Source organism: Diplotaxodon limnothrissa, linkage group LG10 (assembly GCF_057381915.1).
Source record: "Diplotaxodon limnothrissa isolate DT_005_m linkage group LG10, D_limnothrissa_male_GT1.1, whole genome shotgun sequence".
NCBI classification, from domain to species: Eukaryota; Metazoa; Chordata; class Actinopteri; order Cichliformes; family Cichlidae; genus Diplotaxodon; species Diplotaxodon limnothrissa.
Genome location: NC_140605.1, coordinates 6737220 through 6872459, shown reverse-complemented (window position 1 = coordinate 6872459; position 135240 = coordinate 6737220). Strand labels below are relative to the sequence as shown.

Here is a 135240-nt window from a genome sequence, read left to right as displayed (position 1 = left end):
TAAATGGTTCAGCTGTCGTATCTAGAGGAAGTGAGCTTCCAGATTCATCACCTAAGCCTTGAATGTCTTTCTCAGCACTCACTTGAGGGTCATAATCTGACTGATGTATTAGATCAAAAAGAGTGGGGATGTCATTACCAAGTATCACTGAATATGGCAAACTGGGAACCACAGCTACCACTAACAAGTAGGTTTGACCTCCCACTGTCAGGTAAACCTCAGCAGTGGGGTACCTGTGTTCGTCTCCATGCACACAACTTATTGTAGCTCCAACCCCACTTAGCTTTTCTCCTGAAATTATGCTAGAATGTACAAGAGTTTGGAAGCACCCAGAGTCAAGCAAAGCTTCCTCTTTACGCCCACCAATTAAAACAGGGACAGTACAAGCTTTCTTTCCTACCGGCTCTGTGGCTGGTCTTGGAACTGCACACAAATGAGATGGTTTTGACTTAAGGGGCAGGGCAAAATTGTTGTGTATGGCCAAAGTTATGACAGTGATAACATTTAATATCCTGAACTGAAGACTTAAAGGATTTCTTCACATTGTGAGGTCTATGAGAAGGGAGCTGCCTAGAACTAGAAAGATTTCTAGCCTGAACTTGACCAGAACCATGTTCACTAGTGATGTGACATTCTGTATAGAGGCTTCGAAGCTTGTGTCGAGTAATTGAGGGAGCGTTTCCGCGATGCGCGTATCGAGGCTTGCTTCATTTATGGGAGGAGCTGAAAATGATGACGTCCGAAGCCTCGCTTCCCGGCTGTACCACGTGACTGGTTCATGAAGTGGTTCGAACTTTGCCACAAGCTATGACAGCGATATAAACCCCTCAGACTTCATTCAAAAATGTGGGTGTTTGATTGAGAGTTGCGGTTAGTGAGAGTTTGGAGACAGTTTGGAGGTTTATGAGAGTGAGGAGAGAAAGTCAGGAGAGAATGGAGCCAGCTAAGAAGAAGAGGATGTCCTCCCCTGTGTGGGAACTGTCATGGTCCTGGGTCATTTTGGCCCAGCGTTTTGTGTTTCCTTGAAGTTCATTTTTGTGCTTTGTGTTTATTCTGATTTTGTATTGGTTTAGGGTTGAACCTGTAGTTTGGTGTGTGTATTCAGCCCTACCTGTGTCTGTCCTTGGTGCTCTGTTCATGTCCCCGTGTTGTGTTGTAAATCAGTCTGTGTTCCTGCTTTACTTTGAAGGCTCATGTTCTGGATTTCCTATTCTATTTTGAAGGTCTGTGTCTGTTGTCATTGTGTTCAGCTTGTGTCCTCCGGTCCTCATGTGTATTAGGTTCAGCTGTTCTTCCCTCCTGTGTGTGATTACCTGATTACCTTGTGTGTGTATATTTAGTGGGTGTCGGTCTGTGTTCATTGTCGGCTCGTCTGCGTTCTATGGTGTTCCTGTCTCTGCCCCGCACCCCTTTTGTATGGTCTCTGGTTTGTCATTTAGTTCTCCCAGTTTAGGTTTCTTCAGTCGTTTTGTCATGCCTCACTGCCTGTTTCTGCCATTTTCACTTTGTAAATTTTGGGTCCTCCCTTTCCTCCACACCACACGGCTCACTCCGCCAGCCGTGACAGGAACATTGATCTTATTCCTCCCAACAAGGTATGTAAATTTCTACAGAAGATGCATTTTCATAATACTGATGGTGCAATACAATTTATGCTAAGCTGTCTTTACTTTTGTACAAGGTGAAGTGTTTGCTATGTGCCAGGGAGCTGGGATATAACAACAACACCCCATCCATGCTTAGGCACTACAGAGCTTTGCATGAGAATAAGGGGAACACCGATTGTGGAGCAAGACCAGGTGAGCCATCAAATGCAATGATAATATAGCATGCTGTAATGTTACTAAATGATATAACAATATTATACAACTGTTATAAGTTACGCGTGTGATATTTATATTTGTGCTTTGTCTTTGTCTTTCCTCAGGAGAACAATCTCAAATAGATGAAGACCTGGTTAGCATGGTGATTGAGGACTCCCAGCCATTTAGCATTGTGGAGGACAAAGGATTCAAAAGATTTGTTAAATCATTAAATCCTAGCTATGTTCTCCCCACTAAAAAGGTCATAAAAGCAGTGAAAATTTAGTTTTTACAGAATAAAATGTGAACAGGCAGTATGTAGCTGTCCATACCTCAACGTTACAAAAGCACAACTACTGTCCACACCCTAACCACACCTCACAGTAAATGATCATTTCCATTTTAAGCATTTCCAAATAATCATTTTCCATACTGCCAGTATAAATATACACAGTATACTGCATCACTACAATATACATGTTTTACACACTCCTTTTGTTGTTGACATTTACAGGCTGTGTGCAAAAGGCCACACTTCAAATTCTTGCCAACTAATATTTTTACGTCCAGTAGGTGTCCTACTAGAGCAAATGAAGCTTCAAGAAGCTTTGCGCTGGGATGAACCAATTGGATGAAAAGCTTCAGTGCTTCATGAAGCTTCATCTGCCCATCACTACTGTTCACCCCCAATGGACTTACTTGGTTGGGCGTAGTGGGTCTCCCGGCTGAAGTAGGTGCTCTTGCTTCCTTTTCTGGCTGAAGTGAAAACCTCTGAGAGGCTAGCTGCTTCTTTTGCCGTCTTCGGGTCATGCTCATGTATCCAGATCTCCAGCTCTGAGTTTACCATTCTCAAAAACTGCTCCAGAATTATCTGCTCAGATATTTCTTCTACAGTTGATTTTTCAGGTTTAATCCATCTTGAAAACAGGTCTTTCAATCTTACATAAAGTTCACGTGGCGTCTCACCTGGTTCAACTTTCAGAGATCTGAAGCGGCGTCTGTAGGTGTCAGCAGTGATCTCATATTTTGCCAGAATTGCCTCTTTCACCTTATCATAATTCTCAGAGTCTGTTAAATCCATAAGAATGTAGGCTGTGCGGGATTTACCTGTCAATTTACCTGGTTCGACGAATAGCCCACTCATCTCTGGACCATCGACACACGTTTGCCATTCTTTCAAACGTAGTCAGAAAATGTTCAATGTCATCTTCTGGTGACAGAGGAAAAAGGTTTTGGTTCAATTAAAGACCTGGACCCACTGGCCACTGGAATGTCTTCACCATTGAATCCAAGTTCTTGATCTTCAGATGTTGTAGGGAGCGCTGGCGCCTCTGGTGGATCAGGCTTATATTACAGCGTTAACTTGTTGCTGGATTTGCTGAAATTGATGCTGCATACCTTTCCACCTTTGCTCCTGACGTGACAAATCCTTCTCCCACTTTTGGTCTCTGGCTGCTTCAAATTCAAATTCAAATTTTATTTGTCACGTACACAGTCATACACAGTACGATATGTAGTGAAATGCTTGGACAACTGCTCGTGACCTAAAGAAAACAAAAAAGGAAAAGGCTATGAATAAGATAAGAAATAAATATGAAAAATTAAAAAGGGTAAATTTAACTAGGAAGGAATAAAATATAAATTAAGGTTAAAAATGAAATAACTGTACAAGACAAATTAGAATGAAGGGTAAATTTAACTGGGAGAATAAGATAAAATATATAAATTAAAGTTGAAAATAAAATAACTGTACAACAAAATACACAATATAGAACTATATAAGAATGTATGAAGAAATATAAATAAATATATACACAATAACAGCAGCATATACACAATAACAGCAGCGTGATTTAAGTAATGAAGTGAAACAATGTCCAGAATGTCCAGTGTGTGTAAGAACTGTATGTGTGGGTCAGTACTGTGTGGTGGTGTGATTGAGAGACCGTATCTCCTGCGGGAAGAAGCTCCTCCTCAGTCTCTCTGTGTTGGTCTTCAGGGAGCGGAATCGCTTTCCTGACCTCAACAGAGAGAACAGTCTGTTGTTGGGATGGCTGAGGTCCTTCACGATCTTCCTGGCCTTGGTCCAGCACCGCCTGCTGTAGATTGAGTGCAGGTCAGGGAGCTCGGAGCGGATGGTGCGCTCAGCTGACCGCACAACCCTCTGTAGAGCTCGTCTGTCCTGCATGGTGCTGTTCCCGAACCAGGTTAAGATGTTTCCCGTCAGGATGCTCTCTATGGTGCAGGAGTAAAAGTTCCTGAGCACCTTGGAGGGCAGTTGGAAGTCTCTCAAGCTTGAGACCGCATAAGAGATTTCACCAACCCTGTCAACTCCTCCAATTTGTCCTCAGGGCTTGTTGCTGCCATGGCCTCTAGCTCAGATGAAGCTCCAACTCCTTCATCAGGCTGCTCCTCTTGGCCTGGCTTTCTTCCACCTCTTGTCATCATCTTCTCACTGTGGCACGAGTGACACACTCCTGACACCACTTGTAACAGGGCAGCCCTTAGCGGCTGGAAATACAGTGAGATGGACCAAGGCAAGTGTAGTGGAACAAAGCATTTATTTCCTATACAGCTCTCCTTACTACAATTAACTTGTCAAACTTCTTCACAGCACAAAAATCCACCCTCTAATGACAACTGGCAGCCTTAAATATGTTCAGCTGTCACAGACTTAACCATTATTCCACTCTCAGGTAAATTCTTAAATCCCAACCTTCCACCACAGTATACAATATATCAATAAGAATAAATAAATACATTTTCACATTTACATATTAATAAATATTTCACACTTAATGTTACACCAAACCCAATATTATAAAAACCCAGAAACCCAAGCACAAAGAGATTCACCACACACTCTTTACCCATGGACTCTCCCGGAACCTTTAAATGGTGTCTGGACCCCCAGGGAAACCTTTGCCCAAACACCTTGAAGAGGACACAGGCAAGAAAGGTGAGTAATCATTATCTTACAAACACTTATTTGCACCACTTTTATTCCTAGATTTCACACACATATTTGCATTAGTTTTCCTTACTGGTAAACCTTGATCACAATCTCAATCACCATTCTTCTCTCCTGACAGACAACCACCACATTCATTGACGAGGAGCAGCTGTGCAGGATCTGAAATAAAGCTACCAACTGATTTTAAAATTCCCAATAAATAGTCAATAAATATTTAAACTTCTTGTGTGCAAATCCATGCTTAAAGTGTAATGCTAAATAAAGTGCTTGATAAGGTGCTTTTAATAAAGTGAAAGGTGTGCTCTAAAGTGCTATACAGATAATATAATACAGTATAAATAAATGCAGTAAGGGAGTCCTCTTCCTTACACTAGCCTATAGTGTAAATGTATATTGACGTGAAGAAATATAATGAAATTTGGCCCTAGAAGTTACTTTTTTTTTTTGTTAGGGAGGATTTGTCTGTTGTTGAGTGCAATTTTAAAATAAGTTCTTTAAAAAGCAAAAACGTATATAATATGAAGGCAGTATGAGCAGAGAGTGGCTGTGTTAGTTCAGTGAGAGAGTCAAAAATGTATCAGTACACTCTTGTCTACATCTTTATTTTGTTCAATATGAACAAAATTATAGCACAAGTGCTATCACATGTATACCAATGTTTATTTGGCAGTTAAATGAAAGGCTTCAGTTAGTTAACAGTGAGGGGGGGAAAAACGCGTTCACGTTTGCAGGGTTTTTTTGTTACACAATATTTGAAATGAAAAATAAAATTTGAAAAAACTACACTTTTCGAAATATTTGTGGGTGTTTTCTTGTTTGTTTTTTGTACAACTTGAGCCCTAAAGTAGCCCTCACATGAGATGACAGTCCCATCAGTGGGTTTGAGACCCCTGCATTGGAATGACAAGTTTTAAAAAAAATGCTGCTGTAATCTGAAGCATTAAATACTCCAAATGTAGCTGTGGATGCTACAATTTCAACTTCAGTTTAAAGGTTCTCCATTTGCCATCTCAGTTGATCAACTTTTTTTTTTTTTTTCTTTTTTACAATGCAAGCTTTTCCTTTAATGCAGCTGCATGAGCAATAACTGCAACCATTACTGCCTTGGAGCACTGCAGACCTTGTGGAGGGCCTATTGCTTTTGCCTGATCCTTTACACCCCACATTACAAACACACTTGTTCATTTTCAAGACCACTTTTATTTGTTTGAACACCTTTCCTTTTCAGTCAATCACTAAGCATTTTTATCTTGAACCACATTTCTTGTCTTTCAGACTCATCCTTTGGCAAATAAGTCATCAACACTTCATGTTGGGTTTTAGGATCATCAACAAAAATATATTTTTCAAGTGTAACTTTTACCTCTTTAACAAAAGAAATTTCATTCATCAAGCCCTCTGGAATTTAATCTTTCTTTCATTTTGCAAATCAGCAGTTTTTTCCATGAGTCTTTTCTCAGTCATTAAAACAGTAGGCACTAGATCAGAAGATCCAGCCTTGGGTTCAGTATCAGACACAGGCAAAGGTTCTGGATCAGAATCAGTCTTTTTCTATGGTTTTTAAACAATCAGACCTTTGTTAATCTGTTTGCCTTCAAGATTAAGAGTCACTCAGTCGGTAGCCAATGCATTGCTCTTTTGCATGCTAAGGTATGTGTGCACACTTTAAACATGAATGGCCATTCCCTGGTTTTGTAGCAATATACATACCTTTGCACTGGCCGTCATAGATGCCCTGATGTCCAGTTGACCTCCATGACACGTAGCTCCAACAGCCCTGGTGCGCAGCAGGTGGAGGACAACGGTAACAGCATCACAATTCAGCGCAGTCTCTTTTGTTCCAAAACTCTCCAAAGAGGATGTTTTTGGCTTATGTAGGACCAGACTTCACCAATGAAAGATCAACCACCACAGATGATGAAATGACAGTTGTTGTGACACATGCAAAATAAGTATCCATTAACCATTTCTTTGAAATAAAATGATGCATCATTTATTCTTCTAATTTTGACAATGTCCATAAAACAGTTGCCTCTATTTCAATTTTTCATATGCCAAGAGGATCCAACACAACCTTACATGATAATAGACGGTCAAAAAACTGTTTGCCTCAGTTCCATCTCATCACATTTGAGCACCATTGAACCTGGATTAAATGGGTGTGGAGTCAGGTGCAAGTAGCGTTACTACTCCCTCTTGTGCTGACAAGTTACAATAGCACTAAAAACATAAAATGTCTCTGACAACGGCTGTATCCTATGGGCTCAAATTGTGGTCATAAATATTTTGTACTTGTAAATCAGGATTTGTATGTGTAAAAAGAATTTGTGTGTGTAAATTTGTGTGTGTGTAAAAAAGATTTGTATGTGTAAAATGAATTTGTGTGTGCGTAAAAAAGATTTGTGTGTGGACTTAGCCAAAAAACTACGTGAGAAAGTCTGCACTCAAGTTTCAAGTTACAAGTACGAATTTTGACCCTATTTTTCTTCCTTTCATCTGATTGGCCAATGTCATGTCAATCACAAATTTAACTATCCAGTCAGAGAACAGATGGGTTTGGCTGTTTGAGGGGTGCTTTTTTGAACTGCAGGTAGAGAACCAGTTCCCAGTAGTCCAGTTTCTTGGAATAGTTAATCTGCTTGTCTATCAATTCAGGCTACGTCCACACGTACCCGGGTATTTTTGAAAACGCAGATTTTTTTTTTGGATTTTTTTTTTGTGTCCCGTTTGGATCTTTAGCCATCAGAATTCTTGTCTTAAGGCCAAGAAAGATGCCAAGCGGATTTATTTTACCAAGTGGATCATCATGGTCTTGCCATATTGGTCCATTTGATTGACCTTTATTATAAGTATGAATTTATTTTATTTTCAGTTGCTACAAACGGGACAGACATGACTGGGGGATAGGACAGGGAGAAAGAATGAAAGAAAGAGAGGGAGAGAAAGAAAACCAAAGGGGAGAAGAGACGGTGAGAAGGGGGGAAGAGAGAAAAAAAAAAAAAAACAAAAAAAAAAACACCTGGATCACCTGTATGGAGAAAAAAAACAGAAGAGAAAGCAAACAACAAAGAGCAACATAATAAAAAAAAAAAACAGCACCATCACAATAAACTAGCTAGCAGTAGATAACAGTAGATACTAAATAATAAACAATATTGTGCAGCACGCAAGATAGACAGCGCACAATGTGCTTTGAGGCAGCAGCCAAGAAAGGTGTAGTCCACGTCTGTGAACACCCGTGTGTACACCTGTGTGCACACCTGTGTGCATACCTGTGTGGATCAGCATGCTTGCATTCCAAAGGTTTCTCCATGTAACGATCTGCTAGGGAGTGTGGGGGGGCCACAGCCCCGTCCTCCAGGGTATGAAACAGGTATGGAGGAGATCCAGGCCCCAGATATCCAGAGGCCCCAGAGTACAAGGACCCGAGGAGGACCACCAAAGAGCTGAGTAGAGCCCCAAAGGACGCAGATTTTTCTATGCGTTTGCACCTTTCGTCCACACGTAAACGGCGTTTTCGGTCACTGAAAACGGAGATTTTTAAAAACTCCGGCCAGGGTGGATAATTTTGAAAACTGCGTTTTTGCATTTACGTGTGGACGAGAAAAAAGGAGAAAACGCAGCGTCAAAGGTGTGTGCCTTTTTTGACGTCACACTGTGCGCCACGTTATTGTTTCGGTGAAATGAATTTCTACAATACTGTTACTGTTAATTGTACTCTCTGCAGTGTTTAAATGCTTACATATACACACACAGTTACTGTCCCTCCACACATACGACTCGGTTCTGCTTCTTATGCCCCAGCTTTGTTTACTTTTTCCCACCGAGGCTTCTAGACTTCTGATTGGCCAACATTTCTACACGGTTAGGAATATATCGCCACCTGTTGCTTTGGCATGTTCCTAGCAGCGTTTTCCTTCATTTTTGCCTTTATGTGTGGACGGGATTATTTTTTAAAACGGAAAATCTCCATTTTCAAAAATACCCGTGTACGTAGCCTCAGCTTATTGGTTCCACTTGCACTACAGTCCATCCATCCATCCATTCACTTCTGCTTATCCTTTTCAGGGTCGCGGGGGGCACTGGAGCCTATCCCAGCTGTCATAGGGCGAGAGGCGGGGTACACCCTGGACAGGTCGCCAGTCTGTCACAGGGCCAACACACAGGGACAGACAACCATTCACACTCACTTTCATTCACACATTGTGACAATTTGGATTATTCAATTAACCTATCCCCACAAGCTGCATGTTTTTGGACGGTGGGAGGAAGCCAGAGTACCCGAAGAGAACCATGCAAACACAGGGAGAACATGCAAACTCCACACAGAATGGCCCCGGCCTGATGTTGGAATTGAACTCAGGACCTTCTTGCTGTGAGGCAACAGTGCTAACCACTGTGCCACCGTACTGCCCCACTACAGTCAATTGATTTAATTTTGTGTGTTCAGGAGGAAGATGGTGGTGCAGTCTGCAGCGTGACTATGGACATTGCTTTTAGGATGGGAGCGCAGTTAAGTGGAAACTGCATCCAGGACAGAAACAACAGCATTATGCTACATTTCAACAGTTAACAAACGGATGATCAGTCAGGCCAGAGTCTCTTTTTCTACCAGTTTGTGTTTCTACAGTAGAATCACTGTGGCGATCGCTTTAAAGTATCTTTGTGCTGGTTTTAATCTTTCATTTGTGCTGCTGGTTTTGTGGTCATACCTAAATAGTAAGACAAAGATCATATGTGTGTCGTCATTAGTAGTGGTGACTCTCAAAGTGGAGCCAGTGAGAACCCAATGAGAATCTACAAGGAATTGAATTGATAAGTGCTATTGATTCCCATCAATTCCCAGCCCGAGTGCAGTGTCATTAAATTCCATGTAGTTGGTTTGTAGTGTATAGATCCCTTTTTAGAGTGGTGTGTATTTTAAACTGTATAACTGGCATGGACACATTTTTCATTTCCTGGGTACTATAGCCCCCTCTGAGTCTCTGTTAGATGTGGTGCAGACAGCCCTCAAGTCATGCATGGCTCAGCTGGCTGGAGTGTTTACACACATCTTCAACCTTTCCCTCTCTCTGTCTGTCTGCAGTGCCAACCTGCTTCAAAACGGCCACCATGTACCCAAATCCTCCACCATCTCATCACTGAATGACTGGCGACCGGTAGCCCTGACCCCCATCGTGAGCAAATCTTTTGAGAGGCTGGTCAGGGACTTCATCTGCTCTGCACTACCCAACTCACTGGACTCTCTACAATTTGCAACAGGTTCACTGATGATGCACTGACACTACATATACTGCCCTCTCGCACCTGGAGAAAAGACACACGTATGTGATTGCACACACAGTAGCTGGTATTCTGGCCCATTCCTCCATGCAGATCTTCTCGAGAGCAGTGATGTTTTGGGGCTGTCGCCGAGCAACACGGACTTTCAACTCCCGCCACAGATTTTCTATGGGGTTGAGGTCTGGAGACTGGCTAGGCCACTCCAGGACTTTCAAATGCTTCTTACGGAGCCACTCCTTTGTTGCCCGGGCGGTGTGTTTTGGATCATTGTCATGTTGGAAGACCCAGCCTCATTTCATCTTCAAAGTTCTCACTGATGGAAGGAGGTTTTGGCTCACAATACATGGCCCCATTCATTCTGTCCTTAACACGGATCAGTCGTCCTGTCCCCTTGGCAGAAAAACAGCCCCATAGCATGATGTTTCCACCCCCATGCTTCAGAGTAGGTATGGTGTTCTTGGGATGCAACTCAGTATTCTTCTTCCTCCAAACACGACGAGTTGAGTTTATACCAAAAAGTTCTACTTTGGTTTCATCTGACCACATGACATTCTCCCAATCCTCTGCTGTATCATCCATGTGCTCTCTGGCACACTTCAGACGGGCCTGGACATGCACTGGCTTCAGCAGCGGAACACGTCTGGCACTGCGGGATTTGATTCCCTGCCGTTGTAGTGTGTTACTGATGGTGACCTTTGTTACTTTGGTCCCAGCTCTCTGCAGGTCATTCACCAGGTCCCCCCGTGTGGTTCTGGGATCTTTGCTCACCGTTCTCATGATCATTTTGACCCCACGGGATGAGATCTTGCGTGGAGCCCCCAGATCGAAGGAGATTATCAGTGGTCTTGTATGTCTTCCATTTTCTGATGATTGCTCCCACAGTTGTTTTTTTCACACCAAGCTGCTTGCCTATTGTAGATTCACTCGTCCCAGTCTGGTGCAGGTCTACAATACTTTTCCTGGTGTCCTTCGAAAGCTCTTTGGTCTTGGCCTTGGCAGAGTTTGGAGCCTGACTGTTTGAGGCTGTGGACAGGTGTCTTTTATACAGATGATGAGTTCAAACAGGTGCCATTCATACAGGTAACGAGTGGGGGACAGAAAAGCTTCTTACAGAAGATGTTACAGGTCTGTGAGAGCCAGAGATTTTCCTTGTTTGAGGTGACCAAATACTTATTTTCCACCCTAATTTACGAATAAATTCTTTACAAATCCTACCATGTGGATTCATGGATTTTTTTTTTTCACATTCTGTCTCTCACAGTTGAAGTGTACCTCTGGTGCAAATTACTGACCTCTGTCATCATTTTAAGTGGGGGAACTTGCACAATCGGTGGCTGACTAAATACTTTTTTGCCCCACTGTAACTAACTAGCAGGGTTGCCAACTCCCAGTAAAAAAATAGGGGACCACCCCCCCACCCTCCGCCTCATGATGCTTAATCGACGTAATCGACTTTAATGTATTGCCAGGGTAAAACAAATGCACAGAAACCAGTTATTTTTCTACAGTAATTAAATAGATTCAATATCTTTCTGCAACAGAATTGCAGACTGCACACATGGTACTATAGCTTATTAGGGCATATATTAGACTTAATATTTACTATATACAATAATGAATTTTTATATACATCAGATGACCACTTTGGTTGTAAGATTCGGTTGTATTTATTAAAACCTAGACATTTTAAATGAGAATAAGAAAGAAAAGTATACGGCTGTGGCTCCAGCAAACATCAGCTGATACTAGAAAGTAATATCAAATAAATTATAACAACAGCTTATCAAGCTTAAACGTGTTGCTGTTGTTTAGCGCGACATCCGCTGGTTTCGTCTTTCTGGCGCAAAGTGGGGGATAAACAAACGAGACGGGACTTAGGACAGCAAAGCCGATCAGCTGATCATTGATGAGTTTCATGATTGAAGTAGCAACAGGAGATGGAGGGGGAGAGAATGAGAGAAGAAGAGGCAGCTATGCAGCGTAAAGACACAGAATAACTCCAGTTTTGTGTCTTTTTTAAATTTTTTGCTGAAGTTCGGGACAAATGACGTTCCTTTACACCTAAATACGGAACTTTAAAATAATAACCCCTGACTCTGCTCTGTGTGTGTGTGTGTGTGTGTGCGCGCGCGCGTGTGTGTGTGTGCGCGCGCGCGCGCGCGTGTGTGTGTTGGAAAGGTTAAAGGTTGAGGGGTTTTCTCTCTCTAATTTGTCCCCTTACTGTAACATCAGTCAGTATTATCTTTGCCACACACACACAACGTATCTACATGTTTTCTCTACATTTCCACAAAACGAAGAATAAAACACCACAGAGCAGTTTCCTCTTATGAATACTACAGAAGCTCAGTGTGACGATATTAACGATATTTTGCGTTGTTTATGAGTAATTTTATCCATATTAATCTTGAGGACTTTGCACAGTCTCTAAACGCTACAATATAACAACGATTCTAATTGGCGAAGACACCCCGTCAATCAAAAACGGTGTCCATTCACGTACGGAATTGCATGACGGGGTGGCTCTTTTCGGTCCGTACAGAATTCTGTAAAACTGTTGATAGTTTCTCGGCTAAAGCTGTTAAAGAAGAATCATGCAGTTGACTAGCCGTGTCAAGTGGTGCTTTTGACAGGTACGTATCTTTAACCCCGCTGGTATATATCAATAGAACATTTTTGAATCAGTTATCACGCGCAAACGCCCAGGAAGCTTATAACAAGTAGGCACTCGGACGATATTGATTGGAACAGCGGTAAGTACGTAGTTATCGGTGTTTTTACGTGCAACCGCAGCTTTTCGGTGACCTTTGACATCCAGGCTGAGCTCAAAGATATAAAGTTAAGTGAAAGATGGTGTTGGCGAGTACAGGCCAGTCTGTGAATGAGCACTTCGGAAACCGGGGGAGGGGAGGGAATAGATGAGATATGAATTTTCTCCCACCTCGAGGAAAACGAAAGTGATTTCTGTTATATTGAGTGACTGAAAAAGTGTGTGTTTTCCCCAGATTGAACCCATAACGGTGTTATTATGGTGGGTTGAAGCAGTTTAATGTGTCGCCTTCGCCGACAGTAGCATTCATCATCTGGTTAAGTCCTGCGTTTCTGTACCACAATAAAGTTCTAGAGAATAACAAGGTCGACATCCGGTTTGTGTTATGAAATAAAAGCTTTCAATTGACGGTAGTGTTTTATATTTTTATAACATAAAATTGCTGTTCGCAAGACAAGGGGAGGATAGTATTTAAATTAATATTTTAGAGAAAGATGGATGTTGTTAAGTCCTAGGGCAAAATGGAAAGTTTTTGTTTATTAATGGGTCACAAGTAAAACTGAAGAAGTTAATAATTCCTATGACAAGAAAGTATTTGGCAATATATACTCTCTCTCTCTCTGTGTGTGTGTGTGTGTTAGTGTGTGTGTGTGTGTGTGTGTGTGTATAAATTAAAAGCTAATTAGTGGGGCCTTGTGCTCACTTGTGGGGCTTGTTACTCCCTAATGCGCTGTTAAATGTCATTTACATACATTTTCCCCAATCAAGCTAATGTTGTTGCAGAATTGTTGCAGTGTAAAAAAAAAAGACTGAGAACAGTGTATTTTATATTCATACGTCATGTCTGTGGCAGATTCATCTTCATCACTCATACAGCCTTTCCATAATTAATTCAAAGTAATTATTTTATATGAACTATTACAATATTATCCCAGACTTCTGGCAGATTCTTCCAGAAAATTTTTTACAACCCTGGTCCTTGATCTGTGCGCATCCTGTCCAGGGCTTACCCTATGGCAGGTGGGACGCTCTCCAAGCCCCCCCCACCCTGAATCGGATAAGCAGAAGAGCATGGATCACACGTCAAAGATAATATAAATAAATACCTGTACCTGGAGTGAAGATTGATATATTTTTGCTGAAATATGTGAAGTTTTATTTTAATGGTAAATAACACCACTTCCTGTTTCTGTTGGTGTTCTTTGAATCGACTTGACCTCGCTTGCTTTCGTACAGCCAGTGCAGAACTGTTATGATGTGTCAATAAGTTAAAAAGGTGGACGGCGCCAGTGATGAGAGCCCCCTTCGGTACTTGAGCAGGATACCGGAGGTATGTTCAGACGTTTAGGGAGTGGTCATGACAGAGAACGTGTGGTTCTATGTTTTTTACGTGAAAAAGCAGTCGCTGTTTTGTCAGCCTCTCAGTCACTCACACCGAAAATTGTTCTAATCGCTGTTTGGACATGATGTCCGCCTGCTGGCTTGTCCTTTTCATGTTTTTCCCTCGTCCACATCTCATTGCTTACCATTGTTAGAAAGCATACAGTGTTGTCACGGTTAGGGTGCTGCCAGATATTTCCTCAGTTCTGTTTCAAATCGCCGTATAAAATAAATGGCAACTGTTTCACGGTGAGGTGGTATGCCCCCGCCGCCTCCTCCTATCCGCATCAAATACATGGCCACAGACCTGCGTTGTATGTAAAGGAACAGTTGAAACAGCACAAATACGTGAAATCCAGTTTGTGTCGGTGTCTTTGGTAACAGCTGCTCGATACCTTTTTACAGTATTGGAAACTATTGCACATTAAAAGCGTACCTCGTCCAGTTAGCACAGCTAGCAAGCTAACTAGCTACTTTTATTCCTAGTAACAGTGTGAGGAAATAGAACTACTGCTGTGCAAAACACTGACCACAGATGCATGTGCCCGGTCAAAAAATTCCCACTTTAATTAACCAGAGAGATTGTTTTCCTTCTTGGTGTGGGAGGCATTTTCGGCGACATTGTCGGGGAGTTTGACAGGAGTGAAATATCCCCACTACTGTACCGTACTTGGGTTTTTTCCTCCTCTAAACCAAAGCAAGATGGACTCGCATTTTGCTTGTCTGTCTTGTCAAGGCTTACGTCGACATTTTGCACGCAGATTTTAAAACAAATGTGTGCTTAGTGGTAGAAGCGTGTTAAATGGACGAACGGGTCGTTTATTCACGCAGCTCGCATATTTTGTGGCGTTACTGTTCACGAGGCTCGACACAGTACATCGGTACCCTCAACACAGATAGTCCGATCGGGCATCTGCCGATTTACCTGAGACCACTGCGTAGCAAAATAGTCACTGCAACTGTGCCTCCTTAATTCGGGGCAGTTAGATGAAATGAACCCGGTGGTCAAAGGGTTTTGGCCTACATGTCTTGTTCTGGCTACAAGGGCGAATTCATTGAAATGAGACAATGCCTCTCGATATTTTCACGCCGGTGGGGTCTCGTGCTATGCAATGTTTACTCACTAATGCGCTGTTAAAGTTGTTTTGCATACATTTTTTGCACTCAATCAAGCTCATGGTGTTGCGGAATCATTGCAGAGATGGAAGTGTAAAAGATCACTGAGCGGTGTCTTGTGTTTTATAGGTCATCGTCATTGCTGTGACAGATTCATCTTCATCACTCATACAGCATTTCTATAATTTTCTTCAGTAAGTATTCCTGTTTTCCACACAACATTCATAAAAGCAACTGCTGTCATCTAGTCTAACTGTGGTTCACAGTCATTATATCATTCATTCATTGAATGGTAATTAAATTTGTCCTATGTTTGATACACATCCAGAAGTGCAAACATGTGGAAAAATTAAACATCAGCAAGTGAAAATAAACAGAAAGGATACATTTACAATGTTCAGTAATTTGCCTGGTTTGTGTGTAAAACATTAAAATGTAGTAAGAGAACTACAGCTGAACACAGGGGTGCCATTTTATTAAAACGATGATTTCGCTTGGTAGCTCTTCATAATAGTCTACAACTAAGAGTGCACTTCCCCTTGAATGAAATAGAACTTCCGAATTGGAATTTGTACCAGAGATTATGATGTCATTATATTTATTTACAAATACCAGCAGTGCACTAGAATAAGAAGGTGACATTGAAATTGTTACATGAAAAAAATAATTAGACTGTCATTTTTAATTTTTTAAGAGAAATTGGTCCCAAGGAGGTACAGTACATATAAAAAGTGTACACATTCCTGTTTAAATGTAACCTATAACCTGCTCAGTTGAATTGAAAAACAAATCTGTTTAAATGTTTTTTTAAATGTTTAAAAATGGTTACATAACTTTGCACACCCTTAAACTGATACGTTGTATTCACATCAATCAGTCTTATTGGTAAGAGTCTATCAGCATGGCAAATCTCGAGTTGGCAATATTTGCCCACTCTTCCTTGCAAATATGCTCCAAATCTTTGGGATTGTGAGGTCATCTCTTATGTCTTTAGGTTGCCCCACATACTCTGGGTACTGGTGGACCATTTCAAAACTTTACTTTTTTCTGGTGAAATCATTGTTTTGTTGTTTTTGCATTCGTGGGATCCTTGAGTTTTGTTGTCTTTAAAGTTGAAAGTCTTCTTCATTGTCATCTTCCTAGCAGACATCAAAAACTTTGGATCCAAAAGCGACTGGTGTTTGTAACTGTACATAATTGACTAAAGCTGCATTTCCAACTGAAGAAAAGCAACCCCAAACCATAACCCTGCCACCATGTGTATGGTGGTCTTTTGGTTATGGATAGTATTGTCAGAGCTAAGCGTACAACCAGTTCAACCATGGTCTTATCATACTATTACACATTTTACTATATGCTTTTGGGAAACTTTGAGTATTTTTTTGCAAATTGTAGCCTGGCTTAGATGTTTTGTTTTGGTTGTTTGTTTGTTTTTGTTTTTGTTTTTTTAGAAAAGGCTACCATCTTGCAAACCTACCCCATAGTCCAGACATATGGAGAATACAGGAAATTTCTGTCACATGTAGTACACAACTAGCACTTCCCAGTACTGTAGCTGCAACTCCTTCAGTGTTGTTGTAGTTCTTTTAGCAGCCTCTATGATGAGTTTTCGTCTTGTTGTTTCATCAGTTTTGGGGACGCCCAGTTCTTTGCAATATTACTGTTTTTCCATATTTTTTCCACTTTTAACTTTGACTGTCTTCACTGTGTTCCATGATACAGTGGGGCAAAAAAGTATTTAGTCAGCCACCAATTGTGCAAGTTCCCCCACCTAAAATGATGACAGAGGTCAGTAATTTGCACCAGAGGTACACTTCAACTGTGAGAGACAGAATGTGGAAAAAAACAAATCCATGAATCCACATGGTAGGATTTGTAAAGAATTTATTCGTAAATCAGGGTGGAAAATAAGTATTTGGCCAATAACAAAAATACAACTCAATACTTTGTAACATAACCTTTGTTGGCAATAACAGAGGTCAAACGTTTACTATAAGTCTTTACCAGGTTTGCACACACAGTAGCTGGTATTTTGGCCCATTCCTCCATGCAGATCTTCTCGAGAGCAGTGATGTTTTGGGGCTGTCGCCGAGCAACACGGACTTTCAACTCCCGCCACAGATTTTCTATGGGGTTGAGGTCTGGAGACTGGCTAGGCCAGGACTTTCAAATGCTTCTTACGGAGCCACTCCTTTGTTGCCCGGGCGGTGTGTTTTGGATCATTGTCATGTTGGAAGACCCAGCCTCGTGTCATCTTCAAAGTTCTCACTGATGGAAGGAGGTTTTGGCTCAAAATCTCACGATACATGGCCCCATTCATTCTGTCCTTAACACAGATCAGTCGTCCTGTCCCCTTGGCAGAAAAACAGCCCCATAGCATGATGTTTCCACCCCCATGCTTCACAGTAGGTATGGTGTTCTTGGGATGCAACTCAGTATTCTTCTTCCTCCAAACACGACGAGTTGAGTTTATACCAAAAAGTTCTACTTTGTCATGTGGTCAGATGAAACCATTCTCCCAATCCTCTGCTGTATCATCCATGTGCTCTCTGGCAAACTTCAGACGGGCCTGGACATGCACTGGCTTCAGCAGCGGAACACGTCTGGCACTGCGGGATTTGATTCCCTGCCGTTGTAGTGTGTTACTGATGGTGACCTTTGTTACTTTGGTCCCAGCTCTCTGCAGGTCATTCACCAGGTCCCCCCGTGTGGTTCTGGGATCTTTGCTCACCGTTCTCATGATCATTTTGACCCCACAGGATGAGATCTTGCGTGGAGCCCCAGATCGAGTGAGATTATCAGTGGTCTTGTATGTCTTCCATTTTCTGATGATTGCTCCCACAGTTGATTTTTTTCACACCAAGCTGCTTGCCTATTGTAGATTCACTCTTCCCAGTCTGGTGCAGGTCTACAATACTTTTCCTGGTGTCCTTCGAAAGCTCTTTGGTCTTGGCCATGGCGGAGTTTGGAGCCTGACTATTTGAGGCTGTGGACAGGTGTCTTTTATACAGATGATGAGTTCAGACAGGTGCCATTCATACAGGTAACGAGTGGGGGACAGAAAAGCTTCTTACAGAAGACGTTACAGGTCTGTGAGAGTCAGAGATTTTCCTTGTTTGAGGTGACCAAATACTTATTTTCCACCCTAATTTACGAATAAATTCTTTACAAATCCTACCATGTGAATTCATGGATTTTTTTTTTCACATTCTGTCTCTCACAGTTGAAGTGTACCTCTGGTGCAAATTACTGACTTCTGTCATCATTTTAAGTGGGGGAACTTGCACAATTGGTGGCTGAGTAAATACTTTTTTGCCCCACTGTATATGCAATGTTGTGGATTTTCTTTTGGCATTTTAGCCTTTTTTGGATAGAGACGGTGTAGAAAGACAGGAAAGCAGGGAAGACATGCAACAAAGGGGTGCAGGTTGGTCTCAGGCCACTACTTTCTGGCCAGGTGCCACCTGGATGTCTGCTCACCCACTGAGCTAAACTGGCACCATGAACATTTTTCTGTAGGGCTGTGCAATATGACCAAAATCTCATATCCCGATGTAAGAATTCTATCGTCCTGATAACGATATAAATCACAAAAATGTAACATTTTCTGTAAATTCTGTGAATCTCGGGCAGCTCGACTTGCGGGAAGTGCTTCCAGCTGCGCGTCATGTAGCTGGAGTCGAGTGTTTTAACAGATGCATGAAACTATACATTTTTAGACATAAGTTGTAACGGCCGCCATTTTCTTTGTGAGTATTTATTACACGGCGTGCTGCGGGGAAAAGCCTGTTCTACCGTTTGAGTCTAAGGTTTATTTTTTAGCACCTGGCGGCTCTTTTTTTTTGCTTCTCATCCGTGAATAATCTGCTCTTTCACGTGATTCAGTTTATTTTGAAAAGTCTCAACAGGATCTTGAGCTTTATTGTGAAAAGTTTATGTGGAATATAAACAAGCGGACACGCGATGGTGTTACCGTCGTTGTTGCTAACCAAAACGCATAAAAACAGGCGCTTGTCATCCCTAGTGTGGTTATATTAAATATAAGAGAAAGAGAGAACTTTAAGAAATTAATATAGCCACTACAGTGACCATCAAAACGATGACAAAATATTGCCGTAAACAGTTTATTTTGCGACACCATGAAACAAACGATAGTGTAAAATGAAACGATAGACGTTTTTATATTGTCATCCAATATATATCGTTATATCGAACAGCCCTATTTTTCTGTATCGTTCACATTACTGATACCTTCAAGGTCTCTTTGATGCTTTGTGAATTCCCCGTGAACCATGGCCTTTTCCTGTATCAAACAACTGAGTAAATGTCAGAAAAAAATCTTACTAGAACAGCTGAACTTTATTTGTGGTGAATCAGGCTGTCTTTACTTGATGGCATGTGTTTACGCAAGAAGACTGATTGCTGTGGTTAAATCAAAAGGTGCTTCAACAAAGTGTTGTTTTAAGGATACGCACACTTTTGCAACCAGCTCATTGTATGTTTTTCATTTTATATTTTTTCCCTAAAAGATGTGTTTGTTTTTTCCAGTTGAAATGTACAGGTTATAGGTCATATTAAATATGGGAAAAGTTTTAAAATTATTTATTAGGGTCTCTATTATTATATCACGTGGTACTGCACCAAAACTAGAAGGTTTACAAATGAAAATACATTTGTAAAATCCATTCTTTTTCATTTCTCTTGTTCCTTATAGTTTAGGTGGGTGTCTTGTAGATAAACTACACTCAACAAAAATATAAACGCAACACCTTTGTTACTGCTCCCATTCCCCATGGGATGGACGTAGAGACCTAAAATTCATTCCAGATACACAATATAACCATCCCTCCCAAACAGTGGTCACAAATCAGTCCAAATGTGTGGTAGTGGGCACATCTGCTATATTGAGATAATCCATCCCACCTCACAGGTGTGCCACATCAGGATGCTGATCTGACATCATGAGTAGTGCACAGGTGTACCTCAGACTGCCCACAACAAAAGGCCACCCTGGAATGTGTAGTTTTTTGCGCTATTGGGGGTCTGGGGACCCAGAACCAGTCAGTATCTGGTGTGACCACCATTTGCCTCATGCAGTGCAACACATCGTCGCATGGAGTCTATCAGATTGTCAATTGTGGCCTGTGGAATGTTGGTCCACTCCACTTCAATGGCTGTGCGAGGTTGTTGGATATTCGTGGGAACTGGTACACGCTGTCGTATACGCCGGTCAAGCACATCCCGAACATGCTCAATGGGTGACATGTCCGGTGAGTATGCTGGCCATGCAAGAACTGGGACATTCTCAGCTGCCATCTGCCCTGAACAATGTGAACCATGATTCATCCGTGAAGCGCACACCTCTCCAACGTGCCAGACGCCATCGAATATGAGCATTTGCCCACACAAGTCTGTTACGGCGACGAGCTGGAGTCAGGTCAAGACCCCGATGAGGACGACGGGCATGCAGTTGAGCGTCCCTGAGACGGTTTCTGACAGTTTGTGCAGAAATTGTTTGGTTGTGCAAACCAATTGTTCCAGCAGCTGTCTGGGTGGCTGGTCTCAGACGATCTTGGAGGTGAACCTGCTGGATGTGGAGGTCCTGGGCTGGTGTGGTTACACGAGATCTGCGGTTGTGAGGCCGGTTGGATGTGCTGCCATATTCTCTGAAACGCCTGTGGAGACGGCTTATGGTTGAGAAATGAACATTCAATGCACGGGCGACAGATCTGGTTGACATTCCTGCTGTCAGCATGCCAATTGCACGCTCCCTCATTGCTTGTGGCATCTGTGGCATTTTGCTGTGAGACAAAACTGCACATTCCAGGGTGGCCTTTTGTTGTGGGCAGTCTGAGGTACACCTGTGCACTACTCATGATGTCAGATCAGCATCCTGATGTGGCACACCTGTGAGGTGGGATGGATTATCTCAATATAGCAGATGTGCCCACTACCACACATTTGGACTGATTTGTGACCGCTGTTTGGGAGGGATGGTTATATTGTGTATCTGGAATGAATTTTAGGTCTCTACGTCCATCCCATGGGGAATGGGAGCAGTAACAAAGGTGTTGCGTTTATATTTTTGTTGAGTGTATATGTGCTTTTTCTTTCCTCATTTTTCTTAAATTTTACTACTTTTTATCTGGTTCAACAGACCATTTACACTAAATGAAAAAACGTCTATCCTGCCACTACCCATGCTACGACTGTTTGATTCTTCTTTAGGCAGTAGACCCCAGTATAAACAGTCCACTCCAGGAACCTAAATATGTGAACATTAAATAAATATTACAGCTGTCCAGAACATCAGCCATACAGCGAACCCTTAATTTTAATTGAACAACAAGAAAAAGAAATGTGCTGTGGGGTCTCTATTATGACCTTATGAAGACCCAGATTCATAATACGGAAATCTTTAATAATATATGTAACATGCTGGACATATCACAGTGCTAAACTCACTATCAGTCCCCTTTATCATTGGACTCTCAGTGTTCAGCCGTCATTCCTGCTCTTGGCATCTAAATACTTGGATAACAGTAAAGGTTTGATTTTTACAGTATTTCTTAGATGAAAGAAACAAGACTAGATGAGCTCAGACATGTGTGACTCATCTCACTGATACAAATATATAGTTTTATTATTACTTTTATTACTTGCAAGAAAGGTAATGTGTTTGTCAGGAAGCTTAGCGCTTACCATTATCATTCATAAAAATAAATTTACAGAAGAAGACAACATTATGGGATAGTGGATCAGCCTCAAGTACTGGAGAGACTGATGGAAAAACAGGAGCAGCAAAGGTTAGGCCTGAACCCCCCTTAGTTAGGTCATTGACAAGACTGGTTACGGGTACCAACTATGGAATGGAGCAATTATCAGGCACCTTCTTTACATGGATGACATCAAGCTGTATGCCGAGAGTGAATGAAACATCGATACACTGATCCAAACCACCAGGATCTACAGCAACGACACTGACATTGGAATACCATTCGAAATGGAGAAGTTTAGTTGGATGGTAACAAAGAGAGGAAAAGTAGTCAGAACTGAGGGGGTTGCAGAAAGGGAAGATTATAGAAATTCAAGTCAGCTACAAGTACCTTGTAGTCCCACAGGCAAATGGACGTTATGGAGAGGCTGCTAGCCACAACCACTAAATAGACTGAAAGACAACACAGAGGCAGTAATAGTGGCAGCACAGGAACAGCTTCTAAGAACAAGATACATACAGTGGGGCAAAAAAGTATTTAGTCAGCCACCGATTGTGCAAGTTCCCCCACTTAAAATGATGACAGAGGTCAGTAATTTGCACCAGAGGTACACTTCAACTGTGAGAGACAGAATGTGAAAAAAAAATCCATGAATTCACATGGTAGGATTTGTAAAGAATTTATTCGTAAATTAGGGTGGAAAATAAGTATTTGGTCACCTCAAACAAGGAAAATCTCTGGCTCTCACAGACCTGTAACATCTTCTGTAAGAAGCTTTTCTGTCCCCCACTCGTTACCTGTATGAATGGCACCTGTTTGAACTCATCATCTGTATAAAAGACACCTGTCCACAGCCTCAAACAGTCAGACTCCAAACTCCGCCATGGCCAAGTCCAAAGAGCTTTCGAAGGACACCAGGAAAAGCATTGTAGACCTGCACCAGACTGGGAAGAGTGAATCTACAATAGGCAAGCAGCTTGGTGTGAAAAAATCAGCTGTGGGAACAATCATCAGAAAATGGAAGACATACAAGACCACTGATAATCTCCCTCGATCTGGGGCTCCACGCAAGATCTCATCCCGTGGGGTCAAAATGATCATGAGAACGGTGAGCAAAGATCCCAGAACCACACGGGGGGACCTGGTGAATGACCTGCAGAGAGCTGGGACCAAAGTAACAAAGGTCACCATCAGTAACACACTACAACGGCAGGGAATCAAATCCCGCAGTGCCAGACGTGTTCCGCTGCTGAAGCCAGTGCATGTCCAGGCCCGTCTGAAGTTTGCTAGAGAGCACATGGATGATACAGCAGAGGATTGGGAGAATGTCATGTGGTCAGATGAAACCAAAGTAGAACTTTTTGGTATAAACTCAACTCGTCGTGTTTGGAGGAAGAAGAATACTGAGTTGCATCCCAAGAACACCATACCTACTCTGAAGCATGGGGGTGGAAACATCATGCTATGGGGCTGTTTTTCTGCCAAGGGGACAGGACGACTGATCCGTGTTAAGGACAGAATGAATGGGGCCATGTATCGTGAGATTTTGAGCCAAAACCTCCTTCCATCAGTGAGAACTTTGAAGATGAAACGAGGCTGGGTCTTCCAACATGACAATGATCCAAAACACACCGCCCGGGCAACAAAGGAGTGGCTCCGTAAGAAGCATTTGAAAGTCCTGGAGTGGCCTAGCCAGTCTCCAGACCTCAACCCCATAGAAAATCTGTGGCGGGAGTTGAAAGTCCGTGTTGCTCAGCGACAGCCCCAAAACATCACTGCTCTCGAGAAGATCTGCATGGAGGAATGGGCCAGAATACCAGCTACTGTGTGTGCAAACCTGGTAAAGACCTATAGTAAACGTTTGACCTCTGTTATTGCCAACAAAGGTTATGTTACAAAGTATTGAGTTGTATTTTTGTTATTGGCCAAATACTTATTTTCCACCCTGATTTACGAATAAATTCTTTACAAATCCTACCATGTGGATTCATGGATTTTTTTTTTCACATTCTGTCTCTCACAGTTGAAGTGTACCTCTGGTGCAAATTACTGACCTCTGTGATCATTTTAAGTGGGAGAACTTGCACAATCGGTGGCTGACTAAATACTTTTTTGCCCCACTGTAGATGTTGCTACACCAGACCTCAGATAGTAGGGTTCAAGATGCTAGCAGAGAGGGCATACATGGAATGCCATAACCAATTAGGTGGCATAGTATACAGAAACATCTGTGCCAGTTAGCTAAGGAACACAAGAAGCTTCAAAAAGCCAATGGCTAAAAGAGGAGTTAAGAGATGTGTAGGATTGAAGGCAACAGCGGGGACTAGTGGTAATTTGAGCGCTTGGGACAGGGACACCTTAAACTGGGCGAGTAGCTCCAGTTTATGGTAAATGGACTGGTTCTTATGTAGCGCTTTTCTACTCTGTCCGAGCACTCAAAGCGCTTTATACAGCTAATTCATTCACCCAATCACGCCCATTCACACAAGCACTTCTAAGCTTAAGTGCTAAGTATCTTACATTGATACACATTCACACTCCGATGGATGCATCGGAGAGCAACATGGGGTTAGTATCTTGCCCAAGGATATTTGGCATGCAGACTGGAGCAGCCTGGGATCGAACCACTGACTTCCAGAGTTGGAAGAAGGATTCCAAAATAGCAGTTCTCTTCTCCTTGCAATGTGTCTAGCGCAACAGTGAGTGGCTTCAACACAATACAATACTCCTTTAGGAACAGATACTCCCGATCAGTGAAGCATTTGATTCCAAACTGAGTACAGACAGTATTTAAGTCAGCAAGGGGAATGTCAGTGATCCTGGACAGGGCGTCATGAAATGAATTCCATTGTGTTGAAACGGGAACTATGAGTTTTTTCTTGAAAAAATTATCTACTAACTCTGAAGCAACAGAAGAACGGTTTGCTTTTGTCCACATTGCAGAACACTTTGAAGTTGCACTTCTGTAGATGAATTTTGCCTCATTTGCTTGAAGCCATTTCTCAACATCATGAAAAATTAACTTCAGTGTGTGTGATGCACACCTTAAGTGTGGAGGGAGAGAAAACTGTCCTTCAGATTCTGTGGAGAGGGACTGCTCAACATCAGTAAATGTCACCTCTTCATCTTCTTCGGATTCTTCATCAGAGTCTGATTTTTGGAGCATTCTAAAAGCTTTGATAAAATTGGACCCGTTGTCGGTCACGGTGGCTGTCACTTTAGAGTTCAGTCCATAAGCCGAATGTACTTGCTCGATTTCATTGCCGATTACATCATATGTATGTCTACCTCTAACTCTTTTACATGCTAGCGCTGCATGTCCTCGTACAAAAGTAAAAGGATCAATCCAATATGCCGTCATTCCGAGAAAACTTTTGTTATGACTGGTCCAAATGTCAGCAGTCGTGGAAATATATTCCAAACTCTCGAATGTCCCTTTAAGCTCCATTTCCACGTCAGCATAACACTTATCTAAGTAAGCAGAAAACGTTCACGTCGTGTCAGGTGCTTCAGTAGATTACTCGTGCTATTGACAGCGGCCGATAGTTTTTTCTCCCCAGGACATAGCTTACATATTACTTTAATGTTCTTGTCTGCTTGTTTCAGAAAAGTGAAGTGACGGGAATATTTCCATTTCATAAAGCAGCCACTCGCTTCAGCCAAGTCCGACATCTTCCACTTCAGGATACAACTATGCAGTGAACTGGCGTGAAATGACGTGCACCTGCACTACATCAATGTTATAGCGGCAGAGTTTACTTTTACCTTTAGATGATAAAATAATGAAATTAAATAATGATATTCAGCGAGTTCAATTATTTTACAATTTAACACAAGTACATTGTAAGTAACTGTAATTAAAAAACGAACAATAATCAGTTACTCTGCTTTTTCAGTGGAAAAGTAATTTAATTACAGTACCAAACACTGGCTGAGGCACATACACATAGGTTGACAACATTCTGCATAGTCATTCACTACAGACCTCCAAACTTCATATGACCTTCAGCTCAAGAACAGTGAATAGAGATCTTCATGAAATGGTTTTCTATGGCTTAGCAGCTTAACATCCCCAAGCACAGTGCAAAGCATTGGATGCAGCAGTGTATAGCATAGCCAAAAAACAAAGAAATAAGAAAGGGGGCAAATACTATTTCTTGGCACTGCATGCCCAGGGACACCAGCTTTAAGTAAACCTTTGTCCTACTTGTTCACAGTATCTTATTACTATAACACTCCAGTAAAATCTATTTTGTCAGCAAGTATCACAGATTCCATGCTTGATGCTTTCACTGTGTGTTTTGTACAAACTTATAGTGCCCATTCTGATGTGTTTTTTCTTTTCTTTTGCTTTAGGTGCAGTAGTACGATGAAGGGTGGAGGAAGGAGCAAGGAGCCACCTGTTGCAGGGGAGGTCACTGGCAAACGCCCCAAGCGCAAATGCCTACAGTGGCACCCACTTCTCTCCAAAAAGGCTCTTGATTTCTCTGAGGAGGAGGAGGAAGAAGATGAAGAGGAGCTGGTGAAGGTTAGTGGGTTTCCACTACAGGTTGTTCCTGTAATAACTTCTGCCCAACTGAATAACTAATATTTCAGATTATTACAAATAAATCAGACAGAAACTATGGTGCAACATTGAATCAAAGGAATTTATTAAATTTTTATTAGCAGGCAGGGCTGTTCAACCAGACACAGCATTCACAGTGTGAAGTCACAACAGAGGAAGTGGAGGAGGACACAAACGAACAGCGGGCACGCCGGCCAATGAATGCCTTTCTGCTCTTTTGCAAACGCCACCGCTCCCTGGTGCGGCAAGAACACCCTCGCTTGGACAATCGCGGGGCCACCAAAATCCTGGCTGACTGGTGGGCTGTCCTGGAACCCAAAGAGAAACAGAAATACACTGACATGGCCAAGGAGGTGAGGCTACTTTATGACTCTGAAGTTCATGATATTTCCATGTTTTGTTCAGCAGGGTCAAAGTGGTGCACTTCTGAATGAATTCTAAAACTTCAATGCAATTTCCTCTGATTTAAAAGTACAATAATGAAAACTAATTTCTGAATTTTAAGACTCATTCCTGTGGTACTCTATCCTAGGCCAGTAGTACTTAAAGAAGTGCTTGTAAAAAAATAAAGGTGTTTTTTTTTTTTTTACCCATCCTTTTTGCTTGTCAGTTTATAATGTGAAATAGAAATACTTTGTTAAAGTATAAAAATGAAATGATCAATTAAATGAAAATTAAATTGCTTATAGGGTTTGCTTATAACCAAATTCATTCTGTATGTTCTTCCAGTACAAGGATGCCTTTATGAAGGCAAACCCAGGCTACAAGTGGTGTCCCACCACCAGCAAACCAGTTAAGAGCACTTCCTGTCAGCCAGTCAGCAATCCCCGCAAAAAAGTTTGGTCCTTTTCTTGCAACTCATCCAAGGACTCCACTGCCAAAAAAGTGCCCAAAACGGAAAGTATGCCACAGTTGAACTTTGCCATGGCAGGTGTGTATTATTAAATATTATTTATTATAGTGTAGCATAATAAAATATTGGCCTGTTTTGTAAATTAACGCTATTCCTCACTAGATCCTACAAAGATGGGGGGCCTGAGCATGTTGCTGCTAGCTGGGGAACATGCCCTCACAAACCGAGAGGTAGGTCACTTGATAAGCCACAGATACTGTTAGGTCCATAACTTGTTGGACAGCGACATACTTTTTGCAGTTTTGCCTCTGTCCACCACCACAGTGGATTTTAAATCAAACAATCAATGTAAGTGCTTTTCAATTCAAGAAATTGTTCGAGTGTTTGGCCTTAACTCTTCAGAAAACAGACAGTTTATAATTAGTCCCCCATTTTCAGAGACTTGAAATTACTTGGGCAAACTAGCATAATTTTAAATATAAGGATTGTTTTTAATCCTTTGTAGTCAACGAAGCCCAGAATCCATGGATATCACCAAATGCTGTATTTCAACCCTTGAGATGCCCTTCCAGGCCTTTACTACAGTCGTCTACATTTCCTGCTTGCTTGTGGTTCTTTCTGCCTTCAGCACGTGGAAAAACATGCTCTAATCTAATTACTTGACTGACTTGGAGATTGAAAAATATTCAATTTTTTTCCTTAAGAAACCCTTGGGTTACTTTTGTAGTATGCTTTGGGTCATTATTCATTTGCCTTGTAAAGCACTGTCCAATCCGTTTTTGGAAGACAGCAGAGAGTTGCCCTAAGGAATTCATCCTGCTTCATCTTTCAGCAATCACATAATCAAGAAGTACTAGTGACGTGATTTTACAGCAGGGGTGGGGAGCTCCAGGCCTCAAGGACCGGTGTCCTGTAGGTTTTAGATGTCACCCTGGATCAACATGCCTGAATCAAACGATTAGTTCATTACCAGGCCTCTGGAGAACTTCAAGACATGTTGAGGAGGTAATTTAGCCATTTAAATCAACTGTGTTGGATCAAGGACACGTCTAAAACCTGCAGGACACCGGCCCTTACGGCCTGGAGTCCCCCCACCCATGTTTTACAGCCATACATGCACGTACCATAACTATTGCCACCACCATATTTGACAAATGATTTGGTATGTTGTGGTTTGGATCATGAGCTGGTTCTCTTTCTCTGTAGCCTTCCTGTTCTTGGCAATAACCAGTGGTTTGCCCCACTGTATTTATAATCATCACGGCGTCTCTTGGTTGTAGATTTTGACAATGATCACTCATTAAATGTTCTTGATTTGGCTAGATGTTATGAAGCTTTTTGGGGTTTTTTTTGTTTTGCTTTTGTTTCTGTTTTTTTTTTTTAACCAAGGAAAGAATTCTGCAATCATCCACTTTGTTTTCCGTAGTCTTTCAGACCTTGTTGTGTTGCTGACAGTGCATTCATTCTTTTTAAGTATGTACCAGATTGTTGATTTTGGATACTCCTTAAGCTTTTTCACTCTCTTTTTCACTGTCTATTTTGCTTCTTCAAGCTAGTGATGGCCTCCTTCACTTGCACTGACATATATTTGCGGTTCATATTTAAAAGTAGGGTAAAAAGCTCTAGAATATAAATTTAGCAGCCTAAATGAGCTTCAAATATTATATCTGCTTCATTTGTCATAAAATAACAAGGGAACAGCCCTCACTTGGCTATGAAACTGCTTGCCAGACAGTTGTCCAATTATTTCCAAGCTTCTGAGAATGTGGGCCTATTAAAAAATGACTAGAATTTGTAAACGGTTAATGCAAACTTTTTTAAAAGTTTAAAACTGAATTAGAACTGGAAATCTGCACTTCATCACATTTTCATTGTTTGGTTTAAATTTCACTGTGTGGTGTACAGCAAAACAACAAATAATGTCTTTCTCCAACAAATTATTGCCTTAATGCTGTGCTCCATTTACCAAAAGTCAAATGTCATAGCTGGCAGTGATGTCACTTCCAAGTTAAATGCGTTCCATTAGGAAAAGCAATAAAAGAGGATATCTTTGCTTTAAGCAAGGCAGAGACATTCATTTATCATTAGCAATAAAGCCCAAAGCCAGCCCAAAAACACTGCTTCAGCATTTTCATGGATAGGGTTGTCACAAATACACAACAGTAGTCATACAGATTTAAAAACGTTTCAGTTTTACGACTGATAATGTGAAGTGAGTGATGATGGGGGTTTTTCTTCCTTTCTTCCTTTTCTTTAAGTCAAATTTGAATTGAGGGGGCTTTGCACTCCGAAATGGAAGCTGAGATTTCTGACTTCCCACTTGAAATGTGAAGCAGTATAATTTTAGGTGCACTGTGATAATGCACAAGTTCTCCAGTAGAGGGCCTTCAATACTAATATTTTTTTCATTACCCCAAAGCCATAAAAGGCTGATGAGGTGTTGTTGTCACCCAGCATTGACACCTGGGATGTTGATACAAGTCGAGTACGAGGAATGGTATGATTTTCAAATTGTTACCATGTACCATGTATATCCGATTGAAAATCATACCATTCCTTGTTGTATTGACAACCTAGGTGTCCATGCTGCGTGTGTGTGTGTGTGTATATTTGAAAGCACCTGACCCAGTCAGTGAAGGAAACCATTTACTGAATTTAATTTAAATATCTAGTTAATATTATTTGCTTTGCTGATTTATATTATTAATAGAAAAGGAAGTCAACAAATAGTAATGTACATACTAATATAGATTAAGTTGCATGTGGCGAATAAACTTTGTACTTGAACTTGAACTAAGTTGCATAGCAGTTTATACATTAGTCAAAAAATAAAACTTACTTTACCAACTCGGGTACTGGCATATTAGTGTTGCTCACATATAATTGCATCATTGATTAGTTTTAAATTTATCTGATTAAAACGACAACTGTCTCGGGTTTGAGTTTTCGAAAAGTCATTTAATGCTGATGTGTTATTTAGTTTTATGTGTTTTTTACCCTCTTTATTTGATGCACAGATGTTTTCTGGGACAATACCAAACAGAGTGCCTGACATTTCTGAAAACAGGGTCCAGTCAGCCCTTTCACCAGTGGCTGAGGTAGGCTGAAATTTTAGTTCATGAAAGAGGTACCTATCATCATAACTAAGTCATTAGATGTGGGAGGAGTTACTCCAAAACACAAGAAAGTGCTCTGCATGGCCTAGAACTCAAAACCAGCCAGCAATACCACTGATTAATCACACAACTGAAAAATTTTAGGTCATCATTTTTCCAGAGATTACGATAATGTGAAAAAAATGAAAACATGTAGCACTTTTATTTTGCAGTGCTTCTTGTGTCATGGCAGGAGTCCTGACAGTGTTGCCACATGTCAATTCATCAAACGCATTTGGCTTTTTGAGAAATTGCCCCCAGTATTTACATAATTAATTACTTGTGATTAATTCCAAAAAACAAATGTATGTTTTTTTTATTGCCCTAGACTCAAAGTCTGGACACAGATTACATGCTTTGGTCTCATGCTTATGCTTGAAAACCCTTCAATGTAGCTGAATTAACCTCCAAAGACCCGAACTCTTTCATGGCATGCCTTTTTAATTTCTCTTTGCTATTTGGGCTTTATACTGTTGATAGAACACTATAAAGTCACAATTGAATAATGATGTGCAAAACTCTTTATTTGGTGTCTGAACACAGCTGAATTTTTCCTGAGTATAAAAACAAAATGAGAAACAACAATTGTGCCCCTTTGAGCAATATGGCTCATTTGAAAGCAATTTGAAAGAGCAAAATGTAGTATTGTGGTCTAGACAACCCAAAATGTGATGTGCCCATATGTGGGTGCCAGGCCCTACGACATTAAAACAATTCTGCAAAGAAGAGTAAACCAAACTGGTGATAACTGAGCATTCTCACCAGCAATGCTTGTTATTTCGAATGCTCTAGGTTTACTGTCAACACAGTTGTATTTGTTATTCGTAGTTGTTGTTGCTGAATATTAATGGTATCAGCAGAAAGCTGAACTGTGTGATCACACTTGTTACTGTGTGTTCACAGTCATCGCTGTCTGCAGCACCTGAAGGAAAGTTATGCAGACAGTCTGCTCTCTTCCAGCTTGCTGAGGTAAGAATTTTCATAGTATAATTGAGCAACCAAACTGGACTTCGTTTGAAAACTGAAATACAGATGCAGCCAATTTTAATTGCCGTTCCCAGCTGACTGACAGAAAACTCTCAGTCAGTTCCTATCCAGTTATCAATTGCTAGGAATCTCTCCTTCTCCTGTGATGTTTCTGCTTCTGAATAGGAACACCTCTATTATTCATTTGCTGTGTTACCAAGAGGTGGCAGTTTCTTCACAAAAACCTTGACTTGTAAAGCTTTAAACTGTCTTGATAGCTTTCATGCTAAAATATTTCGACCTACACTTATTAAAAATTACATTTTACTAATATAAAATAGATGACTTGAATTTTTTAAGACATTAAGATTTATTAAGAGTAAACGATGCACTGCAAAACAACAAAACCATTCGCAGTAAATATCCTTCCATCCATTTCAATCTAATCAATAATTAGATAACATTTAATAGAAAGTTAAATAAAGAAAAAATATTTTTGCACACAAATATCCTTGTGCTATAGATTCAAAAGCAAATGTAGTTTGTGTTTTTGACTGGTAGAATTTAATTTTTCATTTATTGTTTCCTATGTTGTATCTGTTCAGATTTCTTTTTGAACAGGTACAACAGGAAGTGTGATCTACATATCCATCTACATCCATTTTCATATTATTTCCCTCTGTGTGTGTGTGTGTGTGTGTGTGTGTGTGTGTGTGTGTGTGTATTAGGGGTGGGCTATGAGGTGCCGTAAGGGACATTATTACTGAAACGCTCTCACACACACAACTGAAACGCTCTCACACACACTACTGAAATTTTAGCTCTCACACACACTACTGAAACGCTCTCACACACACTACTGAAATTTTAGCTCTCACACACACTACTGAAATTTTAGCTCTCACACACACTACTGAAACGCTCTCACACACACTACTGAAACGCTCTCACACACACTACTGAAATTTTAGCTCTCACACACACAACTGAAACGCTCTCACACACACAACTGAAACGCTCTCACACACACTACTGAAACGCTCTCACACACACTACTGAAACGCTCTCACACACACTACTGAAACGCTCTCACACACACTACTGAAATTTTAGCTCTCACACACACAACTGAAACGCTCTCACACACACTACTGAAACGCTCTCACACACACTACTGAAACGCTCTCACACACACTACTGAAACGCTCTCACACACACTACTGAAATTTTAGCTCTCACACACACTACTGAAACGCTCTCACACACACTACTGAAATTTTAGCTCTCACACACACTACTGAAACGCTCTCACACACACTACTGAAACGCTCTCACACACACAACTGAAATTTTAGCTCTCACACACACAACTGAAACGCTCTCACACACACTACTGAAATTTTAGCTCTCACACACACTACTGAAACGCTCTCACACACACTACTGAAACGCTCTCACACACACTACTGAAATTTTAGCTCTCACACACACAACTGAAACGCTCTCACACACACAACTGAAACGCTCTCACACACACTACTGAAACGCTCTCACACACACTACTGAAACGCTCTCACACACACTACTGAAATTTTAGCTCTCACACACACAACTGAAACGCTCTCACACACACTACTGAAACGCTCTCACACACACTACTGAAACGCTCTCACACACACAACTGAAATTTTAGCTCTCACACACACAACTGAAACGCTCTCACACACACTACTGAAAAACCAAGGCATTTCAGTTGAACAGGAAGGCATTTCAGTTAAACAGGAAGGCATTTCAGTTGAACAGGAAGGCATTTCAGTTAAACAGGAAGGTGTTTCAGTTGAACAGGAAGGCATTTCAGTTGAACAGGAAGGCATTTCAGTTAAACAGGAAGGCGTTTCAGTTGAACAGGAAGGCATTTCAGTTAAACAGGAAGTTAATTCTTGACAAGGAAACTGAAGGAAAAAGTGTTAGATTTCAAACAAACCACTACACAGATGTCTACTCAGCAACCTGTTAGTTAGGGGTGGGTTTTTATAATCGATTTATTGATTAAAATCGATTCTGGCTTGGATAACGTGAAATCGATTCATTAAAATCCTGAATCGATTTTTTAATATAAATTTATTTTACCCGAAATGCCAGAATCTCTGGTGAAACCTCACAAAATTTCAACAACCACCAAACAGCTAAGACAGTAAATGAGAGCAGGTACACGGCTTCTGCACAAAGACGTAAACACACAGCGCGGACCCGCGGATCAGAATCAGTGAGATGTCGCCTTTCTCACCCGACAGCATGGACACGGTCGGGGCTGAAAGCCGACAGCTCGCTGACTCTGATCTGTCGGCATGTCCGCGCTTTGTTTTCACGCCGTTTTTGCGCCAATTCTAAAGCTGTTAGTTTTATCTCTCTCCAAACAATATTGACTGAACCAGCAGCAAAAGAAGATCCAAACTGCGCTTCACATAAACATCGTCATGAATTCCCTCACTGTTTTGCTTCCACCACGATAAAATCGCACGTCATGCACAGCCCTCTCTCTCTCTTTCTCTCTCTCTGTACTTCAAGAACAGTTTCCCGTCTAAAAATCTGTTTTCTGTATTATTCGCTTGCTTGTTATGCACAAGTCTACTGTTCTTTACAGCGCAGTCGGCCGCTGTTTTTTTTTTTTTTTCATTTTACATACTTCCGAAAAGAAAACCTAATTTCTGCCGTTCAATACTGAATAAATTTAAACTTTTTAAAATTATGCAAAATGCAAAACGTTAGCCGTGTCTCTAATAAAACCGCTGTAACGTCAGAGGTAACGTTCATATGTTAATGGTTTTCTTTCGTTTTTGATGTACTGCAGAATATTTTTTATAAAATCCCAGGCCAGGAAAACCACCTTCATGTTTTTATGTGCTTTATCTTCAGCTACTTTGACACAAAGGCATCTGCTGTGATGCTCACACCTTTGATAAAGTCTTGCGTGTGTCAGCTTCCTTTTTTTAAATACAAAAATATGTAAATGTACTGATCTGAATTATAATATTTCTGACTGTCAAAATTCCCCATAATCAAATCGAATTGAATTGAATCGAATCGTGGAACAAATCGATTCTGGACCTTAGTGAGACAGCTGCATTACTTAACAATATATTAGCCTCAGCATAAGTCAAAATTTAGAATAGCGGGAGACGTGCATTATCCTGGTTATTTTTTTGGCATATGTGCTTTTTGTCTTTTTTTTAGCAAAGAAAAATATCTTAAAATCATCAATAAAACCAGGGAGAGAAGGCTTAGCGTTCCTCCATTTAGCACAATGGATATGATATTTACTCAAAAGTATTGTTAAGATATTCATTGTGTGTACTCATGTTGTACAGTGCATTATGGTTACTGTGGTTTAACAGAGACAGTATTTTAGTTGCCACCACAAGGAGGCACTGTTTCATTGTAAGAGCACGGATGCCCCTAAGATGCCCCTAAGATCACGCCCCTAAGAAAAAAAAAAAGTATACCACAACGAAAATGGCACCCATGAGAAAAGTTTTGCCGCATGTTGATGAGGAATAAAGTTCCCAAAAATATTAAGGACATTTTTGCCTCCGTCGTCATTTTCCTTCGAGTTGATCGCTGTCGATGCTGCAATACTCAACAAGTATGATGATGTTAATAATGTCTGAGACATCCAATGCTAGATGATCCATATAAAAAAAATTATGATGTAATTCAAACAGTGGCACATCATTAATATTTAGGGAAATCCAATTTTTTAAGTTGCACCAAATACATTGTGTGATAGGGCATAGGAAAAAAAAAGATGTTCTAGGGTTTCATTTTCATCAGTACAAAAAGAACACTGATCCACCTCAAAGCCAAATCTCTTTTTTTAGAAATTCTGCCACAGTATTAGTTTTGTTTAAAGTGTGTTTCTTTAACTTTAGGTAGAATAGGCTATTTCATAATTTTTTAGTATGCTTTATCCAGTGTATATGAAATAACTAAATTAGAACCATGCCATGTAACCATTCTGTTGTAACTATGAAATATTTTGTCTTTGAAGAAACTACTAACAAATTTCTTATTGCATTTTTATCAAACAGCTGACATTGCCCTAGCAATAAATTTGGGAGCACTGATGAGAAATTATTGTATATCATAAAGTTTTTAATCAAATGAAGCAGAGGCAGTGGGACCAGTTCACAAAATTTGTTATATTCTCTTTGAGAACAGTTTAGACAATATTTTTCTGAAAAGTCTGTGTAACTTAGAATGACACCGTTATCATCCAACAAATCTGTTATGAATATAATATTTTTGTTCAAACCAGTCACTCTTGAAAATTGATTTTTGATTAAGTGTTATTACCCTATTATTCCATAAGGTTGAATTATGGGGAGAAGTTGTGGGTAAATCTCATTTTCCCAAAAATGCAACGTCTGTTTTGGAAAGTTTGATATCTTTATGGGGATTTTATTTGCCGCAAAATCACATTTCAAAATAAAGTCTAATCCTGTATACTATTTTATTAAACAAGAATCATGGGATGTGGAGCTAAGTAGAGTCTGGCTGTGACAGACAAGATTTTAACCATTTAATTCTAAGGGTGCCAACCATAAATTCCAATTCTGGAGTTTTGATACCACCTTTATTGTATCCCTTCACAAGTTGAGATCTTTCTATGTAATGGGTTTTATTCCTCCACAAAAATTCGAACACATTTCTATTTATGGTTTTCATGGTATTTATCGTTTTTTTATTTTTTATATTGTTTACGTGGCGCAAAAAAGGTTGGGGACTGCTGTACTAGCAGGTTGCTGAGTAGAAATCCTTGTAGTGTTTTGAAATATACCACTTTTTCCATCAGTTTCCTTGTCAGGAAACAACTTCCTGTTCAGCAGAAATGCCTCTGGTTTCAGTGGTGTGTGTGAGAGCGTTTCAGTAGTGTGTGTGAGAGCGTTTCAGTAGTGTGTGTGAAAGCGTTTCAGTTGTGTGTGTGAGAGCTAAAATTTCAGTAGTGTGTGTGAGAGCGTTTCAGTAGTGTGTGTGAGAGCGTTTCAGTAGTGTGTGTGAGAGCTAAAATTTCAGTAGTGTGTGTGAGAGCGTTTCAGTTGTGTGTGTGAGAGCGTTTCAGTAATAATGTCCCTTACGGCACCTCATAGTGGGCGATATAAACGATATACGATAGAAACTATATAAATTTGGCCAACGATAGAGATTTTGACTATATCGCTCTATCGCGATAGCGCATGTTGATGATGTCATCAAGCTGCGCCTGTTTTGGTCGAAAGCATCACAGCGGCTAAAACCATTATCATCTGCAAATTATGCCGGGCGACAGTCATAGCAAAGAGATGAAGCACTTTTGAAATATGGGGAAAGCCAAAAACTGCGCTTCCTACACTTCCGTAACATTGATTCATTAATGTTGATTTCTCTTGCAGCTGTTCTACTCCCATGTTGTTGCAGTATATTAATGACTAACCTTGTATTGTGGATGAATAATCTCAGTTGTTCTCCTGACTGAAGTTTGCCCCGTGTATAGCATCCTGCTATGCGATTGCATTTGTCCCTAACCACCAGAATCCCTCACGTTAACTTTTATCGAGTGAAAAAAAAGTTGGCGTTCATCCTCCAGCTTCACTGTGCTAATGTTATGCTAACATAGCTGTGTGGTTAGCAATCACGTAGCACAACATTATATACCAGGTAGTCCAACTTCAGTAACCCTGCAAATGTCACTGCTGTTTAGTTGTCTGTCAGTCAGAACATGGTATGAAATGTTTAGGTGTAAACTAGCGAGCTAACTTCCTGTTAACTTCTAACTCCATTAAATTTAATAAATTCTGTTTTCATGGATGCATGGATGTAAAACTTAATTGTTACACCCGATAAAGCAGCAATGCTGATGATTTTATTAAAGATTAAAGAATTTAGACCGTTTTTAACTCTTAGTGTTCGCTTGACTTTGGGACCTGAAGTGGACAGAATTTTGGACCCAGATTACTCCGAGAAGCTCCTCACTACGGCAGCCATAATGCTGTGACAATCCATCAAGCAGTGCAGCTTACCAAAGTTGTACTAAAACATTTTTTAACAGATTTCTGCACTCCCAAATTGGTTTGAGGTCAGTAAGCACAACCAGAATTCATACATAAGGCACAATCTCAATTTTTGAGAAAATTAAAGGATTTTAAGTGTGCTTTATAGTGTGGAAAATACGTTATACATAAGAAAAGGATATATCGTGATATATATCGTTACCGCACATTCTTCAAATTATATCGCGATATGAATTTTAGGCCCTATTGCCCAGCCCTAGTGTGTGTGGGGCAACACACACACACACACACACACACACACACACACACACACACACACACACACATATATTTCCCCACTTGACCCTGTGGGCAGTCAATCCTTCAAGCTCGGGTCCTCTACCAGAGGCCTGGGAGCTTGAGAGTCCTGCACAGTATCTTAGCTGTTCCCAGGACTGCACTCTTCTGGACAGAGATCTCCGCTGTTGTTCCCGGGATCTGCTGGAGCCACTCGCCTAGCTTGGGAGTCACCGCACCTAGTGCTCCGATTACCACTGGGACCACCGTCACCTTCACCCTCCACATCCTCTCGAGCTCTTCTCTGAGCCCTTGGTATTTCTCTAGCTTCTCGTGTTCCTTCTTCCTGATGTTGCTGTCATTCGGAACCGCTACATCGATCACTACGGCCGTCTTCTCATGTTTGTCTACCACCACTATGTCCGGTTGGTTAGCCACCACCATTTTGTCCGTCTGTATCTGGAAGTCCCACAGAATCTTAGCTCGGTCATTCTCCATCACCCTTGGGGGCATCTCCCATTTTGACCTCGGGACTTCCAGGTTATACTCGGCACAGATGTTCCTGTACACTATGCCGGCCACTCGGTTATGGCATTCCATGTATGCCTTGCCTGCTAGCATCTTACACCCTGCTGTTATGTGCTGGATTGTCTCTGGGGCATCTTTACACAGCCTGCACCTGGGGTCTTGCCTGGTGTGATAGACCCCAGCCTCTATGGAGCTTGTAGTCAGAGCTTGTTCCTGTGCTGCCATGATTAGTGCTTCCGTGCTGTGTTTCAGTCCAGCTTTGTCCAGCCACTGGTAGGATTTCTGGATATCAGCCACCTTCTCTATTTGCTGGTGGTACATACCGTGCAGGGGCCCTTTCTTTCCATGATGGTTCCTCGCCTTCCTCCACTTTCTTGGGTTTCTGCTGCCTGAGGTATTCACTGAGCACTCGGTCAGTTGGGGCCATCTTCCCAATGTATTCGTGGATGTTCGTTGTCTCATCCTGGACTGTGGTGCTGACACTCACCAGTCCCCGGCCCCCTTCCTTCCGCTTAGCGTACAGCCTTAGGGTGCTGGACTTGGGGTGAAACCCTCCATGCATGGTAAGGAGCTTTCTTGTCTTGATGTCAGTAGCTTCTATCTCCTCCTTTGGCCAGCCTATTACCCCAGCAGGGTACCTGATCACGGGCAGGGCGTAGGTGTTGATAGCCCGGATCTTGTTCTTACCGTTCAGCTGACTCCTCAGGACTTGCCTGACCCTCTGCAGGTACTTGGTGGTTGCAGCTTTCCTAGCGGCCTCTTCATGGTTCCCATTCGCATGCGGGATCCCCAGGTACTTGTAACTGTCCTCCATGTATGTATGTATGTATGTATGTGTGTATATATATATATATATATATATATATATATATATATATATATATATATATATATATGTGTGTGTGTATTAGGGGTGCAACGATACACAAAATTCACGGTTCGGTTCGATACTTTGGTGTCATGGTTCGATATTTTTTCGATACAAAAAAAATGTTCATGCCTTTTTAATTTGTCATTTATTAAAATTATAAATATATATTTTAACTCAAAAGTACAGTTTTTAAATTTAAGCCTAACCCTTGTGCGTGTTTTTTATTTTGACAGCGAATGCGCACCTGCGGACCACTTATGTGCAGCCCTGGTTATTTAGCTCGTCATATTGCAGCCACAGAAATTCTTTTGTCCATGAAACCATAAAGCTGCACTTTCTTTTTGCCTTATAGTCTGATTTGTCATAACTTCTCCGTTTTGTGGTAAGCTTTTCTTTGGCTGTCACTTCTTCACCCTGACCTGTCTTATTTGGCTCAGAAGAAATGAAATATATATCCTCCTGCTTTTACACACGCACTCACATAAGCTCAGCGATTCTCTGCGCGATCAACCTCTCACATGTTTAAGCTTGCTGCGGGAGATTTCACTTGTCATGTTTGCATAGGGGCAGCACGGTGGCACAGTGGTTAGCACTGTTGCCTCACAGCAAGAAGGTCCTGAGTTCAATTCCACCATCAGGCCGGGGTCTTTCTGTGTGGAGTTTGCATGTTCTCCCCGTGTTTGCGTGGGTTCTCTCCAGGTACTCCGGCTTCCTCCCACCGTCCAAAGACATGCAGCTTGTAGGGATAGGTTAATTGGATAATCCAAATTGCCACTAGGTGTGAATGTGAGAGTGAATGTGAGTGTGAATGGTTGTCTGTCCCTGTGTGTTGGCCCTGCGACAGACTGGCGACCTGTCCAGGGTGTACCCCGCCCTTCGCCCTATGGCAGCTGGGATGGGCTCCGGCACCCCCCGCGACCCTGAAAAGGATAAGCGGAAGCGAATGGATGGATGGATGGATGTTTGCATAGTAAGCTAACGATTAATAAGACGATGTCAGAGGAATTGGTGCACAAATTTTCATCACTCACAGATCAGTGCTGTCGCTCTCTATACACAGTTCGCGCGATTGCAAAGTGAAAGCAAAAAAACAAGCGCAAATTCAAACGCGATTTCAATATGTCACATATTAACAGTGGCTCACCGATGCCAATGACATAATTACCCAGCTACATTTCTGAAAGAATGCAAAAGCATTGACATATATTTTTCCTACAATAGCCCGACGGGCAGGGAAGAGATAGATTTTGGTAGCCCGACTGAAAAAAATCGCTAGCTCCAGGACGTCGGGCTAGCGATATTGCAAGCCCTGTATTTGATTGAGGAATCACTCATCTTTGGAAAAGAGAGTTTATTACAGAGAAATGTCTCTTTCCAAAATAAAAGCTATACTATCCGCTTCTTCTGGGCTATATTCTCAGCAGCATAAGGAGAATCATGTGCTAACAGCTGTCTAAATGACTCGGCTAAAGTTAGTAGCATGCTTGTTGTTTTGGTCTTTGCACTAGGATGATGTCTGCGTAAATGTGCAGTCATATTCGTTGTGTTCCCACTAGTGATTTCAGGTTAATCTCGTTGAAATGACCTTAACGCCACAACACTGCAAATCTCCGTTAACGAGCTACCGCCGATCGCCCCGTGCATGGGGCTAGACGGCCAACACGTTAACGAGCTAACTGCTCTAACACACTAGCTCTCACCCATGTAATTGAGCATTGCACGGCACATCCAACATACTGTTTTACTTTAGTCCATGACTCGCTTACCTTCAGGGTCATACGTCACATGAAAACCAAAATAATTCCAAACGCCAGATCTGAATGGGGGAGGTCCATGTTGCAAGGAGAGCTTAACTTCTGTCTTGCTAGCTTGCCCTGAACTCTTCCTTCTGACGATGCTGTCTGTGTTGAGCGCTCAGTGGATCTGCGCTCGACAGTGCAGCCTAGGCGGAGTAGTCGAACGCAGATTCACTGAGCGCTCAACACAGACAGCATCGTCAGAAGGAAAGTTGATAAAATAAATTACAAATGTTGTATTGTTCGATACATATGCGTACCGAACCGAAAGCACTGTATCGAACGGTTCAATATCGATACGAATATCGTTGCACCCCTAATATATACACCCCTAGTTTTCCATACTATATATATATATATATATATATATATATATATATATATATATATTCGTATCGTGTGTGTGTGTGTGTGTATATATATATATATATATATATATATATATATATATATATATATATATATATATATATATATATATATATATAATATACAGGGCTCTAGAGTGCGACCAATTTGGTCGCAAATGCGACCAAATTTTTCAGTGGTGCGACTAAAAATAAATATTTGGTCGCACAGGTGCGACCAACTGTTCCGGTAACAAAAAAAAATCTCTGTAACTCTCCGTGTGGTCAACAACAGACACACATTATGCCCCTATCGTGGACTAAACCAATCAGAGATAGTCAGGGGCGGGACCTCTCTGATTGGCCGTGGTCCAGTTGAAAGTGCAGGTGGAAGAGAGAGGTGAGTAGCTTGAATAAAGCGATATCAATTCATTAACGGATTCCACACAAAGACCTAAACACGGAGCGGACCCAACACATCAGAATCAGCTTCGTCTTTCTCGGCTTTCTCACCCGACGGCCTGAACACGGACACGCTGTCGGAGCTTAGCGATTCTTCGGGTCCGCGCTGTGTTTACGTCTTTTTGCGCTGATTCTGAGCTGCAGGTTTTGCCTCTCTCCAACCAAAATTCACCGAGCCTGCAGCAAAAGAAGCAGCAAACTGCGCTTCACATTTGATCAATGTCGTCATGAATTCCCTCTGACTTTTGCTGTTTTGCTTCCACCACGATAAAAATCACACTTCCTGCACAGCTCTCTCTCTCTCTGTACTTCAGGAACAGTTTCCCGTCTCAAATCTGTTTTCTGCATTATTCATTCGCTTATTACCCACCAGTCTAGCGTTGTTTACAGCGCTTTTTCTTTTTTCACTTAAATGACCTCGGACAAGAAAGCCTAATTTCTGCTGTTCAATACTGAAGAAATTTAAATTTCTTAAAATTATGCAAAATTGCAGAATATTTTTAAGGTTATCTGCTATAAAAAGCCAGACCAGGAAAATCTCCTTCATGTTTTCCTGTGTTTTATTCTCAGTTACTTTCACACAAAGGCATCTGCTGTGATTTTCACAATTCTGATGAAGTCTCATGTGTATCAGTACTGATAAATGATCAGAATTATAATATTTCTGACTGTCTGAGGCTAAATTGAATCAAATCAGGACTTTGAGAACCGGAATTGAATGGATTATAGAAATCAGTGATGATACTCAGCCCTAGTGAGCAGCCTAGGCCTGAGAGAAGTGGATGTACTGTAGCTGTGGGTAATAAGAAAAGATGAAAAGAACTATTGATAACTTTTTTGTTAAGTTAAGGCCTGATCTGTCTGAAATTCATAGCCAGTGCTCTGACACGGTGCCATCAATATTTGAATGCTGAAAAAGCACATTATATGCTGCAGTAAATGCACTGCCCAAGTGTCCCCTCTCCCCACGGCCTTTCAGCAGCAGACAGCAGCAAACAGGTCGTCAGAGGAGGCCAAGATGATGATTAAGTTTTTAACATTTTCTACAATATTGACAAAGCACTTTAAGCACAAGTTTGTTAGTTAATAATTTAGAAATTAATATTGTCTGTATGGACTTCCCCCCCCAAAGAAAGTGCACATGTAAAACTGCGGTGTTAAGCGATGCGGTTGAAAAATTTGAGTGCGCCTAACTTTTGTGCCGGTACGCCTAAATTTTTAAAGTTAGGCGTACCGGTGCGCCCATGTCAAAAAGTTAGTCTAGAGCCCTGATATATATATATATACATATATATATATATATATATATATATATATATATATATATATATATATATATATATACATATATTAGTATGGAAAACTAGGATCATATATAAACTAGGATCATATATATGGAAAACTCATATATATATTTGGTGGTCTCAGGATCTCATCTCTGCTTTTCGCAGATGATGTGGTCCTGTTGGCTTCATCAGGAACAGTTGGCAGCAGAGTCTGAAGCAGTGGGAATAAGAATCAGCACCTCCAAATCTGAGGCCATGGTCCTCAGCCGGAAAAGGGTGGAGTGCCCATTTCGGGTAAGGGACGAGACCCTGCCCCAAGTGGACAAGTTTAAGTATCTCAGGGTCTTGTTCAGTACCCGGAATGGGAATAGTGAGCTGAGCGTAAAAGCGAAGCTCCCAATTCAGTGGTTCCCAATTGCGGTTTATTTCACACCTCAGACATTTAGTAAACAATTAAGCAAATACAAGTAAACTGCAATAAATTACAGGTAGTAATAAAATACCCTACTAACTCTTTTACGCTACGTCTACACCTACAGGGTATTTTTGAAAACACAGCTGTTTCTATGCGTTTGGGCCTTTCGTCCACACGTAAACGGCGTTTCGACTCACCAAACACGGAGATTTTTTTTCAAAACTCCTTTTTTGCGTTTACGTGTGGACGAGGAATACAGAAAGTGGTCATGTAACATCAAAGGTATGTGCCTTTTTTCACGTCACGCTGTGCGCCACGTTATTGTTTACATGAGATGAATTGCAAATAGAGATAAAATACTGTTACTGTTAATCTTACTATCTTCAGTTTTTACACGCTTACATATACACACGCAGTTACTGTCCCTCCATTTAGAAAGGCAGAGGCGTCACAGTGTAATTATTTTACGTGTAGTTGTTTTTTTCCTGTGTAATAATATTCAACATTGCTATGAATACATTATTCAAAAAATGCCTCTCTGTGCAAAATGGGTTCAAAAACATAAACAACTGTGGGATACTGTTTGTTCGTGATTTGGATGGGGGAATTAATCGTGGCATGATCAGCCTGATATTTGTATCCCACTGTAACTTTATTGTATAAAGAGCAAAATTTCAGGAGTAGTTATTCATTATAAGAAGTGTTTGTGAACTAAAAATCAAGAATGTGGGATTCTGTTTGTCCGTGATTTGGATGGGGGAATTAATCGTGGCATGATCAGCCTGATATTTGTATCCCACTGTAACTTTATTGTATAAAGAGCAAAATTTCAGGAGTAGTTATTCATTATAAGAAGTGTTTGTGAACTAAAAATCAAGAATGTGGGATTCTGTTTGTCCGTGATTTGGAGAGCCCAGCGCTGCTCCCGACGCAGGGAAAACCAATTCTGCAAGGGAGACCTACATTGGCACTTGTGCAGGTGAAGCCAAAGGGAAGATATGCTTCACCATATTTTCTAGTCTTTGGCTTGGAAGGAAGTTGGTTTGGAAACACATTTGGCGATGCTTCATATCCTGCTTTGCATTTGTGTGGAAGCCCCGTCAAAAACCTGTCCATTACGCTAGCAGTGTCCAAACGTTCGGCCATTCGGGAGGGGCTCAGAGTAGAGCCACTGCTCCTCCGCATCAAAAGGAGCCAGTTGAGGTGGTTCGAGCATCTGACAAGGGAGAATCCTTGTCAGATGGGCGCCCCCTGGGTGAGGTTTTCCGGGCATGTCTCACCGGGAGGAGGCCCCGGGGCAGACCCAGGACACACTGGAGAGATTATATCTCTTGGCTGGCCTGGGAACGCCTTGGTGTTCTCAGGCTTGGTGCAACTGTAAAAAGTTGATAATCAGCATTTATCAGTGCATTTGTTCACTGTTTATTGAAACAGTTAAGTTAGTAAACATTTTACTAATATCTACAAAAGTACTTACCAGAAACTGCTCTTGAATATTGTTTTTGCTAGTCTCTTTATGAACACTATTAGGATTTTTATATAAAGAAATATGTAAACTTAGCAAACTAAAATGAAAAGAATTTAAAGAAAATTGTACAAATATTTGATCAGTGACAACAGACAACAGATAGACAAGACCCTTTACATTTACACAAAATAATAGCAAAAACCTGAACCATTTGATTAAAAACAACAAATGAGACAGCCTGTCACATATTCCTCTCCTTTCCACTACACAGACTCAAGCTTACTCAGAGAACTTGTGATATTATCTAGATGAACTATTGCAGTCTGAACCCACAGTGAGTTGACTTCACAACTGTGCTTCACTGAGTGGCTATCTGGCAGCAACATAAGCACATTTTATATTTACTGACATTTTATAAAATGAAGTTTATTCAGCTGGCTAAGAAACACATTTTCCTTTTTCTTGGAAATGATGTGTGCTCTTTGTGATGATTTTCTTTTTTTATTGTAAAAGTTATGCGACTGAGGTCTATATCTTTCAGAACTTGTCTTTGATTGATTTCTTTAGCACTTTAGCAATCCAGTGACAGTTGTTAGTATTTCCGCTGCTTCCCAGCAAACAATAAATGGTGATAATTAATTTGTCAAAACTTATTTCCTGAATTATAAATACATAATGGTTTAAAAGAATGCCTATGTTGCTGCCATGGGGCAACTCGATTTAATGCAGTAACCTGAACTGTCCATCAAAGTGATTGACACATTAGGAGTTCACATTAGGAGCCTCGCTTTCTTTGGGCTTTGCCTCCAAGCAGTCAAAAGTCAGTTGATTAGAGCAAGCAGTATTTCTCTCAAAGAGCAAACCACAAGAGCGTGAAACTATAGCAGCACATGCACATGGCTGCTGAATTCTACCTGCACAGGCTGTTGAATTTATGCACGTTTTGCAATGAATACCTCGTCCATGAAATGGACACAGAAGACAACACAGCATCCGTACTGCTACCATCAGCATTTTACTGCAGATGTCATGACATCTTAGTTTTCTTAACAAAAAGAGGCGACTTTCCCCATTTTGTATAGTTAGACACCAGTCTAAGTTGTTATCTAGGTGTAAACCTAATATTTTGTTACTACCTCTACATCCACCCCATTAACATGCTGGGGAGGGGGCCTGAAACTTGGTAAATCTACTATTATTTACATTTCATTTGTCTTTAGAGATGTTCAGTATGAGGTAGTTTTTGTGACTGAATGTTGAATTAAGAAGAACAATTATTTGAGGGCTTTTATTTTGAAATTAAAAATCAGACCGATATGATACTGACTGAATACCACTATGAGCATGTACAGTGGCTTGCAAAAGTATTCTGTTCCCTTGAACTCTTCCACATTTTGTCACATTACAGCCACAAACATGAATCAATTTTATTGGAATTCCACGTGAAAGACCAATACAAAGTGGTGTACACGTGAGAAGTGGAACGATCATACATGATTCCAAACATTTTTTTACAAATAAATAACTGCAAAGTGGGGTGTGCGTAATTATTCAGCCCCCTGAATACCACCTTTTGCTGCAATTACAGCTGCCAGTCTTTTAGGGTATGTCTCTACCAGCTTTGCACATCTAGAGACTGAAATCCTTGCCCATTCTTCTTTGTAAAACAGCTCCAGCTCAGACAGATTAGATGGACAGCGTTTGTGAACGGCAGTTTTCAGATCTTGCCACAGATTCTCGATTGGATTTAGATCTGGACTTTGACTGGGCCATTCTAACACATGGATATGTTTTGTTTTAAACCATTCCATTGTTGCCCTGGCTTTATGTTTAGGGTCGTTGTCCTGCTGGAAGGTGAACCTCCGCCCCAGTCTCAAGTCTTTTGCAAACTCCAAGAGGTTTTCTTCCGAGATTGCCCTGTATTTGGCTCCATCCATCTTCCCATCAACTCTGACCAGCTTCCCTGTCCCTGCTGAAGAGAAGCACCCCCAGAGCATGATGCTGCCACCACCATATTTGACAGTGGGGATGGTGTGTTCAGAGTAGAGATGGCACGATACCACTTTTTTATGTCCGATACCGATATCATAAATTTGGATATCTGCCGATACCGATATGAATCCGATATAATGTTTTTTAATCAACAAAACTGTTTTTTTTAAAATATCTTGCTGCATTTTGTATAAGTTCATACTCAAGTTTAAAACAACAACTACACTAAAGCTATTCTGTTATACCTGTATGCAAAAAAAAAAAATTTCATAGTTCAGCAATACTGATCAATCTAATAAACTTAAACCTACACCATCCTCCCTATTCTGGTATTTTAAAGAGTACTTAGCGTAAATATTAAGCAACCTAACTAATAGGGTTCCAACTCCCAGCAACAACAAAAATAAATAAATAAAAAATAGGGAACCACCCCTCACACTCCACCTCATGATGCTTAATCAACGTAATCAACCTTAATTTGATGCAGTGTGGAAAAAAAAATGCACAGAAATCAATTATTTTTCAAGAAATATTAAATAGATTCAACATCTTTCTTCAACAAAATTGCAGACTGCACAGATGGTACCTTCCCAAAGGAAAAAGTACTATAGCTTACTAGGGTATATATATTAGACTTAATAGTCACTATATACAGTAATTGACTTCTATTCATTTTACATCAAATTAAAACTTTGGGTGTAAGATTCGGATAATTATTTATTAAAAGCTAGACATTTTAAATGAGAATAAGAAAGAAAAGTATGTCTTTGTGCCCCCTTTTCCCTGTTAATGCCCTATCGGCCCCCCTGGCTAAACTTTGCTAGATCCGCCCCTGCACAGTTACCAGCCGTCAGCTACGTAGAAAGAGATCCTCGAGTAGAAAGTAATAATAAATAAATTCTAACAACAGCTGATCAAGCTTAAACGTGCTGCTGTTGTTCAGCCGATGGTTTCCTCTTTCTGGTGCAAAGTGGGCCAAAAACAAACCAGAGAGACGGACTCGCGACAGAAAAGCCGATCAGCTGATCATTAAGCAGTTTCATGATTGAAGTAGCAGCCAGAAGAGGCAGTCGCTCCATATATCGTTTGGTAAGCTTAACGCAGGAATGCTTTACAAACATTCAGAGATGGACTTACAAACTTGCTTTACTTCTCTCGGGGATAACTTTGTCAGAGATGAAATGCCGGGTTGCTAGCGAAGCTCCACATGCTATCCAGAACACCGACAGGTCCCGCATGCCACAGCCGCTCTATCACGTGATGCATACTGCTCCGACGTGCTAACGTTCTGAGGTGAGTTACGGCGTGTTGCAAGTTTTGTGAGGTGCTTTCGTGATATTTAATGGATCGGATTACATTTTTTATTTTTCTCCGATATCCGATCCAGTAATTTAGGTCAGTATCGGACCGATGCCGATACGTAATATCGGATCGGTCCATCTCTAGTTCAGAGTGATGTGCAGCGTTTTGCATTTTGGCCAAAAAGTTCCATTTTGGTCTCATCTGACCAGAGCACCTTCTTCCACATGTTTGCTGTGTCCCCCACATGGCTTGTGGCAAACTGCAAACAGGACTTCTTATGGTTTTCTGTTAACAATGGCTTTCTTCTTGCCACTCTTCCATAAAGGCCAACTTTGTGCAGTGCACAACTAATAGTTGTCCTATGGACAGATTCCCCCACCTGGGCTGTAGATCTCTGCAGCTCATCCAGAGTCACCATGGGCCTTTTGGCTGCATTTCTGATCAGCGGCCTGTGAGTTTAGGTGGACGGCCTTGTCTTGGTACAGTTGTGCCATACTCCTTCCATTTCTGAATGATCGCTTGAACAGTGCTCCGTGGGATGGGATGGCTTGGGAAATCTTTTTGTAGCCTAACCCTGCTTTAAATTTCTCAATAACTTTACCCCTGACCTCAATAACTTTACCCCCTGACCCCTGGTGTGTTCTTTGGACTTCATGGTGTTGTTGCTCCCAATATTCTCTTAGACAACCTCTGAGGCCGTCACAGAGCAGCTGTATTTGTACTGACATTAGATTACACACAGGTGCACTCTATTTAGTCATTAGCACTCATCAGGCAATGTCTATGGGCAACTGACTGCCCTCAGACCAAAGGGGGCTGAATAATTACGCACACCCCACTTTGCAGTTATTTATTTGTAAAAAAATGTTTGGAATCATGTATGATTTTCGTTCCACTTCTCACGTGTACACCACTTTGTGTTGGTCTTTCACGTGGAATTCCAATAAAATTGATTCATGTTTGTGGCTGTAATGTGACAAAATGTGGAAAAGTTCAAGGGGGCCGAATACTTTTGTAAGCCACTGTATACTGTTAAAGTGATATTATTATGTAGAAGCTCCATTTCCTTTTAGTAACATTCAAAACTGACCTGACTTGATGGCAGAAATCCTCAAGATGTTTCACAATGCACTATATCTGAACAACCACTAAAACAAAAAGAGCAAAATAGTTTGGGAAATACAAAGAAGACTGTTTTTGTAACATATAATAATTAGTTATTTACAGTTAAACTTATATTTGAGTTTTTTATATGGAAACCTTTAGAGTTCAATAATATTTCTAATCTTTTATGTTAAGAAACATTAATACTTTCAGTTTATATTTGCTAAAAACATAAAAACAAAACTACACCGACAAACATGTATCTTCTTTTAGCTTTTCTCCTGTTACTATAATGATCATGGCATATATACATATACCTCTTTATACCATCTCACCTCCTTAATGGGTGTGCCAATCATTGCCATATATACAGCATTAATTAACATCTATATGGTTTTTTTTTATGGTAAATGGGCTGGTTTTTACACGCTGCTTTTCTACTTTACTTGAGCACTGAAAGCACTTTAAACAACATGTCACATTCACACAAACACATTTTTTTCTTTGCCTAAGTGCTTTCTGTCTAGCATTCAAACACATTCACTCTCAGATGGATACATTGGAGAGCAATTTGGGGTTCGGTCTCTTACTCAAGGATACTTTGGCATGCAGGCTGGGGCAGTCAGGGATTGAACCACCAACCTTCCAACCAGCTGTATTGTAAATGCTATTTCTTCTGATTTTCATATTCATCATCCATCTGCAAACACAATGTTATGTCCTCAGTTTGCATTTGTTACATGTGTCACTTTAAATGTACTTTGCCAGTACATAACATAACAGTCACCAAAATTTGTATCTGCAACAGAATTTGATCCAGTCACCACTAAATACGAAATGAAGAACTTGCAAAAGCATCACTGGCCTATATACACAAATAATTGTTTTAAAGACAGGTTGGGCATTATGATTCCATGACAATTATAGAAGACCTTAATACATTTAAATGCATGATAGCATGCAGTAAATAAAATGACTACATCACTGATGGGTAATTTTGGTACTGTCATTTTAAGGGGCTGTATCTTTAAATGTTAGACTTCATTGATAGGCATGAGGAATTGATAATATTTGAGAGGGAAAAACTGCTGTTGGTGGTATTTGAGTGAACTTTTGCCAGTCTTTGTCTTTGATTTAAGCTTTTCTGTTCCAAATAGATGTGTTTAGCATCTGAAGCTGGAAAAATGGACACAGTTGCATCTCAGCCAGAAGACAGCTCCTCCACAGACCCTCTCCAACAAACTGCTATCAAGCCAGAGGTCAAGGAGGAGAGAGCAGACACTGACCTCTCCCCTGCCTCTCCTCACAAAGCAGCACTCTTACCTTCGCTCTACTCTCTCACGTCTACCTCCACTAATGCCATTCTCCCACAATTCAGCAGCCAAAATGCACTTGTCAAAAAAAAAGGTAAGAAAAGAGACGTGGCAAAGTCAAATGACAATGATGAGAGCCGGTGTTCATCAAAGAAAGTTATAAAGAAGGCTAACCCTTCAGAAAGCCTGGACAGTGTATTCAGTACAATCGAGTCAGTGGCTAAAGGGGTCTGTTTGGACACAGAGGAAAAGTCCAAGAAGAAGGATGACAATTGTCTTAGTGGTGGGTTGCCCAAAAAGAAGAGTAAGCCGAAAATCAAGAGCTTTGTCAAAGATGAAGAGGAGATGGATGACAGCAGTGGGCAGAGTGGACAGCACAGGTCCCCTGAGGTAGAAATGAAAGAAAAGTTGTCTGATATTGGCTCCAGGACAGAAGCAACAAACGTGGAAAGCACTGATTTCCAAGGACAGACAATAGAACCCCATAAGTCCTCTTGCAATCATTCACTTGTTAATCTTGAAGAGCACGACAAAGGAAAGGAAAGGTCAAGCGATGCAACTTGTGAGTCTAACACTGAAAATCGTGGGTCCAGGAAATCAGAGCGAACCTGTAAAGGCGCCTTATATAAAACTCTGGTCTCTGAGGGAATGCTGACTTCACTGAGAGCCAATATTGACCGAGGTATCTATTTTGATTCAAGAACGATGTGACTGATACATGTAAGGGGCAGAATTTAATTCGTGTTTTGCAAATATCTGCAGGTAAAAGAGGTATTTTCCGTACGTCTGATCATGACGCTAACTGGAGTGATGACAGCTGGACAGTTTCACAGATAGGACCTAATTGTCCCAAGAAGCTCAAGAAGTCCAAGTCCAAAGACGAGTCTTCTCAGGGGTGAGTTGGCTTTTCTTACAGTCATTCTGAGGAATAGGAGTAAGTAACTAATCCTTCATTTTTAATCCAAGTATCATTCTCACTCTTGTGGCCCGTAGTAACTTGAAAATATAATTATATATAGATATATTTGTAATATTGGTCCCAGAAAAAAAGAGAGGTCAATTGAATCAAAGTTTGAAATAAACTTTTTGGGGGGGCGGGGGGTGTAATAATTTTGCCTGTATTTATACATCATATTAGCACTATTCCACTTTTGTGTGTATGTGTTTAGATTTCCTTTGGTGAATAATTAAAAGGTTTTAGAATATATATGTAATACTGACAAAGCTGTAATAGAATTCCTGTCTGGAATGCTTTTAGAGCAGCGGTCCCCAACCTTTTTTGCGCCACGGACCGGTTTATGCCCGACAATATTTTCACGGACCGGCCTTTAAATAAATACAACAAAATAAAACTAGTACCGGTACCGAAAAAAAGAAGATTTATTCATAACACACGTGAAAAGACCCAGGAAAACCGAGTTAATGATAAAAACTATAACAAAATAACGCTGAAAACTGATAAAAACCCTGAAAACCATACATTTCACACCTGAGCCTCTACTCTCGCGGCCCGGTACCAAACGACTCACGGACTGGTACCAGTCCGAGGCCCGGGGGTTGGGGACCGCTGTTTTAGAGTGGTAATACATAAATGATATTTTTAGCTAATAGATTACCAGTGTTGGGTAAGTTACTTTAAAATAGTAACTTAGTTACATTACTAGTTACTTCTCTCAAGAGTAACTCAGTTACTTCAAGTTACTCGTTACTTTCAAAGTAACTAGTTACTAGGGAAAGTAACTTTGGTTTTACTCAGAATTCTCTTGTTAATGTGTTGCTTCCATAACTTTGCCAGTCTTCTAGCTTGCTTACTTGCCACAAGTGCACTGTGCCACCTACCAATAGAAAGGAAAAGATAATGTGCATATTTCCACGAGAGAAATCCCACGCCTGGACCGTCATTGACTACTGCCATGATTCTAGCCTACGTCACAGTGTCATGTGCGCCTTTTACATCCAACACAAAAACTGCAGTCGTGGTGCTTTCGTTTGTACTCAGAACTCAGAAATTCTGCCTTCTGAATAGGAAGATGTAGGCAACACCAGACTGCAGATGAGCTGCATACAGGGCTGGACTGGGACAGAAAATTGGCCCGGGCATTTTGACTAGAGACCGGCCCATCATTATAGGAAACATCATAAAGCCTTTGAATGAAAATAAACACTGTTGTGACAGTGATGTACACTGTTTTGATGGTATATATGCATCAATCTATCAATCGTTTGTTGTAAGATTCAGATAATTATTTTTTAAAAGCTAGACATTTTAAATGAGAATAAGAAAGAAAAGTATTTCTTTGTGCCCCCCTCTCCCTGTTAATGCCCTACATGCCCCCCTGGCAACACTTTGCTAGATCCGCCCCTGCACAGTTACCAGCTGTCAGCTACATAAAAAAGGATCCTGGGGTTATTTGTCTCTCAGAAACAGTTCATAACTTCCTTTCAACTCATTCATGTCACCTAAAAGGTAAACCTGTTTCTCCATCACCTGTTCAGCTCTGATGATTCAGTAAGGACATCTCCTGGTTTCATCTTCATGTTTCCCTCTCACCAGATAACCAAACCATATCATGACCAGCAGCTTTTTTGCAGCTGTGGCTCCAGCAACCATCAGCTGATACTAGAAATTAATATTAAATAAATTCTAACAACAGCTGATCAAACGTGCTGCTGTTGTTTACCGCGACATCCGCTGGTTTCCTCTTTCTGGCGCAAAGTGAGCGATAAACAAACAAGAGAGCCGATCAGCTGATCATTGATCAGTTTTCATGATTGAAGTAGAAACGGGAGAGGGAGGGGGAGAGGGAGAGGATGAGAGAAGAAGAGGCAGCTGTGCAGCAAAGACACAGAATAACTCCAGCTTTGTGCCTTTTTCATTGTAGCTGAATTACGGGACAAACTGTTCCTTTTCACCTCAATAAGAAACGCGTAATATTTTCTCTGAATACCAGACGGGACGGTTGGCAACTCTAATAACTTATGAACAAAATAAAGTTCAACATCATTAACTTCATAGCACCCACCCAGCTGTATAGAAACTCCGTCATGCTAGCTAGCACGCAGTACGGAAAAAGTCAGAATAACGAAAATAAACTCCACCTAAACTTGGTTCATATCTGACCCAGAGAGACTGCAGGTCATAACTTCTTACCTGAAGTTCAGTTCACACTTGGACCGGCGGCTTCCTCGGGTCTCTTTTCCTTCTGCGTCCCTTTTCCTTCATCCATCTGCTGGCCTCCACCACTTGCTAATGTTACTGAATCTGTTGGAAGCTCCGCGATAGCCACCACACGAAGTAACGAGTAACGACCCTATCTAAATCCCAGTAACGACTAACGCGTTCCTGATTTTAGCATAATAACTAGTTACCGTGCTCGTTACCACAATAATAACGTAGTGACTGTAACGCGTTACTTAATAACGCGTTAGTCCCAACACTGTAGATTACACATATATAATAGTCAAGTATGTCGAGTATGCCATAATGAACCACTAAAATGGAAACCACACTCAACAGTTCATTGCACCTAAATTTTGTTGTGCAAGTAGTTGTAATGCCCATTCTTTCCCTGTGTCCAGTTTATTGTTCTGTGCTGGTGTTTGAAGAATTTACAAGATCACTGACATTTGGCTTTTTTTTTTTTTTAAAGCTTGTTAAGCTACCCTTTGTGAATCTCTGAAATTTACTTGTCAGCCTAGGTAAACTGGAGGAGGAGTTTGAGAAGAAGTTTAACAGCCTGCCACAGTATAGCCCGATGACCTTTGATAAAAAGGGCACTGCTGTTGCAAAAAAAAAGAAGTCCGACAGCACCACCATCCAAAGAGATGAGTCTAAGACCGGAAAAGGTAGGAACAAAGTTTGAGGTCCAGTCTACACTAGAATAAATAATGTGATATAACATATGAGTGACAAATTAAAGAAACACTCAAACCCTCGGCCCCTGAAGATTTGGAGGATTTTGTTTGGGGGGTTTGTGTTCCCTTTGACTGAAGATTGAATGGTTACTGGATGTGGTCTCTTGAGGATCACGATATCCCAGTGTATAGGACACAACAGTTCACAACATTTCATTGGGTGATTAGATGAGGATTATTTGAATGACATTCTATGGCCTTCACAGTCATTGGACCGTACCCTAACTGAAGATTTCGCCCAGTTGTTAGACAGCAATTTCCACTGCCGGCATCAAAACATCTAACTATAAATATATTTTCGATCAATGTTTTAGACACCTATGGACATTAAGGCACTAAAGCTTGATGTTGAGTTTTTTTTATTAATTTGTCACCCATTTCTACACCCTCACTTATCATCCATAATCCACTCTATACCTGTTTATACAGTCCTATTCAGGTACTAAGGACCAGTTCTCATTATGTATAAAAAAATAGAAACAAACCAAAGAAACCTTTGGACTCCATAACATTGAATTTCCATGATCTTCCTTTCTTTACCTATCTGTTTTTTTGTTGTTTGTTTGTTTTTTTTGTTTGTTTGTTTGTTTGTTTTTGCTATATCAGGGCCATCTCAGAAAAAGACTACATTCCACAAGATTGTTAGGACGAGATTGCACAAACAAAAAAAGGAGAAACCAGGTGCAGTGGAAAAAGGTGAAATAGATTGTTGATTTTTGCGCTTTATATAGCAGGTCCATGAACCATTTTCAAATTAAAACTGAAACACAGGGGATGAAAATGTTCAAAAGTTACCTGTTTTTGTGATTTCTAAGTTATTAAACAAAACTGTAACTATAGGACACAGGGGATATCTATGAAATACTCTGCAGAGAATTATTTGTAAACAGTATGCTTTTGTTTGGTCACAATGAATGATAAAATTGTAATCGTTAAGTCATTGTTAAGAGGACTCAAATGTCTGTGCCGGTGATTTTCAGGTTTTTTTTATGTCTGTGCAATGGTCAAATGACTGAAACCATTGTGGTGATTGTGCTCCACAGCAGTGGGACAGACTGATTCCACACTGGATATAGGTTCGGAAGTCAAATTATGTGCTCCCGTTCCCATAATGTGCCCAGATGTCCAGGGCACTGCTACCATGGAGATACTAGTTGGTAGCCAGAAACGAAAGGCAAGGAAGACTAAGATTACACACTTGGTGCGCACGGCACATGGCAGTGTGTCTCCAAGTGAGGGTGAGTAACGTCAATATCCATTTTGTTTTTGCAGTTTAGCTCAATGTATCAATATACATGAAAAAAATGTCATTTTGGAAGTGGCAGGTCCAACTTGATAGTCCAGAATTTGTCTTATGCTGATATTATATTTTAATTTATTTAATTAGTAAGATACTCAGTCCACCCAGGCTGATATATTAAGGAAACTGGAACTAAAAGCTTATTAGCTTGTAGCAGCCTGTACCTACATTGTCTGATAATTCTTGTATACAGTATCTTGGCACTAAACTGTAAATTGAAAATGGCAGCAATGTATTTCTCAAAATCTCCGCAACTCTGAAAGTGTCCGTGTGGTCAACAACTGACACACATCATGCCGCTATCGTGTGACCCAATCAGAGATAGTCAGGGGCGGGACCTCTAAAATTGGCCATGGTCCTGTAGTTGTCCCGTAGTCCTTTGTGTGTACATTTGAAAGTGCAGGTGGAAGAGGGAGGTGAGTAGCTTGAATAAAGCGATATCAATTCATTAAATCCTGAATCAACTTTTAAATATAAATATATTTTGCCAGAAACGCCAGAATCTCAGATTAAAGCTCTCAAAACTATTTCAACAACCACCAAACAGCAAATGAGAGCAGGTACACGGATTCTGCACAAAGACGTAAACACAGAGCACCGACCCGACGCATCAGAATCAGCTTTCTCTTTCTTGGCTTTCTCACCCGACGGCACCTACACGGACACGTCTCTCTCCAACCAAAATTCACTGAACCAGCAGCAAAATAAGATCTAAACTACGCTTCACATTTGATAAATATTGTCATTACTTTCCTCTTACTTTTGCTGTTTTGCTTCCACCACGATAAAATCACACTTCGTGCACAGCTCTCTCTCTCTCTCTGTACTTCAAGAACAGTTTTCCCATCTCAAATCTTTGTTTTTTGGCGTTATTTATTCGCTTATTACCCACCAGTCTACCGTTGTTTACAGCACTAATGGCTGCTGTCTTTTTTTTTTTTTTGGACTTGAATGTCCTCAGACAAGAAAGCCTAATTTCTGCTGTTCAATACTGTAGAAATTTATACTTTTTAAAATTATGCAGAATATTTTTAAGGTTATATGCTATAAAAAGCCAGGCCAGGAAAATCTCCTTCATGTTTTTCCGTGTTTTATTCTCAGTTACTTTGACACAAAGGCATCTGCTGTGATGTTCACACCTCTGATAAAGTCTCACATGTATCAGTACTGATAAATGATCAGAATTATAAACAGCCTTTTTGTGTTGTTCTTGTTAGTAAATGGTAAATCGACCAATTCTTTTTTTCCAAAGGTTGATTCTGTTCATCTGGATGTAGCGTTTTCAGATTCTGAAGATTTACTTAACTGGCTGATTGAGAATGCATTAAGATATAGCGCTTTTCTACTCAGTCTGAGCACTCAACTTGTGCAGTCACCCAAACTCTTTTTCTAAGCTGTTTCTACATGCTTCCTGTGTAACAATCACACAGTCTTTTTGTGGCAGAGCTGAAATGCAGTGGAAATAGAATATTTAGTCATATGTTTAGTTTTATGGTAAAGAGGGACCACTGCATTTATGCAAACTGGCATAATAAAAACTGAATCCACAGACTTTGTGAAAACTAATAATTTTATTCTTAAATTTACCACTTTATTAGATAAACCTGCTTAACTTCTTGTTAATGCAAATATTTCAACAGCCAATCAAATGGCAGCAGTTTAAGCATGCAGAGATGGTTGAAGTTCAAACCTAACATCAGAATGAGGAAGAAAGCTAGTCTGAGTAATACTCAACTATTTCAGAAACAGATCTACTGGGATTTTCCTGCACAACAGTTTCCAGATTTTCAATAAAATCCAGTTTGTCTAGGCAAAAATGCCTTGTTTGTGCCAGAGGTCAGAGGGGAATGGCAGGTGAGTGTCTAAAATGTATCCAGGAGTTTGTATCTCACGTATGGTATCGGCCACAATTTCATTGTACATGTACAAAAGGAATAAAGGGCTATTTTATTCTGTTCTACTCTGCTTAAAGCATTCTTCAGATAAAAGAATTAGCGAAAATATTCACGCACTCGTACTCTGACGGATGCATCAGGGGGAACTCGAGGTTCTCGCCCAAGGATACTCTTACACACAAACATAAGGAGCTGGGATTCAATCTACCGAAATTCCAGTCGGTAGATGACCCTTTCTGCCACCTGAGTCACAGCATCCCCAAACATAAGTGTTTGAATATAGCTCCTTCCTTCTTAGTACACCCTTTGCTGTGATGTGTGATGCTACATGTGCTGTAGATAGTGAAAGAACTGAGTGAGAGCACATTTGACCAAATTCATTTCTACGTACCACATAAATCAGCTAATATTTACTTATATGATCCAACCATTTCTACTTTTTGGTGGCACGATACACTCTGGCATCTCATGTCATGACGGTTTTTGGTAAAATTATTTTGAAACTTAATATGTGAGCAGAAACTATTAATGACATGTTCTGAAAAATATTCAGTTATGTTCCTGAGAATTGTACATATGTGCTTTGTTACTACAGAAGACAAAACAAGGGACCTGAACCAGGACCAGGATAAGAAGCCATTACCACAACAGAATTTATGCAATGAAATGGGGTGCTATAGTCACAGAGGAGAGGAGGCAGAAAGAAGCACCATATCACAAGAGCTGCCTGCCTTGTTCAGCTTGGCTGCCCTCGCTGAGGTTGCAGCCATGGAAAATATTCACAGGTAGAGACCGGTTACCGTATGCATGGACTTGGCTTGTGATTGTTATTCTTTTGCTAACACTTAAGGATTGTAATATACCAGAGATTAGTTAGGTTTTATTTATTGGGTCATTTTAATTAAGGTAGGCAAATTTTTTTTTTGGGGGGGGGAGTATTCCTCACTCAAATGTTATAAATTTGACCATTTAAAAAAATAGAGTGCACTGCTAGCACCCTTACATGCTGCTGTCTAGAATTTAGATATCTCATATGAACCATTCAGTTCAGTTCAGCTTTATTTATACGACGCATCCATATGACTCATTGCAACCCAGTATTTTTATTTTCATTTCTACTCTCTGATTCAGCTTTATATCAAATGACTCTTTATTTGTGTTATTCAGCACTGCAATAACAAAGCTTGGAGAGTTATAGCATTTTTAATACTCTTTCTTTTTATTGTATATTGTGTTATTTTGGTTTTATGACTGATTTGTCTTCTGTCAAGAATGAAGACATGAAAAAAGGAAAGAAAAAAATGCTATTCATATGTCATATAGTCTTTTAGACTATGGTGGAAACGCAGAGAACTTGAAAGAATTTCCAAGAACTTTGCATTAAAAGACAATGGGCCTAGTGCTTGAAAGCAAAATCTTTAAACTAGTTTAAAAAATGAAGCATACTCTTCAGTCTCTCTTACTGTCTTGTTTCAGAGGTCAGAGAGGCTTGGCTGAGAGTCAGAATAACGAACTTTCCCAGACTCCAGTTCTCATCTCCTGCGCTGATCAGTGAAACTCTTCTGCTGTTCTGAGAAGCCACAACACGAAGGTTTGCATTGGATCTCAACTTTCCTCTGTGGTAGCCCCACACTGAATGAAGACTTGATCGAGAAGCTTTGGACATATTCCACCTTCCGCTTTGTGGTAAATTTCCTCGAAGGAGAAGGAGACCTTCTCCTCCTCCTCCTCTTCTTCCTCCACCTCCTCGTTATCTCAGTGTTTCCCCTTAAACCTTCTTTTGGTTTGGGGGAAAGATGCCTTTCTTAAGTCCATACATCCCCATCCCCACTCCCAGATATGCTAATAGGGCCTTTGAAAGTATCAAGCTATCAACCAGTGCATGGCTTCTCTTATAGAGATGGATGTCATGGGTTTATTGTACATGTTTATCAAACAGAGGCCATTTTAAAGTTAAGGCATTTTAGATGGAAAGAAAAAAGAAACTGCATTTGTTTTAGAGACAAATCAGCTTTCTCTCATCTTTTATACCTCACACATACACCTGCTGAAGAGTTCCCTCCACCTCTGTTACAATACCTCTGCATTTAAATAGCTCTTAATCCCTTTTAGCTTCAACCCAAAATGGCTTAAACCAGGGTAACCAACCACGATTGGTAGACCATTACTAACTTAGTCTTACGGTGTACTCAAACACTGAAGAAATCTTGGTTGAGGTTTGGATATGTGTTAAAATTGTGATGCTTTACTACAAAAGTGTGGTAACCGCAAATAAATGTGTTATAGCCTGAATATGAAAAGTAGACCTGTGCATCACTTGCATGTAAACAAGGAGCCCTGTCTAATTTCTAGCAGTAGAATCACAGTGTGGCTGTGAGGCTTGTGGGGGAAAAAACACATTTTTGTGATGGGGAGATTGAGGAAAAGTGCTTAAACTATAGTCTTAACCCTCCCACCTACACCCTCTTTGCCACCAGAAAGCCCTCAAGCAGCTTCTTGCTCAGTGTCCCAAAGTCAGTGCAAACATTTCTGAAAAGTGAATGCAGTTTTTGTCAATACTTGATCTTATTGCAGTTTGCGTAGCAGTTAGAAAGGTTAATTTATGTGTACGTCTTACTTCATGAAAGAGGTGTTTTGCTTGTTTATACCATAAAAATAGACTAATCTTAAGTTTAAATTGCTCATGTAACGGGGTAATAAAATGCATCATCTCCACCAGAGGCAGTGTTCTTACTTAAGTCAGTAGTATCTTTAACACCCTCAGGACCTGGCTAAAACCAGCCACAATTTCAACATAGATGAGAGCAGTCTCAGTGGAATATATGTGTGTGTACATATATGTATGTATATATATATGTATGTGTGTATGTGTATATATATATATATATATATATATATATATATATATATATATATATATATATATATATATATATATATATATATATATATATATATATATATATATACGTATGTATATATATATATATATATACGTATGTATATATATATGTATACGTGTATATATATATATATACGTATATATATATATATATATATATATATATATATATATATTCATTCCACTGAGACTCCTGTCATGTATGTACCACGAGGAGCCTTCCTCTTTGGAGACCAATACTTAGATTCAGTCACATTTAATAACTTTTATAGCTTTTAGCTTTCTATTTGATCGTTCTTTTTTGGGTGTGTGTTTATGATATTCTTTCAACTAAGTCCCTTAAGAACTTCACTGTTTTTCCTGAGGTGAAGTTTACTGGATTAGGACTGTTGTTAAAAAAAAAAAATTAAGCTCACGGATGACAAATGTGTCTCTACTGTGATAAGCAGAGAGGCACCAAAAAATGCACTGTCTTCAAATAATGAGGTGTCTTTCAGTGCTTTCAGACACTTAATGACAGGAGACAGAAATATTGTAATATTGGATCTCAGAGAAGTCATTTTTTTAGAAATACATTATTTCAGAGTCATTCATATCTTATATAGGCCTTACAATGCAAATATTCCTGTACATGCAACAAGTCTTTAATTCATCTAAGAACTTGTTTTATTAAAAAAAAAAAAAGAGTCAAAGTTAAAGGAACCCCAAAATGCTTTATGATAATCCTAAGAATGGATGTATGTAGTTTTTTTCTGATATAAAAGAAAGTTACATTTCTGTCACTTGGTACAATGGTAAACTGTATAGTTCTTCCACTGGTGGAAATCAGTGTAGTTCTTTGTAAAGACAAAGAAGTTGTCTTCCCCCAGACCACACAGAGAAAAAAAAGAGACAGATACTAGCTTGTAGCAAGTGAGTATGTTGACATTTGCCAAAGAAGGGAAAGGTATATTCAGCCACAAATCCTGCTTTTTTTTTTGGGGGGGGGGGGTGCTCTAGATTGTTTCTTTTTGTTTGTTTTTTAGGTATTTAAATATTCAGGTAACATTATCAGCACAATTCATCCTGTGTGGGATACAGAGTTGGAATTAAGTGCAACAAAAAGGCACCACTAAATGCCTGTATATATTCAGTATTTGCACCTTATGACCCAAGGCAAAATGGTCATGGTCTTGGAAGCATATATAAATTTTACCCACTCTGTGGAAATTATGCATTTTAATGATATATGTATACAGTGTCATGGAAAAGTATTTGCCACCTTGCTAATTTCTTTGTTTCTTTGCCTGTTTGTGAAACACAGAGGTTTGAGAGCATTAAACAAAACGAATATTAGACAAAGATCCAAGTCCTTGGTGGCAAGAACTCATACACTGCACTCAGTCATCTCTGATAACTGGTGATTTTTTTCATAGTGCTGTGGAGGAATGTTGTTACATTCTTCTTTGCGGAATTGAAATCTGCCACATTGGAGTGTTTTAAGAATGAAAAACCTTTGACTAGGCCACACCAAACCCCTCACAGGTGGACTTTCTAGTGTGGTCTCTGGTAAGTCCAAATTCTCCTTCAGGATTTTCTAGTAGAGAGCAGAATTAATAGTTTAAACAATCATGCAAAGTCATCTGGGTCCCAGACCTCACACTACCATCATACTGTTTAACTGTTGGTATGATGTACTTTTTATGAAATGCTATTTTGGTTTTATGTTAAATTGTACGAAATGTATCATTTCCAAAGGAGTTCAACTTTTCCCTCGTCAGTCCATAGAGTATTTTTACCAAAATTCTTGGATCATCAAATTGGAGTTTTTTTGTTTATTTGTTTTTTGACAGCAGTGGCTTTGACCTTGGGTCTCTTCCATAGATATCCCTTATTGTTGAATCATGAACACTGCTTCATAACTGAGGCAAGTGAGCCTTGCTGTTCTTTACAAGTTGTTCAGTGTACTCTTGCAGTAATTTTGGTAGGCTGGCCACTCCAGAAAAAGAATCCCACTGTTCGCTGGAGTCTCAAAGCCATAGAAATCCTTTCCAGTCTGATAGATGTCATCTTTTTCTTTAAGTTATGGGATGATGTCCTTTCGTTTAGCCTACTTTTCTTTGTCAGACAGGTTCTGTTTAAGTAATGTCTTAATTCAGCAGGTCTGGCAGGAGTGTGGATAGTGAAAGTGAACTCGGGTTTCTAAAAATGTGGTTCATCACAATTTATTATGTAACATGTTGGGGCAAATACTTTTTCAAGGCACTATGTGTGTGTGTCAGTAACAAAACCACACATCTACAATACAGCCATAATTTTGTCATTTTCCCTCACTTTTTCTACCTAGAAAATGCTTCTATAATGTTGAATTCCTATATTAATGACCTAAATGATTATAATACCCTTTTGTGTTAGCACTGTCTTCTTGAATGTAATCATTTTGTACCTGTATTTTTCTAATTCAGTCTTGATTGTACTGTATTGTATGCTATGATGGTATACTGTTTCTAAGGTACATAGTTGTTACAACCAACAGTTCTCATGACAGAAAAGCTGCTGCACCTTATAGTCACTGGAAATGTGGGGCAGTTTTAAGTCCAAAGGACTGTCATGTCACCATCCATAAGACTGATAAAAGAAAGATTTGTGCATATTGAGTGGTTGGAAAATCTCTTTCCCCGGTTTGTTACTTTTTTCCTTTGCAGTAAAAGTAAAAGTCTGTTCAGAAGAGTTCAACTGGGACACTTCTGCAATCACAACAATGAAATGCTTGAGTCCCGGTTTATTTATTACTGCTCCTTTTTATAGTTTTAGTCAAATAAAAAAACAAACAAACAGTGAAATATAGAAATGAATATGCATCTGTTTATACATGCACATGTATAAGGTTATTTACCCTTTACTGGATGTAGATCATGACTTTTTTGTGATGAAGAGATTGTCGGATCTTCTAAGTATCTTTCCTCCAATAGGGTTGTATATCATGTGCTTACTCTAATTTATGTTACTGTAATCATTATGAAACGTCTGTTTTTGATTGTTAAAGCCCAGTTGTTACATGCAGCCTTGCCTTACTGGAACCCCTGCTTAGTGTGGGATCCCTTAGCCACCCGACCTTCCATACCCCACATCGTCCTAAACTATGTCATGACACTGTTTGCTGATGCAACTGTTATTCCTTTGACACTTTCTTCTGACGCAACTTTTGCTTCTTGAACACCTATTAAAATAACATCTACTACATCTGTGTGGAATAAGTGTTTTTATATACATTCTTCCATTGCCTCATTATATTTATAATGAACAGCTAGTGCCCTGTTTTGTGTGTGTGTGTGTGTGTGTGTGTGTGTGTGTGTGTGTGTGTGTGTGTGTGTGTGTGTGTGTGTGTATTAGGGGTGGGCTATGAGGTGCCGTAAGGGACATTATTACTGAAACGCTCTCACACACACTACTGAAATTTTAGCTCTCACACACACTACTGAAACACTCTCACACACACTACTGAAACGCTCTCACACACACTACTGAAATTTTAGCTCTCACACACACTACTGAAACGCTCTCACACACACTACTGAAACGCTCTCACACACACTACAAACACAAATAAATATACCAAAAAAATAGTTGATAACTGTACATGGACCACAGCACAACCACCATACTAACGTTGTTTAAAACAGATCTGACCTGTAAAGGTGTCCTGTGGAATCTGCCAATACGGCGAGAGCAGCAGGTTCTTTAAGTCATGCAAGTTGAGAGGAGGGGACTCCATTGATCAGACTTGGGATTTGGGAGGATTATCCATTTGAAAGAGGCCACTGCCACGAAGGGGTGTACATGGTCTGCAGTACTGTTCAGGTATGTGCTATGTCTAGAAATGACATCCACGTGAAGTCCAGGACCCAGGGTTTCTCAGAAGAATTTTGCCCAGAGTGTCACACTATCCTTGCCAACTTGCTTTCCTTCCCTCTTGCTGCCATGGATAGCTGTGGATCAGTCCCCATCTTCTCTGGTCTGCATGCCAAATATCCTTGGGCAAGATACTAATCCCATGCATGTCAATGTTAGATAAAAAGCACTTACATAGCAGAGCATAGAAAAAAGTGCTTGTGCGAATGGGTGAACGAACCAAGTTGTCTAAAGTGCTCAGAGTAGAAAGGCGCTATATGAGAACCAGTCCATTTACCATCTCGTCCACAGATAAATGCTGCACATGCATCTGTCTGTCCTCATCACGTAAAAGAAACCGTGATTCACCAGATCAGACTACCTTCTTCCAGCGCTCCAAGGTCAAGTTTTGATGCTCACATGCAAAGGGACTGTGACTGACCTGTGACTTTGCAATCCCATACAAAGCAAGCTGTGGTGCACTGTGTTTGGACTCTTATATGAAACTCTTTTCTGCTATTTCTGTTATATTAGCTCTTTTTTTTTTTTTTTTTAAATATTGTACCACATGGGCCAGCCTTTGTTCCCTGCGCCAATCAATGAGCATTGGGCGCCTATGTCCCTGTCACCGGTTTACTGGTAGCCCTTCCTTGGACCGCTTTTGGTTGGTACTCACCACTGCAAGATATTTTTTAAAACACAAGTGTAATTTGGTCTTGCATTCTTTTAGTTTCTTCTCCACATTCAATGGCTGATTTTGTTTTAGGTCCTTTGATATCAAATATTCTATTTGTAATTAAACAAGAATATGTCAAATATCTCTTTGTTGTGTATCATGGACAAAAAGAATTCACTTTTTTAGTAGGATTGGAATTCAATTTCCAATATTTTTGGAAGATTACATTGGCCTCCAGCAACACTGTGAGGAATGCTGGAGTTGTTTTTGATCAGGATATTTCCTTCAATGCACATATTACACAAATATGTAGGACTGCTTTCTTCCATTTCCACAATATCTCCAAAATTAGAAACATTCTGTCTCAAAGTAATGCTAAAAACTAGTTCATGGAACTGTTACTTCTGGGACTTCTGTAATTCATTATTATCAGTCAGATTATCAGATTATTATTTATCCTAAAACTCCCTGATCCAAAATGTTGCAGTAAGAATCCCTGGCATTGGCACTTGCATGCTCACTCAGCCCCATTTATCTCAAAGACCTTATAGTACCCTATCAACCCAATAGAGCACTTCACTCTTCAGATTACCGGCTTACTTGGTAAATAGACTGATTCTTATATAGCACTTTTCTACTATCCTAGAGTATGCCAACTGCTTGTGACTTTACTTGTGGCATTTAAAAGTAGAATGGGAAGCAAAGCTTTCAGGCCTCTCTTCTGTGGAGCCAGTTTCCAATTTGGATTCAGGAGACAGACACTATCTCTACTTTTAAGATTAGGCTTAGTGGCGCAAAGGTCAGCACTTTGTGAAATAGTCCATCTGTCACAAGCAACCTTGCCAAAGTCACTTAAACCACTTTTCTTCCTCATTCTGAGGTTCGATTAGAACTTAAACAGGTTTTTTCAACATTCCTAAATACACTAAGGTACTGTGACTTGATTGGTTGATTAGATATTTTTGGAGGATCTGCTAAACAGGTGTACCTAACGAAGCCCCAGTAACCCCCCTCTCACCTTTATCTGTACCATATATAACCAGTGTTGGGGAGTAACGGAATACATGTACCGCGGTTACGTATTTAAAATACAAAATATGAGTAACTGTATTCCGTTACAGTTACCGTTTAAAAAGGTGGTATTCAGAATACAGTTACTTTGTTGAAATAAATGGATTACACTGCGGTACTTTCCTGTTTAATATTGTCGCGGGTCAGGACTGTTTGGGTTTTGTTTGACAGCTACGTGCTGTTGTTCCAGGCGGCAGCGTTACGGTTGCCATGGTTACAGGGCGACGCTCTCTCTCTCTCTCTTTTGACTGTGTGTTTCCTGAGAGCCTTTTCGTTGTTGTTGTTGTTGTGCTAAGCTAACAGGCTGAATGCTACAAGCATAGCTCTAAAGAATGTAGCATCATGGGCAGTGTAGTCCGTGTTGCAGGGAGAATGGACTGCCATACACGTTATGGGTCTGTGAGCGCGAGGAGGGAGAAAAAGGGGAGTGGAAAGGTACGAGTTGTCGTCGAGGAAAAACGGGAGCTGGAAGCATGTAAATATAATAATAACCACTTCAGCCAAGAAGAGTGTCTGACGAGCCTAGTTGTAAGTAAGCTATTAAGACTCGACTGTACACCGTGTTCGTGTTTTCCTCCGAAAACAATAAGTTCCGTTGGAGCAGTCTTTCAACGCCTCTCTCTGTCTCTCTCAAGAAAAGTTGACCCACACAACAAAGTAAAGCTATTTTTCGGCTACGAGCCGACAGGGACCCCGCCGTATTAGTCAGAGGTCCCTTTACTACAGTTCGGAGTCGCGGACCTTCAGTAATAGTAATAAATCACACAGCAATAGTACATTCACGTTGTTGTAAAAAGCATGATAATATATTAAGTAATCCAAAGTATTCAGAATACGTTACTCAATGACAGTAACGTAACGGAATACGTTACAGAATACATTTTGGGGCATGTATTCTGTATTCTGTAATGGAATACATTTTAAAAGCAACCCTCCCAACACTGTATATAACTGTAAACTGTATAACCGCTGCCATAGCTGGACTGGCCATCGGGCATACCGGGCATCTGCCCGGTGGGCTGATGGTGATTTTTCGTTTTTAATGGGCCGACGGTTTTTTTTGTTTGTTTGTTTTTTTTGTAACGGTATAAACAATGAAAGGTGGTGGATTGGCCAAATGGTCATGATCGACTCTGGGCTGGACCAATTACAGCCGATGAGGTCGAACTTTAAAGTTCTGTATTTTGGTGTAAAGGAACGTCATTTGTCCCGAACTTCAGCAATTTTTTTTTATAAAAAAGACACAAAGCTGGAGTTATTCTGTGTCTTTACGCTGCATAGCTGCCTCTTCTTCTCTCATTCTCTCCCCCTCCATCTCCTGTTGCTACTTCAATCATGAAACTCATCAATGATCAGCTGATCGGCTTTGCTGTCCTAAGTCCGTCTCGTTTGTTTATCCCCCACTTTGCGCCAGAAAGACGAAACCAGCGGATGTCGCGCTAAACAACAGCAACACGTTTAAGCTTGATAAGCTGTTGTTATAATTTATTTGATATTACTTTCTAGTATCAGCTGATGTTTGCTGGAGCCACAGCCGTAAACTTTTCTTTCTTATTCTCATTTAAAATGTCTAGGTTTTAATAAATACAACCAAATCTTACAACCAAAGTGGTCATCTGATGTAAAATATATAAAAATTCATTATTGTATATAGTAAATATTAAGTCTAATATATGCCCTAATGAGCTATAGTACCATGTGTGCAGTCTGCAATTCTGTTGCAGAAAGATATTGAATCTATTTAATTACTGTAGAAAAATAACTGGTTTCTGTGCATTTGTTTTACCCTGGCAATACATTAAAGTCGATTACGTCGATTAAGCATCATGAGGCGGAGGGTGGGGGGGTGGTCCCCTATTTTTTTTACTGGGAGTTGGCAACCCTGCTAGTTAGGTATATGTAATTATTGATTAGGTTGTTTGATATTTCTGGTAAGTAAGTACCAGAATAGGGAGGATGGTGTAGGTTTAAGTTTATTAGATTGATACATATATACCAACAAGACAGTGTACATCACTGTCACAACAGCATTTGTTTTCATTCAAAGGCTTTATGGCTTTTCCTATAATACCTGGTGGGCCGTTCTCTAGTCAAAATGCCCAGGCTGATTTTTTTGTCCCAGTCAAGTCCTGACCGCTGCTATATGAACAAATACACACATTTTTCTCTGCAGGGCCCTATTTCAGGAAGCCGGTTTAGTGCAAACTTTGAGTAAGTATACCCTGAGTTAACGAAAACTCTGGGTTTTCGGTTTCACAAAGCGAGTTTAGATTAATTCTGAGTGAGTTACTATGACGACACACTCCGTGAAGCTAACCTGCCCCCTAGCAGGTTTACTTCAACTAACCCTGACGTTCTCTGCCTCTTTGTGGGAAACCTGACTGTAGGAAGTGTCAGACATGGCGTGCCCCTTCCTTGAAGAGCCAGTAGATGTTGAAGCCCAAATTCTCCGCAGAGCTCTCCGCCGGGAGAGAGTGATTAGAGCGCGTTTGGACATTTTATCATTTCCTGATGATTTCCTGTGTGAACGTTACCATTTTTCAGCACAATCTATAATTTATTTGAATAACATCCTCAGGCCTAATATTGCTCATGTGACACATCGCGGACATTCTCTCAGTTCTGTACATATTATTTGTATTGCACTTCGGTTTTTTGCAAACGGGAGCTTTCTGTATAATATTGGTGACGCTGAGCACGTTTCCAAGGCTACCGTCTGTCGGGCAGTCAGGAATGTTACAGTTGCACTGAAACGTCTCCTGTACTCGTTTGTGGTGTTCCCCGGTCATAGACCCACACGATTTATCAAAGAGGGATGCCACAAAATTGCAGGTATCAGGATGAACAAAACTTAATTCATGATGTGGTGATATTTGAACTACTACTTAAATTTTACATTTATTCTCACGGTTCCCAGGCGTGATTGGCTGTATAGATGGCACTCACATTCCAATCATTGCTCCTTCAGTAAATGAAGGAGACTATGTGAACAGGAAGTCTTTCCACAGCATTAATGTACAGGTACATAGTTCCCTGTAGCATTTCAAACTAACAAATTATTTCACTATAGTAATGGATGCTAATTTGTGTTCTCTGCACTGTGAAGATCATATGTGATGCTGCCAACATTATCACAAATGTGGAAGCCAACTGCTCAGCCTCTGTGAGTGGTGGTGGTGGAGGACCCCCACCTGTTTTTCGGGCCTCCGCTTTTTTTTCTGTTGGCTATAACGGGTCACATTTGAGCATACAGAGTAAGCAAATATGTACTTGTAATGTGCTCAGATAATTTCAATAAGTGCTTACAGAAAGAAAATTAATGTAGCCTCTAACTGCAATCGATTTACATCGGACAAACAGACCAAGCACTATGGCTCATAATACAATTACACCACCTGTTTGGACTATATTTTTATATTTCATTTTTACTTGCTGCCAGGAACGTTTGGGGCCTGTTGGGTTGCACCTGCGCTCACATCACGTCACAAAATAAAATGTATGAAATAAAAAATAAAAAATAATAAAATAACGTGTTAAATGGGTGGAAATCCCTAGATCAATGTTTAAATTAACACTCACGCATTGACTCTGTCGGCTATGTTTTGCCATGCATGCTCCCTTTCTTTTGCAGCTGAGCCTGTGTTACTTTTTTTCCGCGGAATTTGCATGTTATCAGCATATGCTGCCATCAGAATTTCGGCCTCAAGCGCTGTAAAATACATTGACCGCGCCTTCTTTCCCTCCGTCTCCATGGTGACTCGCTTAATCTGTGCTCCACTAATCAGGGCTTTATGTATCCTCGTGCGCGCGCTTAACTTGGGGTTAAAGCAACTCCGCGTTGACTGAACTACTTGTTATCAGCCTTTCTGAAACCGAATATTCCGAGTTGGACAGTTCGGGGTTACTCAACCCTGAGTATCGTTTTTCACTCTGAGTTTTCTAAACCGGCTTCCTGAAATAGGGCCCAGAGGTCTGCCTCATTCCTGCTATAGCCAGGAAATGGAGAACCAGCGATTTGGTCATGTGACTCACGTGTCACATGACAACACCCCAGTCTGCAAATACTAACAAAATGGCAGCGTTCTTACAGTGGAGGAAATTTGTCTTCTTTGATAAGGATACGGTGAAGGACCCAGATGACAATGGGAAAAACTTTCTTCTCCCAAAAGGGATCTCGGCTTCTGACTCCGGTCGGGGTCATATCGTTCTCGGAGATATCCTTAAATGGCAACAGTTAGCTACATTAGCTGATGTGATGCTAGCTTGCTGATAACTGACGCTAAATAACCCAGAATTCGTGACAGTAAAATTTTAATTCAGGTAATGTAGAGCATATCTTCGAGATAAGTAACTATTGTCTTTGCAGGTTATTGAAGCAGTAGGTTGTAGGCGGCGACAGAGCTAGGCTGGCTTCGTTTTCTGCGCCATATCAATCTACATGCAAATGTATACGTTATCGTTGGAGTTGAGGCTCGACTGCTTGTCTGAGACTGCACGAACCCTCGTGGACTTCTTTCCGTCTAAAGCTACATTTTACGTATTTCCCACTTAATCTTTAGCTTTACTGGGAACTTGTAGTTAGTCATCGTGTTTATTCCAGCAAGAAAAAGTAAGGGAAAAGCCGCGTAAAGTTCGTAAAAAATAGTGTACAACAGAAAGGGTTGACATGCACACCAGCACGTTAGATGCTAATCGAGCTTATTATAACCGCCTTGCACGGGTTTCCGATGGAGACCCACAGGGCTTTAGAAAATGATTAATACTGGCCTAGTATCCGCCTATATCCATTGTATCTACATAAATAATATATTTTTTAATATGCACCTTTTAAGACACACCTTGGAATGAAAATGTGTTTTAAGACTATCTTTTAAGATGAATAGATGTTAAATAAATGTTGGGAATGTGGTGCGGGAGACAGCTCCAAAGATTAGGGGCCACTCAACTGAGATGTTCAGAAAATCATGAAACTGCAAGACTGTGGAAAAAGTTCAATTAAGAAGCAGAATCTTAAAATTGATTCACTATTTTACATGATGCCAGTTGAATGACAGGAGTACACATGGTCTCTGAAAGTGTTTCTGGTAATGACATGATCACCAACATTTTGGAAGGTTTAAGGCAATAGAGGTGTCTGTGGTCAGCCAGAGAGGATGGATTTACTGTAACCAGAGCATAAACAAGAGCTGTAAGGGATGGGCTTAGCCAACTACATAAATGTAAATCTCCAGACGGTCTGATATAATTTTAACCTGGGAGGGAGGAAAGATTAGAGAATTTCAGCTAGGGCAGTGCGATATGACCAAAATCTCATATCCCGATATAAGACATCTATCATCCTGATAACGATATAAACCACAAAAATGTAACATTTTCTGTAATTCTGTGAATCTCGGGCAGCTCGACTTGCGTGAAGTGTTTCCATCTGGGCGTTGTTTACCTGGAGGCGAGTTTTTTAACCTTTGTATGAAACTATACATTTTTAGACATAAGTTGTAACGGCCGCCATTTTTTGTGTAAGTATTTATTACACAGCCTGCTGCTGGGAAAAGCCTATTCTAACGTTTGAGTATAAGGTTTATTTTTTAGCACCTGACGGCTCTTTTTTTTGCTTCTCATCCGTAAATACTCTGCATAGTCTTTCAAGTGATTCAGTTTATTTTGAAAAGTCTCAACAGGATCTTGAGCTTTATTGTGAAAGGTTTATGTGGAAAATAAACAAGCGGACACGCGATGGTTATACCGTCATTGTTGCTAACAATGCATAAAAACAGGCGCTTGTCCGTCCATAGTGTGGTTATATTAAATATAAGAGAAAGAGTGAACTTTAAGAAATTAATATAGCCACTACAGTGACCATCAAAACGATGACAAAATATAGCCGTAAACAGTTTATTTTGCCACGCCTGGAAACAAACCATAGCGTAAAATGAAACGATAGACGTTTTTATATTGTCATCCGATATATATCGTTATATCGAACAGCCCTAATTTCAGTACACATAGAGATGTTTGGTTTCTACTAGAAGAACATCTGTTTTAGTGAGAGAAAAAGTTGAGACAGCGGAACTCAATTGAATGGCCATGAAACTATGTCATTTCTATGTCATTGGCATAGAAATGAAATTGAGTAAAAATCTGACCAAAACATAAATAATAAAATGGTGATCTAAGAAAGACCCACGTGGAAAAAAACCACTGACAACTGGAGCAGCACAAGTATAGTTAAAATCATAAATGATCTTAAGTTTCTGTGGCTGAAAACGAGACTGCAATTGTTTAAACAGGTTAAACATTGTCTAGTAAGGTGATAGTAAGTTTTTCTTTTGAAAGAAAAGGTAGTTAAGGTGAAAGGGTCTGCACCAGGTTCCTCAAGTGTTGGAATTATCACAATTGTTTTAAGAGCGGAACAGTTAAATTAGACAAGAGTGAATAACGTCAGGAGAGGGGATAAACAGGACTTCCACTTGAGTTGAAGTGGGTTAAGATGACAGGCAGAAGGCCTAGATTTATTAATAAATTCAGGTATTTCCTCATCAGTCACAAGTATGAAACTACAAAGGAAAGGAGTATGACACTTTCACAATATAATATAACTTGTGAAATTACTTGGAACCAGGTCTTGATGAATAATATTAAAATAAAATATACTGTGCATATAGTATGTAAGCATATACATTTATGTAAGTATATTGAAAAGAGAAAAGGATGGGGTATTTTTTTTAATTAATTTTGCAGCAATTTTATAAACAGCTTTTTTGTATTTTAGAAATTGTTTTGTAAATATATTTATCCTTAACCTTTGTAGTGTTACATATGGAAGGTAAGATCTGGCTTTTGATGCGCTCCTTGCAGCTGATGTCTTTTCAGGCCTACAAGTTGCGAGTTACACATCTCTACCAGCTTAAGCAACACAGCATCCTTGTGTCAGTGGGTCAGGATGAACATGGAATAAACCCTGTAGTAAGTCTGATGTTTCCCAGAGAAGTCTCATTTTCAAAACACACATACAGAAACCACTGCTAAACTGAATAATTCTTATTTCTTAGGTAAAGGTCTGGAACCTGGACAAGAGGGACAGTGGAAATCCTCTCTGCACTAGGATATTTCCTGCAATTCCAGGCAACAAACCAACTGAAGTTTCTTGCCTCAGTGTGCACGAAAACCTGAACTTTATGGCAATTGGTAAGACTCGAAGAAAGGTTCTTTTGGTCTACTGACCCAGTCGTCATTCTGAAAGGTTATAGCAGATTCTGTGTTTCCTGGCAGGCTTCACGGATGGCAGTGTGGTTTTGACCAAAGGTGACATCACCAGAGATCGTCACAGTAAAACTCTGACTCTGCATGAGGGAGCTAGCCCTGTCACTGGCCTCGCCTTCCGCCAAGTAGCAAAAGTTACCCATCTGTTTGTTGCCACCCTGGAGAAAGTCTACGTAAGTCACCATGTGCTATACAGAAATGAGGACCATCCTGTGCAATATCTTTGAAATGTCAATTAATGGAAGTGACCTAACAGTCGCTACATTCCTTCAAAGTTGAACACTTTGTCATTTGCTATTCAGGGATCTAGACTAACTTTTAGCCACGGTTACTTAACAAAAGTTAAGTCGCACCCAAATTTTTCAACTGCACCGCTTAACACTGCAGTTTTACATGTTCACTTTTTTGTGGGGAAAATTGCTGTCCATATAGACAATATTCATTTGTAAATGATTAACTAACAATCTTGTCAGCACAACGTTCTTTATTTGGAGCACAGTTCTACAAGAAAGATAAGTTACTGAAAAAGTGCTTGTGCTTAAAGTGCCAAAAAAGTATTAGTACTAGTATTGTAGACAATGTTAAACTTAATCATCATCTCTGCCTCCTCTGATGAGCTGTTTGCTGATTCGATTCAATTTTGCCTCAGACATACAGAAATATTATAATTCTGATCATCTATCAGTACTGACACTGTGAGACTTCATCAGAGGTGTGAGCATCACAGCAGATGCTTTTGTGTCAAAATAATTGAGGATAAAACAGAAAAACATGAAGCAGAGTTTCCTGGCCTGGCTTTTTATATTATATAACCTTAAAAATATTCTGCAATTTTGCATAATTTTAAAAGTGTAGTTTCTTTAGTATTGAACAGCAGAAATTAGGCTCTCTTGTCCGAGGCTCATTTGAGTTATTAAAAACAAACAAAACAAAAACAAACAAACAAACAAACAAAAAAAAAAAAAAAATATATATATATAGCGGCCAACAGCGCTGTAAACAACGGTATGAATAATGCCGTTTTGCTTCGTGGTGGAAGCAAAATAGCAGAAGTTAGAGCGAATTAATGAAGACATTTTTCAAATGTGAAGCGTAGTTTGGATCTTCTTTTGCTGCTGGTTCAGTGAATTTTGGTTGGAGAGAGACAAAACCTGCAGCTCAGAATCTAGCGCAAAAAAGACATAAACACAAAGGGCGAACCCACCGACGCATCAGAATCAGTGAGCTCTTGGCTTTCAGCCCCAACGGCGTGTCCCTGTATGGGCCGTCGGGTGAGAAAGCCGAGTAAGAGAAAGCTGATGCGCCGGGTCCGTGCTCTGTGTTTACGTCTTTGTGTTTACCTGTTCTCATTTGCTGTTTGGTGGTTGTTGAAATAGTTTTGTGATCTTTAACCTCAGATTCTGGCATTTCTGGCAAAATACATTTATATTTAAAAGTTGATTCAGGATTTAATGAATCGATATCGCTTTATTCAAGCTACTCACCTCCCTCTATACACCTGCACTTTCAAACGTACACATGAAGGACTACAGAAATATCTGGACCACGGCCAATCAGAGAGGTCCCACCCTTGACTATCTCTGATTGGTTTAGACCACGATAGGGGCATAATGTGTGTATGTTGTTGACCACACGGAGACTTGAACAGCTGTTGGTCGCACCGGTGTGACCTAGGATGCTTTTTTCAGTCGTACCATTGAAAAAATTTGGTCGCATTTGAAACCACATTGGTCGCACTCTAGAGCCCTGCTTTTATGTAAGATTTAAAAGTGAAGGTTTACATTTACTAATATCAAAAAAGTACAGGACCCACAGTAAAAAACAAACAAAAAAAACCACACAGTCTGCTGAGCAAATTCTCCTCGCCATCCAGAGGTCCGGATTAAAGGATTGGGCCTTTGCAATTTGTGTTCTGAAACTGTGGACGAACTACCCCTTCAGATCAGGAACTCTCCCACATCAGCTGCTTTCAAAACCCATTTGAAAACTAATTTTTATTCTCTGCTTTCAAATCAGAATGAGTTCAGACGACTTTTTTTTGTGTTGTTTTTTACTCGTGCTTTCTCATTTTATCTTATACTGTTATTTTGTTCTGTGATTTATGCTGTTAGAATATATTACATGTACAGCAGCGGTCCCTGACCCCCAGGCCAGTCATTTGGTACCGGGCTGTGAGAGTTGAGGCTCGGGTGTGAAATTTATGGTTTTCAGGGATTTTATTGTTTTTTGGGTTTTTTTTTAATAGTTTTTATCGTTAACTCGGTGTCCCTGGGATTTTCCTGTGTGTTATGAATAAATCTTTTTTTTTTTTTTTGGGGGGGGGGGGGGGGGGGGGGGTGTACTGGTTTTATTTTGTTGCATTTATCCACGAGACCTTAAAGGCCAGTCCGTGAAAATATTGTCGGACATAAACCGGTCCGTGGCGCAAAAAAGGTTGGTACAGCAATTTGGTCACCAGCTGTTGTTTTTAAATGTCCTGCAGAAATGACTAAAGGTTAATCTTTCACTTTTGTGCCAAAGATTAAATATGTTTTTGTGATACTATGCAATATCTATAGCACTTAGCCATCTTAAGAAGTTGATTCAATTCACCTGGATATATAATGGAGAAAAGAGGAGGTAGAAGAAAAATTTCACCCAAGTGATGTCTTCAGAGTTATTAAAAGAACAATCAAAATCAGCACTACTGCATAGCTTTCAGCCACAATATCAGTTTCATGATCATTAATATATCAGTTGTCATGACCTTAAGTCATGAATACTATTTGCATATAGTTGGGGGATCACGGTATTGTAAGATGGTGAAAGATGTACCTAGTCCCCCTCAGTGATTCAGAGATTGTTGTTTGTTGGCCATTAATTAATTTCTCGGATTATTGAGCGTGTATCAAGACACATACCCATCTATTATTGAGTGCTAGATTGTGCAGAGTCTGTATTGTCTTTTCAATGGTTTACTGATGCGGCTTTGTTCCCACTGGGGATTTAATTGGTCAGTGATCTTAATGTTCTGTCATTACAAAGGCTGACAATCATCATGTGGAGCCAAAAAGAACACATGCAGTAAACGTGGTGTTGATGTTGTCTAAATGTTTTTATTGTTCATAAGAGTTGAGATTATTTGAAATATTGGACATTTAAGTGATATTAAACAAAGGTGTGCTCATTTCGGTTTTATATTGGATTACCTTGTTTATCCTGTAGGTTTTAAAGAGAATGTTCTCATAGTTTGAAGGTGAGCATACAGTCTTTCAGTCTTTTGAAGTACTCTTTGTCATCTTTATTTGTTTAGTGTTACACCCTGTCCATCAAGGAGTATCCAAAAGTGGAGCTGGATACACACGGCTGTGCACTGCGCTGCTCATCCCTGGCAGATCCATCCCAGGATTCTCAGTTCATTGTAGCTGGTGAAGAATGTGTGTACCTGTATCAGCCTGATGAACGAGGGCCCTGTTTTGCTTTTGATGGACACAAGCTATTGGCCCACTGGCACCGTGGATATCTGTTTTTACTCATAAGGGATGTAAAGTCACCCAACAAGTAAGAACAGGACTGAAAGAATGAGGTGACAGTAATATTCACGGAGTATTTCATCTGAAAGAAGAGAATATTGAATTTTAATATTCCGTTATTCAAAGCCATCTTTAAATCACAAATCTTAATTCAATAATCCATATTCATCAGGTGACTTACAAAAATACATGTCCTATGAGACAATGATTCTATTCATTTTTAATTCAGGACATGCTTCAGTAGTGGAGAGAGCTCGCCATCAGACAAACAGCTGCTAACTATCTATGACCTGGACAACAAATTCATTGCCTACAGTGCCTCTTTTGATGATGTCATTGACGTGGTAGCAGAGTGGGGTTCCTTCTACATTCTGACTAGAGATGGAAAAATGTTTGTTCTCCAGGAGAAAGACACACAGACCAAACTGGAGGTCAGTTCAGTCTCTGTAACTGCTGATTGAGGAGTTGTTTAAAAGCAGTGATGAACAGTGAATTGAATCATCTATAAATCTAGTTATTCAGGTAGAATAACTTTTACCTGAATGTTTGTCTTTAAAGATGCTGTTTAAGAAGAATCTGTTTGTGATGGCCATAAACCTGGCTAAGAGTCAGCACCTGGACAGTGATGGAGTATCAGATATCTTCAGACAATATGGTGATCACCTGTACCTTAAGGGGGACCACGACGGTGCCATTCAGCAGTATATTCGGTAATTGCATTTGCCAGGACTGGAACTCGCTGGATGAGAATGAGTTTTGCCATTATTCAAAGGCTCAATTTATTGAAAAGAGTGCAAAGATAGCAAGTGCTGAAATTGAGAAATTTCATTATTGAATGATGATATTATTATTATTTCTTAATTTTCAAGTGTTTTAATCACTGAACATATTTAGTGATATATACATTACAGATCAAATGAGCCATTAATAAAATCCCTCTTAAAAATACATTGTTTTCTCACACAGCACCATTGGGAAGCTGGAGCCATCATATGTCATCAGGAAATTTCTAGATGCACAGAGGATCCACAATCTGACAGCCTATCTGCAAGCCCTGCACAGGCAGTCACTGGCCAATGCAGATCACACTACACTGCTGCTCAACTGTTATACCAAGCTCAAGGACAGTTCCAAGCTGGAAGAGTTCATTAAGGTGACTGACTGGTGAACGTGAGCACTGATGTGTTGGGCTTTTGATGATTAAGACTGCTATTTAATTCGGACTGTCATTAAAACCCAGATTGGCAAGAGTCAATAATGGTTGGTATATCATAAATGTGTTGTCTTCCCACACTGTATTTAAACAGAGCAGTGAAAATGAAGTACACTTTGATGTTGAAATCGCCATCAAGGTTCTCCGGCAGGCTGGCTACCACAGCCACGCTGTCTTCTTGGCTGAGAAACACATGCACCACGAGTGGTACCTAAAGATCCAGCTGGAGGACTTGAAGGTACAAATGTTCAAACCTTTCTTTAGAGATAGATGTTCATCACTTCTCTGGGCTACTAGGAATTGTCCTCTTCTTTTTTTTTTTCTTAACCTTAAAAAGCCATCCAATGCATTACTAACGTTTCCTTTGGCAAACATTGCAACTTGTAAACATTTTTTTATTAGCAACTAAGAGTCTTTCAGTTCTTGTCTGAAAGATTTTGGTCTGTTTTTCGTTCAAAGTTTTCTGTTTCTATGACGTTCCTAGACTGTCTGGACTTGCATTCACTGTTTTTGTGCTCTTAGAATTGAGATGGTCTTCAGGTAAGGCATATCTTGGATTTGGGTTACGATCACTGTGATATTTGCATTCAGAATTCTTCCATTCCACTACAGGACTTCTTTGCAAAATGGATCTACTGACGCTAAATTTTTGTTATGAGTGGGTCCCACAAATTGGTTTGTTATGTTCATAGCCATAGTATTATATTCTCTAAGCAGTGCTAGACAACTGCTTAGAGCAGCTCATGGCTGATTATTATTGATATAAGGTGGTGATTAGTCAAAATAATTTTTAAAGCTAATTAAGACCTTTTAACATTGTAAAAGTTATTTGTGAACTTGTGCACAGTCCTGTCCTTTTTACCCCTCCACTGTAAAAGGTGAATCAGAATCAGAGAGACTTTATTTATCTGAAAGGGGGAATTAAGATAAGGGCAATTAATGAGGGGTAGTGTCCTCACCCAACCTTGGGCGGGCAGTGTGGACACCCGAAGGAGGCAACGTAGTATTATCAAATTCATTTCATAGGTGCGTCTACTATTAAAAGCTCAAACAAGTTGGAATTTTAGTAACTTTAGTGTCTGTAAGGTCAGATGTCAAGTTTTCTGAAAATCTTGTGAATGCAATTACTCAAGAAGAAAGTCAGCTAGAATTTTGGAATTTATACCACATCAAAAATAAAATAGTATTTAACATATTAACTCTCTTTCTAATGGAGAGTGGATATTTGGCAGAGAGTGGCAGCTTGATAGTTTAGTGGTAAGACTACACGTTTTTGGAGCGGGAGTTGCAAGTTCGATTCCCACCCAGTATTCAGTAAGGCTAGACCCCTCTTGCTAACCTAAAAAAAGCCCTGGAATGGTGCGGCTACGTCTGCAGCCTGTCCGCAGTACGAACACAAGAACATTTCACTACACATTGTACTCTATGATACCATATGTGACAAATAATAAAAAGCTTGTTGTTATTATTTTCCCACAGAATTATCAAGAAGGGCTGCGCTACATTGGGCGTCTGCCTTTTGAACAAGCTGAAAGCAACATGAAGCGTTATGGCAAGACACTGATGCACCATGTCCCTGAAGGTACCACGCTCCTCCTGAAGGGCTTATGCACTAATTACCAACCCAGTGGAGACGCTGCTGAAAAAGACAGCCTGGACAGGAGTGTGGTCAATAAGGTCTCTGAGCAATACTGTTATTCTCCTAGATAATCATTAATTTTGATCATAAATTTGAAGTGTTTATCAGAAATATTCTCCTCCACTACTGTTTGTATTTTAGGCAAACTCTGAGGAATTCATCCCGATTTTTGCCAATAACCCTCGGGAGCTCAAAGCCTTCCTGGAGCACATGATTGAGGTGGACCCCCGTTCTCCCCAGGGTGTGTATGACACACTACTGGAACTACGGTTGCAAGACTGGGCACATGAACAAGATCCTGAGGTCAGTGCATAACATTTAGACAGTTATACAAGCTGCCATGAAGATTTTAAAAATCGAGTGTAATTGTCATTTCAGGAAATTGTTTTCCATTTACTTGTTTATTTATTTTAAACAAGGAAAGAATCCTTATAATAAACTTTTTTTTATATGGATAAAAGCATTTCAATAAATATTTAGACAAAACAAACCTATATGGAATATTATAAAAACTTGTGGATTGGCGAAATGATTGAAAATGTGATCCATTCTTAAAAATGTACCAAAAGAAACGGAAACCGATTCTCATGAATGGAAATATAGAGGGTTTGTAGCAAGACGCAAAGGACTGGTTATGCTCACAGTTCTTGTATAGTGCTTTTCTACTCTGCCTGAGGACTCAAAGTGCTTTATACAATCTTATTCACACCAGCACATTTTTCTATTCTGAAGTGCTTTCTATCTAACAATTGATGCATTGGTGAAGGGAGTATCTGCCATCAAACAAGAAGACAGCCGCATGTAACTACGACGGTGTTTGCTAGTTCACCTTACATGCATTAATGTAATAACGTGATTAGCCTACTCAACGTAAATCACACACAAACAACATTAAGCTACTCACGCAGAGAAGAACGGCTGCTGCTGCCATCATCATCCGTCATCATTTCTGCTACACTGGCAGGGCTAGGGGCCAGGACTCTACTCTTCGGGTTTTTGGGGGATTTTGCTAACTCCGGGTCTGATAACGGGCAACCCACCCACAGTAGATGTGCTCGGTGTGAGGTCTCGCAGCAAGCTATCAAATCCGGCGCATTTCTCGGCTTTTAACAAAATGCTATGCATCGCCAGGTGTTTCATCAGATTCGAGGAGTTACCTCTGCACAGTATCAGCTTAAAGCACTTGTTGCAGGCTGCTGAGTTTGCATCTTTTGCTGTGAAGTACAGCCAGACTTTTGACCGCTTCGCCTTGGGCATTTTTAATCTGTAGCTCTGCGTAAAAGAACGTACGTATCTGGGCCCGCCTACTATCCTCGGAAAGGTAAAATGATTGGCTAGAATCCAAAGTGTATGACATGTCAGGGGAAAAAAAAAGCACTGAAATAAAGCACCAAAATGTGCGCTGCTTTTCGGTCTGGTTACTACCGTTTATGTCAGAACCGGTGCTATAATGGCACCGGATACCGGTACCCATCCCTATCAATGACAAAACAATTAGTTGTCTGGCCATCAACCCACCAACCTCCCTCTCACCAGCCACCTCTTCCATCTTATCCAGGGAAACATGAAGTGTTCCCATACCAGTCAAGCGTTGTAATCTCTACAGGCTGTCCTGGGTGTCCTCCGGGGGTCTCCTCCTGGTAGGATATAGTAGTTATACAGTGGTCCCTTGCTATTCACCTTTTGCAGCCTTGCTTTTTCGCTGATTTTTTTTTTTTTTTTGTGTGCAATTTTGCATGCTTTTTTAATTTTATTTTAAACAGCACATTGTGTTCTGTGTCCTGATTGGCTGTAGACCAGGGGTCACCAACTTTTTTGAAAGTGAGAGCTACTTCTTGGGTACTGATTAATGTGAAGGGCTACCAGTTTGACACACACTTCTGAAATAACAAATTTCCTCAATTTATCTTTAATTATATGTTATCATTAATAATTAATTATATTCATCTATGTAAAGACACTGATTATGTTAATTATTTTTCACCATAATTATAAAGAATGCAAGTAGGAAACAAGGTAGGAAACGGATAAATATCAATATGCAACACTTTATTTCTATAAATCTCTGCAAGTATTTACATTTTGAAGTGATCACTTCTACAACATTTTTACTTACCACTAACACATTTTAACAAATTATGCACTGTTACATAGGGCTGCTCAATTAATCGAATTTTAATCACGATTACGATCTGGGCTTTCAACGATCATTAAAAATGACTGAGCCGATTATTAGCCCCTCCCTCATTTATCCGCAACACCTTAAAGGCCGGTCCGTGAAAATATTGTCGGGCATAAACCGGTCCGTGGCGCAAAAAAGGTTGGAGACCGCTGATTAAGAGGACCCGAGGGAAGCTCGGAAAGCTAAGCAGAAGTTATTTGGAGAGTGACTGCCGTTGGTTGAAAAGAGAGTTAAAAAAAAAAAAACTTCAGTGGTGTTGCACACTATTTTATATTATTTTTTTAAAGTCATTGTTAACCCTTTAAAGCCGGTCAGAGCAGTAAGCTCCGTTTTGCGTAACTATTGTTAAATCCCTGTAGAACCTGAACCGTGTAAGCTAGCGCAATAATTTGTTTTGCATATGAAACCGGAGGAGTTGTACTCACATCTTATGCCATCAGCTTGTCCTCGGTCACGGTTTCGTTCCACATATAGCTTTGCAAAAATTGCATAAAAAGCGCTTGCAGGAACAAAAACATAATATTCCAGAAACACGCTTTGCCGTTCCTATCAGCTGTTCGTAACACTTCCCACAGTGAAATGATGCACATGCTGTTTTCTTTGCAAATTTGCATCATAGGATTGTTTTTTGTTTTTCCTGCAGTATATAAAAATTGCTGTATCTCCAAAATAAAACTATGAAGACACTCAAAATAAATTTCCTGTTGTTGTAAACAATTTTTTGCAACTTTATTGTTTTTAAAGTTTTGAGGGATAAGCCTCTTAAATTTCTCCAAGTAGAAATATATGTAAACAAAACAAAAGCAATTTTCAATTTTTTTTGTAGTTTATTGCACTTTTTTGCAATTTATGTAATTACTATGGACTTAATGCATACATATTATTAAAATATGGGCTATAACAGTTGTATTGATGTATAGCAACTTGAAATGCTCCCACAAATGGCACTACAGCATGTAAAAAAATAATATAAGCTCTGGTGGACTTGGTTCTATAGTAGGTCTTAAAGGGTTAAATAATTATCGTCAAATAATCGTGATCTCAATTTCAGTGAAAATAATCGTGATTATCATTTTTGCCATAATCGAGCAGCCCTACTGTTACATACATTATTTCTGTATGTATGTAACATACAAAAATCAACTTTCACATTTTACAGAACTTTTCACCAAATTTGCAGCATTTTAAAACAAATTATCATATGTTACACTTAACAAACACATTTGTTTTTCAATAATTAAATTCAACTTTGACATGACACTGTAATGTTGCCACTGAGAACATCTAGTATGGCTTTCTTTGTCTGTTAGTGGGAAACCTGGCATTGCATGCTGTTCACCAGTGTGTTGTAATCTGGGGTATAACTTGACACTGCAACTCTGAGTGAGTCTTGCAGATGTGCATCAGATAGGCGTGTTCTGTGTTTGTTCTTTCATTTCATTTATTTATTTCACACTTGGTACAACAGTTTCCACAGTTAGTTCTTTCAGACAAACCAACCACACTTTCTATCGGTAAAGCACTGCAACCATGTGTGAAAAGGAGCAGGAAGAAGAAAATATTCTTATTAAACCATGCCCCCTATCTACAATCCAATTTATATTGCAAGTGGGCACCAAAAATCAAGGAACAAAGTAACATTTATCTCCGGTCCTAACGCAAACCAAACAACAAATTTACAATCAGAATATACCACTCCACATAGTAACAAGGAGAAAAGATGAGTAAATAGAATAAAATGAGGCAAAAAATAAAGTTCTGACATGAACTTGATGAAGTTCATGTCAGAAAAGGCTGATTCACAAAGATAGGTTGAACCAAACAGGCTGGCAACTTTTGTAGCTGCTGTGCATACACCACTGTACTTTTCTGTGTCAACAAGGCACCAAAAGTTTGGTGTACCCTCATAGGCTTTGAGGTGGAGGTCATTTTGCAATGTTACAATTTCGATTTCCACCTGTCCAGCATCCAAGCTGAACACTGAACTTAGTTTCTCAGCAATGCATGTTGTGTCCACATTCATGAAAGGATTGGAAATGAATGACACGCATGGCTCAAGCTGATCAAGGTCACAAAACCTATTCTCAAACTCTTGACCAAGTCGGTTTATGACTTGTGTACTTTTCTGCAACTTTGTCAAAAGTCTCAGATGCAGAAGCATTGTCTTTCAGCACCATCTGCACAAAGGGAAAGTGCAGCATCTTTTTTCTCTGTAAATTCACAGAGAAGATGCTCATCTGGGCTTTAAATCCATTTAAAGCACTTATCATGTCAGCAACAGTCTTACCTTTACCTTGCAGCTCACAGTTCAAATGGTTCAGTTTCCCAGTAATGTCCGTTAAAAACGCAAGGTCAAGTGTCCACTCAGTGTCCTCCAGCAGAGATGTGTCTTCCCCTTTGGATTGCATGAACTCTTTGATTTCACCCAAAAGTGACAAAAAATGAAGCAAAATCCATCCTCTGCTGAGCCATCGGATTTCCGTTTGTAGTAGCAAGTCACCATATTCAGCTGACAGCTCCTCCAATAGCACCTTGAATGTTCTGTGCTGTTTAGCTCTGGAGCGGATGCTGTTTATGATCTTCACAACGGGAGTCATGACGTGCTCGAAGCCGATCACCTTTGTGCATAACGCCTGCTGGTGAATGATGCAGTGGTAATGCATGAAGTTTGGGAACTCTGTGTCACCTTTACAGTGAGTGATGAATCCTGCATGTCGGCCGATCATAGCAGGAGCTCCGTCGGTAGTCATTGATACCAGCTTTTCCAGCGGTACCTTTTTCTTCGCAAAAAACTCCGTCACCGCGTTATAGATGGCAACTCCCCTCGTAGTTGTCTTTAACGGCAGTAATGTCAGAAGTTCTTCTTTTGTGGAGAAACCATCAAATACCACCCGATAAAGACCATCAGCCGTGCTCTACTGCTGCTGTCCACAGACTCGTCCCACTAGATGCTAAACCACCTGCACTTTGCCAGATCCTGATCCAACTGATCGGCCAAGTTCCCGGACATAGCCGACACTCTTCTAACAATTGTTAGAAGAGCGTTGGGCGACTCCTGTGGGTGTGCCTTTGGTTTCATTCTATAATACTGGACTTATTTTTCTACAAATGGTTGAACTTTGGGAGTGTTTAAACAAGATAGAAAAGCGAAAATTTTCTTCCCTGTTTGAGAAAAGTGTACAAAGTGTGTAGTGAGGGGTTTTACAGAATTAATAAATCTATAATTATAAAAAATACACTTGGCTACTCTGCGGATTTCACTTATCGCAGGTTTTTTTAGAACGTAAATCCCGCAATAAATGAGGGACCACTGTACTCTCATTTCCACTGCTTGTATGCACAATCTCATTCTAATGGTGTTAACAAAAAGATCAGGCCTAGACTAACAGATTCATGGTGCTTCTCAAAAACGATGCTCCATCTTCATCTGGTCGTACATGGCAGCATAACAGTTAGGATACATCATTTTACCAGAATTGTGCATCAATAAAAATTATTAACAATTAGATTAAATTATTAGTAAATCTCGTAACAACAACGACAATCAGTCATCTAGTCAACTAGTTACACACTTCTCTAGTTTATACATCACTATTAAATTTAATAACTCTTAAATTTAATAACTCTTGAATTGAATTCAAATGAAGTGTTCAAGGCTATGTTCTCTGCATAGATTCAGTCAAATGCTGCGAAACGGATGGGTTAGCACTTCATGATGCAAAAGGATAATGACCTAAAGCGTTATACAAAAGCTACCCAAGTGTTTGGTCACCTGATCTCAATCCAACAAAGCATTTTTTTTTTAGTTACTGAGGAAAAAACTAAAGGCAGCAACTGAACGGTTAACTGCAAAACACTTGAATCAATTTTATACATATTACATTAAAAATAATGTTATTTTGTTCAGAAAATGAGTAAGTGACTAAAACACTTTTAACTCATAAACATTTCACGCAAAACTTTTGTTAAACCACTTGAATTAAAGCAGATAATCTGCAGATCTGAATGTTTGATTTAAAGTTCATTATAGTAGTGTTTAACAAAAACAAACATATTACATTTCAGTGCTTCGAGGCAACTGCTGTGTGCATTTGACGTTATTCTAATAAAGCTCAATATTTATTGAATATGTAATATTCTGCTTCTCATTCTGTTTTTCTTTTTGGCAGAGAAAGAAGGTCCTGCAGGGGGAAGCTGTGTTGCTACTGAGGAGTGACAACACTGTGTTTGACAAGGCCCTTGTCCTGTGCCAGATGCACAACTTCAAAGAAGGCATCCTCTACCTGTATGAGAAAGGCAAACTGTAAGTGAGCAAACAGTCTGAATACTTATCAAGCACCACCTCACAACATCTCATTATTCACTGTTTTAGTGTGATAGGTAAAACCGAATGAAAGCTGTAAGATGTGTCAGTATCAGCAGAAGCCAGTTTAGTTCAGTAAATAAAGTCATTGTGTCACTGTTTGTGGTTGAATATTAATGATGCGAATGCACTCATTATGAGTTAATTTATGTTTTAAACATAACCCTAACATATTATTGAATCTAACACAGTAGTAATATGTAATAATTATCATTTCTAAATCTGGGTCTGGATTCAGATATAGTGTAGGTATAGTGCATGATGCAATCTTTTCACCAGAGCCACCTAACTGAGGGGAATTTTAGTCATGAATCACTTAAAAAGACACTCAGCTTTCATCAATATATCTCGTCTAATGAGGTGTAACAAAACATTGGATCATTGTTACACATCACTGAAGGATGTTTTATCAATAAAGGATGCTTTATTATACATCCTCAGCTTATGTGTACGTCAGCAAAAGATGCTTATAGGTCACTCCTGTTACCTACCTATGCTAATACCAAGCCCTGGAATGGCGTGGCTACGTCTGCAGCCTGTCCACAGCTCGGACACAAACACTTCACTACATGTTGTACTGTGTATGATTGTGTATGTGACAAATAATGGTTTGTTTGTTGGTGATCCTGCCTGTGTAAAATTACTGCTTTTTTATAAAACTGATGTAATTTACTTGTTCCAGTCTCTTGTGAAAACATGATAATTCCTTTCAAGCTTTTAAGTCCAACCCCATACTTGGATCTTCTCTTTGGGGTGATGGTTTGGATAATTATCTGTAAGAAACTGAAACTCATTCCATCAAATTGATAAATGGTCTGACTTGTGAGTTACAGCTGTACCAGCATGGCTGCATACCAGACAGTTAGAGCAATTAGCTGATTTAACTTGACTTTTTCCTTTGTGTAATGTCCTTCTAGATAAAGTTTTAAAAGTTTTAAAAAGTGCCCCAGCATGCATCAAATCATAGCTAGGATGTCCTACACAATGTGGTAAGGATTGTTTGTTGTACTGACTTGCACTGTGTTTCCAGATGACATTGTGATCTGTCATGAGAGGAATGAGTCATCTCTCATTCCTTTTTATTTTTCTAGAAAAAATTGAAGTCCCTCATTTAATGCGGGACTTATGTTCCCTAAAATAACCTGCGATCGGTGAAATCCGCAAAGTAGTCAACTTTATTTTTTACAATTATTACAGGTCTTTTAAGGCTGTAAAACCCTCACTACACACTTTATACACTTTTCTCCGACAAGCATGAACATTTTCACGCTTTTCTCTCTTGTTTAAACACTCTCAAAGTTCAAACCTTCGTAGAAAAAGAAGTCCAGTATTATAGAATGAAAACAAAGGCACCTGCAGGTGCCTTTCACGGTGCAAAACGTTTCGTCGACATTGTTGTGTTTGTTGGGGAGAAAACTTACAAACATACAGTACAGCACTTCATAGTCACACTGCCAGCGATCAAAGATTTCTGTAAGTTTGACAAGCCGAACACATTCTGTACTGTGCAGGAGATACAGCATGGAGGAGATCGATTGACAATGGTCTACAGCCGAGCAAGATGCAGAACACGATGCACTGAAAAGAAAAAAAAAAAATTGCACACACAAAAAAATCAGCGAAAGTTGAACAGCGTTATAGCATGGGACCACTGTATTTGCAGTGATTAACCTTAAGTCAATATTTGGCAAGAGTACTTTTGTTCTTTACAACACAGCCTGAGCTGTCTTAGGCAGACTTGTCACTTCTTTAAGTAGCCTTCAGGAATAGTTCTCGAGGCCTCTTGAAAAATTGTCTGTACATACCGATGATGATTTGAACCAAAAAAAGAAAACCACAAAGGAATTCATCATAAAAAATGTCCTAGAAATATATAAGACTCGCTGGCACTGGTTTTGAGTCCAGCTCTTGTGCAGTTTGGCATACTTCAGCCTTTCCATTTCCCTTCCTTAAAAATGACTTCCTGGTGATGGTGAGGAGGATGGCTCTAAACAGAAGCCCTGTTGATTTCGCAATCAATTGTTTTTGCCCAAATTATGGTTATTGATGATTCTGTTTTGACACATATGAAGCTACAGACACCAACAACCACTGTGAAACAATATAGCATCCATAACTGCACCAAAGAGTAAAACAGTAAAATATGGATTATTAAATATTAGGTCTCTCTCTTCTCTGTTAGTACATGACTTAATAATTGATCAACAAATCGATTTATTCTACCTTACAGAAACCTGGTTACAGCAGGAGTTAGCTTAAATGAATCAACACCCCCAAGCCATTCTAACTATCAGGGGACTGGGAACAACCCTCCCCTCCAGCTTATTAATAAACCAAAGACCCAGACAGTTTTAATTAATTTGAAAGCCTGATGCTTAATCTTGTCAACCCCCCCCAAAAAACAGTTTTATTTGCTATCTGTCATCTACTTAGCCTTTACTCAGTTTCTATCTAATTTCTCAGACTTATCTGATTTAGTGCTCGGCTCAGATCAAATAATTATTGTGGGTGATTTTAACATCCATGCAGATACTAAAAATCACAGCCTTAATGTAGCTTTTAATCTTTTATTAAACTGAATTGGGTTCTCTCATAATGTTAAAAATAAAAACAAAAAACAAACACACAGCACTTTAATCAGACTCTAGATCTGAATATTTAACAGTATTCCCCAAAAACCCTTGTTTGTCTGATCATTTCCTAATAACATTAAAATTTACAATAATGGATTACTCAGCAGCGGAGAGTACTTTTCATTACAATACATGTCTTTCTGAAAGTGCTGTGTTGCTTATATAAACTCACACTTTAAAGCAGAAATGGTGTCTCACTCATTTGTAAGCTGTTCGTGTAGCCTAGAAAAATAGTTTGTTGCTCTATTTAAAACGGGAAAAAAAGCCCTGCGTAAAGCTAGAACATCTTACTATTTATCACTAACTGGAGACATTTGTATGCAGGTACCAGCAGATTATGCACTACCACATGCAGAATGAGGAGTATGGAAAAGTAGTGGAGGCCTGCAAAAGTTATGGGGACCAAGAGTGTTGCCTTTGGGAGCAGGCGCTGGGATACTTTGCCAGAAAGGAAGAAGACTGCAAAACTTATATCAGTGAGGTCCTACATCACATTGATCAAAACAACCTGATGCCTCCATTACTTGGTAAGTACATTTTTATCTTCATGCATTGGTTGTTTAGAGTGTGATCCACACGTTACAGTATAGGTTCAGGTAAAGATCATGTCAGTTGAATGTAATTTTAAAGGTGTCATATTTTTTTTTCTTTTGTTGCTGTAGTGGTGCAAACATTAGCCCACAACTCGACAGCCACTCTCTCCGTCATCAAAGACTACCTCATCAACAAATTGCTTAGAGAGAACCAACAGATTGAGGATGATGAACGGAAAATCCGACAGTATCGCGATGAAACGGCTCACCTTCGCTCAGAAATCCAGGAGCTCAAAACAAGGTTGGTCACATAAAGGATGGGATTTTCTGTAAACGTAACTCTTTCATAGCTAATACATCAAGTCCATGCCTATGAGTATTTGGAAAGTAACAATTATTTTTAACCCTGCTAAGAGGGTTTATGTGATTTGCTTGCTGTGTATTTGTCCGACTCTATTTCAGCTTAGGGGGAGCTACACAGTGGGGCTGCCACAAACGATTATTTTGATAGTCGACTAGTCGCCGATTATTTTTGCGATTAGTCGACTAATCAGATCATGCATCCATTGGACGTAAAACGTACAGCTTATTGCACTAGCATGCGTCTGCTCTTATATAACTATCATTAGCTTACAGCTTTAAGTGTTTAAGGTATGTGCTAACTAAAAATAAAGACAAGATGATAGTTTATTAAATTTTAATGAAATTTGCAGATTGTTTCGGTGAAGTTTAATAAACTCCTTGCTATCTAAAATATAACAGGACACCGGAGTATATTCTCGAGCATCTCACACTTCTGATAATCAGTTGTTTGCTTGACGTTTATTCAGCTGTGTAAAAACTATAACTTTCATCTCAGCCAAACCGATTTTGCTCAGGAACAAATAAAATACTAAAAAAAAGCCAAACAATAACATTTTTAAGTTATCAAAGTGACTTATATATGTTTAACCTGAGTAGCGAAAGACGGCGGTGGGTTTGAAAACGATTTGCCGGGAGTCCGCTGTTCTCACGGGCTCTAGTGAGCCTTGCCCCCGGCTAGCTATTGAGCTAGTGGGTAACAGACGTCTCCGAAAACGTCGGAGCGCTTTTGAAAATATGTGGTGTCTTGATAAACTGAGCAGATATTTGAGGTTTACACAGTTACATTCTCGCCTGAAAATATGTTAAATGTTTATTTTGTGACCCAGAAAAAATAAGAGTAATATTAAAACTAACTAGCTGCCGCCATTGTTTGAAACTGAGCTGGGCTGCGCTATGAATTCTGGGACACAGCTTCTTCTTCGGGGTACAACGGCAGCTGGCATCCTTGTACATGCAGTGCTGCAATCTTCTGTTTCAGTCCGTTATTACACTCTTAAATCCTACCTAATCCGACGTGTTGACTATTAAATCAGTCGTCGACGATTTTGATAGTCGACGTAATCGTGACTAGTCGACTAATCGTGGCAGCCCTACTACACAGTCTCAGACTGCTCTTTGTTCATGATGTGTTCAGCTGATACTGGGAAGAAAAGTGTCCGTAAATATCAAAAACTTCATCAGATAGGAATTTTGCAGATCTCACATTCAGGTCATTTTCTGGGACATTTCCAAACAACTTGCAGTAGATACATTTCTCAGATATTTGTTCCATTCTGACTGCTTCCACTGTGAACTTTACTAAATTGTGTAAAAATCCAACTGTAGCTCTGACAAACTGACCTGATGTTCGTGTAATGGTGAGGAGAGTCGTGTCTGCTGCTATAAGGTCCTAAGCATCTGAGGGAGAATACTGAGAGAGAACAACCTGAACTGCAGTGTCATGGTTGCCAAGCCAATCTGTGTCTATGTGCATAAAGATTAATTTCGCATCACTCTAGCGACAATCCGCAGAGTGAATGGTAAATGGTAAATGGACTGGTTCTTATATAGCGCTTTTCTACTGAGCACTCAAAGCGCTTTACACAACTTGTGCATTCACAAGCACATTTTCTAAGTGCTTTCTAACTAACATTCACTGCACGTACCAGTGACACTGCACGTACCAGGTACAAGATATTGTCGACAAGACATGGAAAGAAGTGTGGGCTTACCTGGACAGCGACCCTCGTTGTAAAGTCACGAACCAGGCTTCCATTTTTAAGATTTAGGCCAGCTCACTTGGTCCAGTCAATCTTGAGTTGTGGTTCCTCACCCCGCGAACAGCTCAGTGTTTAATTGATGAGACATAAAATAATAATAATTTCCAAATAAACAAGAGGAGGGAAGCAGAACCCCAGAGATGCTTGAGTGGCCTCTTCTTTCAAAACTCTGCGTCTCACAGCCTTGCCCTGATTGAGGACAGTTTAATACACCTGGAGGCTCTCAAACCCATTTCCTTCACATCCTAGTGGCTAAATCCTTGAATAGGCATATAATTTCATTCCGGCTGTAAGTTTATTGACCATATTTTGACCTGGCACAAAAAGGTATGGCAGCTGAGAGCAGCTGCAATAACATGCCAAATCCCACCGTTACACCTGCTTTATTTTCAGTACTTGTATGCTTTCAAGTGAGTGAAATCTGAAATCCTTGTAAATTGCCAAATTCTTTGGACTTCCTGCTGACTTGCTGCTTGTTTGTGGTTCTTTCTGCTGTTTTGACTTCATTTCAAAAACAAGAGGAATATTTGGATCATTCCATTTATTTACCTTGAAATGTGCTTGAGTTGCTTTCACTGTGTTCACCACAGCTGATGGTGGTGTATGATGAAGTGTTACTGGCTTTCCATCTCTTATGTGTCTGCTAGTTCATTTTAGTTTCATATATAAATTTGTTGTTTATAAGTGTAAACAGAGGTTTTCATATTGAGGTAAATTGTTTGAATATTGTTGAAGAAGTCTTTTATTGTTGACTTTGACAGTAAAACTTGTTTTCTGAACTTGGTCACATCCTATTTTCTAGGTGTTTTGGTGATGCAAAACTCTCCCCTTAAGGATTTATTGATTTTTGTGTCACACTCTTTGTCTTTCTCCTACTCTGCTCCTTCTCTGTAGCTTGTGTAAAAAGTGTTTACCCCCTTTTTGATTTTACTTTGTTTTTGCGTATTTGTCACACTTACATGTTTCTGAGTGAGTACAAAGATAACCTGAGTAAATACAAAATACAGTTTTGAAATGATGATTTAATTAATTAAATCACTACCAAATGTGAAATCATTAATTGTCTGTAACCACATTTTTGGAAAGATGAGTTCAGTTTCACTAGACACACCCTGGTCTGATTAGTGAAACACCTATTAAATTAAAAGAAAATCACTTAAATGACAAAGTAAAAGTTCACAGAAGAAATAAGTTTTGACATCAGTCTGGAAGGGGTTACAAAGCCATTTGTAAGGCTTTTGGGATTGGAAAACAGACATGGCAAAAATGGCAGAAACCCCCTCCTTGGAACAAAGACTCATCTTACACAATGATCTCAAAGATTTTGCAGAAAATACTCTGTTGACCGACAAGAGAAAAGTTGAACTATTTGGAAAGTTTCTGCCCTATTACATCTGGTATGAAACTAACACAGCATTTCACAAAAAGAACATCATACCTACAAACAAACATGGTGGTGGTATGCAGCTGCTTTGTTGCTTCAGGATGACTTGTTGTAGTTAATAGAACCTTGAATTTTGCTCTCTATTCTAAAATTCTGAAGGAGTATTTGGCCATCAGTTTGTGGCCTGAAGCTCAGGTGGAGTTAGGTTATGCAACAAAGATAACACAACAACAAGTCCACCTCATAATTCCTGAGGAATAAAAGGTGGTTTTGTAGTAGCCTAGTCAAAGTTTGGACAGATTATGTGTGAAAGCCCTCCAATGTGGCTGAACAAAAATGGTTCTCGAAAGAAGAGTGGGGCAAAATTCCTCCATAGCAATTTGCCTGTTATTACTGTTGCTTGTTCCAGCTCCAACTGTCAAGGGTAGCACAGCCACTTATTATTTTTAGGGGGCAGTTACTTTTCTATATGGCCAGATAGGTTTGGATAGCTTTTTTACCCTGATATATGAAATAATAATTTAAAATTGCATGTTGTATTTGTTTGGGTTGTCTTTAATAAAATTAGTTTGAAACATGTAAATCTGACAAATATTCAAAAGATAAGAAATCAGTACCCAGGCACCTACTTTTTCACAGCACAGTATATCAACACCTCTGTGGACAACTTAAAAATTCCTTTAAATAGTTACTATGCGCAGATTGAGTACTTGTAATGAACTTCTGATGTCACGATACAAGCACAATTTTGTATCTGAGAACTAATTTTCCCATTGAGATTATGAAAGTAACTGAAACTGTTAATGCGGTATTTTTGGTGAACCCCTTAAATTAAACTCAAAAGTCTGGACTCCAGTCACATCTCGATCATGTTTCTTTCTATTGTAAGATGTATGAATCTTATTGTAGTGTACATCAGCAAAATAACAAAGAATATTGTCACCATCTATTTACTTATGCACCCAACTTATCTCTTACTGCTCATGTCAGTAGAGTGCTGTAGAGTTATAGAAACTGCCAAGTATGACCATAAATCTTAAACTTAATATTTCCACACAGTGCCAAGATATTCCAGAAGACAAAGTGTAACATGTGCAACAGCCCACTGGACCTGCCATCTGTTCACTTCCTGTGCTGCCACTCCTTCCACCAACACTGCTTTGAAAGCTATGCTGAGAGCGAGGCGGAGTGCCCAACTTGCACTCCAGAAAACCGAAAAGTCATGGACATGCTGCGTGCCCAGGACCAAAAACGCGATTTGCACGATCACTTCAACAGACAGGTAACAATAAGTCGTACACCAAAAGACAAAGAACGTGTTCATGTTGAATATGTGCGTGGTCTGCTTTAATATTGTCTAATAACCTGCTTTTGTTATTTAAAAAGCTTATTTGAAAACTACAGGAATATTGGAAAATACAAGTTTTCTTTTGTCTTTGCTCTGGTTTGCAGTTACGCAGCTCTAACGATGGATTCTCTGTGGTAGCTGACTATTTTGGCCGAGGAGTCTTCAACAAATTGACCCTAGTTACTGACCCACCTGGCAGCAAATCTGTAGGGAATCTGGAAGTCAACCTGCAGAGGGACCTTCTCATCCACACCAAGAGAAACAGCTAGAAATCTTGTATTTACAATCTCAATTTTACCTGAGAGGCTACATCTTATTCAGGTTCAGGACAAGATGCTGCATGTGTTGCCCCCTTTATTTATCAGAAATTAAAGCCACCTGCTTTTAGTAATTTTGATGGTCCTTTTTACATAATTGTTTCAGTTTGGGCCAATGACTGGAAACTGCCTACATTTGTGTTTTAAAATGGTCATACTGTGATTTGAATAGTCACGTGTTGGAGGCTTTAGCTAATGCGTGTATGTGTATGTACTGTCTTGCACATAGCAATCAAAAACAAGTCAGCCATTGATCTTTATTGAAATTACGCCTGGCACTATAACCTGAGCATTACATTTGAAAATAAAGTCGTCATTAAGTGTTTCAGTGCTTCCTGACATATTTTGTGTTGTGTGCTCTGTAACCTTTAAACTGTCAACATTGCTCTTTGACATTACTGTTTATGGCATTCTGAGTATGTAGATGTATGTTGTTCGCTTTGAAGTGTTCATCATTTGGACTTGGCACGCAGCTTTTGTACACAAGCACCTTATAAACCACTAATTCTATTTCCTACATCAGGTAGTAATTTGCAACTGACTTCCATGCATGCATGCGGATTTCTATAGGGTATATATTAAAATCACACATGAAGACATTAAAACAGCCATTGTGAGAGCAAACAACATAAAGTTTATTAAAAAATTGACAAAAATGTCCTCACTTTTGTCAATAAAACAGTTTATTCCATGGAGGCACGTGGCGTGCTCACGCTTTACCTGGAAATTGCGTCATTCCGGATACGCCCACTATGTTGACGTGTAGCAATGGGATCGAGATTTGGGTTCAGGATTTCGCGTGGACCAATCACTAAGCAGTGCGTGGAACACGGTGGGCAGGCTCTAGCGTTACATTGGGACCAGTCGTCAAGACGGTGGAAAGTAATTACCGGAAGCTTAGAGGTGTCTCCTTCATAACAAGAGCACATAACTAGTTCAGCTCCTTTAATCAATAACACCAACTTTATACGACCCCCCCTGCGAAATTAGAAAATGTCAATGATAACAATTTTAATATATAAATATAAATGTGTTCTTTATTTCCAATTCAATCAACTGTAGGGAAAAACTAATAACTTGCGCTCGGTCGCTTTATCGTCAGTCTTCGATTGGTTTTCATCCCAAAAGGTAACCGGTTACAGTATACTTGGTTTTAAGTAACTTGACCACAGTTTTTCTCCCGGTCGCGGCTTCAGTGGATCCAATGAGGTGACGCCGCGTTCCGGGCCCGACAACTGAGAACAAGCCGGTGATAAGGGGAACCAAAACTACCGAGTGTGACAACAAAGAAGCTCTGAATAAAGATACCAACCGAGAAACTAACCTCATAACCCGCCTGGAAAAGCACAGTATGTTGGTGTCTTTCACTTTTATTTGTGCCGACTGAAGACTGATTCAATGCTAGCGCTGTAGCATTATATCGATAAATGTATGCTTTTATAGTGATGGTTTTGCAGACAGTATACTAGCTAACTGTAGCCTTCAACTTCTGTTAGTGGTCTTTGTATCAGCGTATCGGTACTTTTGTTTAGAGCGTACACTTCTGGTCCAGCTGTACTTGAGTAGACCGTTTACTGGTGTGTATCTCACCTGGCTCTGTAATGGTCAGGAGCGTGTTGGTCATCTTATCGTTAGCCAGCACGTATAGAGGTTCGGAAAAGCTAAAAAAGCGGTGGCGTATTAATATGTAATAAAATGAAAAAGTAAGGCTTTCTGGTGTACATCCGTTTTTCATTCATGTGTCATATCTCGATGGGTACTAGAAGTTTCTATTCGTGTTCCTTTTTGTTTTCTCCCTTTAACAAAAGCATTGTGCAGGTACTTGTGTGGATCTGAAGCTGTGGCTTCAGCACACTGTTTGATAATGCTATTAATGCCACGTGTTCAGAATAGTGTATGCCTAAGTAGGTGGAATCAGGTGCAATACATGTTTTTCATATCCTTAAGCCAAGGTCATCACCAGGCGAGGACACATTAAAACTTTTGGACAGTTGTTTAAAAACCGACACACAGCAGATAAAACAAGTCTGTTTTATCAAGACATATACTCTACAGTTGAAAAACGTTCAAGAAAAGTATAGGATAAATGAGCAAAAGAACATCTTAAAGCTTATGTGAGGATACTTGTTAGGACCAGCTAGGGTATATATCAGTTCTGCTAATGCCTTTATTTTTTTACTAAAATGTTTCCCTTTTCTGATTTTTACAGCTAGTGATGGAGGGTAGAAAGCTGGTGCCGGCTGCTCTCTTCTGTCTTGTTCTGGCAATGTTCCCTTCTCACATAGGTAACATAATAATTTAGCTTGACTTTTCTTCTGGTACTTAAGGTTAACAGTAACCATAGGTTACTGTTAAAAGCAGCACAGTTTGAAACATGGTCTCATTGATGAACACATGCAGTGGAATAGAAAAAGTACACTGTAGGTAGGTGTTAGCTGTCTGCCTGCTTTACTTAACAATTGATCTTTTTGTCTCCAGTGACCGTGGCTGTCATGTCAGTTGACCTGGGCAGCGAGTGGATGAAAATAGCAATAGTTAAACCTGGCGTGCCAATGGAGATTGTTCTAAACAAGTGAGAGCACATTCCCAAATAGAGAAAATGGCACCATTGCGTTCCTTATTTCTTGTATATGCTCAAAAATAGAAGAAAAGCATGCGTTGCTACCATTGTATGTATTGTCTTTTCCATCAGGGAGTCGAGGAGGAAAACACCCACAGTTGTATGTCTCAAGGAGAACGAGAGACTTTTTGGAGACAGTGCAATGGGAGTAGTAAGACTTCTTCTAAAATTTCCAGAATTGACTTAATCGGCTAAATCACAACTGCATATTCAGATATTGCCATGTATGCTGTTAATGTTTCCATGCTTTGTACCACATTTCAGTCCGTCAAGAACCCCAAAAGTGTTTATAGACATCTCCAAAGCCTCCTGGGTAAAAAGCATGAGAACCTCCAGGTGGCACTCTACCAGAAACGTTTTCCTGAACACCATCTGCAGGAGGACCCAGTGAGAGGCACTGTCCACTTTAAAAACTCAGAGTGAGCCTCTTTATATGCTACCTTGTTTTTATTTATTCACTACACATTCACGCATATTCATATTACAAAATCTGTATACACTAGGAACAGATGTAAAGTAAACACCAAAAGTGTGTTATTGTGTGCTACCAGTGTGGCTTCACAGCTTTGACATTGATTCTTGGATCTCTGGAATTTCACTGGTCAATGCCATTCCTCCAGAAATTATTACCTGATTTTGTGTTTTGTTGTTGAGAGTTCTGCCTAACACAGGGGTGGGCAATTCCAGGCCTCGAGGGCCGGTGTCCTGCAGGTTTTAGATCTCACCCTGGGTCAACACACCTGAATAAAATGATTAGCTCATTACCAGGCCTCTGGAGAACTTCAGGACATGTTGAGAAGCTAATTTAGCCATTTAAATCAGCTGTGTTGGTTTAAGGACACATCTAAAACCTGCAGGGACACCGGCCCTTGAGGCCTGGAGTTGCCCACCCCTGGCCTAACACATCAGTCCAGAATTTTACCGATGTTATTAATCGGTTATTACCAGAAACACAACACTCTCCTAGTGAGGCTCACCTAAGTGTATTATGTTTCTGTCAGAGAAATGCAGTACACACCAGAGGAGCTCTTGGGGATGGTCCTTAATTACTCTCGTGGACTGGCTCAGGACTTTGCAGGTTAGTTTGCTTGACGCAGATGATGTATCATTGTGAGGCATGTTCACATATGTTCAGGACATATTAAAAAATAAAAACATTCTCTTCAATTCACAGAACAGACAATCAAAGATGCAGTGATCACTGTCCCAGCCTTCTTCAACCAGGCAGAGCGCAGGGCAGTCCTGCATGCTGCACACATTGCAGGTCTAAAGGTCCTTCAGCTCATCAATGACAACACGGCCGTGGCCTTAAACTATGGGGTCTTCAGGAGGAAAGATATTGACAGCACAGCTAAGGTAAAGGTTCAAGCTTCATACCTAAATACATGCATTAACTCTCATCCTACCAACACATTTTACATACGTGGACTACCAACTGGCGATCTCTGCGGACACTGCAAATAAGCAATCATAATCAACAACTACTCTTCGAGTAGATCTTCCTACATTCAGCAATTGGAGTTTTCCTCACTTGCAGAAAGATCCTTATTCCTCAGATTGGAGCTTGTATTGTGTCGTGATCATGTCAGATTCGTCTCTCATGCTTTAGCTTTTAGGTACACTAGATTTAGCAACATCTCCAATTAGGGCTGGGCCATATTATACCGTTCACGGTAATACCGGTATAATGTTAGGCAACGATAGGAAAATGAAATATCGCGATAGAATGGGAGTAAAACGCGCATGCGCAGTGCCTTTGTTTTCATACGCACATGGCCGATTGTTGAGTGAAATAGATGAACCAGAATTGGTTTGTAAAAATGGTGCAACTTCCGTGATGTGGAACTGGTTTGGTGTTTGTCCGTCAGATACACAACAAAGCACATTTTTTTGCAGAACATGCAAGCGGCCGTTGTTATTGTCGTATTTGTCGGACTAAGATGCTCTTAAATCTGGGAGTAATCTGGGTCCTAAACTCCGTATGCAACACTTCAGCATCACTTAGAGTTAAAAACTGTCTAAATTCTTTCATCTTTAATAAAACGATCAGCATTGCTGCTTTACCAGGTGTAACTATAAAGTTTAACTTCCAGGCATCCATGAAAACAAAAGTTATTACATTTAACGGAGTTAGAAGTTAGCAGGAAGCTAGCGGAAGTTAGCTCGCTAGTTTCGCTAGTTACCTAAACATGATATTACATGTTCTGACTGAGAGATTTCTGAAAAAAATCAAACGTACAGCTCTGCTATCACTTCCAACATAAATGAAGACAGGAAACTAAACAGCAGTGACGTTTGTAGGGTTACTGAAGTTGGGCTAGCTGGTATATAATGATGTGCTACGTGATCGCTAGCGACACAGCTATGTTAGCATAACATAAACAGTGAAGCTGGAGGACGAACACTAACACTTTTCCACTTATAAAAGTTAACGTGAAGGTTCTTCATGGTTAGAGACAAATGCAATCGCATGGCAGGATGCTGTAAACGGACCAAACTTCAGTCAGGAGAACAACTGAGATAATCCATCCACAATACGAGGTTAGTCATTAATATACTGCAACAACATGGGAATAGAGCAGCGGCCAGAGAATTCAACATTAATGAATCAATGGTACAGAAGTGGAGGAAGCAAGAAGAATGAGTTTAATAAAGTTTGATTTATCTGACTGCTTTTTTTCGCTTAATGTGCCTTATAATCCCGTGCACCTTATGGTCCGAAAAATGCGTACTGCACACTGCAGTTTAATGTTGCAAAGCACCTCTTTTTAACTTCAGTGGATATTATACATGGTTATGCTCAGGATATGTCAGCCCATTTCTACTGGAAATGCCTTTTGGTTAAACTTTCAGCAAGGAATTTGAATTTGCACTGTTACATTTTTATAAAGCTTTAATGTACATAAAAACCAGCTTCTTGTTTAAGTGAAAATAAATGGAAGGTTGTCTTTTTGCGCTAGTAATGTTGTGGAGTTGTATTTTGTCTCGCATCAATTATATCGTCGGTTATATCGTTATCGCAAATTTTCAAATATATATCGTGATAAATATTTTTGGCCATATCGCCCTGCTCTATCTCCAATTATATGACAACTTGCAGTCTGGAAAATTCCCTTTCCATTTGATTTGATTTCATTTATTTCATAAAACTTTATTAATCTCAGAAAAAGTCTGACTACAGGGCTGATTGATCAGAGGTGATATTTGATGTTGTTTAAAAATGTGATGAGTGATTACAAACTGCTGAAAGCCTGATCTCGTTCCCTTCCAGCATGTGATGTTTTATGATATGGGCTCTGGCAGCACCACTGCCACAATCGTTACCTATCAGACTGTCAAAACCAAGGAGTCCGGGACTCAGCCCCAGTTACAGATCCGAGGTGTTGGGTGAGTCCATTGATCCATGCAGCGGCACTGCCACTGACAGAGAAGCAGATATTAGAGTTGATTCTGATAATGGTCGAACAAGAAAAAAACTTGGATATACCTAAACTAAAGGAGTTTGGAACTAGAGTAGAATAGAATAAACCTTTATTATCCCACGGATAAGAAATTTCGGTGTTACACAGCTCTTATAGCAAGGGGAATATAAAATATAAAAAGAAGACACAAAATGGTCCTCTATACATAAGCAACTGAAGTTCGTATATACAGGTAACAAAAATTGTATGGAGATGCGTACAAAATGTACAGGGATATGTATAAAATGTACAGTGGTCATCTTACTCACTAGTTTGTTTGTTCAAAGGATGTTAAACTGTGTTATAAACTACCTGCTTAAAATGTAATTCAGAGATTACAAAATATTTTTTGTTGGCTCTCTTATTCTATAAGCCTGATCACAGTCTAAGTTGCAGCTATAACAAGAATGCCAAGTGCAGACACAAAACTTGCCTCTTATTTTATTATCTTAACAAAGATACACGTTCTATGTACAGTCCAGTAAGCTATCTGGGTATAGTTTTTGACTGTATACTGTATATGAAATACTGCATTCATACTTCTGATCATTTTACTTCCACTTAACGTTAATAACCACCTGTTTATTTGGCATCAGTGGGAAGTTTTTCCTTCCCCATGACGCTAAAGTGCTTGCTCACAGGGATTCGTCTGATTGTTCAGTTTTTCTGTGATATTGTAAGGTTTTTACCTTACAAAGTCCAAAAAGACATAGATGAGCGAGTTTGGTGTCGAAGTATAGAGTAGGTATGGCTGTTACTTATCTGCTGCATGGAAACAGGACAGTACTGTTTCCATTGTACGCCTCTGATTTCCAGTATATCTGCCATCTGCAGAAGTTCTCTGACACCGCAGTGGCAGGAGTTGGAATACAGGGAGCTGGTGCTTCATGCGTTTGCTTGTTTATCATGTTGTAGCTGTTACTAACTAGAAAGGGTTTTGTATTTGTTGGTCAGTATTAAAACTATTAAATTGTAATTTGCTCTATAAAATAACTGCCTACTTTACATCCATCCAGACTAAAGTGTGCAAATGTGTTCTAACTTAAGGTTTGATCGGGGTTTGGGGGGCTTTGAGATGGACCTGCGACTTCGTGACCACCTGGCCAGACTGTTCAATGAGCAAAAGAAGAGCAAGAAAGATGTGCGGGAAAATCACCGGGCTATGGCCAAGCTTCTCAAAGAAGCTCAGAGGCTCAAGACTGTGCTGAGTGCAAATGTAGACTTCATGGCCCAGGTGAGTCCAGAGACAGGAACTTCAAGCACTCACTCCGTCTTACCGGTTGCGTATGTCATTGTAATGGTCTATGTTGTAGCTAAAGTCACTGTGATAAACTGCAACACATGAAAACGCTTTGCCAGAATCTCAAAATCTGAAATCCACACTGTACTCTTAAACTCGCAGAAATCTTGCACTTTCTTACTTTATCTTTTTTCTTTTTTTAAATTACCCAGGTGGAAGGTTTGATGGATGACATTGACTTCAAAGCTAAGGTGACCAGGAGTGAGTTTGAAGAACTGTGTGCCGATCTGTTTGAAAGAGTGCCTCGGCCAGTGCAGGATGCCCTGACTGCTGCAGAGATGAAACTGGTCAGTATGCTCAACGTGACAGGATGTGGGCGGATTTGGCTCCAAACATGGGATACAACAACAGAATTAGAAGTTCTGTCATCACCAGACTATTAGACGTTTTATGTTTGTGACAACAGGAGGATATTGAGCAGGTGATTTTAGTAGGAGGCTCCACTCGTGTGCCAAAGGTCCAGGAAGTGCTCCTTAAAGCTGTGGGCAAGTAAGTGTTGTCCATAGAGATGTTTCCATCATTCTCAAAATTTTAATTTTCCAAACTATACTAAGTTTGTTTTCTCTACGTGCAGAGAGGAACTGGGGAAGAACATCAATGCAGATGAGGCAGCAGCCATGGGTGCAGTGTACCAGGCCGCTGCCCTGAGCAAGGCTTTTAAGGTCAAACCTTTCTTGGTTCGAGATGCAGCTGTTTTCCCCATTCAGGTCAGCATTCAGGTCCTCTGCTGCCTCAAACTGAGTGCATCATGAGTACAATCATACTTAACTGAGCTTTGATTAGTCTGATTAGAGTAATGGGAAATTCAGAGTAAAATCCATGTCAACACTGACTGCGTGACATCTCATTGTATTAGGTGGAGTTTACCCGGGAGGTGGAGGAGGAGGAAAGTGTCAAAACCTTGAAACATAACAAACGCATCCTGTTCCAGAGGATGGCAACCTACCCCCAGCGCAAGGTCATTACATTCAACCGTTACAACGATGACTTTGTTTTCAACATCAACTACGGTGACCTCAGCTTCCTCAGTCAGGAAGACCTCAGGTTGGAACTCTTTGAAAAATACTATGAAATGAGGTTCATTTTAACAGTTTATGGCAAAACCCCATAAAAAGAAGATATTTAAATGTATTCCATCCCATCAGTGTGTGCCCTCACGCTTTAATTGGATGCAAGTGTAAGGCAAAACTGTGTGCTTCTTGCTCGTGTGTCACAGTGTGTTCGGCTCTCTGAACCTGACCACAGTCAAGCTGTCTGGAGTGGGGAGTAGTTTTCAGAAGCATGCAGATGCAGAGTCGAAAGGAATTAAAGCCCATTTCAACATGGATGAAAGTGGAGTGCTCCTGCTAGACCGGGTCAGTTAAACTAACATGAGCTGCCTCACGACAGTCACTTATTCAAGTTCTGCCTTCTCCTCCTGGCAGAGTTTCAACAAAGCATTTCACTACTGTACTATCATTTGCAACTACTATTAAAAGAAGATAACTGTGCTTGTGGATTTCCTTTTTTTTAATCTTTGGCTGTAATGTTGGTAATTAGGATTGATGAATTTCAAGCCAAAACATTGGACTCCAAATGTGAAATCCAAACATGGGAGGATTGACGTTCCATGCTCACATAACAGCTTTCAGTGTTAATGGAAAAACTTTGTGATATTTAAGCAAACCAATGTTTAAAAAAATGTCATTTTCATACACAGGTGGAGTCTGTCTTTGAGACTGTGGTAGAGGAGAAAGAGGAGGAATCAACATTAACTAGTAGGTTTCTTGCAAACATGAGCCAGTGCTTGAATCCATTCTCAACTCATACTGCTAACATGAGGGGACTAACCCCAGACTGATATCTTGTGATGAAACTTTGACTGCAGCCAGACATCCAGTTAAAGCTGACACAAGCATCTGATACTGTTACATAAAAAGCTCTCTACTACAAAGTAGAAAAATGTAGCTTGACAGAGAAGTTAAATTGTTGGATTCTTGCTGATGTTTAGCACATAAGTTGATTAAGGCTCTGTGCCCTTTACTTTCTGCTTCCTGCCTTATTTGCTCATTATGCTAATGTGATAGCTAGTATTTAGTCACAGCTCGGACTCCTTTGGTGTCAGTAACAGTAACTGTTCAAAATTATTAGCGCTAAGACCAGCTTTATCAGTTGCAGTTATAGCAGAGGAGTTTATGCACTCCAGCAGCCAGGTCATTTTTAATTAAAAAGTTAATCATCTTAAATATTTTTGATGTTAAGATAAAAATTAATACGTTTACTTTTATTGAGTGACCTAAAGTCTGTTATAGAATAACTGCAAACACCTGTAGATGAGAACCCTCGTTCCTTGGCGACTCACTGCTCTTGTCCATCATTAACTCCTTTTTTTTTTTTCCACTCACTTATGTTTCACTACTTCTGTTATGCAGCACACAGGAAGTTCTGCTCGTTTTGATTGATTTGACATCGTATGTACTTTTGCAATGGCCTATATTGTAGAGCGTGTGAGTTGTCGTATTTAACTGAGGGAACGATTTGCTGTCTTCCAGAACTCGGTAACACCATTTCCACTTTGTTTGGAGGAGGATCGTCAGAACCTGCTCCAAATGTAACTGAACCTGTTCAGGTAACGTCACCTATAAAAAGCAATACATGCTGGTCTAGGAATGTTAATACGTTCTTGCCAAGTGTGATTTAACTTTACCATTATATAAAGAACATAAATGGTTGTCCAACACTGAGCAAAGGGTCGGCATGGCATTGGCTCTTGATTTGTTGTGCCTAGGATGAGGAGGAAGTACCTCCAGAATCTGGGAAGGACAGCAAGGATGAGGACGGCAAGGATGAGAATCACAAAGACAAGGCTACCAGTGAGAAACCCAGTGATTCAGAGAAGAATTCAAGTGAAGACAAAAACCAAGAAAAAGCCAAAGAGGCAGGAAGCACGACCGAGGCCAAGGTAAGAGCTTCATTTATAATACTCTGTGAAATGCCTCGGTCTGAATTCAAATGCTGACATTTATCTGCCTGTGCACCTTTTTAAAATTTTGTGTAGTGTTTGGTGAAAATGTATATTCATGAGAGATTAGCCTTCACAAAGCTGTTATTGATATTACCCATCTGTCTCCCGGCGAAGGAGGAAAAAGACGGAGACAAATCTGTAAACACTGAGGTGGAGAAGAAGGCCAGACCTCAGAAAAAGAGCAAAATCTCTGAAGAAATCACACTGGAACTCCTTATCAATGACATTGTTGATCCCACGGCCGATGACCTGACATCCTCTAAGAAAAAGTACAGCTTGATTTTCATTTATTTTCTGTTTTGGTTTCCTGGTTTTCTCAGCTAAAGGAGTCTTTGTGTGATTTCAGACTGCAGGATTTGACAGACCGAGATCTGGCCAAACAGGAACGAGAGAAAACACTCAACAGCTTGGAAGCTTTTATATTTGAGACACAGGTAAACAACATGAACATCCTGTGTGTACCTGTTTATGTTTATTTATTTACTGCAAGTGTTTTCTATCTGACATTCACACAGAAATACCCCAGCCCTCCCTCTCCCTGGCCATCACCCAGGAACTTTGATTCCAAACTTTTTTGTGTTAGGGAATGGCGACATGAAGGCTGAAAACATGTTAGCTTTTGGACCTTCTGATACTGAGCTAGGTCCGGAAGGGCTGAAGAAAGCTTGCTGGAAGTGATGTTGTAGTTCATGGACTGATGGTTTTGCTTCTGCTGTTGAGAACATCACTCTCTAGACTGGGAGGGAGGCAGCAGTGGTGGTGAAGAGCTGGTTAGTGGTGAGGTGAATGGCTTGTTGATAGGCAGGGTTTGAGTGCAGGGGTGTGGCTATGAAACTCTGAGTCCTAAGCATCCCAGAAACGACACAGAAAGTCATAAAGTCAAACATAATTTTTAAAAACACCAGTATAGGCTCATGAGGCCCTGATGGTAAAAAACTACATTTCCGCAAAATGACGTCACTTCTGGTTTCGGGCAGGACATGGCGGACATGCGATAGTTCGCGCTGATGGACGTAGGAAGTGTTACAAACAGCTGATCGGATCGGCAAAGTGTTCCTGGAATATTATGTTTTTGTTGCTGCAAGCAGTGTTGGTCAAGTTACTTGAAAAAAGTAATCAGTAACTAATTACTGATTACTTCCCCCCAAAAGTAATCCCGTTACTTTACTGATTACTTATTTTCAAAAGTAATTAATTACTTAGTTACTTAGTTACTTTTTAAAAACACGATTTACAACCTGAAGAGGTGATAAAGCGATAGATCTACTTTCTACATTCTACTTTTTCTGCATAATTCATCATACAAAATGTAATCAAATGGAAAAGTCTCTTTTTTTAAACTTGTTTTATTAGTTTTAATCTTTTAACTTTATGCATCAAGCAAAAATTAAATTATATGCAACATTCACTGACTGGAAGAAATTTGTTTAACATTTAAACCTAATTTTTGCACATTCCAGCACATAAAATAAAATATTTTTTTGTGTTTACACTCACTCTTTCAAATAAATGCAAGTAAAACACAGCAGAAAATATATAAAATCAAAGACTAGCGGTTCTGTTGCTCTATTCTCACCTATAAAGCAGGAGTGGCGTAGGCGGAGGTTAGGGTGCAGGTGTGCCACAGCGGTCAGTTGAAGAATCCGCGAGTTTCTCTCTGAATTTCACATTACGTCGTAGGGCACTAGGTGCTTGCTCAGAAGTTAAGGGGTTTTTTTTCGCTGTAAAAAGAAGTTTTCTTCCCACGCAGTGATCAGCGGACACTAATGTTTTTGTCACTTTTTATGGAATCAAACTCAAAGTAAGGTCAGTACTTCCACGCTTTAAACGCTGCACGCTCATACTCTCTCCCGCACTCGATATATTATCCATTGTTCATCTGCACACAGCTGTTGCCACAAACGTCGCACTCGCTTACGTCACTGTCATGAGACACTCTCGCAAGAAAATCACGGTTTTAGTAACGCAGTGTGCTTACGGGAAAGTAACAGTAATCTAATTACTGTTTTTGCAATGGTAATCCCTTACTTTACTCGTTACTCGAAAAAGTAATCGGATTACAGTAACTCGTTACAAGTAACGCGTTACTGCCCATCTCTGGCTGCAAGTGCTTTTTATTCAGTTTTTGCAAAGCTATATGTGGAAGGAAACTCTGACTTAGGACAAGCTGATGGCATAAGATGTAAGTACAACTCCTCCGGTTTCATATGCAAAAAAAATTATTGCGCTAGCTTACGTGGTTGCAGTGCTACCGGGATTTAAAAATAGTTATGCAAAACGGAGCGTGCCCGCTCCGACCGGCTTTAAAGGGTTAATAAACTCAGCCGTCTGCTCCTTGCTATCTAAAATATAACAGGACATTTGCGTAAATTCTCGATCATCTCACACTTCTGTTTAATCAGTTTGACGTTTGTTCAGCTGTAATCTCAGCCAAACCGATTTACTCACAAAGAAATAAAATACTGAAAAAAGCCAAACAATAACATTTTTAGGTTATCTAAGTGACTTATATTTCATGTTTAACCTGAGTAGCGAAAGACCGCGGGGAGTTTGAAAACGATGTGCCGGGAGTTCGCTGTTCTCGCCCTGACTAGCTATTGAGCTGGTGGGTAACAGACGTCTCCAAAAACGTCGGAGCATTTTTGCAAATATGTGATGTCTTGTTTGAAGCTGAAGGATGTGGCCCCTAAATTTGGACACAGTGGGGGCTGCATCCTCCCAAGGCCTATTACGTCACAGCGATGTGACGAAGGCTGTCCAAATTTGTAGACTCCTCCAACGGAGTCAAGGCTCGCTAGAGCCGGCGAGAACCGCGGCACATCATTTTCAGAAAAAATAAGGCGACTAGTCAACTAATCGTTTGTGGTAGCCTTATTAAAGACCCTCAAGGTCACCTTACAACAAAATAAAAACATAAGGTAAACAAAAACTAAAAAAAAGAAGTTAAACAAGGTAAAAAATAGACTAAGACTGTGTCATGATAAAGCATATAGATGGGTTTTAAGATGCCAAGCAGAGTGCTGTTGGGTCTTTTGAGATGTGAAGGTGATGGCTGACAATGACAAAGCTTGAGTGCAGGGCCGCTCTTACAGCAACAGGGATAAAAGAATGAAAACAAATTCCTCTTACCATTTTGGCAATATCTGCTGGGGGCAGGAGCGTAGCAGGATGCTAATTCTTTGCCCCACTTCTTCCTTGCAGCCCATGCAGAAGGAACATAGCCACCATCCCAGGAGAATGAGAAACTGATTTTGAAACTCCTCGGATGCTGCGTCCACTGGGTCCATTCTGAGCAGAGTGTACAGTCATTAGGTGGAGTGTGAGGAGTGAGAGCTCAAATATAGGACACGAACACAGGCAGGCAGAATTATAATCTATAGAAACAACACAGTGGGTCCACATGAACTGGCATTCAGACAAAGAACAAGACTCTAAATACATAGAACGTGTGACAGCGGGGGAGAGGGACATATGGCTGAAAGGGAAGCAAAACTAAAAGTAAAGCATAAGGAACAGGCACTCTTAAAAATAAAGCATTAAGTGAGAAAACAGACACATGCATGAATGTACACAAGAGGTTATTTCAAGTTTCTGTATTAACCCTAAAGCATGGGTGTCAGACTCATTTTACATGGTGGGCCACATGTAGCTCACTTCGATCTTAAGCAGGCCGGACCAGTGAAACTCTCGTCACTGTCAGTGTAAAGAAGTTACATGTTTAATTGTTTTTCTGCATAATGAAGAAAAAGCTGCTGTGACAAAGGTAGAAATCTGCCAGCATGAAAAAGTTCTGGTAGCTCACTGCCCAGAGGCTGCCCAGCTTTGTTTTTTGTTTTTTGTTTTTTTAACTGTATTTGTGGAAAAAAAAAACTTGAAATTTCTATAGTCTGTTTTTCACAAAGTTAGAAAGGTTTTATTAGAGACATAGCTTTTGCAAGCAGTGTTTCACAAATTATGCCAAATTGGCATCCTTTGCTGCTGGTTCAGTGAATTTTGGTCTAAGAATGATGAAACCTGCAGTTTCAGAATCTGTGAGATGTCAGCTTACAGCACCGGTAAACAGACATGTGGATCGTGTTTACGTCTTTTTATGGAATCTCCTGCTCTTTAATCGTTTGGTGTTTTACCTGTTTGGTGGTTGTTGAAATGGTTTTGTTGCTGAGATTTTGAAGTTTCTGTGGATACCACACGTCTATATTTAAATATATAGAGATATGGAACATTCCGTTTAACCTAATGTTCTCCCTCTCGCCCCCAGTACTGGGTAGCATTGAGTTTCAATAAGTTAATTGTTTATTGCTCAATTACTTTGTTTAGTGCGAATGGCCATATGGGAAGTTTTAATCATTAAGAAAAACTGTAAATACAGTTACAAGTCCATTTGTGTCTGTGTGCGGTGAGCACAGATCGCGCAAGTTAGGAATTCCAAATAACTTCAAGCGCACATTCAGGCCTATGAAGACTCACTTAGACACTCAGGCACTCTGTATCATTGACATGCAACCAGATGCTGCTAATTTTATGTTTTTGCTTGTTTCTTCACTTTTTCCCAACACGCTTGCATTTAAATCTGGCCCCCCATCTCTCTGTGTACCTGGCTGGTACTACTATACTTGCTGTCTTCAGAATGTCTGCCCCTCCTTCTTTCACATAATGGTATGATCCCAGTCTGACTTTGAGTCTGACTGGGCACATGGTGTGTCCATCAAAATAAAGTCCCACCCCCACTTGCATGGATTCTCAGCAGACCTAAAGACTTGTATACCAGCGATTAATAACTGACATATGAAACTATGTGGCACCCAGGCTGTACGTTTGACACCCCTGCTCTGAAGCAACCGGGAACTAGGACTAGAGTGAAAATTTCAAAGTTAAAAACAAATATACAACAAAATAAGAAATTAAATTCTTTTTCCCCATGTAAGGGTTCAGTATGCTCTTTTTCCAGGACAAGCTGTACCAGGAGGATTACCAGCAGGTGGTAACCGAGGAGGAGCAGGAACAGATCTCAGCCAAGCTGAAAGAGGTGTCTGAGTGGATGGATGAGGATGGCTATGCTGCCACCACCAAACAGCTGAGAGAAAAACTCTTTCAGCTGAAGAGCCTGTGCAAGGACATGTTTTTCAGGGTTGACGAACGACGCAAGTGGCCGGAGCACCTGGCCCGCCTGGAAAGCCTGCTCAATAGCTCCAGTTTCTTCTTAAAGTAAGTGGTTAGAAGGAAGGAAATGTAAAGTTAGTCATGAGCCAGTCGTTGACTGAGTTTTTGTTCTCTTAAAGGAGTGCGAGGCTGATCCCAGAAGATGATCAGATCTTTACTGACGTCGAGCTAAACATGCTAGAAAAAGTCATCAATGAAACAATGGTAGGTGGTGACAAGCTTTTTCTTGCCTGAAAGCCTGTGTATCTGAAAAGCCTTTCCTCTTGAGAGAAATCCAGGGTTTCTCGCCCAGACTTTACATGCCTGTTCACATGGGCTGAATTTGTTGCTATGTTTATAACTGAGCTTCGTGTGTGAAGTCACCTCTGCTTACTTTAGGTGTGGAAGAACGAGACGACAGCAGAGCAGGAGAAACGCTCTCCAAAAGAGCGACCGGTCTTGTTGTCCAAAGACATAGAGTCCAAACGGACTCTTCTTGAGCGAGAGGTCAACTACTTGTTTAACAAGGCCAAGTTTGCCAAGCCTAAACCCAAAGCCAAAAACAGTACAAGCACAGATAAAAGCAGCAAGGCTAACAGCACAGCTGAAGAAAATGTCAGCCCTCCTATAGAGGAAAGCACAGACACCAAGAGTGGTGGGTCAAACAGAAAAACACACATTCTTTCCCCATTATTCTGTTAAACTAATTAGAAGTGTATTAAAAGAACTTCATTATATCTTTTTTTTTCTTAAATTTAGATACAGGAAGTTCAGAAGAGATACCATCTGATGAAACCCCATCCACTGAGAGTACTCTCGACAGCCAGTCACAACCTAAAGAAGAATCCGCAACTACAGGTTTGTACACCACACCTGTTAATTAGTGTTAGTTAATGGAGCCAATTAATGGTTTGACAATCTTACTGCTTCCATAGAAACTGGAAGCCAAAGTAGCAGTCAGATCCTCCTAATCAAATGTAGTTGATTAACTAATGATCCACCTGTGACCACATGTATACAAACTTTGACCAAGAACCAAGCTGAGGTGGGTGTCTCCCGAGTAGAACCCGGGATAGATTTGGGACCCGCTGGTGAGACTATATCTATCGGCTGGCTTGAGACACCTCCGGCAGACTTCAACACCTAAAAATATAATTTCACTCACTCACCACTGTATCTCCAGCTTGCAGAGAGAACATGGTCATAGTGGAGCTTTTACTGTTTTGCATATTTATGGTTCCGATCTCTGTCCTTTTTTCCAGGAAAACTGGAGAGAACCCAACCTGAAAACCACATAGAGGATGAATTATAACAGCTGGAACTGTAGAAGAAAAAATATTTATTGACAGTGTCTAAATGTTCAGCTTCTCTCTCAGACTGTTTTTTTTGTTTTGTTTTTTGTTTTTTTTGTCTCGTTGACTCATTTGTTGAACCTCTGGACACACGGTGAATAGGAACTGGACATTTTTCTGCTCCTTGTCTCCACTTGAGTGTTTCATCTTCATGGATTCTATAAATGAGAAGTAGTTTCACATGAATCAAGCCCCAGACTGCATTCTTCCTGACAAAATGCCTTTTCACCATTATCTTATCAATGCTAATCCAGAGGGAGCTGTTTGGCTAGTTTACAATGTCTTTAATAACAATATTTGATGTTTTAAGTTGGTGGATATACAAACCAAGTTAGTGCAGCACTTAACAGTTTTGGTTACAGTCACAGCGGATACAGTGTTCTTGTTTTTGCACCAACCTATAATTCCTTTGGCCCTTTAAATTGCTGCCAAAAGTGTCATCTAGTATATTAAGCATATGTAAAACTATAAGAATGAAAAATGTGTTAATTTATTGAAACTTTAACTACACATAATGTAGAGGAAGCCCCTATGTTTTTCAGCTAAAATTCTGAATCCAATGTTATCAGAAACATCCAGTGTAATGTTCAGAGGGTGGGATCCTGCCCTTCAGGGACAACTCGCTTATTTCTTTTTTTTTTTCTTTTTTTTTAAACATTTTTCCTAAAATTCTGCTACTCAATGGACATTTTATTTATTGGTAAATGTTCCGACAAGTTATCCACCAGCAGCACTTACAGATATTCACATGGTAGTGTCCTTTATGTGGCCCTTAGTTTTGATAGTGGACTGCCCCCGTGTGTGCAGACAAAACAAGATAAATACTGAGCTCCCAAATGGTGATGATTTAACAGTTCAACAGTGAGTTCACGCATCTGCCTCCTGCTGTCATGATATGGCTGGATTTCAAAGACGTTTTCTACTGATGCTAATAAAGCTTTTGACAAGTGCTTCGATGTTGTTTTATGATGCCAGTCACACTGAGTGCTTTCAGAGTCTTCATATAAGCTGCTAGTAGAAGTGTTTAGCTTTTTGTTTACATAACAGTGTGGTGCACATGTTTGCACCATTTTTCCTGTTAGAACACGGGAGTAAGGGGTTTGGGTCTGCTATATCCTTCTCTGTACTCTGAATAATGCAAAAGAAATCAGGGTGGAACCAAGAATAAAATTTGGAATGGGAGATGGAAACGATTCCTGTATTCCTAAACTTAATAAAAATATTTTTGTTTGTAATTTTAAGACACTTTGAAGAGTAATGTATATGTTCCTCAGTTTTTGTAAGTGTCTTAGTAAGGCTGAACTGGGGTTGAACTGCATAGTCCCTGATTTACCATACTGTGTATGTTTAATATATGTACCTTTACAACTAAATTAAGGAAAAGATTTTAAAAGTGGCTTGGTTTGTAATTATTGAGGCTGCTCATTCAAAAACTGAAACAAAGTGAAAGGTGACATGAATCCTCCTGTCATTAGGATTATTACATTAAGAACTGAGGCTGGCTGAGGGGTTTAAGAATATATATAAATCACCCCTGGTGGCCAGAAATCCCAGGGCAGTTTTTTTTCCACACTTTGTGGAAAAAAACAACAAAAAATGGCATTGCATAAAGTATCTCCCACACAAATACCAGGACAGTAAATGAAATTCACCAGAAGTTGGAGGTGTCTGAGGATAATTCTCTCCAGGATCTTTATCAGGTGGGAAACAGACTACAGGTCAGGTTTGTGGCTCTGATTTGTCAAAACCACATAGAAAGTCTTACACTTCAGACCAATGCCCAGAGTACACTGCCGTACCCACTCCAAGGCTGGTTTTATGCTCTTGTGTCACGTAGCGATTTTCACATCACATCCTGTGTCACGAGACACAATCTTTGTTGCGCTTCAGCTGACAAGCAAAAGATCTTGGACAAGGGCAATGAGGTCATCAGCTGACTGGAAGAGAGCCAAGCAGATATGAATGGATATGGAACTAATTAAAAGCTCAAATTAATATTGTGTTTGTTCGTGGTTTTCACTTCAATTTATTTTAATATTTATGGTTATCTGCTAAAAAAATATTGCTGGTATGTCAATATCAGTCACAGTAGTGTTGTTGTCAGCATGTAACTGTAACCATTTTCCAACACACTATGTTGGTTGGCTGTTGTATTGAATGTGTAATATATGACTCACCACAAAGAAAACATCTATACGTGCAGTTTATGAAATGTTTGGACCCTGAAGATTAAATTATGACCAAGGCAGGTTTCATTTTTTAATTTGTGTTTGTGTAATAAACATTCATTATATTTGTAAGCTTAAGTGGAATATGTTGGTAATAACATTAAATGTTTTCCATGAATACTAATGACAATAATATTGAGCCAAGTAACAGTTAACATATACCCTGCTGCAATGAAACAGCTAAACACTCCGTGCCAAGCCTTTGTAAACAGCATATGGCTAACTACAGGATCCTTCTGATTCTCATTTTTGGTTATTTTAAAAACAGACATTGAAAATATTGTACGTATTATTGAGAAAATGCATTCACTTTCAATTCAAATGGCCCTTGCAGAACTAATACTGGCAAAGTCCAAGTGTACTATGTGTATTTGTTAATGCGTTTATGAACAACAGCATACACACGAGGACTTCAAGCACAGGAGGGTCAAGAAATTTACATCTTCCGTTTAAATCGGGAGAAAATGTTCATGAATCATAAAAGAACAAAATTTTTAGTTTATTACAGTAACGTGAACTCAAATTCATAGCAACCTACTTTGACATATTAGTCAATGTGAAATCTTGTAAACACCTCGCATTGTTCCACTGAAGGCCAATCTCTTTTGTGAAAGGAAGAATCTAAATGAAGAGAGAGGGGAAAAAATACTTAGTACCCCTGAACACAACACCACAGCCAGAGAGGCCATTTCTGCTCAGCTGTCGTTTGTTCCATCGAAGAGACGAACAGCAAAACAACAAAAATAAAGACTTAACAGATTTCTTTATTGAAACACCATGACATAAACAATAAAACACATTTGCACGTAGCAGCATTGCGAAACTAAAACATGTTCCGGCCCATACTTGGTCCACTTTAAGAATGGATTTTTTTCCCCCTATGGCCGTCATCACCACCCAGCCCGCAGAGTGCCTCCATTTTCCAGAGCCAAAAAACGCAACAACAGTCAATAAAAATGTCCCGATACTGTAAGTTATAACGCAGAAACAGCAACACCATCCCCGTTCGAAAGGTTGTTTATCAAAAAAATATATATTAAAAAAAAAAAGTGGCTGGCCCCACGGGAAACCTTTTGTCCCGGCTGAATCCAGACCTCTAGGCAGTTTGTTTTGTCTGTTTTTTACTTGCTCTTGGTCGGTTTCTCCGTCTTCTTGGGAAGGAGGACAGCCTGAATGTTGGGCAGCACTCCTCCTTGGGCGATGGTCACTCCCCCCAGCAGCTTGTTGAGCTCCTCGTCGTTTCGTACTGCCAGCTGGAGGTGCCGGGGAATGATTCTGGTCTTCTTGTTGTCCCTGGCCGCATTCCCTGCGAGCTCCAGGATCTCAGCAGTCAGATACTCCAGCACGGCCGCAAGGTACACGGGAGCCCCGGCGCCGACCCGCTCCGCGTAGTTTCCTTTGCGCAGCAGCCTGTGGACTCGACCCACCGGGAACTGGAGTCCGGCTCGAGAGGAGCGGGACTTGGCCTTTGCTCGGGCTTTGCCTCCGGTCTTTCCTCTGCCAGACATCCTTGATAATGTGGCTATTGACGACGTAAACAGTATAACAACCGTACAATGACGCCCTTAGAGCTTTACGTAATGCATTCGTGAATATAGCGCTATAAACCAGAAAGCGTTCTCCGATTGGACGAAAGGAACTGAACTCCACGAACCAATGGCACACCACATCCTTTACCAATGCAGGTCCTCGGATGAGCAATGGCCCAATCCTAAAGAAGGATCGGCACGCTTAGATTTACATAGACATGCTATAAATAGGAGATTGTGCAGGAGGCGGTATTTTGAGCTGTGCTGTGTTGGGGATTTAGTCAACGCGACGGAGAAACTGCCTGAGCCGGCAAAATTAACCCCGGGCCACAGAAAAGGCTCCCAGAAGGCCGTGAGCAAAACCCATAAGAGAAGGGGGCGCAAAAAGCAGGAAAGAGCTATGTTATTTACTTGTGTAATGGCACGGTAAGATAATGGCCATTGTTTTACACATAAGCAGGCATTACATTTTGTACTATGTATTTAATATGGTTGAAATACATCAAATGCATCAATAAACACTGTATGTAACTTTCTCATTTTCTTTAGACCACATAATTAAACGTTTATGTTACATAAAAAAAAACTGAAGTAATAGTCTTTGGTGCCAAAGAAAAACGATTACAGGTCACCAGAGAACTTCAATCTATACACCTAAAAACCACAAAACAGGCGAGAAATTTGGGTGTAGTGATGGATGCAGACCTAAACTTAGAAAAACACATTAAGACAATAACAAAGTCAGCTTACTATCACCTCAAGAATATATCAAGGATAAAAGCTCTGATGTCTCAACAGGACCTGGAAAAACTAGTCCATGCATTCATCTTTAGTAGGCTTGATTACTGTAACAGCATCTTTACAGGTCTAACCAAAAAATCAGTCAGACAACTACAGCTCATTCAGAATTCTGCTGCTCGAGTCCTCACTAAGACCAAAGAAGTGGACCACCTGAGGTCTTCACACCGGCTGCCTGACCGTCAGAGGATAGACTTTAAAGTTCTGATGCTGGTCTATAAAGCTCTGAATGGTTTAGGACCAAAATACATCAGTGACCTCCTGACCCAGTATGAACTTTCCAGATCCCTCAGGTCATCTGGATCCGGTTTTTTATCAGTTCCCAGAGTCAGAACCAGACATGGAGAAGCTGCATTCAGCTTTTATGCTCCATATATCTGGAACAAACTCCCAGAAAGCCTCAGATCAGCTGAAACACTCAGTTTATTTAAATCCAGGTTGAAGACTCCCCTATTCCCAGCTGCATTTGAATAAAACACCAAATCCACACTTGTAAGCTTAAATTTCAAAACTTACATTTTAACTACTGATTTTATCTAGTGTTTTTTTTAATCAATTTTAAATCATGCTTTTTATTTGTTTTTGTTTTTTAATGTCTCTGTAAAGCACTTTGAATTACCTTGTTGTTGAATTGTGCTATATAAATAAACTTGCCTTGCCTTGCCTAAAAATGTATACCCCAATAAGTATATTACAGACAGCTACACAACACGAGGTCAGTCAGTTAGAAATACAAGTCTAATTTCAGCTTCACACTATTTTTCATTAGAAAAAATCAGATGGTTACATACTTAAATTTACATAAAGTGTCATAAATCTGCACTGTCATCAGCACATTTTTCACCAATGCAAAGGTAGTGGAGCCCAGGGTACAACTGGCCATTTTTGACTACTTTTCATTTTACCTTTAAAAACTATTTACTTTCCCTTGTTTGGTAAAATTATTTTCAGCATAATCTGACATGTCTGAATTTACAGTTATTTTTTTCATTCTGAGATACTGCATAAACACCAAATCACACAAAAATGAATTCAAAGTAGGAAGGGTTAGGGTTAGGGGTTAGTGAACCCCCCATGTTCAATGGTTTACTTTGCCAAATTCTTAATTTTTGCACCAGCACTGGAGAATGAAGAGAATGAATTCCATTAGAATCAGGCCTTACACTGAACGTCTTAATTCACTGGACCGGTCTGTTATGTTTTAATATAGTGTTTCATTTGTCTCCGATTTCTTCGTAGGGAACTTAAGTCTGACTTGTTAAAGTATGAATGTCTTTTTTTTTTTTTTTGCACAGCTTGTACACATTTTACTTTCACTTTACAAAATGGTTATTGTATTTAATTGTCATGAAGTGGAAAGAATGAGAGGACCCAAATGCAAACACTGGAACAGAACTTAAACTGAAAACGTGCCTTTATTTGTGGCAGAACAAAACACAAACGAAAAAGCAAAGGGAGACAAAGACTAAACTATCAAAACCTGAACTGGGAAACAACTAAACATAAGTACATGGAACATAAAGACCTGAAACCCAGACCATGAGGCACCTGAGACTCACAAACACAAGGGGAGATGAGCAGACAATCCAGCAACAAGCAATGAAAGATGGAAGATAGATTTATTTCACAAAGCAGCTGATGTGTAAGTGCTGTTTTAGCTTTGAAACTTAACATCGGCATTTTAATAAGTAAACTTAGTGGTTTGGCTAAAAAAGTGTATGCTCACTGGACACTTTATTAGGTACCCCTTGCTAGTGCCTTCCAGACCGCCTTAATTTGTACTAACAGATTCAACAAGGTTCCTTCAAAACTTTAGACTATATTCATGTGGGGTATATTACTGTGCATCGACACAGTGAGCAACAAACCCTCGGTAGGCTGTTGTAAAAAGGAAATGAAAATCAGATACGATTACGCCACCTGCAGCCTGAAATGTTGATACAAGGCATATCTATGCTGAATTCTGACCTGATCATGTAAATGTTGTAGCAGAAATTGAGACTCATCAGCTAAGGCAAGGTGTTTTATACCTACCACTGTCCCGTTTTGGTGAGCCTATGCTAAATGTAGCCTCAGTTTCCTGTTCTTAGTTGACAGGAGTGGCCAACAGTGTGGTTTTCAGCAGCTGCAGCTCATGTTTTAAGCTTCATTTTCGGTCCATTTCGGTTACTATTGCTTTCTCCATCAGCTCGAAGCAAGTCCAGTTATTCTCTTATGACCTCTGAAATCAACAAGGCATTTTATTGCCACTCACTGGATATTTCACACAATTCTTTGTAAACCCTCGAGATGATTGTGTGGAAAAATTCCAAATCACCACCTGCAACTGCCATATTCAAAGTCACTCAGTATAACCTTTCTTCCAGATTATAATGCTTGGTTTAACTAATGTGTCTATATGCTTAAATATACTGAGGTGCTGCCGTGTGACTGGCTGATACGAATATGATATAGATTAGATATTAACATTAATAAGCAGTTGAAAAGATGTACCTAACAAAGCAGCAGTGAGTGCACATCCATACATAGATAAAATCCATATTAGAAGAGTATATTAGTAATTTATAATAATGTTAAGAAATATACTCTAAAACACTTCTTCAGTAAAGACTCAGAGAAGAGAAACACACAGAACTTCTTGCTAGCAAAGGCAGCCTCCAGCACTGAGGCTCGCACTGAGAAACTGCCCCGGTCTTTATTTATACTTCAGTGAGCGTTTGTTCCTTACATTGGAATGTGGAGGTGTGTGTGTGTGTGTGTGTGTGTCCCCATAAACAACTTCCCTTAACCTGCTGGTCTGGAAAATCCAACAGTTCATCTATATGTAAAAAAAAGCACTTAAACTAAAACTGACATAGCTACGTTAATCCTACCGTAAAACAATAAGACAAGGTACGACCTCTCTCATGCTAGGATGTGGGGTTGAACACCCTAGAATGTTACAGACCTCCTAGGATGAGACATTCTTTCAATATGCCACCAACTATATACTTCTACACACAAATGATTACATGCAGTATTCTACCATATGCAAACTTATATCATTAAAAGACTATACTGACTACTAAGTACAATTTTCCATTGACAATTAATATACTTAATTTGTAATAGAACAATAAAATAATAAAACAGTAAAATAAAAACAATTTAAACTCAATTTAAAATAATCAATAAAAAAAAAAAAACACAAACAAAAAACAAACAAACAAAAAGGTGATGCATAAAACTAACCACAGTTGGTCAGATTAGAGTCAAGTACAGCACAGATGTGATTACTTACATGCAGTTAAACAAAACAGGTCACAGTTGCTGCTAATAACACGATGAAACCAACACGAGCCTGCTCAGAATACACAAGATGCACCTGAGCTTATTTTTGATATCAACAAGTACAAGTTCAAAGAAAAGTTATTTGCTCTTTGTGTGTTTACTATGCTGTGAATTTAATTTAATAATTTTATTTCATTTAAAGTAGCCTCAACTCGTCTCACCTCATGTCTCAACCTCCACTGAGATCTCTGGTGCAAGGAGAGGATTTGAGGAAAGAAATGGCGAAACTGAAAAATAAGAACTGGATTCAACAGCTGCATTTAGTTTGTTCTTGAGCACAGTAGTGAACTCCAAATTGCTCCTGGTCTGATATAAAAGCTTAATATAAATGCCAGTAAATGAAGTACACTGTGTAACCTTGAGGTGCAAAACACAACATCAAAGTTCAAAAGACAAAAATGAACAACCTGATAATCAAATCAGTGAGCCCTTTCCTCATAGTATCTACCACCAACAAAACATTTTTAGAATGCTAACACTCTCCTCCAGTACCTTGGCGCACCCTGTACCCCCACAACATCCAAAGACTTGAGAAACTCAGCATGAATCTTATCTTGGGCCGCCCCCTCCAAACAGAGGCTAAAGAACCCCTTTGAAACCACAGACTGCAGTCCACATGGGGAGGACATTGACAGTCTTACCCACTGCATCACAGGTTTTACATCAGCTCTTTACCCTCAGTGCCACTGGAGGAAAGAACTTTCAGTTGCTATCCATGTACAATGTCCCCACACCTCCAGTCCTGCTGGAGGTGTGATGGATGTAAACACTGCTCTCCCTGAAGTGTTCAGGACCCCAATCATCCACAATGACCTGGCCAAGATACTGAACTCTAAGTTGACCCTGCATTCAGAATAAAGTGGTGTAAAAAGTCAAAGGACTATATATAAATAACAGTGCATTTCCATCTGCTATTGGCTCTAATTCTCACTTCTAATGTCCAAACTACATCACTGACTTTAATGAACATACAACCTCAGAGTGATTTCTTTAGTCAAGGTAAATCCATTCATGTGCACGGTATAGCTGCCAAACATGGCTTTCCCTGATCATTCTTAGCTAGCTAGGAATGTTAACAACTGATTAGCTTACAAACACACATTTAACTTACAAGAAAGTGTGCCAGGGCCTCAAGTCTTTTTGTCAGTCCAGTTTACTGCAGAACACCTCACGCTGTCAGTTTGAAACAGTCAGGTTTGGTTTTGGAAAATAAAGGCTGGACCTCCTCTCTCCATCCCCCCTTCCCAAACTAACATATGCAAGTTTCTCTATGATTGCAGCTCCCAGTCAAAGCTGTCATTATGACGTTGCATGCCAATCTTACAACATTAAGTTAGTAATTGGAATTAAGCTTATGAGAAAGAATACCCCATGAACACTAAGCAACATGATGAGAACTACTAATATTGGCAGAAATATTTATTTGAAGATAACTTTACTGTTTTAGTTTACCCCATTTCCATCTGCCGAGTGTCATGTGATGGCTGTGTGCAGGCAGAAATGGTGGACCCAAAATGCAGACTCACGGAAACTAAACAAATTAAACACAAGGTGCTATAAATCAAAAACAGCAAATACTGGAGCCCAGAAAACAACTCTAAACAACCAAACAAGAAAAGGTTGCCAAAAGGTGCAGGCGGTCAGGAAAACAGTTCCAAAAAAATTCAGGGGCCAGCCTGGAGGTTGACAGCACAAAAGTCCAAACCTGGGCAGTTCAGGAAGCCGACCGTGCGAAAAGCAACGGCAGCGAGGCAAGCGAAGGAGGTCCGGAGGCCGGCCATACAGAGAGCAGCGGCGGCGACACAGCTGGCCGCGACAGCGATGATGTCCAGCCAACGGCCTGGAAAGTGGCCAGACAGGGCGAGGACGAGCAGGGACAGACGGTGCGGGGACAGACGGTGCGGAGACCTCCGGCGTAGACAAAGTGAAACCAGCCCGTGCAAAGGCCTCAGGCAGAGACGAAGCAGGACCAGATGGCAGCATGGCAACCGCAGGCAACGAAACAGATGGTGGCGCTGCAGGCGACGGCGTGGAAGCCGCAAATGGTGGCGCTGCAGGCGACAAAGGCTATACAGGTCTCTCGGACCCTCCAGTGGAGACAGGAGACGGCTGGAGTAGTCCAGAACCCCCAGCAGGAACAACAGACCAAGGCCGGACGGGGCCCTCGGACTCTCCAGCAGGAACAGGTGGCTGAACGGGCCCCTCGGGTCCTCCAGCGGAGACGGAAGACAGCTGGAGCGGTTCTCCAGAACCCCCAGCAGGAACAGATGGATGGACGGGCCCCTCGGGTCCTCCAGCAGGACCAGGTTGCAGAACAGATGAATGAGGAGAGGAGTGACGATGGCGCCTGCGCCGTTTCCTACGGGATGAAGGAACAGGAACCAGTGAAGAAATGGAGACCTCCTCCTGATCCTCCGACCACATAGCCGCTAGGAAAAAGCCAGGCGAACGAGATCCCCACTGGCGTGGGGAGGGAGAGGAAGTCCGTGGCAGCGGTGCGGAAACTGTCCCGTTGTGGTGACCACTGCGGAAGCTGCTTTACAGCGAGCTCAGACCGCTGCTGCATTGGCGTGGTGAGAGAGGGCAAGCTCACGTGCCCTGACCTACTCCCTCCATGCAGTGATGGTGCTGCCCAGATTGGCATCCGAAGCAAACTGCTGAAGCCGGGAGCTGGTTTTCACCATTGTTTCCACTGTGCTCAGTCCCACAGACATAGCCCGTAGGCTGTCGGACTGGGATATGCGGTCCAGCAATTTAACCAGCCTTTCCATCTCAGCGCCTGACTCCGAAGTGAAAAGGTTTGCGGGGTCCATGTTCTGGTTGTGATCTTCTGTCATGTGACGGCTGTGTGCAGGCAGGAATGGTGGACCCAAAATGTAGACTCACGGAAACGAAATGTGAACTCAAAACAGCTTTAATGCTGAATTCAAAAGGGAAACAAAACTAGGACTACAAAATAAGCTTATGCAGCCAGAACACACAGGAAGATGAGGGTAGAGCACAACACCAACAAACTGAAACACAGGGCTTAAATACATAGAGGGAGCAATCAGGGAATGGGCAACAGGAGGGAAAAACAGCTGGGGCAAATCAGGCCTAACAAGACAAAGGAAGCAAAACCAGACGCATTTACATGAGACACGGTCTTTCAAAGTAAAACAGGAAACATAACACAGACTGAACTTACAGACACTGGCTGTTTCCCAAGTAAGAGACTGCACGCTTGAAGTACGCGCACTACACGTACTACGTACGGTGCGTACTATAAGTACGAGAAGTGCGGAAGTGAGAGGCCTGTGAAATGGGACGCTTCGTCGCGCTGTTCAGGTTGCCTAGCAACCATGATACGAACCGCGAGACACGTTACATACAGCTTTGTTTGACAGAAATGAAGGAGAAAAATGTTTTGTTGGTCATTCATTTTTGTCATGACATCACTTTAGTTGAGTATCTGAGGCTGAGACCACGGGACTGTAAAACATGATTGTTGGGCTTCATTTCTGTGCTGAACAGTCATTTAAGATTAGTTAGTAAATAACAATTAGTTAATGTTGTTCATGAGACTAAAGTCAACTCACTGTGGCAATGTAAATATAATATGGCCAATATTATAGTATTGTCAGATTATTATGATATATATATATATATATATATATATATATATATATATATATATATATATATATATATATATATATATAGTCACTGACTTTCAGCTTGTTGTGTTTGTGGATATATGACTGACTTTAATTATTAAGCATTCGCACATAAATGAGTGACGTCATATTCAGTACTTTTGACAGTTCACTCTTCGGCCGCTCCATCTTATTAGGGAAATTCCACATACATGTCAGTTTCAAAACTCAACCCCATCATTTAATTTGTTTTTGATTGAAATTGAATATTACTTAAATTCTCTTAAATTAACTTCCAATATAAAAGGTTTATCATTGATTGAAATTCATTCAGAAATGTTTAACGAATGAGCTGTCACAACTTTCAAGTACAAAGTTGTTATGAAGTCTGTCACATTCCTCCCCTCTTTTTTTCTTTTCTATCCTTTATTTATTTATCCTTCTTATTTCATTGTACTGTATATTGTTACTCTTATTTGCCTTGTATGTCTACTGTACAAACTGAACTGGAATGACTGACTGTTCGCTTTATAATTTCAATAAAGTTTAGAAAAAAAAAACAAGAAAAACCTCTTCGGCCGCTCCCTTCTGCTGTATTTTGCGGCAAAATTATCCACACCCATCGCCGCGCTATGAATTGTGGGATATATGGGACCATGAAGCGTGCACCGGACCACGCTTGATATTTGGGGAAATCGACGGCGCATTTGGAGTATGCATTTGAAGTATGCATTTGAAGTACACTTCGAATTGGGACAGCCGTCGTCACGTGGCGGTGACGTAACCGCACTTAAAATGCGTACTTCAAGCGTGCAGACCCTGAATTGGGACACAGCCATTGTTCTCTAAACATTTAGGTCAAACATAGTTCCATCATCTTTTGTTGCTTGACGTTGAGAGTCCTTACAGTATTCAGGTATTGTGCACAACATTACAGCAATTGACACAGACTTAAAAAAAAAGAGAAAAAACTGTTTTAAGTAGACACTTTGATGTACTCTGGATAGCAATCTCCTTCATCTTTGTCATTTGGAAGAATTAATAATTCAAAATCCATATAAATCCACCTTGATGTGACCTTACCAAAGACCATCTTCAATCAGCCTCTCAGTATCTGTAAAGGCCACATAGCTGTATGTAGTCTTGTTGCTCTGATCATTGTCAAGGATTTCAACTCTGCCATGTTGGAATACACCAGCACAGAAGTAGGTGGTCCCAAGATCAATTCCAACTGCTGCCCCTTTGGACAGGAATGTTCTGACACAGTTAAAAAGCTCACAAGATGTATTATTCCAGCAGGGGCTGATAAAGGCCTTTAATGCAAACAAGCCATTCCATATTGGAAAAATTCTGTAAGTAGTAGTGTTAGATTTTTTATTTCTATTTTCTGTTTTAACCCTCTCGAGGCAGGCGTTGCAGATTTGCAACAGTTAAAAACTAACAACCTGATTACCTCAGATACATGTTTTATGAGTTTTTTTTACTCAGAAGTACCACTGCAGGACTTGATTGTGCATTAGCAACAAAAAGTTTAATTTGAGCCTGAGAGGGTTAACAGCAAACACTAATATAAGTTCATTTTGGAATATTTATTTCAATGGGAATCTGTTGATTTCCTTGAATTTTCAACAATGACAGCCATTGTCACCTTTAAGGTGATTGCTGGGATAATTGAATAGGTAAGTGTCTGATGTTCTTGGATTTGAGCCATCTGAGGGATTTTTATCGTTTTTACTTAATGAAGTAGATTTCATGCAGGCTTGTCTATTCTGTATGGAGCCCCACAAAGAACATTGGAGAAAAAAAAATGCATTCGAGATCTCACAAAATGTTTGCGAGATCTCGCAAAACTTCAAACTGGTGGGTAACATACGTCTCCGAAAATGTCGGAGCACTTTTGCAAATATGTGATGTCTTGATAAACCGAGCAGATATTTGAAGTTCACACAGCTACATTTTCGGCTGAAAATATCTTGAAAGTTTATTTTGTGACCCAGAAAGAATAATATTAAAACTAAGTAGATGCTGCCATGTTGGAAACTGGAATTGGCTGGGCCAAGCTATGAATTCCGGGAAAGGTTGGGCCATGAAGGATACACCTGACACATCCTTCAAATTGAAATGAAATGAAGGACGCATTTGTCAGCCGCGTTTGGAGCAGCCTTAGAATTGGGAGAACCTTCATCGCCTGGCTGTGATGTAATCGGTCTACAAATGCAGCCTCTGAAGGATGCAGTCTAGGTTTTGGGACAAAGCTAAAGTTACATTACAAGATTTTATGATAGCATAATGTGCATAATAGCATTAAAAAGAAAGTAGCAAAATTAATCCAATATAAAAATATGTAATCTTTGCTGTGGGTGCTCTAAGGAAATCACAGGAATAACATTGCAATAGAAAGAAAGAACTAACAGCATCTATGGGTCTGAGTGGTTCCTGTATAAATCCAAAAATGCATGCAGGAACTGAGGGGATCAAATGACTGGAAAACTCACAAAGAAAAACTAGTTTAGGCATGAAAATGAGACAGTGTTATCATGGAGGTTGTAGTGATCAGGCGGAGAACTGCTGTGCCAGCTGCCATCTTAATGAGAGTGATCCCACACAGCTAGGTGAGCACCTCACTTGCAGTAGCTCCACCCCTAGCACACCTGCCCACAGAGAAAAAAATAAAAATAAAAATAAAAACAAAATACAAGGACAAAGCCAGCTCCAGTTTGCTTTGTGGGTCTATAAGATGGATTTGTTTTAAACCACTGTGTTGCATTACCTTTAATGTCTATGGCATGGTCTAATCTCTGTAATAGAATACTATGGCTAACAGTACTGAATGCTGCACTGAGGCCCATTAATAGAGATAGGCCGATCATATCTGAAGCAAGACTGAAGCAATAATTATTGGTAAGACTTCTTTGAACAGTCTTATAGGAATGGAATCGAATAGACATGTCGATGGTTTGAAATGATTACCGAATTTAACTCAGAAAGATCAATCGCACAATTTAATTTAAGGACAAAACCACAAACTCTAAATTGACAGTGTAAAATTCTAGTGAAACATATATATTTTAAATGTTAAATTCCTGGAAAACATGGACCAGTATTCTTGAAGAAGTTTCTACTTATGCAAAGTGGTTGCTGTCTGCTTTTGCCTTGTTCACCAGGTATTATAGTTGACCTCACAAATAAGGTTACATTAGATAGGGCATCACAGTTTCTCCACCTCATCCTACTTTTTCCATAAAACAAAAACCCCTAGTGGACACCATACATTTTTTTTCTTGTGCATGGTTGAAAGTTACATACTCACATGAAGATCATGCAAATGAAACAGAAATAGTGGAATAAAAAAAAAAGAAAGACAAATTGGATGCTCTAAAATTCGTATTTGTCAAAAATTCGATGCAAATATTCTATGATGCAAAATTTTAATGCTTTTTCAATTTTCAACAAACATTATGTTTAATCACACCAATTCATTGCAATGAAAAATGTATTTTAATAACATACAAATACTTTAACTTTATATTTATATGCACACCATAGATCTTTTATTAGTTTAAACCCATACAGAAACAGAAAATCAGTCAAATTTAATGAATCATATGTGACATGTGAAAACTTACAGGCATCCTTAAGTCAGCAGGATCTGATGACAAGATATGATTGAAATACACGCTTTAAGCTTTGATTCTATATGTTTAACAAAAGTAATGCATTAACTGTTCAGGAAATGCAGGCATTTTTATAAATAGTCTTCCATTTTCAGTGACTCCAAATTAAAAGGACAAACTAACACCTTTTTCAGTGTAAGGATTCTGCTTGATACTTAGATAACGATCTTTGGCAGATAACGACTGCTGCATTTCCTCTCTTGAGATACTCTACTAGGCCACCTTTAGTTGCTGCTTGTTTGTAGGTCTGTCTGGTTTCATGTCTGGCTTTAATAACTGAAAACCCTGCTCTATTGGTAAATGGGGCACCTGTGCACACTACTTTATACAACTTACCTAATTCAGCTATTCAAACAAGCACTTTTTTCTGTGCTTTTTCTATATACAGTGGTGTGAAAAGGTGTATGGCACCTTCCTGATTTCCTATTTTTTTGTATGTTTCTCACCAAACAAATTTAAATATGAGACAAAGATAACACAAATAAACACAAAATGTAGTTTCAAAATGAAGGTGTTTATTATTAAGGGGGAAAAAAATCCAAACTTACATGACCCTGTGTAAAAAAAAATGATTGCGCGCCCCCATTATAACATAAAAATAAAAACTGTGGGGCATCACATCTTTGGAAACCTGAGTTCAATTTCTCTAGCCACATCCAGGCCTGATTACTGCCATGCCTGTTCTCGGGCAAGATACTGTGGGCCAAGAAACTAGCCCCAAATTGCTGTCAGATGCATCCATTGGAGTATGAATGCATGTCGATGTTAGAAGGCACTTAGAGAAAAGTGCTTGTGCCAGTGGGTGTGAAAGAGTGAATTAGCCAAGCTGTGTAAAGCGCTTTGTCTGGTCAGAGTAGAAAAGAACCAGTACATTTACCATCCAAAAGAAAAAGTCTTTTGTCCATCTTCTTCCGATTATCTGGGGCCGGGTCGCGGGGGCAGTAGCCCAAGCAAACAAGCCTAGACCTCCCTCTCCCCAGCCACTTCCTCCAGCTTGTCCGGGGAAACAAGAAGGCATTCCCAGGCCACCCGAGAGATATAATCTCTCCAGGGTGTCCTGACCCAGAGTGGGGACTCCACCCTTTTCCAAGCCCAAATAAATCCAGTCCATTTCCCATTTACAGTATTTACACCTGCATTCAATTTAGAATCACCAGTTAACCTAGTATGACTGTGAACCGTGAACCCCTCTATGTCGCTACACTGTTGTTAAGTTAATGAGGATATTTAGGCAACACTGAACCCCATGCTGAGTTTTACAGAGTGAATGATTTGTAAATTATGTGTTCTATCCAGTTAACTTTTTTGTCTTTCAGGATTTAACATACTTGATGACTGACCCTAAGACCATTCCTCTCCTGTTGTTCTTTTAAGAGTGGGTAAGAGGCATTTAATTTCTGTGTTCACATACAAGTGAACAGAATGTGATAAATGTTTTAAGTTACTGCTTGATATAACATTTTAAGCAACCTGACTTATATGACACATAGTAAAACCTCCCCAAAAGAAATTCACACAGGTTTGTTTCCACTTCTATATATAGTTAGTGAGTACAAGTATGTTTCTGCATTTGCTTTTAAATTATTCTTCCATTTTCTTCTGGAGACTGTAATGGCACCTAATTACTGCAATACCACATTTTTGATCTGACTAAATTCAGTAAATGTTTGTGTCGAGTCTACAGTGGAAAACATCATAAAACCATGAGGGCTATGGCTTTCATTTTCCCCTCGGTACCTACCTGACACAAGTTTCCAACTCAAACATCTTTTGCTTTAGAAAGTAGCCATTTCCTCTTAGTAAGCCACAGATTGGTGGCAAGTTGTTAATCTTGTTGATGTGTGAGTTAAAACTGCAGTGGCAATTCAACCTGAAGTTTAGTAACTGTGTTCAAACCACAGTTACTAATGATAGGTACTAGCTGGCTACTTGGTTGATAAAGCATCTCTACTGTTTCCAGAGTTACTAATTCCAGAATTAACATAATTTTGGAAAATAAGGAAGGATAATTTTGTCTCAGGTCTTTTACTACAAATGGTAACTGGACTGATCCTTATATAGTGCTCTTCTACTCTATTTAAATACTCAAAGCACTTTTTACAACATGTCATTTTCACACTTTCTATGTAACATTCATGCTCTGATGAACCACAGCCATCCACAAGATAGATAGTTGTAAATTCAACATTCAACTCATGTTTGGCAGCAAAACTACAAACAGGAATAAAATGCAATCATGGTCAGCTTCCACTTCTACTGTAAGGAGTCACATGAGAATCTCTCAAATCAAAAAGTTAGGGGAAACCACAGAGCTGTGATGTCATGGAAGGTCCCGTAGTAGAGTACATATAGATGAGTGATGAGGAAGTGCACCAGAGTCAGTGTGTTTCTTCGTGACAGAGATGGAACTAAAACTTGTGCTTAGCGTCTTTGTGCTGTACATTGAGGGTGAGTGTTTGACTTTTTACACTCTTTGGCAGTGTTCGATCTGATAAGTGCTGAAATAGGATCGTAACCTACATGACTGGAAAAAGCAGATGAACACAGTGAGGATGACTATGCCTTGGAGTAAACAACTTCCTTCTGAGGCTGTTTGTGATCTTTTACATTTAGATGATTTATTATATAGAGAAAATTATGGTACAATTACAAGCTCTCATATTTCACACAGAAAGTGCTTCAATTTTCAGTAAAAGACTCTGTTTCATTAGTTATGCATTAGAGGAATTTGCATTTGGATTTCTGTTTGCTCATGTTCACATCAACTGAACCTAGAAAGTTGGGATGCTGCATAAATTGTAAATATAAACTGAATGCAGTAATTTGGAAATCTGCTAAACCCATATTGTATGCACAGTAGAACATAGAAAACATATCAATTGTTTATACTGAAACTTTGTACAATTTCATAAAAATAATAAGCTCATTTTGAATTTGATGGGAGCAACATTACTTAGGAACACTTCCTATCACTGTGTTTGTGTTTGCCATAAATGCAGGTTAAAGCTCTGTCGTGCAATACATTAGTCTCTATGCGTAGCACATCTGGTAAGACACCATTAGTGCTATTAAAAGCATGTAAAACAGCTTGGCTTGATAGGAGGAGGTCTGGGTGAACTGGCCTACCAGGATCCTGACCTTTCACCTGTTGAGAACATGTAGCATATCGTGAAACAAAAAATACAACAAAGAAGTCCCAGGAGTAGCTATAATCCTGTCATAAAAGAACAGGATAACATTCCTCCCCCAAAGTCCAGTAACTGCTCCCTTAAGTCCTCCTATGTTTATGGACAGCTCTTAAGAGAGTTGTATTTATTTTTTTATTAAAATGATAGATTTTCTCAGTTTTAATATGTTATTGTTTTTGTTCTGTTGTAAATAAGATGAGGGTTTGTGGCGTCAAATTGTTGCATTGTGTTTTATTTACATGTTACAGTACCCTGGCATTGTTGGAACTGGGGTTGTATGTTGAACCAGTTCACAACTTCTCAACTCTGTTAAATGACTGACATAAAATGAAAGTTCTTTAGGACAGTTTCTTCTATGACATAGAGTATATATGTAGACTGGCCCTTTAATAGTTGTCAGTAATGGAATGATACAGATGAAAACCTTATAATGAGACAAAATAGACAAAGGAGACTGGCTTTAGCTTTGCATAAGAGCAAACAACGTAACATACACAGTATACAATGTATATATTTTAGTTAGCATTAAGAACTTACTGAGAAATTACATTTTCTGTATTGATCAGGCAATACAAATAAAATTAAAAAAGAAACAGAGACAACCAAAGCCTTGAGGGACATAAAAATGACTGTACTGATGAAAAGTCATCAATACAAATATTGGTGGTTGTCAGTTGATGTAATGGCATGACTAGCACACAAACTGCAAAAATAGCTTTATGACCTCTGCAGTGGTGTCAGTGTGCCCCCAACAAATGTGTTTTCCGTGTGTTATTTGAAACCCACAGAAAAGAAAAAGCCCCCAAAGGCCCCATGAACAACCTACAGCAAATATATATTTTTTCCTCACACCCGCCCTACTTTCTCTTTCACCTTGAAAGCACTGACCACATTACTTCCTGTTAGAACAGAAATGCATCAGATGTATAACAGGGGGGCTGCTTATTTTGTAGCTGCAATGAACAGCATTTTTTTCCTGTCACACCTCCTCCACACACCTACTGTATATATACACAGTGACAGGCCAGTGGCAGAGGTGGTGGCAGATGAGTCAGACTGTGAAAAGTTTAACTGAACTGTTTAAAACTTAACTTGGACATCTGTATGTGTGCCACTGACTTTTTAATTTCAGCAGATGGTTGCTCACTTGTTTTTACCATGTTAGGAAATGTGTTATGCACATTTCGTTCTCAAAGAAACTTTAACAAAGTCAAACTTCCTTTTATTTTATTGCAGTTTCACTTGCAGTATTGCAGCATGTGACGGTCATGGAAGGTGAGAACCTCAGCTTAAGCTGTCCTGTTACCAATGCTGACAAGACCAATGTGGACTGGAAAAACCCTGAAGGATTTGTTATGTTCTTCAATCACAATCAAGGTGAAAATGGCATATTCAGTCACAGTAATGAATGTAAAAACAAAAACTTAAAAAGTGGCAAATGTTTGGGCCAAAATTCAAACAACCTTTGGTGAAAGGCAAACATTAAATAACTTTAAATAAATTGTTTCCAGCCTTAAAGGACAAACGCTACAGAATCGACACACTGTCTGAGTCAAAATTCTCCATCAGTGTTTCCAGCGTCAAATTTAACGATGGAGGCAATTACACATGTTCTCATTATGGAGACCAAATAACAGAGAAGATAGTGGAGGTGACAGTGTTGGGTAAATATTATCTTACGTCTTTCTTTTTACTTTCTTTTCACATCTTTACTAGCGATGGGATCAGACTTTGACAGTTATACTAATTACCAAAACAATTACCACTGTGTTGATCTTGTTTCATAAAACTTTGTCTTTTGTGATTCTTTTGAAGGTTATCCCAAAATGTCAAAAACAAAGCATGAAGGAAAGACTGTCATAAAATGCACTGCTGTGGGGAACCACTTTGCTCCTCAGATTTCTTGGAAAATCGACGATGGGTCAGAATTTCTTGGTAAGTTGGAAGAAAGTGAGAATGATAGTTTGAGGTGTTAGTTAGAAAAATTGCCCTTCAATCAGGATTTTTCCCAGTGGATTTTCCAAAAAGCTGAATTGAGGTGACTACACAAGGGGATGCCATTTTGATATCATTCCCTTGCTGATTACTCATATTTATGTATCATAAAATGTTTTATGATACATAATTGGCAAACAAATGTTTGCTAATTTCTATACATAGATAAAAATAAAAAAAGTTACATGTATATTGTGAACTCAATTCAATTCAATTAAGAGCAGTTAACTAGGAATAAGCACAAAAAGTGAATTTATTTGATACTAGGAAAGGTTGATTCTTTTTGATAATAAATGCAATGTATTCTTCCTAAAACTTAACTACTGTGCTTAAAACCACAGCAGTTAAGAGTGGATGGATGGGTTAGGGTTAGGTTAACATGGGTGTTAACACTTACGTTGCGGAATTTAGACATTTGTAGGTGTATTAAAATTAGTGACAGCAACCAGTGAGTGGGCTCATGTGATGATGATAGCATGACCCACACTTTCTGGAATCTTTGCTACTATGATGAGACTGAACAACGTTCAAATGTTTTAAAAAAAAAAGACTTTAAACAAGGGGGATTTTGAATTTTATTTTGAATTCCACAGAAGAGTAGTTTCCGTTACAAAGGGTTGATTTGATCAAGTGTTGCATTTGTGATGGTGTAAGTTGATGCAATCGATGCTAATGACATCTATCCCATTTTACAGCTCGTAACCAATTCCAACAGGAAGCTAAAAAATACATCTCCACTGGGATGATTGAAATTCTCTCAGTAGAGAAAAGAGTTACTGTGAAGTGTCTTGTTCGTCACCCTGCATTGAAATCAAAACATCTGATGAACTTTGTAAAAATTAGACGAGGCTGTGAGTATATTTCATTCATTTAGTTTTTCAACACCACCACATTATAGCAACAGTTTTAAACATTAAAAGAGTAAAATCATCCATTTTATTATCCATGACTTGTGTACAGTGAATAACTTCTACATAAAATGTTCAATTTGAGGAACAGTGACTGTGTAGTTGTGTCGTCACAGAACAGGGAAAGCACTGGGGTTTTTAACTCATGAACTGCGCCACAAAACAGTCCATAGAACCAGACTGTGAAACTGTCTGACCAAAAATAAAAACAAAAAAAATGGCAAATCCACGTAATTTCCCCATTCTGTGTTGTTAAAAAAATCTAGTTTCCTCTATTCTAATAAAAATGAAGTGTGATTTGCAGATAGTTTTCATGACATCATGAATTTTAACTTTCTCTGAACTGAGTGTTGTTTCTACTCAGTAGTAACACAAGTCCAATTTCTGTCACAGCAAAAGGATCCCACCACACATCCACAGTCAGTCCACATACTGTTAAAGGATCAACAAAAGTGCCAGGGACAACAACCATGTGGATCAGACATAATAGAACAGCAGTGTACTCCACCACAAGAAATGAGAACAAGCCCTTATCAGAGAGCTCAACGGTTCCCTCCAGTCTGCAGGCTTCCACCAGTGACCCAGAGATGTCTATCACTAGATCTCCTCAGATCCCTGTTACAGGCCCTACAGACCCACATCTCAGCACTAGTGGTGAGTGGAAACTGTCTGCATTTTTATTTGTTTTTTATGCCCCGTGGATTTCAAGAAACATAAGGTTTCATATTAGATAACACACCTTAGGATGAGCTTAGGGACACAAAAGAAAGTAGTGGAGAAATGGAAGTTTTAAAAAGAAATACATTTTATTTAGTTCACAATGAATAAAACCCCATTTTACATTTTAAGTTATGCCATACATCATATTTTAAATGAAACTTAAATCCCTCGATCTGCTAAAAAGGAAAGTGAACTTTAGTGGAGAAATTAGCCTACAATACATCTCTTTGTTACTGCTTAGTATTGTGTGTTTAGCATATTACACTAACTGTGAGCCTATGGGGTGGAAACAAGAGTGATCACATACAGTGTCTAAAAGGTCTCTTAACCACTACTGTGGTTGATATAACACCAGATGTGTTTCCTGCAATGGAGAGCTTGAGCTATATGAAACTCTGTCATGTTAGATGTATTCACTGATTGGGAGGCTGCAGCTCTGTGGGCAAACAAAAACTGTTCCGAGAGCATATCTGCTCTGATCGTCAGATATGCTCCAAAAAAAGCAGTTTACGTCTTCTGTCTTCAGTGTTTCAAACCTTGAACACTACTGACATGTAATTGGTTAGAAATGCACTATATATGTGTGAATTTACTCACACAGTAAATTCAGTGTAATATTAAAATTTAAGCAGAATGTGTGCAAAACAGTTATTTGTCTTCCATTTTCGCATGTTACCTGAGCTTTATATATTCAGAAAATTACTGTAAAAAAAAAAACAAACACTAAAAATTAATTTAAAAAAAAGTCCTATCGTGTTCAAACAGGGTAAGCAATGACACCATTGAGGCAGTAGGCCCAACAGGTTCTTCAAATATGTGTGTTTGATGCCACCTATTGGTTACTCTGGAAAACTACAAAAAAATGGTTCCATTTGAAAAACATAATAGACCTGGACTGTAGTAGCTTCATAGAGTCTGTGTTAATTATTGTACCTCTTTTCTTTACTACACCTTTAAAGGCTGGACATATTCCCCTGAAACCACAGAGAACATCACCATTGATAACATGGACAGTAACACAACAGGTACATTTACACTCAGCTTGAATAGTTAAAATAACAGTTCCTCTTCTCTGAGAATCACAGAGAACACCATGTGTTTTAAAATCCTTAAGGTTCGGGGTTTTCTCTATTTCCAGGGAATTTTGACTTAAACATGCATAGAAAAGACCAAGAAAATTCATCATTGCTGGTCTTGCTAGTGACATGCCTGATCTGTGGCCTTCTAGTGGTCGTCATTTTTTTTGCTATCAAGCTGAGGAGAGCACACATTGCCTGGAAAAGAGGTAAGCAGGTCACGTTTTCTGTTTGATGTCAGACTAAAGTTGCTGTTATTTACAATTTTACTTGACTATAGTCTGGCTAAAAATCATACATTCTTGCAGCAAGTGTGTTGTACTTTCAGGAATTGTGATCTAAATGTATTTTTATTTAT

The 135240-nt window shown here is 39.8% G+C and overlaps 5 protein-coding genes across 6 annotated transcripts in view; 4 read left to right on the top strand and 1 right to left on the bottom strand.

Moving 5' to 3' along the window:
- Positions 1-14102: 14102 nt before the first annotated feature.
- On the top strand, positions 14103-60707 carry bbx (BBX high mobility group box domain containing). Its single transcript, XM_085364297.1, has 15 exons — positions 14103-14159; positions 15455-15519; positions 26398-26569; positions 26710-26961; positions 27338-27539; positions 27624-27691; positions 30479-30559; positions 31520-31585; positions 50634-51471; positions 51552-51684; positions 54484-54635; positions 55311-55400; positions 55748-55942; positions 58495-58684; positions 59376-60707. The coding sequence occupies exons 3-15, from the start codon at positions 26411-26413 to the stop codon at positions 59452-59454; spliced, it is 2505 nt and encodes an 834-aa protein (XP_085220423.1). The 5' UTR covers positions 14103-14159; positions 15455-15519; positions 26398-26410; the 3' UTR covers positions 59455-60707.
- Positions 60708-70457: 9750 nt separating this feature from the next.
- On the top strand, positions 70458-95232 carry vps11 (VPS11 core subunit of CORVET and HOPS complexes). The gene is made up of 16 exons (XM_085363368.1): positions 70458-70632; positions 73233-73381; positions 73468-73603; positions 73688-73851; positions 76971-77218; positions 77420-77621; positions 77749-77900; positions 78157-78343; positions 78498-78641; positions 79883-80080; positions 80184-80345; positions 86394-86527; positions 89545-89747; positions 89883-90054; positions 94320-94542; positions 94713-95232. Exons 1-16 carry the CDS (start codon positions 70458-70460, stop codon positions 94875-94877), a joined length of 2814 nt encoding a protein of 937 aa, XP_085219494.1. The 3' UTR covers positions 94878-95232.
- A 921-nt stretch (positions 95233-96153) lies between these two features.
- hyou1 (hypoxia up-regulated 1) lies at positions 96154-112209 on the top strand. The gene is made up of 24 exons (XM_085364296.1): positions 96154-96274; positions 97135-97210; positions 97404-97497; positions 97618-97696; positions 97810-97964; positions 98547-98623; positions 98720-98901; positions 100817-100932; positions 102054-102240; positions 102459-102593; positions 102713-102795; positions 102881-103013; positions 103163-103350; positions 103523-103661; positions 104006-104063; positions 104838-104914; positions 105074-105247; positions 105425-105579; positions 105657-105744; positions 110259-110515; positions 110590-110674; positions 110849-111104; positions 111209-111307; positions 111712-112209. Exons 2-24 carry the CDS (start codon positions 97141-97143, stop codon positions 111759-111761), a joined length of 2937 nt encoding a protein of 978 aa, XP_085220422.1. The 5' UTR covers positions 96154-96274; positions 97135-97140; the 3' UTR covers positions 111762-112209.
- A 2601-nt stretch (positions 112210-114810) lies between these two features.
- h2ax1 (H2A.X variant histone family member 1) lies at positions 114811-115597 on the bottom strand. The gene has a single exon (XM_085363367.1). The coding sequence runs from the start codon at positions 115535-115537 to the stop codon at positions 115151-115153; it is 387 nt and encodes a 128-aa protein (XP_085219493.1). The 5' UTR covers positions 115538-115597; the 3' UTR covers positions 114811-115150.
- Positions 115598-129386: 13789 nt separating this feature from the next.
- Positions 129387-135240, top strand: part of crtam (cytotoxic and regulatory T cell molecule) — a 6468-nt gene continuing 614 nt past the window's right edge. For both annotated transcript variants that reach the window (XM_085363364.1, XM_085363366.1), the window contains exons 1-8: positions 129387-129443; positions 131420-131560; positions 131695-131847; positions 131999-132118; positions 132874-133029; positions 133480-133740; positions 134766-134831; positions 134945-135091. In XM_085363364.1, coding sequence (XP_085219490.1) covers positions 129398-129443; positions 131420-131560; positions 131695-131847; positions 131999-132118; positions 132874-133029; positions 133480-133740; positions 134766-134831; positions 134945-135091 — 1090 coding nt within the window. In that variant the 5' untranslated portion in view covers positions 129387-129397. The remainder of the gene's footprint in view (positions 129444-131419; positions 131561-131694; positions 131848-131998; positions 132119-132873; positions 133030-133479; positions 133741-134765; positions 134832-134944; positions 135092-135240) is intronic.

What these genes read in the sequence shown, in the direction of transcription:
- bbx (XM_085364297.1), top strand. Translation starts at nt 26,411, where the DNA reads ATGAAGGGTGGAGGAAGGAGCAAGGAGCCACCTGTTGCAGGGGAGGTC. An exon ending in GAGAGCCAATATTGACCGAG is followed by an intron (nt 51,472 to 51,551) that starts GTATCTATTTTG and finishes AAATATCTGCAG; the next exon opens with GTAAAAGAGGTATTTTCCGT. An exon ending in GCCATGGAAAATATTCACAG is followed by an intron (nt 58,685 to 59,375) that starts GTAGAGACCGGT and finishes GTCTTGTTTCAG; the next exon opens with AGGTCAGAGAGGCTTGGCTG.
- h2ax1 (XM_085363367.1), bottom strand. Translation starts at nt 115,537, where the DNA reads ATGTCTGGCAGAGGAAAGACCGGAGGCAAAGCCCGAGCAAAGGCCAAG.
- hyou1 (XM_085364296.1), top strand. Translation starts at nt 97,141, where the DNA reads ATGGAGGGTAGAAAGCTGGTGCCGGCTGCTCTCTTCTGTCTTGTTCTG. An exon ending in AATGTTCCCTTCTCACATAG is followed by an intron (nt 97,211 to 97,403) that starts GTAACATAATAA and finishes TTTTGTCTCCAG; the next exon opens with TGACCGTGGCTGTCATGTCA. An exon ending in AAGTCATCAATGAAACAATG is followed by an intron (nt 110,675 to 110,848) that starts GTAGGTGGTGAC and finishes TGCTTACTTTAG; the next exon opens with GTGTGGAAGAACGAGACGAC.
- vps11 (XM_085363368.1), top strand. Translation starts at nt 70,458, where the DNA reads ATGACAACACCCCAGTCTGCAAATACTAACAAAATGGCAGCGTTCTTA. An exon ending in AACATGGAATAAACCCTGTA is followed by an intron (nt 73,382 to 73,467) that starts GTAAGTCTGATG and finishes CTTATTTCTTAG; the next exon opens with GTAAAGGTCTGGAACCTGGA. An exon ending in CCACCCTGGAGAAAGTCTAC is followed by an intron (nt 73,852 to 76,970) that starts GTAAGTCACCAT and finishes TTATTTGTTTAG; the next exon opens with TGTTACACCCTGTCCATCAA.